Source organism: Thamnophis sirtalis, unplaced genomic scaffold (assembly GCF_051295495.1).
Source record: "Thamnophis sirtalis isolate CommonGarterSnake01/CBP01778 unplaced genomic scaffold, rThaSir2_p1.2 scaffold_10, whole genome shotgun sequence".
Taxonomy (NCBI): domain Eukaryota; kingdom Metazoa; phylum Chordata; class Lepidosauria; order Squamata; family Natricidae; genus Thamnophis; species Thamnophis sirtalis.
This window is the reverse complement of record NW_028261390.1, coordinates 55,750,564-55,874,646: the sequence shown is the minus strand read 5'-3', so window position 1 is coordinate 55,874,646 and position 124,083 is coordinate 55,750,564. Positions and strand designations below refer to the sequence as shown.

The following is a 124,083-nucleotide window of genomic DNA, read 5'->3' as shown; positions in this document are numbered from 1 at the left end:
ACCCACTTTAAAAACATTCCACTTTTGATGTGATTTATTTTTCACTTTATATATGTATAAACTATTTTTGGATGTGGCCATATCCACTTTGTAATGTTGCCTTTAGCTGGAAAACGTTGCATGAGAAGGGAACTTCAAATTGATTGTCTTTTCTTTGCCTGATGTAATCAGAGGTCTCCCAGGTGATTCCTACTCGGCATAGGCAGACTCAGAAAGAAATCAAGCTATGTTGCATTTTCTTATACCTTATTTGTCTAAGTCTGTTTTTGTGGTCAATGATTTATTAAGTGGGAGAAACAATTGGCATCAGTAGAGTAAACAGATTACATATACCTCCAATTTCATCCAAGACAAAACTACACAATAAATGTCATTGTCAGCCTCTATCTTGCTTGATTGCTATCAGCTACCATAGTAACAGGAGGAGAGGGCTTAGGTATTTGGGAGGGGAAGCGTGCTAGTGGAGATGTCTGGTGAAGAAGAGGGAGGATTGCTCTCATTGTCTACTGCGCAGCTGAATGAACTTGTTTATGCCTAGTTAAGGTCAACCATCCCTGCATACCAGATGGATGAAGCCATGCACCTCACATGACACCCATGGGGGCTGGGAATTGAGTATTCAGCCTGGGTCTGGGGGGGGAGGGATCCTGGAATACTTTCAATATGTAATTTTTAAAAAATATATTCTTATTTTCAAAACAAACATACAAATCCTCCTTCTTTACATACTGTAGAAAGTGTATCAGTTGGTTACAAAAGGCTTTTGTGCATCTCTTCCACTGTCATCAAATATAATTCATATTAATTCTAATATCTTAACTTGGATATTTATTATATTACCATCAACATACCTCCACTTTTATTTGACTATGATTATTTAAACGTCCCACATCCTAAAATATACCAAGATTTAATACATAACCACATACTGGCATTTCATTTACTTATTTATAAAATCCTCCATTAGCACTAAATCCTTAAACCCTATTCTAGCTAAACATCCATAATATTTAATACCAAAATTTTCTAGTCCTCCTTTCCAAATCACTGTTTACCATTTATATCCAATTCCCTCATATTGTACTCACAGCATATATATAATTTATTATCATTATCCTTTCTTTATTTGACTATATCCTATATCATAACATTTTCCCCCTAATAATTAAAACTTAGCTGTGTCTAATTTTGTTCTTTTTAATTGTCATTGTTATTAATAACCTTTATATATAGTAAAGTAATATACAAAAGTATTTCTAACCTTCCCTTCATGGGTAACATTCAATATTCATATCCAATTATTACTTATCATAACAGCTCAACATTGTATACATTACTATCATTATCAATCTTTATTTAACTATAGCTATTGTCACTAAATTTAACTAAGTTTAGCTAGTTTTAAATTATACTCTTCCATCTATCAACCTTAAGGTGACCAGATATCCTGCATTTGGCAGGACAGGCATGCTTTTTCATAATTTTTCCCGCATCTTGGGCCATTCTCAAAAGATCCCGCTTTTTAATTTTGGCGCCTTTTTCGATCGCTCGCTCCCCCGCCCATCCGCTGCTGCTCACATGGGCAGGGTAGCGTAGCGAGTGAGAGGGTGGATGGGCGGAGGAGAGAGCTTGCCCTTCCAGCCCCACTTCCACCCGGACAAGCCGTGGGAAAGCCTCCACCTCTCCGAAAAGAGCCACCTGTGTGTGTGGCCCTCAGCGGGGTCTGGAAGCGGCGCCTTTCTGCCAAAGCATCCCTCGTGCACTTCAGGGGCCGGCGGGCGAGGCGAGTGCAGTGGCCGGAGACTCCTCCGTGGGACCCCTTCCGGCTCCGTCTGCTTCCCAGCCTGTCCCAGCTCTCCTGACTCCCGGGGACGAGCATGGGCGGGGTAGCGTAGCGAGTAGGATCGCGTAGGATCACTGCCCGGGAGCCGCCAGAAGCCTTCCTGCCCACCACTGGCTGCACTGCAGCTGACTCGCCCCGGCAAGCTGGGAGGCTTTGGGCGTCCGGGTGGGAAGAGCCGTGAGCGGATGGTGGTGGGATCGCCGCCCGGGAGCCGCCAGAAGCCTTCCTGCCCAACACCTACTCTCCCCGGACTTGTTTTGATGAGCGCGGAGTGACTGACGGTAGTTTGCGCAGGTCGCGCCTGCTCAAACTATCGTCAGTTGCCCCGTGTTATAATCTGGCCACCTTAAAGAAAGTCCTTCTTCGTGCGCTTTTCCCTCCCAACCGCACCCCTCTCGTGTTCTTCGGCACGCTGGACCAATGGGGGCCTGGGGTGGGCGGAGCCCGGTAAGCCTCCCAGGCCGAGAAATTGGAAGGAGCGAAATTGCGAATGCTCTGAGGAGTGAGTAAAGCGCCACACTCGGAGAAAGTAGCGGCACATGATTGGAGCGGGAAGAGGGGCTGAGTTGGGGCATTGAGGGTGTTAATCTCAAATCTTTCAGAGAGTCCATTGCATTGCAGAAGGTGGGATTTAATTTTTAGCGTTTAAGAGCAGCGCTCTAAAAACAGGAATCGAAAACAAGCTCAGAATAGGAAAGCGAAAGGTGGCGATTTACGAAGTTTCCCAACGGGATTGACAATTAAACATGCCAGCAAAAGCCAAGGCAACCGGGACATCGCCACACTGGGAGTCGTAGGGGTTACCCAGCACCTTACCCTATTCCAGAGCAAGTAAACATACGTTTTTTGGCGTTATCCTCTGCTATGTAGGAAAATACTTTTGAAAGTATTTAGTTGTTTGCTGCCTGTTGCGAAAGGTTTCCCAAGGCCCAAGTTAACTTCGGTGCTCTGGCTTTGGGGAATGGTTTTTTTGCAGTGGAAAGTCATGTCCGGGATTCCACCGGTTTGTCCTGCCAGTATTAGGCGTCAGGCTATCCCTCATTGACCTCGGCGGAGCTTGCTGTCAGGTTGGATCAGTGTGATCAGCTCTGGAGAAAATCTTGTAAATGCGAAATATGTAAGAGCGAAATTGAGGCTGCGCAGAAATAGGCTGCCGGTCCTGTCTGCGGACAAGCGGCTGAAAGGCGATTTAAAGCAATCTGTAACTTCGAGGTGCTTTGCTGAGAACTGTTGCACGACTTGAGAGAAGGAAAAAAACTTTTTCTGGCTAAAAGCCAGATGGGGATACTCGGGGAATTTCTTAAAGCTTTGCACGATGCGGTATGCTCTTCGGGGGAAGAGGCAGAGATTCCTGTGGGGATATTATTCCTATGAAATTATTATAAACCTTAGAACTTTTCCTTAAAAGACCAGGGAATTTCAAAATCTGATTTAGGAACTTTGCTTTTAGGAACTGTAGAATTTCCTTTTACAATGATTTCGCTCAGTTAAATATTGTTAAGTAAATTAAAAGCAAGTAACAGTTACCAAAACAAGGGATATTCATAGGCATCATCAACTTAATAATTCACCGTTATTAACCCTGTTTTCCATGCATGCTGCAGATATAAATAATGCATTTACCATGTTTATGTGACCTAGTTAAACAGGACCCAGTGTTCCCACTTAGTTTTTTTTTTGTTTTTTTACTAGTTGCTGACCTCTGTCTCCCGCCCCCAGTATATCTAATCCATTAGATTAGTACAACAAAACACAAATGCCAGTTTTGGAAAATGCATTCCCATCAGTATGTGAAGGAAAGGAATGTGGATCCACCCCTGGGGCAGCAGGGTTGTACAACACATTAAAACACAACAGGTTGTTCCTTCCTTTCTGTAAAGCATTCCCAGTCAATCAGTCCATCATTAGGTAATATAGAAAACCTACTGATTGACTGGTGCTTCCAACTGGTGACATGCCATTTGAAAATGCTTGACATTAGCAGAATTGTCCTATTGTGACACGTTTCCCAAAAGGCTTACATTTTCTCTTCCAGATAAATCATTGTTGTCATTGATATTTAATGACTGAGTTCATACCAGTTAACTGTAAATCAAACTTGATAAAAGACAATGACTGCCCTCACATCTCATGCTATTCCCCAGCAAACGAGGTGCTTCATTAGAGTTTAACCTGATAGCTTGATTGGCATACCATGTTAAGACATTGACTTTGTTTCCCACAAAGCTCTGAGTCCCATTTCCTCTTACAAGAACATGCTGGCCAACAGCTAGATAATATAGTGTCTAATATGAGTGAATCTGAGTAATTGTTGACATCTCTATCAGCAGCAATTATGTTATGATCCACATATCAGATGTACTATATGTGAATGAAAGAGACTGAATGAGGCACTGAGGACATATACTGCTGATACAGTGTTTGAGTTACAGACATCCAGCTCATTAAAGTTGCATTATGTCACAAAAATAAAGAACCTATGGTTCTGTAGAGGCTGGGGAGCAGTGATACACATATCATAACTTTGCAGTGAAATTCGGCATGAGTTACATACTTACAGAGTTAAAACATGATGATGTTCGTCCATCATTTTCAAAGAGGACCTTGACATCTAGTGGGTTGTGGGCTGTCCACGGTGTGTCCTCAGGTGGCTGGTGAGGCCTATACGGGCTCGGAATGTTCTGCCACATGTCGGGCAGACATGTGTGGGCATCACTGTTGCAGCATTTGCAGCTTGAAGATGTGTGGACTTCACTTCCCTGAATTCCCCAATCAGCTATGCTGGGGAATTCTGGGAGTTGAAGTCCACACATCTTCAAGCTGCCAAGGTTGAGAAACATTGCTATAGGTCATACTTACAGGAAACGTCCATCTAGTAACATGGAGAACTATCATTTACCTACTTTTATTATATAAGTTCTCATCATAAATTTTCGTCACTTATTCCTTAGCAAATGAGCTGCTTTAGTAGAGTTTAGAGATACAAGAGTTGGAAATAGAAATCTGTCTGCCTATCTTCCTGTATGTCTGTCTATCATCTGTCTATCTATCATCTATCTTACCATCTATCACTGCTGCCTGAAAAGCTTAATGCATGTGTAGATTTGGATTCTAAAGTAGAATAATTTGATAAGGCAGGTACATGTATAGCAGAAAATCTAACTTTCTTTCAGCTCATATATTCCTTCACTTCTCTGAGAGAAATGCTGTTCAGGAGAGAAAAAGCAAATCAAAAGGTAACTGGTAGTGACCAGAAAGTTTGAGCTACGATGAATTACTCATGTGCGTTTTTATTTTACAAAACATGGCTGCAGTGAGTGAACTGAAAAAATAAATCTTTAAAATGCTAAAAAGAACCAGAACATACTATTTAAAGTTACTTTTAAAAAACTGCTGAGGTCAAAAAAGCCCAAAAGATAGATAATAGGGATAATATATGGATAGACTAAGGTGACCAGACGTCCCTAGCGAGGCCGTGGGCTGGCAGTAACCGCCGCGGCCTAGCTCCCTCCCCCCCTCCCCGGTCAATGGTGTCCCTCTTTACCAATCTGAAAATCTGGTCACCTTAATCAACCTGTATGTAATTTTTTACACCTTTAGCCTCAAACCTTGCTTTACTTTCGCTGCTATCACTTCATATCCAGTAAAAGTGCCTTTTCTCTAAAACCATGGAGTTGGCGGCTTCTTTTCTTGGATTTTGAAGGAGGCACGTCTGACAGTCATTCTTGAAACTGTATTGAACTTATGAAGTCAGAAAATTCAACTGTGTCATAAAAATAATAATGGTACATCATAGTGAGAAGCAAAATGGAGTTTGCTGGGAGCTACATCCCATTCTTCTAATAGAGGGCCTCCAATGTTTTATGACATAGCAAATCACTTGAACAGCAAGCTTACAAATTGTTGGCCCCACTTGGGAAGGCAATTGTTTCAAGGTATCTACGGTAGGAAAAGGGGACTCTAATAAGCAATCATTACCATTTTTTTCTTCCTTTCAGTCATATCTGATTCTTGAAGACTGCATTTGTACCACTCCTAATTCTTAAAATATCCAAAATACGAAATTTAACTGCAAAATGGCTGAATGTCAGCAATTCAATTTGTGGTCAATTTTGGAGTTTAGGGAAGATTGAACCCACCCACCCCTTAGGACAATATAGGTCCACAAATCTATCCTGAGAGCTAGAGGCAACCTATGAGCCATAAACTGTTCAACTATGCTTTTAAATGTTTCCCAAAATTACTACCAAAGGAAGATTTAGATTATGTGCACATCCCACAGTTTCAACATAAAGAAAAGTGATTGAAAATAGGTTTGCTTTCTTTACTTCACACAGTGATGACCTTGAATATTATTGGAAGTCTTGCTGCAATTAACCTTTGAGTGCAACTGCTTCCAACTAAACTTGTATATAAATTGCAAGCCTTTATACTGTGAAGTCTTGTGTTCAGTGTCATGTTTTTAATAGCATTCTCCCTCTTTACACTTTTAATTATTTCACAAGAACTGGGAAGAGAACAATTACTCATACAATCTGCCTGCTATTGATTTCATCATTTGCATATTCAATGGCTGTTATAGACACGCGTGTCTCCTGTGATGCTTCTGGCTCCTTCTGAAGTTAATTTTAGAAATTAAAATTCTGATTACTGTGGGTTGGCAAAGTCCAGGCTGATGCTCAATCCAGACTATGGCTACAACAACCCCATTATACTTCTGGTTCTTGCACTTCCTATTCATACATTTTAAATAAGAGAAGCCCAACTGGAGGGCTCCTCTGTGGGTAAGTCTCTCAGTGCCCACCTTTACTTAAACTTTACTTGTTTTCTCCTTATTAGTTCCTTTTTTTTTCATTTGTTCTCCCAGATGTTTACATTTATGAATACTTTCACATCCCCTTACCACATTATATTCATTGATATAATGACCCTTTCTTCCCTGCAATCTTTATTGTACCATCACTTCTTCAGTGTTACACTGATTAAAGCAAAATAACAACAGCATGCATTTTTGACAACCTCATATTTATGAGCCAACAATATGCTGCAGCCACCAAAAAACCCAACGCAGTCCTAGGCTGCATTAGCAGAGTTATAGAATCAAGACCAGATAAGTGTTAATACTGCTTTAGAATGCATTTGTAAGACCACACTTGGAATATTACATCCAGTTTTGATCGCCACAATATGAAAAAGTTGTGATGCTATAAAAAGTGCCGAGAAGAGCAACAAAGATAATTAGGGAATTGGAGGCTAAAATATACGAAGAACAGTTACAGGAACTGGGTATGTCTAGCTGAATGAAGAGAAGAAATAGGGTGACTTGAGAGCAGACTGCCAAAATTTAAGGGGCTTCCACAAAGAAGAATTTTCGAAAGGCTGGACAAGAAACAATGGATGGAAATTAATCAAGGAGAAAACCAAGCTAGAACTAAGGAGGAATTTCCTTACAGTGAGAACAATTAGTCAGTGGAATGGGTTGCCCCAGAAGTTGTGGATAGTCATCACTGGAGGTATTTAAGAAGAGATTGTCTGACATGGTTTAGGGCCTTTTTCTTGAGCAGAGGATTGGACTAGAAGACCTTCAAGGTCCCTTTCAATTCTGTTATTTTGTCATTCTTTTTTCTGTTTGTGTCCATGGAACCTTTGTGGCAATGAAATAGTGATCGTTTCTCACGTTCTATTGAAGCAAAAAAAAAAAACGGTATTCATTCAGGCTGAGGTTTTGTTCTAAAATGCCTATGCTGCAAATTTGGGACAGGAATTGGAGAGAAGAGAACCATTTCAATACATTGGGCAGGTAGCTAGAAAGAATCTGAAACTGAAAGTATACCCATTGGGAGACGTAGTGAACTGCAGAATTGTGCTGGCTGAAATGCTGGGAAAATCAGTTGCCAGGAGGCATCAACTGGATATCAGCTGGAAGGGGGAAAAACAGGAACTTACTGACCAGCTGAGGGCATAGCAACCCACTAGCTCAGCATGAAATGGCTATATATGGCAGTGAGCAGCTATTGGAGGAGGCCCTATTTAACACACTCAGAGTTGGGAAAATTTATAGATCCTTATTACAGTAAACTAATTGCTCAGAAAATCTTGCAATGGCTCAGAATTGAAAACAGTACTTTGGAAACAGAGCTTTGAAACATCGGCATGGAATACTGTTGTAATGTGCTGGGAGTGTTCGGAGGACAATATTGTTTAATTCTTCACTGAAATAATTATGGGTAGCCTGAATTGGCAATTTTGGTTGGGTTGGGATGTATTTTGCCAAAATCTCTTTTGTTGTTTTTCATGTTGATCAAAATATTGTAAATACAAATCTTGGGGTTTTATTGTAAATATTGTAAATAAAAACCAGGGTTTTAGACAGATCTTATCTTGAATGCATATAAATATGCCTTAGTGTCTCTGTGTCTGTGTGAGTGTGTGTCCGCGTGCTTCCTGTGTTCCTTGCATATTTTGTAATTTCCTCTCACACATTGCCCTTTTATATTTAACCCCCATTTACAATTAATAGCTGCTTTAAGTAAATGGGAGATCAAATAACTGAAGGTTAAGCAAATACGGATAACAGTTGATGCAATATTAATAATCCAATCACACACTCATTTTCAGTGGGAGGAATAAAGGACAAAGTTCAGCAAATCTCATAGCAAAAGCATTAGCTACAGAAGACATTCTGAAAGGTTTTATCCTTGGCTTCTTCTTTTTTCAACTGTGGTTTATACCACAGTTTATGCACTGTGGTCTCAGAAACTATAACCTGCAGACTGGACATTCAATGGCATAGAAGAAGAAATGACATTTCAAGGAGAAGGAAGGGCATTCAATCATGTAGCAGAAGAAATGGGTATCTTTATAGGCCGGTATGTTGTTCCCCTAGAGCAAAAATTCAGAGATGTAACTGAGAAACTTACTAAAATAATCAACCACATGGATACCTCTTTCTTCTCCTACATATGGGGACAAATGACACAACAATGAACCTGAAAACAATAACAACAGATTATGAGCAGCTAGGGAAGAAAGTTAAGGAATTAGCAACACAAGTATTTTCCATTGATCAGTAGGTGGCGGCCTTAACTTAGGTTTCAGCATTGGTTTCAGCATTGTTTCAAATGTATAGTTATTTAATCCAAGTTTAATTCAATTTTTAGAAGCAAAGTCAATTATTCAAGTAGATAGTTCCTGCATTTTAAGATGTCTTTCCAAAACAACGCCTACCAAGTTTGAAAGTCCTATTTTCTATGTTTTAAAAAAGTCTTTAGCTCTTCTGCCCTTAGTTCCTTTCCTTCGGGTCTACAATTTTTCACTGTATAATTGTTCGCCGCTTTTACAAACAGCAATAACTAGATGGAAAGATTAGAGGTTGAAAGAAGGCAGTACTATGTAAACCCAAATAATATTGTGATTGGCATTAAAATGGAACATTGAAATATTAATAACTACTTTAAAGCAAGTATTAATACTAGCATTTCATAAGTTTGATTAATGTAACAAATACCATTATTTTTATTGACATTTGTCCCAAAATGAATGATACCCAGATGCCGCACTGATGTTGATGTATATTCTAAAAATAAAAATCCAAAAAAAAAAACTTAAAAAGAAAAATTACACTTTAAGGAACATCTTGCATCGCAAGCTGCAACTCCACAGCCCCTGCAATTGCCAATTCCACACTGCCCTGCAGCACCATTGCTTCTGCCTGCCACCCGATTGGTTGGCAGCTATTTGACTCATGCAAACAAAAAGCCAGGTCAAACAGTTTTTGAGCAAAGGGGTCAGGACAAAGGGAAAGAGGAAGAGAGCCAGGGGCCCATTGCCCATGGAGAATAGCAGGAGGAGGGCCAGTGGAGGAGGAAATCTAGCTATAAATGGGCTGAGGTGGGTAGCTGGGGGTGAAGGCGATGTGACCAAGGCTTTGTGTCTAAACCAGTGGTAGTCAACCTGGTCCCTACCGCCCACTTGTGGGCATTCCAGCTTTCATGGTGAGCGGTAGGGGTTTTGTCCGATATTGAAGCACTTTCCTTTTTTTAATTTAATTGACTTCCCTACTTTATAAATCACCATTACTGTGGAACCGGTGGGCAGTTAGAAAATTTTACTACTAACAGAAATACAAAAGTGGGTGGTAGGTATAAAAAGGTTGACTACCCCTGGTCTAAACAATCCATTCCACTGTAGGGAGTCAAGGGGAAAATGATGGCACCACGATTCCAATATCATGGAACAAAATCTACCATCCCTTTTATATGGGGCAGGACATGCCCACAGGTTGAAAAGAAATAGAAGTTGCATTATAATGATGTAACATAGATTAAGTCATTTTGACACATGTTTCTGCAGGTGCTCTCATTCTCTATTTTGATATCCCATTAAAGTATATTAGATTATGTCGTATATTTTTTAGCCACCAGGTCACAAAATATTTTGTATCTTATAATCTAAAATCCCATTCTTTCTGATAGTGCTATATCACTACCCAGAAACCCAGCTATCTTCAGAGAGTAAATGAATTTGAAATATTGAAAATACAATTCCCAGCTATAGAAATATTGCTTGCTGCTAGATTAAGGTTAAGCAGTTTTTAAACAAATTACAATTAAAACCATGCATAGTTTGTATTAGTGTGTAAATGATAGTATATCATTATTATTATCTGTAACACCAATCATTAAATGATGCCACAGTGTAATAATACTGTATAGCTTTGTATCATGCATTTATGTGAAAGTGCATGTTTAAAGAATGGAATGCATAGGATTCACTCAAAGCAGGCTGTAGAGACAAAAAAAAATTGTTCAGGAAGATTTCAGTTTATGCAACATCTGGAAAAGTAGCACAATGAAGACTTTTAGAACAGCCTAAGAAAATGATTCTCAAAATGAAAGATCATTCCCAAAACCGCATATGGTTTTCATGTGAACTAGCGATTGCATTGTAGTGGAAAATCATAATGAGAAAACTGTAGTTCTTTGGGGCCACCATTTATATGGCTATGTCCACTGACTATTTTGTCCTTATTCTTCTGAAACTCAACATATCCTATTTAGTAAGACTTAAAATTGTGTAGGTATGCTACAGTGGTGGGTTTCAAAAATTGTTCGAACCTACTCTGTGGGTGTGGCCTCCTTTGTGGGAGTGGCTTGCCACCCATCTGACCAGATGGGAGTGGCTTGCCACCCATGTGACCAGATATGAAGATGCCGACGACACTTGTCAGAACCACCTTAAATTACCTCACACACAGCACTGGCATGCGTAAGAATATGATGTAAACTTGTTTTTTAAAAGGCATCTTTGGTTTGCATTAAAACAACTTCAACACACACAATGTTCTGATTGCACCACAAGCGCAGTAGTCATCCTTACCTTTCACAGAGGCACTGAGTTTTATAAATAGGAGCATGATAGTGTAGAATAATCGTATCCAAGGACCAGTGGTGAGTTTCAAAAAAATTTGGAACCTCTTCTGTAGGTGTGGCCTGCTTTCCAGGTCCACTGATGGAACCTCTTCTAACCGGTTCGGTAGATTTGACGAACCGGTTCTACCGAATAGGTGCGAACTGGTAGGAACCCACCTCTGGTATGCTAGTTGTATGAATAGTGAGCGAATACAATTTTTAGTTAAGAAAGTGAAAAGTAGAAGTTGAAAACATGTATTTTTAGAAATCCTGAGTCTCCACATATGGATTTATTTTTAAAAAAAATACTCAATTCACACCTTTTTCTATGCTTTCTTACAACAATGCCTGTTCACTATGACATTACTTGCAATAATTCCCATGCTACCTCTTCTGTCTTTTTTTCCCCAGAGTCAAAATACACGGAATAGTAACATAATCTACATTAAAACCATGGAAATTTAAGATTAAAACCATGGAAATTTAAGAAATTTAAGACAGGAAGAAGCCTTACAATAGCCAGTTCTGATTTTGTTGGTGCTATTTGATTTTTAAATTATTTGTCGAGAAATTATGTATTTATCTTTTTTTGCATACTGCTATATTTCATAACTGCAAATAGCTAATGACATTAACAAATATATACATATAAACTATTCCCAATGGTCAAAGTTAAGTAGTTAAGCTAAATTAGACAGATAATTTAATTAATTTCAACATTAATTAATGGAATGAAATGAAATACAATGGAATGTGTCATCTTGACAAAGGCTAACTTAATGGCTATCTCTAGCTCAGTTAAAAGTAATTAAGATATGAATTTACCATAGTTAAGTTGTTCAGGGAAGATCACAGATAGTAAATCAAACCGAGCAGTTACCATGTTCTCCAGCTACCAAATCCACATCTTTCCTCTGTTATTTTGAAAAGGGGTTTACCCATCACCAGTACAAAGATACATTTAATGCAAATAATGACTACTATTCCACAGGATTATGTAAATTATCACCATTGCATTTTTAGTGTCCCAGAATGAAGCTAGGCATGTGAAATTCCAGTGGGTAGTTACTGAGCTCCCTCTAGTGTTATTCATGCTCATGAATTTTCATCTTCAATTAATTGTTTGAGCGTGTGAAATTTCATAATTATTTACAACTGGGTTTATTAGTAAATAGTAAAGATAATATATAACTTTCATTAATTTCATTAAGTTGTAATCTTCAGCATGAACTTTAATCAATTACAGATATTAAGAATTTTCATCATTTTGGAATGCAATGCTCCTCTCCCCTTCCCATGTTTATTTGGTAAATTAAGAAGACCAATTGTGATATCACTGCATACTGGCAGGCTTCTTCTTGTCTAATAAACAGCCCTGTTTATGCAGAATATTGTAACTCTATTCAGATTTGCTGTGTGTTTTCTCCCAAATGGATTTTACACAGTATTGCTACTACACATGTTTATGAGTAGATTCTGAACTTCATCAGAATACATGGAAATGTATACTTCAAAACACAAAACTCTACTGATTCTTTAATAGAACTGTGACATTGGGTCCCTTGTGAAGAATAATGTGTGTGAATCAAATTGCTAATCTGGATATTAATTGCAACAGCTGAGCATTCTGTTTTCACAGGAAAGGCTGTCAGCCAATGCAGTGAAATCACACAAAGCATTCTATTCAGCTGCATTAAAAAGTTCCAAAAGTGAAAAAAAGTGAAAAAGTAAAACCTAGTGCTTGATCATAACTACTGAGTTTTACTCAAAATCTGTCATTGCCTTTTTGTTTGATATTCTAGTAATTAATTCATTAATTATGATATTATTTAAAAAGTGTCACTCCTCTTTTTTATTATACGTTGTATGCTTAAATGCATGCATTTAGTCTTCTTGTTTGTGTATGTGTGTGTGTGAGAGAGAGAGAGAGAGAGTGTGTGTGTGTAGCAACAAAGACAGGCAAATTGCACGTTGTTGTGTATTTAATAGAATCCCCACCCATTTCCTGATGTTATAAAAGCAATTAACTCCCCATGTTTTAGAGATGAATCTTCTAATATTTATCTAATGGAGAAGCTTAGAAAGTTGACGAACTTTCATGGCAAAGGTACGCTGTAATTATTATTACATTTTGTTGGCTGGTTATATTAGGGTGTTTAGCACTATTCATTTTTATGGACATAATGAAAATTGTAAGCACTTTTTTGTTGAGAATATATTGAATAGTTAATTCTTTTCAATACAATATGCAGGTAAACTACAGTTGCAATTTTTCATATACTTAGGAAAATACCATGTTACTTAAATCTGATTCATCAGGCACAGGCTTGGGTTGCAACTTATAGAGGAGATTAAGAAGAAATGTGAAATAATAGAAAAACAGCTATATTCATACGAAAATATCTCTGAATACTTATATATCTGCATTAAAATACCATTCTTTATCATTAATATTTTAATAAACTAGTGTAAACTATCATCAGAGAATTTTTCATGGTTTTTTTGGCAGAACATTTGCATGGATTCTTTCTCTCTAACCTCTGCTTCCCTTTTCCTTAATATTTGTTTGGAAACACACGCCAAATATGTAGACACCAAAAATAAATACATAAAATAATTGAAAATTGACCACACTATGTTTTCATTAAGGTGGTGTTTATTGTATCCTTTATTCAACTGAACTCATTCTGAATGGACTTTTTCATTATTTGTTAAATGTTAAGGAATTCTGGAAAAAGCCAGGCTCTATTTCACAAGAAAGGCTCTACCATCTTTGGAAGAAAGGAAGAAATATGACGATGAGTTTGCAACTTCAACGTCCTTCCATGGGGTGCACAATCTTATTCATACCAAGAGCAAGACACGCAAGATCTTATGGATGGTAGTAGTCTTGGGCTCCATTATCCTAGTTGCCTGGCAGGTTTATTGTCGTTTCATCTATTATTTCAGCTGGCCCACCACAACCTCAGTGGTAGTTCAATATGTGGAGAAGATTGAATTTCCTGCTGTAACATTTTGTAATCTGAACAGGTAAGGCAGTATTTTCTTCCTTGTGTCCTACACGATTTTAATCTCTGAAGATCACAACTGGACAACCATCAAGGCTAACAATTCTAGAATTTTATTGTATACATTTATATGAGTTAAATGTTGTAATATTTAATTATTAAATATAAAAATTGTTTAAATATAATTTAATTATTATACCCAATGTAAAATTAAATAACTTCTGTGTAATTCATCTTTGCTTTGGAAATAAATATAGACAGTCTTGGGCTACAGCATTCAGAATTTATATTTGCATTTCTGATTTATGTTTATAGGTTCCAAACTCAAGCAGTAGCTAATCTGAGCATCGTTTTCTTCTTATGGAGCATAGTGTCAGGAGTTCTTCGTATGTTCAGCACTGATGATAAGTTTAGTCAAGAACTGCAAGATTTTTTTCAAGGGAATCAAAATTTCAGCATCAAAGAATTTACAAGAGATAATGGTTTCTATCTCAACAGTAGTACCTTGCTGAGCTGTGAATTTTTTGGGAAAAAATGCCATCCAAAGGTAACATTTTTGTTTTTATAAAACATGTATTATCTAAATGCTGAAATAAATGTAGTTATCTAACAATCTGAAAGGCAATATTGTCAGAAAAAATATAGTCTGAAAACTGAAAAACAGTTTTTCTACCAGGGTAAGAGAATACATGTTTGGCTGTTAGAATGCATATTTTGAGTTTTAGCAAAGGGCTATATATGCAAAGTTAGTTATGCACCAAGCAAATGCAATGTGATATTACATGCTAATATTTTTTTTAATTTTTGCCTGCTTTTATTATTTTTTATAAATAACTCAAGGCAGTGAACATATTCTCCTGTTATTTCACAACAACAACTGTGTGAGGTGCGTTGGTCTGAAAGAGAATCACTGATCCAAAGTTACCCCTATAGAATAGAATAGAATAGAATAGAATAGAATAGAATAGAATAGAATAGAATAGAATAGAATAGAATAGAATAGAATTTATTATTTGTATGCCGCCCTTCTCCGGGAGGACTCACGGCGGCGAACAATTCAAAAGGGGGAGAAGGGAAACATAAAAACAAAATACAAATAATAAAAATAGGCAACAGTCGCACAACCATACATGTCGAGAGGGGAGGGAACTCATTACCCCCAGGCCTGCCGGCAAAGCCAGGTTTTGACGGCTTTTCGGAAGGTCTGGAGAGAGGTGAGGGTCCGAATCCATGCGGGGAGTTCATTCCAGAGGGCCGGAATGACTTACATGGCAAATGTGGAACTTAAACTCAACGTCTCCTATTTCCTTGCCTAGTGCCTTAACCACTAGACCAACCTGGCTCTCAATATATCTTAAGGTTGGGGGAAAAATTCTCAATGTTTCACCAATACATGAGGATACATTAGTGAATCACTCCATAGTTTTTTTAATTCGCAGAGTGAAGGTGTAATTCTAAGTCAAAAATTAATTCCACTTATCCATCAAAAAAGGTCAAAAGGTAAAAACTGAAATGTACTGAAATTTAAGAGCTCAAAACAAACAATTCCCACAAACATATTGTATTTCATTAATATCTGGTTTTATTTATGCTAAATAAAAGCATTGTGTCTGAAAACTCCCTTATTAAAATCCATTGATTTCACACTGATGGGACTGATGGGAAGCTTAAGCATGATGAGATCTGCACTGCTTGCCTACTTTCAACAGTGAACTTTAGCCAGAGCTGAAATTCAATCTTTAGGGTTTTTTTTTTAAATTAGAAAGATACTTTCAAATCTCTGTGTAGTACAAATTCAATTTTTAGGATTATTTAATTAGAAAGATACTTGCAAATCTCTGTGTAGTACAAACCTCTTCATTCACTGATACTAAAATGCCACAAGTAATAGCAAAACTTGACACCTAAAATGTCTGTGGGAAAATACTAACTCCATTTTTCATTTTTTTTTTCATGGAAGGACTTTGCACATGTCTTTACTGAATATGGTAACTGCTTTACTTTTAATCATATTAACCTTCCTACAAGAAGAAGAGTTAGCCTTTCTGGAAGAGGCCTCAGTTTGGTTTTTGATGTCAAACAGGTAGAGATATTCTCATGAATGTACTATTTTTTGAAACTCCCCTAATTAGTAAATTGCTATAATTTGTTTGCTATTTCCTTGCCAAAGGTGGAAAGTCATGAGAGAAAAATCAAAGTTGGGATCAGGGGGCACTAATGATATCATGTGCAACATGATGCCATGGTTTAAATGACTTTAATAACATACCTCGATACACACACGTTACACCTATCCTCCGCGAGCTGCACTGGCTTCCAATCGGTCTCCGGATACGCTTCAAGGTGCTAGTTATTACTTATAAAGCCCTTCATGGTATTGGACCTGGGTACTTGAGAGACCGCCTGCTGCCAATTACCTCCCAAAGACCCATTAGATCGCACAGGGCCGGCCTCCACCAGGTTCCATCCACCAGCCAATGCCATCTGGCTACGACCCGGGGGAGGGCCTTCTCTGTTGTAGCTCCGGCCCTTTGGAACGAACTCCCCGCGGAGATTCGGACCCTCACCACTCTCCCTGCTTTCCGAAAAGCCGTTAAAACCTGGCTGTGTCGGCAGGCCTGGGATTGATGAGCTCCCCTCCCCTCTCGACAGGTGTGGTTGTTGGTCATTTTAATATGTGTATTTTGTACTTGTATGTTTCCCCTTCCCGTTTAAGTTGTTCGCAGCCCTGAGTCCCTTTTAGGGAATAGGGCGGCATATAAATAAAATAAAACTTAAACTTAAACATATTGGTTTCTACCAGATGTTTATGATGAGAGAATCTATTCTTGCAGTTGTCAAGTATTAGAAGCAATAGATTGTATGCTTTAGCCTACATTTTTTATAAAGGCATTTTCCATTGTTTAATTTCATGTCAGTTTTTATTGTATTTGGTTAATTCTGAAACATCGCTCACTTCATTTTGCAGTCCAGATTCCAAGATGTGTAGCTCAAGTCCACATGATCATTTGTACAGTAGTCACAAAGACATAAACCTAAGATTACCCTAAAATATGTATATTTTATATTTGCTTTTGTTTGAACTTTTGATCAGTGACCAAAAGCTTAGTAAAAGCTTTGGCATTTATACTGAGAGAGTAATAAAATCATTTAAATAATTATTTAAAATGCATGAGTGCTCAGACCTAATTGAACCTGCTGTCCACTATGTGTATATAGAATGGCAATCTTAACCAGTATGGTTGAAGGATAATTAATAATAAAAATGCCATATTACATAATATAGCAATACTTCATAGCTATACAGTTTGTGTTGTTTTGTTTTAATTCATCAACACTGTAGATCATTTTGCAGGAGAGCAATTAAAGAGATCACTGACACGGAATTTATCCCATTTATTTTACTATGTCTTTCTCTAAATACTCTTATTAGGGTCAGTTCACTGATGATCCTAATCTTGGTTTTGTTGATGCTGGCATAACCTTTGCTATCCATTCACCTAAAGAACCGCCCCGATTTGATGGTTTAGGTGTCTTTACACCAGTGGGAATGCATGCCCATGCTGCAATCCAACAGGTAAAAGTAAGTATTAGCATTTGATATTCAAAATTAGGTTCAATATTATTTTATTTTCTACATTTTAAAGCGATCAATAATAAAATACAGTATGTGGGACTTATTAAGTTAATACAAGATGCTTCATCAGGGGGAAAGGAGTGAGATTTCAAGAGAAATGGTGTTGATGTTTCAAACCATTAGGGGTACTAAGGAAAAGAATCACAGAGAGATGAAGTACATAATGCAAAGCATACATGGGAAAATAGAAAATATGCTACAATTGATGATGAATGAAGATAAAAGAGTCCAGGAAAGAGGAGATAGCAGACAAAAATGAAAGAAAAGACAGAACAGACAAGCCAGCAAACAAAACCAAAAGATGGGAAGGAGAAGATGATAAAGATAATAATGATTGATGAAATAAACCAAGGGAAAAGTACATTAAGAAATTTAAAAATGGAATCAGATAACTGGGAAGATACTTTTGAAAGGGAGATAGGGCCGTGGGTAGATATTCTGGAGACCTGGCAGATTAGGAGGATAGAGATGGGAGAAATATTCAGTCTGAATGGTGAAGATACAGATGTTGATAAAGATAAAGATCCAAGACAGGAATATGGGAGGCAAAAAATGAATAGGAATTGAAGTATTAAAACAATGAATAGAAAGAAATTATTATAGATTTTTTCTTTTTCTTTTTTCTAATATAATGATGGCCTGATTAGAAATTTATAGAGGAAGAAATAAGAATACACACCTTTATATACTAGGATTAGTAACAGTGACCTGATTTAGGGGTAATATTAGCAGATATAATTTTCCGCGTTCTTTTTATATAATAGAATATAAGTAACAATTTGATGGGGAAGACTAAAGGTGAAAGATGGTATTACCATATACATTTATAACATTATTGGCATTAAAATGGAATATAGAAATATTGAATAACTGCCTTAAAAATCATGTATATCAATTTTAGGATTATATAAATCTGATTAATGTAACAATTATATAAACATGTTTTTAAAAGATTACGGAGCTTTAGGGTTTAGTCTACAATAATAATTGTTGATCTTCATTGTTAAATCAAATTCAATCCTGATAATGAACTGCTTTTGGAAAAAAATAGGACAAATAAGATTAGGGGATTAGAGGGTAAAAGGGGTATGAAAAAGGATCCTTTAAAAGTTACATTGAGATAGGACCTTGATTCTGCCATCAAGCAAAATGCTTTTATTTATTTCAACCCAGGAATATAATTCACGGTGTATTCAGTTGTGTCTTGTATTTGAAGATGGTTTGTGCTAAAAAATGTTCATTTTACAGTGATTACTTTTCTGGGTTTAATTTTTAAAAGTTGTTCCATCAATACTTTGCCATTAAAATTGATGCCATTTGTTCAAAATAAAACTTCCTTTTTTTCACATCAGACAATTATCCAAGAATACCCTTGGGGAGAATGCAACCCAAACATTAAGCTTCAGCATCATCAAATCTACAGTACATATGGATGTCTACAAGAATGCAAGGGCCATCTTATACAAAAGTACTGTGGATGTTTACCTTTTATGCTGCCAGGTACAACTTGACACATTACTTCTTATTTTGCAAAGGGTGTGGGTTAAAAAAAATTTCCAATAATACTGTAGGAATCATGATTGGAGAAAAAGTTACCAAGATGTTCAAAAGCAGAGGTTACAATACATTTAGATTAAAATACAAATGGGTTCAAAATAGAAATATATAAATGTGACAAATCATAATTAATGCAACAGTGATTATACCTATGCTATGGAGAGAGTGGACATTCTATTTTTGCTACATATAGACCTTCTCTGTATGCCACTTTCAGGGAAAACCTAAAAGGAGATACAAGTACTAGAAAGAATGGCTGAAATTGCCATTTGATTCATCAATAGACTAGGTTAATCTAAATACTGTTATTTTCTTCTTTCTCCTATATAAAGAGATGTTATAAATGTCCTGTGAGTGGATATAAAGCTGCATTGTTAGATGAATGGAAATATAAGATTGAAAGTGCTATTCATAGTTCTGTTTATATTGCTAATTTTCATTTGCTGCAACTGTTCCATGCACCTGTTGAAAAGGAAACGGCACAGAATGTGACTTGGAGAAATTTTACAGCTGTGTTTCTCCTGCTTTGTGTGAGTATAACCAATAAATATCACAAAACTAAAACTGGTTCAAAAATTGCACTGTAGCTGTACCAAATTATACTTAGTTAGATCACTAAGATATGGACATGATAATATGGCCACTGGGTGAATGATGATATATGACCTGGGTTCTTCCACCAATCTTGTGAGATTCACAAACTAGTGCAGTTGAACATCAGTGAATATTTTATTGATGTAAAATAAAATAAAGAGAAAGATCTTAGTTTTATCAAAATAAGTTTTAATTAGACCTGGCTGTACTAAATAAGGATGCTAACATTAACTTTGTAAATAAATAGGACCCTTTTGGAATCCAAGTTTTATTAAACTGTAGGTGTGGGGAACAGACAGGAATTATAAACTAAAATGGTTAAAGTTCTCCTTAAAATATGGGGGAAAAAATCTTTACTTTAATTTGTTAATTATATATTAATTAAGCTAATACAATCCTTGGTTGTATAAACAGAGACATAGAATCAAAATCAAGTCAGCTATTTAGTACCACTTTATAAAGACTTAGTAAGACCCCACCTAGAATAATTCATCCAGTTTTGGTTACCATATTACAAAAAAGATGTTGAGACTTTGGAAACAGTGCAAAGAAGAGCAACTAAGAAGATTAAAGGCCTGGGGACTAAAACATTTGAAGAACAGTTGCAGGATTTAGGTTTGGCTTAGTCTAGAGAAAAGAAAGAGTGCGGGGGGCATGATAGCAGTATTCCAGTATTTGAGAGAATGGGGTCAATTTATTTTCCAAAGCACCAAAGGACCGGATAAGAAACAATGGGTGGAAACTAATGAAGGAGAGATGCAACCTATAATTAAAGAAAACAGTTAAACAGCTTACCTTCAGAAGTTGTGGTTGCTTCACCACTGGAGGTTTTTAATAAGATACTGGCAGAGGTGGGTTTCAAAAATTGTTCGAACCTACTCTGTGGGTGTGGCATCCTTTGTGGGAGTGGCTTGCTGCCCATGTGACTGGATGGGAGTGGCTTGCCGCCCATGTGACCGGATATGAAGATACCGACGACACTTGTCTGAACCACCTTAAATTACCTCACACACAGCACTGGCATGCATAAGAATATGATGTAAACTTGTTTTTGAAAAGGCATCTTTGGTTTGCGTTAAAACAACTTCAATACACGCAATGTTCTGATTGCACCACAAACACAGTAGTCATCCTTACCTTTCACAGAGGCACTGAGTTTTATAAATATGAGCATGATGGTGTAGAATAAAACACCATCCAAGGACCAGTGGTGGGTTTCAAAAATTTTTGGAACCTCTTCTGTAGGTGTGGCCTGCTTTCCGGGTTCACTGGTGGAACCTCTTCTAACCGGTTCGGTAGATTTGACGAACCGGTTCTACTGAATAGGTGCGAACTGGTAGGAACCCATCTCTGGATATTGGACATGTGAAATACAACTCTACTCTGATTGATTGAATTAAGTTTACACTTTTAGTTTAAAATCCTGCATTGGATAAAGCATCTATTATCTAAGAAGATAAGCCAAACAAAAAGATAATTTAGTGTCTCTCCCTCTGAGTGTTTGTAATATTTTTTTTTCCATTTTAGATAAAATAGAATTAATGGGATTATGTACAGTAGGAACACATAATTCCACATGTCCAGTACCATGTGAAGAAACAGATTACCCAATCACCATCTCGTATTCTACGTTTGCAAGTGAACAAGGCCTCAAATTCCTATCTGCAAAGCTGAAGAAAAAACCAGAATATGCCAGGTATTTTTCTTTTTTATCATAGCGTCAAGCCATGGAGAGATTTCAGACTTAGTTTCACTCCATCGGGGATTATACGAAGTTCCAGGGGCAGCTCAGAGAGAAGGCGCTCCCACAGAGAAGGCTCACCCCCTGGGGTCGCTAGCCAACACTGTCTGGCCGATGGCACCCTGAGGAGGCCAACTCTGTGGGATCGCACTGGACGATGGGAGGCTACCGGTGGCAGTAGGTGATCTCGCAGGTACTCTGGGCCTAAGCCATGGAGCGCTTTAAAGGTCATAATTAGTACCTTGAATCGCACCCAGAAGACAACCGGCAACCAGTGCAGGCCGCCTAAAAGGGGTGTAACATGGGAAACCTGGGTGCCCCCATGACAACCCGTGCAGCCACATTCTGGACCAGTTGAAGCTTCCAGGTACTCTTCAAGGGCAGCCTCATGTAGAGAGCATTACAGTAGTCCAGGCAAGAAAGGACAAGGGCATGGGTGACTGTGCACAGAGCATCCCGATCCAGAAAGGGGCGCAACTGACATACCAAGCGAACATTTTACCTTTCTTTTAATATGAAAAATTGACTTTTTTTCATCTGTAGATAAAGACCCTTAAATCTTATCATGAAGTTGATGCCACCTGGCAGCTCTTTCTCACTATGATCTGTCCCTGGATCTCTAATGGAAAAAGGAACTGGATGTAAATAAATGTTTTCAGCTGTTCCTTATTCTCTAGATCAGGGGTGTCAAACTCACAGCCTGTGGGCTGGATGTGTCACAGCCCAACCCCAATTTTAGCGAAGGGGGGAAAGTCATGATGTCACGTGATGACAACATGGTGCCGTGGGTTGATACCCCTGCTCTTGATATTATATACGTATTGATAATATTTTGGGCTAGTCTACATTTTTATTAGTCCCTGAAAGGACTACAGGCCAAACTGTTTTTTTTTTCAAAATTGTATTAGAATTATGTCCTTTGAAAGATGATATATTTAACTCTTTTCTCAGTTTAATCCCATTGTTGCATTCTTATTTACTGATATAATCCAAGAACTGTTAATTCTGTTAAAAGCAGAAAATCAAGTGCTGTGCAGATTATTGCATGATTGATTTAGAAGAAAATCAGTGTGAAGATTCAGGGATGGAAAAGATTGAAAACATCATTCTAGAAAAAGCATCCTGCTCTGTCATTGCTGTGATCGAAAGCTGTATTTGCTTTATATCAAAAACAGGAGTACCATGGATCTTTTTTGCAGACTGAGTTTCCTATCAACATTTTTATTTAATTTATTCTGATATTTGATTGTCCACAAATGGAGCTCTATCTTGCAATTACTCAGTGAAGCTTGACAAAGGACAGGAAAATATTTCTGTTCCCAAGTACTTAACCAACATGAATCTAGCAAACATATTAATAAGCAAACATTATAAACATTATAAATGGTCATCTAATTGTCATCCATTGATTAAAAAAACAAAAGTAAAAAAGTAATATAGCTGTGAGCTATAGGTATAGAATATTAGCATATCTATTGTAGCAACAATCATAAAAATGGGGTCCATTAGCAAAGACATTAAGTAATTGTAAGACTGTTCTGAAGAGAAAATGTTACTTAAGAATGGAATTGTTGCATTAATGAATCCTGAATTTTCAGAACTAGGCAAAAAATAGGTAATTTCTTTTTTTTTAATTTTAAAACTTTGTTAAATATCTTTCAAATTAAAAAGGAATATATAGTTCCAATAATTACAGCATTTCCATATCAATGTCATTCACATTAACATAGTTACTAACTATATAGATTACTATACTATGGTAATTTACTATGGAAATAGGTAATTTCTTTATTATTTAAGAATCTACAGTCAAAGAACAAAACTGTTAAAATATAAAATATCTAGGCTAATTTGCTGGAACCTCCCTGTTGTGATTTGAATTTGAATTGTTTATAGATATTTTTTATCTCAGTTGCTTTCATAGGTTTTAAAATATTGTTTTAATGTACAGTGGCACCTTGGTTCTCAAGTGCTTCGAAACTCATTGAATTTAGTACTCAAAGCATTTTGATGTGAAAATTTTGTGCTGGTACTCAACTTTTGTTTGATGCCCAATGCACAAGCTAGAACTTTTTGGTGTCAACTGCCTTGTGACTCACTACATTTCCTTATGGGAAATATTTGTTTGGTACTCATCTTTTTTGGTACTCATCACACCTCCCAGAACCAATTAACGATGAGTACCAAGGCACTACTGTATTTTTAGATTTAGATTGCTATGGCAGATGAATAGCCATGTAAATTGAACAAATACATATTGACATATATGCATATACTTTCAAGAGTATATAATTGACCGTAATTTCAGCATTTGAATGCGCACGAACGCATGCACACACACACACACACACACACACACCCCTTAGGAAATATTATTAAATCTCTTGGTCACTGATGGCAAAACATCAAAAAGCAATAGAAACTTCATACTACCAATTCTCACTACACATAAAAAAATAAAATAAAATGTAATGGCTCTGAATTCAAAATTTAGAAAAACTATTAGTTTGGAATTAGAAATATATAATTCTTTCATTTTAATAACCAATTTTAACAGAATAATATTCAAAGCCTGCCAGATAGCTTTCATTTTAATTAAAATCCTCAATTGATTGGATTAGGCACCTCCCTCTCTCCCTCCCTGCCTCTCTCTTCCTCTCACTCACTCCCTCCCTCTCTCCCTCCCTCTGTCTTCCAACTTATATTAACTAAGCCCATCAGCCTCAGGAACATATTATAATTATTTCACTGATGATTTGATTTCTGATGCCAGAGTAGGGAGGGATATGTGAGATTTGCCTTCTCATTCCAAAACCTGCTTTATTTTGATGATATATGCCTTGATTGGGTTAATATGAAGAAGCTGATCCATCTAGGCATCAAAATGTCTTAGGTTGATGATGTAAAGCAGCAGCAGCAACAATTTCCTAGTCCAAATTATTTGTCTGCTTTTTCTCACAATTCGGAGACTTATTGTGATCTGAAAAACTGGGTATAAGAAGCCACTGAAACGTAAAAGGTTTCATTCAATGAACATGAATTTGGCAAACTCCAATGGACAGTAGAGGATAGGGACATATTCCGTGCCAGGGGTGGGTTTCAACCGGTTCGTGGCGGTCCCCACGAACCGGTTGGTCGGCGAACCCGGAAGTAAGTAACTTCCAGGAATGGCGAAGGGCCTGCCTTCCCGCCCGCGCTCCTTACCTGGTTTTGACGAGTTCTGCGCTTCCACACATGCACAGGACGCATACAGCGCCTGCGCGATGCTCCAGGAGCAGCTGGAGCATCGCACAGATGCTAGTACGCATCCGTGCACTGCGTGCGTGCACGAGGACGCCGCCGGCCCCGTTCCAACCGAACCGGTTGGAACGGGGCGAGAAACCCACCCCTGTTCCGTGCCCTCCATGGGGTCACAAAGAGTCAAACACAACTTACTGACCGAACAACAAATACATTACAGGTAAAGTGTTTGGTCGGCTATTAATTGACTTTATTTCTATCTGTAGAAAGAAAAGCATAGCTAAATTGATAACAACACAGTATCTTTATAACCCTTAGGAATAATCTTGTATATATTGACATTAAATACCACAATTTGAATTACAAAATGACCCAGCAACAGAAGGCACTGAGTGTATCAGAACTGTTAGGTAAGTCGTCTATAATTACATTTTATATCTGGTATTGCTAGTTCAGATAAGGCTGAATAATATGTAATTAGCTTTATGGTTCTTATTTTATTTCAATTTGCTTATAATCAACTCTAATATAAAAATAGATGAAAATATAAGGATGGGCGAAATATATAAAATCTACGGGCCTATAGTGAATACGTTTTTATCATGTTTTGGTCTCATTAACATCAAATATGTTCATAGGACTGAGGGCCCAGTATCATATCTCCATGTTAGATACTATGTCAATATGGAGAAAATGGTCAGCTGACATGCATTTTCATTCTGAACTATAAATTTAACACAGTATATTCTGTGCAATAGCAATAGCAATAGCAGTTAGACTTATATACCGCTTCATAGGGTTTTCAGCCCTCTCTAAGCGGTTTACAGAGTCAGCATATTGCCCCCAACAATCCGGGTCCTCATTTTACCCACCTTGGAAGGATGGAAGGCTGAGTCAACCCTGAGCCGGTGAGATTTGAACAGCCGAACTGCAGAACTGCAGTCAGCTGAAGTAGCCTGCAGTGCTGCATTTAACCACTGCGCCACCTCAGCTCTTACATGCACATGAGATCAAGTTGTTAATATATAGTATTAACATATATAGTAATATATAGTATTAAATTATATTGACTCCAATATGAAGTTATTTCTGACTAAATAAGGATAGAGTTGCAGTTAAAAACACTAGATGAATAAATTTGTTGCTTTTGTTACAGCTGATATTGGTGGTCAGCTGGGCTTATTTTGTGGAGCCAGTATGATTACCATCATTGAAATTATCGAATATCTGTTCACCAATTTCTATTGGATGTGTGTTTTCCTTCTACTAAAAGCACCAAAATTGCCTGATTGGAACGCTTCAAATCAGAATGAACAAACAGACAAGAGAAGAATACAAGAATGTTAATACCTTGCAGAAAACAAATCAAAAGTGACGTCCCTTTCTTTCTGTGTATACAGGGCATTTATTTTTAACATCTATCTTTGTTACTAGTATCATTACTCATTTTTGTTAGGCTAGTAGAAAGACCACTTTATGCACCAATCTGGACAGAGTAACTAATAGTTATCTATCTTTTGTTAACTTATTACATTATACTTCAAAAATGATCCAGAAATTTCAGCTGATGTGGAACAACAGCCAGTAAAAATGCTGGTCACAACAATCCCATTATGGTTTGAGTTGGCAATCTGTTGCCATTATCAAAGTATTGTTTTAATGTTCAAATTGTTCAAGAAGATCTTATTCTATATAGCTGGTAGCAACATTCCCCCCCAAAATTTCTCAATCTGTAGTTACAATTTGGTATTCATCCCTCTCAATTATTAAGATGTGGTAGCTGCAATGGAGAGACTTTTTCAATTATAACCTCATTTTTTCTGAAAAATGCCTGCTACTGAAGGAATTTTTTTCAAACTTGCATTATAATCTTTTCAACAGCAAGTGAAAGATTTGGACATGATTTAATGATTTATGATCTGTCTGTGGTCCTAATGTTGCTTTATTAATATGTTATATTACCTTTTAGCTTCAAGTGATAATTTATATTATTGCATAGTTATATTGTTTGTGTTTTCCTTATCTTTCTTTACCTTAAGTGTTTCATATTTTTATATCACTGGGAAAAAAGGTCTTTAGACAGTTTTATTGAATAGTGATTAGAAAGGATGTGGTTAGTATACGGTTACGCCTGGGTACCTATGGGACCGTCTTCTGCCACATACCTCCCTTAGACCAATAAAATCTCACAGGATGGGCCTTCTCTGGGTGCCTTCAGCGGGTCAAAGCCGGCTGGTGACGCCTAGGAGTAGGGCCTTCTCTGTTGCCGCTCCGGTCCTATGGAATCAGCTGCCCCCAAAGATCCGGGCCCTGCCCACTCTCATGGCCTTTCGCAAAGCCATTAAAACTTGCCTTTTCCGGCAGGCCTGGGGCTGTTGACCCCTTGATGGTGGTCCAGCCCCATCTGATTGGGTGTCTGTTGTGTTTCTTTTTTAACTTGTTGTGTCCTATTGTTTTAATAATTCTTTTTAATTCTTTTTTCATTTCTGTAAGCCGCCCGGAGTCCTCCGGGATTGGGCGGCATAGAAATTCAATAAATGAATGAATGAATGAATGAAGTCATGTGAATATAAGAAAAGGATCAAGTAAACTTTGATTAACCCTGATTAAGTGGATCATGTACAAACAACCACTATGTGAGTTTGCATAATAATCTGTCACTGTAAGATTGTAAGACTTCTACCTAATATTTTTTTTTGGTCCGGAATATGTAGATTAAATTTGGTTCATTTCCATATATTAATTTCTTTATATTTTTTTAAACAAGAATATGTATACTTGTACTTTAGGTAGAACTTTTCCTTAAATATGCATTTTGTATTCATTTATTTCTCCAAAATGAATTTCTTTTAATACATTTGTTTTCTAAAGCAATTAATTACTACAAACGTCTTTTGCGCTGACATCCACATGTGTCTTTATGAAGTTGCACATAATAACATCTGACTAAAGAACTTCATTGGTGACAAGGATGTTTATTAAGCATCATTTAACATAAACAGTAGGTACTCTAGATGCACACATTTTCAGACTAGAAAAGGAAAATATGCAGTTAAATGAAGTAGATTTAAGTATCTCTAATTACAGTGTATTGCCAGCAGATGTCCTACTCATCTTTCTCTTTTAATTCCTAGTATTTTTTTTAAAGCATGACACAATGTAGAAATGACTTTTATTGATGTATGGATTCAATGAAATATGGAAATTCATTCTGCTAGTTCCACCAGAACAGCTAATAGAGGTAGTTCTTTCTTTTTTTAAAATAATTTTTTTATTTCTCATATATACATTCACAATTATATGATCTCATAACTGTTATTAATAATATGTATTTGTAACAATTTTTCTCCCCTACAGTTGACAATATACAACAATCCTACTTCTTCTTCCTTCCCTCCTTCCTTCCCTCCTTTCTTCTCTCCTTCTCTCCTTCCTTCCCTCCTTCCTTCCCTCCCTCCTTCCCCCTTCCCTCCCTCCTTTCTTCTCTCCTTCTCTCCTTCCTTCCCTCCTTCCTTCCCTCCTTTCTTCTCTCCTTCTCTCCTTCCTTTCCTCCTTCCTTCCTCCCTTCCTTCTCTCCTTCCTTCCCTCCTTTCTTCTCTCCTTCTCTCCTTCCTTCCCTCCTTCCTTCCCTCCTTCCTTCCCTCCTTCCTTCTCTCCTTCCTTCCTTCCCTCCTTGCTTCCCTCCCTCCTTCCTTCCCCCCTTTCTTCTCTTTCTTCTCTCCTTCCTTCCTTCCTTCCTTCCTTCCTTCCTTCCTTCCTTCCTTCCTTCCTTCCTTCCTTCCTTCCTTCCTTCCTTCCTTCCAATAGAGGTAGTTCTTGTTTGACATTGATATAAACTGATGGTGCATTTGTACTGAAATACTTTCTGGCTGCTTCATGTCAAAGTGATATTTTGATCCTTAAGGAAAAGGACCTATTGGAATTTTTAGTTTTAAGAAGAAAAACGACAACTAAGGATACATGTGATAGGGATTATAAAATTATAAATACTTATACATAGTGGGGTAAAAATTGCAATTATTTCTACCAGGACTTGTTGCATTAAACAAAGTCATATCTGAGGCTTATTCAGGGGGCACTGAAGATCTCAACAAGGATATTTTGCTTCAGAGGCAGTAGAAGTGCCTCTTCAAAGTGATTTTGTAAAGCAAAACTGTGCCTCCTTTCTTATCAGCAGAAAAGTCAAATGGTTACACTTTGAGACAGACCGGCTCTGCCTTGACTTTTGATAAGCCATAAATTGAGTGTTAGCAGATTTAGGACAAGAAAAGAAATTATACTTTATTGTGGAAAGGTTTCATGTGTAAATAGTTCAGTCCCTTAGTCAGTTTGCAAGCTGGACTGCTTAGAAACTGGTTTCTGAAGCAGAGGTGGTCTGCTCCTGGATCGGCCAAACCAGTAGTAGTGGCGACGGGAAACTCCACCCACCCATCCGGACGGTGCAGAAGCATCGCGTGTGAGTGAACCAGTAGTAAAAAATATGGAAACCCACTACTGTTCTGAAGATAAGCCAATGGCCACTACCTTAGGTGAGTTAAAAGAATTTATACAAATTCAGGAAGGAAAACAGGTTCATAATAACTCAAAGGAAATATAATTGAGACAGTGAGTTTCTAATATGAAGCAAAAGAAAAAAAACAATTGTCTTTTTACAAGTTTCTCAAAAGCAGCTAACTGGTCATTGTGGAAATAAGAAACTGGACCAGATGGACTGCAAATCTCAACTAGCCTGGGTGTTGGTGTGTTTAACACTGCAAACTGTTAATATATCTTAAAATATTAATTGTAATTATGTATATATATATTTAAGCTAACTAGCACATACCATAGCTTTTAAATGCTAAATTGTTGTTTTTTTTGCTCGGTTTAGAGAATAATTACTGTATCTTGTTAAATTGTAATGCAACCTATAGAAATGTGTCCACCACTTTATTTAATAAAGTAAAACCGGGGGTGGGGGTGGCAGAAATGTTTTAGAAGCTCACACATAGTGTGGAAAATAAAGAAACTACTTCTATCCACTCTTACTGTATATTTACTGGAAAGGGCTGTATCAGGGGTGGGTTTCAGGCGGTTCGCGGCAGTCCCCGCGAACCGGTTGGTCGGCGAACCTGGAAGTAAGTAACTTCCGGGAACGCTGAAGGATCCACCCGCCCGCCCGCGTTTCTTACCCGGTTTTGATGAGTTCTGTGCTTCCACGCATGCGCAGAACGCATACAGCGCCTGCGCAATCCTCCAGGAGCAGCTGGAGCATCGCACAGGCGCTAGTACGCATGTGTGCACTGCGCGCGTGCACGAGGACGCCGCCAGCCCCGTTCCAACCGAACCGGTTGGAACGGGGCGAGAAACCCACCCCTGGGCTGTACCCTGATGCAGAGAGATGTTCGCTCCTCCCACTTGCAGATACTGATGAAGCAACATCAGTATCTGATGCTTGGCATTCGTCCTAACTCTGAGAAGTCCTAAACATCCGGAGAGAAGGCTGATATAAACAATAGCAGAATTGTTATTTGAAATAAGAACTGTAATCTCTATTTTTTATAGAAGGGTCTGCAAACAATCTAATAAAGTTAGTAATGGTGTGAGAACAAAAGTCTTGGTTTTCTTTTGTTGATAACAACTGATCAATTCAGCATTCTCTGGAATTCAGTTGTGTAAACAGTTTAAACAAAATGCATGAATTATATATTGAAACTCATGAATAATTAGAGACAGCATTTGAAGATTCAGAGAACCTCATGTTCAATGGTGTTTCTTACCGTAGTTACTCAATCTAACTCTGTTTGTCTAGCTTTCTGTGTGTGTGAGAGAGAGAGAGGGAGGGACATTGTCCATTCCTGGACAATGCATTTTTATTGCCAAGATTTCAGGATTTCCCGTTGCTTCTTCCTAGGCCGAGAAAGAATGATTGTCCAAAGGTCACCCAGCTGACTTTGTGTCTAAAGCAAGACTAGAATTTACAGTCTCCTGGTTTCCAGCTTAACACCTTAACCACTATATTCCCCCTCATTCAGGCATGGCATACCAAGTGCTTCCCTTCTAAAATTCAAACAGACAACCGAAATAGATGTTCCAAATACCTCAACAGCAGGATCTACGATGGAGTCCTTGCTGCTCCTTGAGCTTAGTTGTTAGCTTGCAGATGTTTCATTACTTAACCAGATAACATTATCAGTGCTAGCGAATGTGTGCTTTGTTCCGTTTATATACAGTAGTTTGCCATGCCAGCGTTGATGGGGTGTGGTTTGTTCCTTGATAGTTCCTTGATTAGTGTTTTTTTGTTTCATTTGTCTGGTGTTAATTTAGGTGCAGCCTGCTGGAAAGCATATGTTGTGGTGTTTTTGTTTCCTTACATTTGTATAAAATAATATTTATTGTACTAATTTTATTGTATCACTGTTTTATCAATATTTATTGTAATGTATATAATAACATTTTATGGTAATGTATTGTAATAATATTTTTGTTGCATTAGTTTTAGATTAGAATTGATTCATGGAGGAAGAGATAACAGCAGATAAGATGTAAAACAAAAGTCTCTGACAAAAGCCTACTTAAATGGTTTTATATAAAAAGAGTGTAAAGTCCAAATTCAGTTCAAGAGTAAGGTGAGATCAAAATTTCATAGCAGAAGCCTCCACCATATGTGGCAGTGGTGGGATTCAGCCAGTTCGCACCTATTCGGGAGAACCGGTTGTTTCTAAACAGTTTGGAGAACCAGTTCTTGGAAGAAATCTCCTTTTGTTTTTTTACACTTTACAGGGCTAATCCTGTAAGCAAGGCAGAAAAGAAACATTCTGGTGTTTTTTCTAGCCTAATCTTTATTGCCCTGCTTATAGAAACTGCCTCTCTGGTTAACCCTTATTACATTGTCACAGTTAAGGCGAAGTGCCCATCGACCTGAGTGAGGTTGAGTTGGCCATGCCCACCCAGTCACATGACCCCTGAGCCCTGCCTACCCTGCTGGTCATTAGGGCAGAGAATTGGTTGTTAAATTATTTGAATCCCACCACTGATATGCGGATAGAGTTTTCAACAGAATAACAGAGTTAGAAGAGATGAAGTCCAACCCGTTGCTCAAGCAGGAAACCGTATATCATTTCAGACAAATAATTGTCCAATCTCTTCTTAAAAACCTCCACTGTTAGAATACCCACAACTTCTGGAAACAAGTCGTTCCACTGATTAATTGTTCTAACTGCCAAGATACCTAAAACTTTCTTTGAATGTTACCTTTCAATAGGCATTTTGCTAACCATAAAAATCATTCTTGTTTATGGAAGATACTGTAGTAAATCTTAAAATCTTTCAATGAATCAGTTATTCATTACAATGTTATATAATACATGCCTTTATTTATCTGAAGCCATAGGGAAAGAAAAATATTGTGTAGGCCAGCAGGAAAGAATGAACAATACTCTGAGCAAAATAAAACAACTATTTCTGTTTCTCTAAACTTATAAATATGAAACCAGATATTTTTGTGCTGTCACTTCCAATTATTTTGGTTTTGTGTAGTTGCAGAAAAATGGACTTCTCAGGGATGTCAGGAGATTATACAAAATCAATCAGGATTGTTTTCTTGCTGTGCAGTGTTAGGGAATAAAATATATTGTTCACTTCTTTTTAGACATTTACACTGTTTTATAGAGATATTATGAATGCTTCATAAACAGCAAATAAAATAATACAAAATCAAAATAAATATCAAAATCAAAACAAAACTTCTGTGGTTTGTATAACATCTTAAAAGCATCCTAGTAAATGAAATAAAAATCCAAGATTCATTTCATTTTGGACAGGGAACTAAATGAGTGCTTACACACATCGACCATGGTATCCTTCTGCGACGACTGCGGGAGGTGGGAGGCACTGTTCTACGGTGGTTCTCCTCTTACCTCTCAGACAGGTCGCAGTCGGTGTTAGTCGGAGGGCAGAGATCGACCCCTAGGCCCCTAACATATGGGGTGCCACAGGACTCGGTCCTGTCCCCCCTACTCTTTAATATCTACATGAAACCGCTGGGCGAGATCATTCGACGGCACGGGATAAAATACCACCAGTATGCGGACGATACTCAGTTGTATCTGTCCGCCCCGTGCCAACTCAATGAAGCGATGGACGTGATGAGTCAGGGCCTTGAGGCTGTTAGAGACTGGATGGGGGTTAACAAGCTTGTGCTCAATCCGGATAAGACCGAGTGGCTGCTGTGCTTCCCTCCCACTAATTGGCCAAGTGTTCCATCTCTCAGGCTGGGGGGTCAAATACTACGCCCCTCAGACAGGGTCCGCAACTTGGGAGTCCTCCTGGACCCACAGCTGACTTTTGAACACCATTTGTCAGCTGTGACCAGGGGGGGCATTTGCCCAGGTTCGCCTGGTGCACCAGTTGCGTCCCTACCTGAACCGGGAGGCTCTCACAACAGTCACTCGTGCCCTTGTGACCTCTAGGCTGGAATACTGCAATGTGCTCTACATGGGGCTGCCCTTGAAGACTATTCGGCGACTTCAGCTAGTCCAGAATGCGGCCGCGCGAGCGATTGGGGGTGCACCTCGTTTCACCCACATAACACCTATCCTCCGCGAGCTGCACTGGCTCCCTATTGATCTCCGGATACGCTTCAAGGTGCTAGTTGTCACCTATAAAGCCCTTCATGGTATTGGATCTGGGTACTTGAGAGACCGCCTACTGCCAATTACCTCCACTTGACCAATTAGATCCCACAGGTTAGGCCTCCTCCGAGTTCCATCAGCCAGTCAAGGTCGACTGGCAACTTCGCGGAGGAGAGCCTTCTCTGTGGCAGCTCCGACCCTATGGAATGAACTCCCCGTGGAGATTCGTACCCTCACCACCCTCCAGACCTTCCGCATAGCACTTAAAACCTGGCTGTCCCGACAGGCCTGGGGCTAAAGACCTTCACCGTACCCGAATTGTATGTATGTTGTGCTTTTAATGATGTATTGTCCTATATGTAACTCGGTTTGTCTCCCCCTCCCCTTGAATTGTGAGCCGCCCTGAGTCCCCTTGGGGAAAAGGGCGGCATACAAATATTAATAAATACAAAATACAAATACAAAAATCTATAGTGATCGTAATAGTTCAACAATATCTAAACTAGAAGAGAACCATATGCTAAGATGAAGCTTTTCCACCTTCCTTCCTTCCTTCCTTCTTTCTTTCCTTTCTTCCTATCTTGTAGGTTCATTTTCCCTATTTAATATAGTGCTGCACACAAAAATAATTGAAAACATACAGTTGTGCTTGCAAAATCCGCAAATTTTCTAACAGCGATAGCTGTACAATAAAGGAAAAGTCTGCTCAAAGATTGTGAATTCTTCCTTGCTGGAGATATTTAAACAGAGTCTGGGATGTGGTAGTAGTGAACTCTTGCACTGGGAAAGAGTTGGGTGACGATTTCCAAGATCTGTCAACTCTTAACTTCTGTGATTCTTTAGATCAGAGCACATCAGACTGAAAACTCCTATTAGGTTTTTTTATTTGATTTGCTATTGGAATCTTAATAGGCAGCTGATGAGCACAAAACCAGTTGAAGAAAATATAAATTATGATATGCTGAACATGTATAAGATTTAATATATCAAGATCTATTGCTATAATATAACACTTTTGTAAATGAATCAGATTATTTAATTATTGCAGTTGTGCTGTATTCCTAATACTCCTGTCTCCTATTTTGCTTACAACAACCTTGTGAGGTAGGGCAAAATTGAGAGAGACTGACCCAAAGTAATCCAGATAGCTTTTCTATTTATTCTCATATACAATATCTGCATGTCTTAAAATTGGCTTTGTTCTCCATCTTGGTGTGTGTTTGTGTGTGTGTTCCCGTCCATCTGTTGATTAAATAAGTTATTATAAAACTGAATATTGCCATAAGAATATGTATCATGTATGTTCTCCAATGGATTGAATTATTATTATTGAGATTACATTTTGCTTTCTGTTTCTCTATGGAAACCAAGATATTATATTTAAAAAACCATTGTGGTCATAATTAATGGTTAATTGTTTTTAGGTGTTTTTTTAAACTACAAAATTAGCAAATTATTCTTGACCTTTTCAAATATTATGATTAAAGCTTGGTTTCTATTTACTCACAGTTCTTTAGTATTTCTAGCCTTAAATATGTATTTGGAAAAGTAAGGATGAAAGTATAATGTTCATCACTTAAACCTACATTTGATAAATCTTTTTTAAAAGCATTAGTACTTCATATTTTTCAATTGTTTTAAAACTAAATTATTGCAAGAAATTGGATTTTTGAAAATTGCAGAAATGTAATATAACCAATTAAACATTTTTTAAAAAAATATACCCCCCCCCAATGCATTAGCTGTGTATAAAACCTCTGAATCACTTATTCTAAGTGGATTATTCTAATCAATAGTATTTAAAAGATAGTTAATGAATATTGTTAATGAACATTATTTGCTGGTACTTTAGAATAAAGAGTGATAACTTCTCAGTTATCATTTATAACTGAGTGTGAGATTAATTTAAGATTTATTTTTATATTTACAATATTGGAGATTTCAGCAAATGTAGCTAAATTGGGGACTAGCAGTTTTGTACTATGAAAAAGTAACATCACACTGGATTTAGTCTTAACAAAAGACTAAATTTTTACTTGCTTTCTTTAAAATCTGACAATATAAAACATACATATTTGGGGCTTTTGTTTGTCTTTTTCTTTCCTTTTGCTATGATTTCCTCCTCTTTTGTGTTTTCCTGTTTTGCTCCTTTTAAATATTAAATTAAAAATAATTAAAAAGATTCAAATACACTGGATGACACCATTACAGCATTACATTAACAGTAAAAAGTAAAACTTTTGGGGAAATGAAGATCAGTAGTTGGGATTTTTCTTTCTTTCACTTTTGCTATTTTAATTGTTCTATTTCTGCCTGATATCTTTACATCAGCTACTGTTGAAAATAAACTGAATGTGGTTTTCCTTAGAACTTCTTAAAGCAGAGAGGAAATGGTTTCAAAAACAGAGGCAGATAAGGGAGTGATATTTGCCATTTTAAACATTTCTTTCCAAATTTACACTGTTATACCAGGACACTAAATGACTTAAGGACAAGTAATAATTCAAGCACATTGTTAATTTATATATTTATAAACAATACTGTATATTAGAATAATCCAATCTGCCCTTCGGTTCTAATTGCAATTGAGGGGTTTTAGATTTTAGCTTGAGACATAGCGCCCTTCCACTTTATGTACTGATTCTATTTTTTCACATCTATCCAAATTGAAAGACCTTGTTTGGGAAAGCCAATCAACAGTAACTCCTCTTGCACTTTTTACTTTTTATTCTGCATCCAATTTAGGCCTATTGTACTACTGTGCAATGTGAATTTGCCTTCTCGGCCAACAACTACTGGAGATGGGACAGTAGCAGGGATAAGTCGTAGCAGGGACACTGGCATTTGCATCCAGTCATTCCTCCTGAGATCTCCCTCAGGGGGCATATATTATTCTGGTCCTCTTAATTTAATGCATCATAAATACGGATTACTAAAGAAAGAAGAAAGCGCAGAGGAAAAGCCAGGCTAAGCCAAGTGCTCTAGCAATACGTTTCTACAAATTACTCTTCACTTAGGTTATACATGCTGTCATAATCGCTGCTGCAGTGCAGTATTTCAAGACTGGAAGATGCAGCCAATTGAGAAAACTGTCGGTGGAGTAGATGGGAGAGGTGAATGTACTACATGGTTTTTCTTGAAACACTTCAGATAGCGTCTGCCCTAACCAATGGTGGTAGATGCTATCTCTGTTTCAGCCAGGGTGATTGGCCTTGGTAGATGAAATGGAGCAAAAGAATCTGTTTTGTCCTTTGTTGCAAGCAGAACATGCCTTGATGCTATGACTCAGATATCAAGGAAGAAGCTCCAGTAGAATCTGGAATGTCATCCTCAGGAGACAAAAAGTCAAGAGTTACTTGAGGCTAATCAAACACAGGTGCAGCTGCAACGTCAGATGATTTTGATGATGTTAAATATTTCATGGTAAGTCAAGGACTACCTGTGTTTGAAAGAAATGGCTATGTGGTAGACCTTATTGTCAGTGGCTGAATAAACTTAGCATCTTACATAAAATCCAACATTTCCCCCAACTCTCCTGCTTAGTGCTTTATATCAATGCCAAAAGATTTGTGCTTGTTCATTTAGATGCAGTTACCATATTATCCAATGTACCACAGTAGAACTTTGGCCTTTCTAATGGGGGATTCTGTAAAACAGCTTGTCCTTAGGTACTGGGTCTTCTTCCACCTTAGTGTACTTCTGAAGGACTATAAAAAAAACCTAGCCTTTGAAGAGATGCAGAAAGCAAGGTTTTAGCTTAACCCCACCAAGACTGAGTAGCTGTGGATCAGTGGTGGGTTTCAAATATTTTTAGCTCTTCTGTAGGTGTGGCCTGCTTTGTGGGAGTGGCTTGCTGGTCATGTGACCGGGTGGAAGTGGCTTGCCAGCCATGTGACTGGGTGGGCATGGCCAACTTGTAAAATGTGGTGAAACTCACTTAACAACGCTCTTGCTTAGCAACCAAAATGTTGGCTCAGAAACTCTGGCATTTGAAGTGTGCAAGTCTTAAAGCAGTCACGTTACAAGACTCTTGCACCCCTAACCCTTCATAAAAAAAACCCCAGGGGTGTTCAAACTTGACAGCTTTAAGATTTGTGGACTTCAACTCCCAGAATTCCTCCTCTCGCTCTTCATCTTGATGGTGTCAAGATGGGCGGAGGGAGGCAGCTGGAACAGGTTCTAAACAGCACTGTAGATTTGCAGGAACCCACCCATGCTGTGGATCCTAGGCCCCATGAATCCTGAAATTGGATAGATATGAATCACAACAGGATTACAGTCAGATTCAATGCACAATCAGGGGGTTTCTTTTGGATTCGCTAATTCTGCTTAAAGTGCAGCGGATAGCTATGGCCACAGGTGTCTTTGCATAACTTCACATTGTGTATCAATTGCACCCTGCATTCCTGGGTTGGGAGGAGTTCTGCTGAAGGTCACAAATGCTCTAGTCACCTCCTGTTTAGATTATTGCAAAATGATATGTATAGGAATGCTGTTCAGAGTTAGATACTACCCATATATTTCAAATACCTGATCCTTAACTTCATACATTTAGAAAATTCAATGATCAGGTCTACCATTAGAAATAGTGCATATTCTGCTTAAATATATTTATTAAGACTTTTTTTAAAAATTGAGCAGGTTGTATATGTAATATTAAGAATAGTGTATTTATTATATCTTTTCAGAAAATTAACATATAATTTTTCACCAACATACAGAAGAAAAAAGAATATTTTGCAAAAAAATCTGTGGGGAAAATCCATACTTCAAAACCTTCCTTGTGCACATTAATAAAACATTTATACATATATTCTATGTATATGTGCACACACTGTGTATTTGCATGAATGTGTTTGTGTAGATATATGTACACACACACACAGTATACAAATGCATACATACACATGCTAAATACTAACACATTTTATTCATGACATTTATATATTTATGTGCGTGTATATATGTGTGTGTATATGTGTGTGTGTTTGTGTGTATTAGATACAGTATATAAAGTATACACACATACACAATCACATACATACTGCTATCTGAAATGATTCAAGAAAATGTACAATAGATTAAAAGCATCTTTAAACAAAACAAAACAACACAAGATCAAATACAACAATTGGAGAATACACAATATTTAAATAGAAGTCATTCAAGCAGTTCATCAATTGCCTTGATTCAGGGCCTTCTGGAAAAGTCAAGCTTTTAATGTGTTCCTGAAGGACAGCAGGGTCAGGGCTAAATGGATCTCAGTAGTAATGCTATTCCAGAGGGCAGGAGTGGTGATTCCATAAGGTCCCCAAACAGAAAACTGCAAGAGTGTTCTGAGCACAAAAAAAGCCAGCTCCAGCATGTGACCATCAGTATATCTTGGGTCCTTGGTAATCTAGGTTAAGCTCATGGTGGCCATGAACCTTTGAGTCACTTTTGAGCCATTTCAGATTCCATGTGGGGGAGTGCTTGAGTCTAGGAAACTGCACTACTACAAGCTTTGCCACGGGAAGCAATTGCACAGCTCAGATAGGAGGGCTAGTACAGTAACTACAATCCCAACTGATCCCTAGAATGCAACTTCACAAACAATGATTTATTCATTTATATATAATACAGATTTAAATATCAAATTAGTTTAAACTGATATATTATTCTCTACAACATATCTAAACTGCATTTATTAGTTTGATATATTTGACATTTGGATAAATAATCAGTACTTCATAGAAATATAAATGCTGTTTACATAAGCATTGTTTCCATTATATATGAACACATGATGAATCTGATTCACCCACATATAATTTTATTGCCTTTAGGCAATAAAATGAAGATAATTTGAAAGGTTTCACTACTTATACGTGCATTGTTTTACTTATGGATAAACAGTAGAAAAGATGTTTTGCAGAACTGCATCATCAAGATTCCACCCAGATGCAACTTGAAACAAAATTATATTTTTTTCCTGTTCTTGCCATTATAAGATTGGAAAGATAAGAGAGTAGTACAATATATATGAAATGCTATGTTCTGAAGGTTTAGAAACCTGTATTATTAAAACACAATAGCTTTCAGTGCTCTGACACAAGTGAAACTATTGAAAAAACTAAACTAAACCAGGACTTCTAGAACGGTTACATAAGAAAGGACCAGATTTTTTAAAATCTGCATATTTTCAAGTTAAAATTTTTACAGATCAAAGCATACTAGCACTCATATACTGGAATTTCCTTTAACATATGTTGTTAAAGTAATGTTTTTAAAGCAATTTGCTGCTTTTTGGTTTGTATAATGGCCCTTTTTTACATATTGGATAGATATGAGACATGCTTCCAAAATAAATCAGAGTAGGGACCAAAACATTTGCCCCAAGTCTGATAAAATAGGACATCTGGATTTTTTCTGTGAAAGTCTTTCCATTCCTAATTTAAACATCTGCAATATTTATGCACATAAAACATCTGATAACTAATTACCATATGCATAATAATATGATCAGTTTAAGAGTAGAAATTGCTTTTTATTTCCATAAACTTTACATTAAACAACCTTCATTTTCTCTTTCATATAGAAAATGTATATGTTGCCTCAAATAACAGCAAATACATAGTAAAAGACTAACAATGCAGAAACTATCTAATAGAATTACTGCAATACATCATAAAAGCAGATTGGAAGAAACAGATGGATTAGTACATTGATAATTGTCAAACAATGTTTATAAATTCTCTGGGTTTATGATTCTTAGTATCACAATTTCTCTTGCAGAAACAGTTTTGAATACATATGCATAAAGATAATGATGCTAAGTCATTAAATATGGAGATGAAAAGCATACGTGTGAAATATTTTATGATTAGCAAGCATTTGCATGGATTATTTATGTTCATAACACGGGAAGGAAGACAAAAGATATTGAAACATACGTACAGCATAAATACTATAATATCAAATGCAAACTGAACAAAAAGCAGGAAAAGCAGGAAACTTGATGTAAGAATTACTGCTTATTATGGAATTGGACATAAAATTGAAGCAACTGCACTCATATCTGATACTGCCAGACTAGATAAATGGCAGGACATGGTTCACTCTGTTCTTCTCCAGCATTTCATCTGGCTCAGTTAGTATCATGTGTTACTTCCTTGAAGGCATGCAAAAAAAGTTTAAAAAGTAAGGCACTGCAATCTAATAATAATATCTGGCATGTCAGAAATATACTTTAATTGGTGAACTATAGAAATTAAATAGTTTGAAATATTATCTTCTTCCTCATAGAATTACTGTTATTTTTCTGCAACCTACTGTGATATGAATGTGTGACGTCTCAAAGGATACGTGAATTAATTCTTTCTCCTCAATAATACATCAAAGCATTAGATTCTATTTATTTTAATGAAGACTAGGCTAATCTTGTTTACTTATCTCTTAATTGGATATTTACTATTTACTGCTTCCAAGAATGCTATTTTGCAGCCATTATATAACAGTTTAATATTATACTGTGGCCATGAAAATAGGTTGACTAAGAATCAAATGTAAGCATTCCTCATATTCTTCGCAGAAGTTGGAAGTCATTCATTGTATAAGGTAAAGGTAAAGCTCGCACATATGTGCTAGTCGTTCCCGACTCTAGGGGGCAGTGCTCATTTCCGTTTCAAAGCCGAAGAGGCAGCCCTATCCAAAGACGTCTCCGTGGTCATGTGGCTGGCATGACAAAACGCCTAAGGCGCATGGAACGCTGTTACCTTCCCACCAAAGGTGGTTCTTATTTTCCTACTTGCATTTTTACATGCTTTCGAACTGCTAGGTTGACAGAAGCTGGGAAAAGTAACGGGAGCTCACTCTGTTACGCAGCACTAGGGATTCATTGTATACATCTTTGTTTACTTTCTGTCTCTTTATACCTTTTTGCATTTCCATCCCTATTTTCTTCTTATTTATCTTTTCTCTTGATTGTTAGTTTAAGCTGTTGTTTTTATATTTTTAAGCTTCCCTCTAAAAAAGGCTGTCCTTGTTTTTATTTCCAACATTCAGATTATTAGAAAAAGATGCCACTTCAAATTTGCCATTTTGTGTTCTGAACCTCATGTTGTTTACAGTATCCATGACTGGCTTTAAAGAAAATATATATATATATACCAGCCATGGAAACCTAAAGCACATCAGCAATTAAAATTAAGTAACTTTAAAAATCAAAGCAATTAAAATAGGCACGGAATCCATCCTTTTTGTCATTTGCTGCAACTATTAAACAATAAAAAGAAGTAAAAAGAATATATTTAGAAAAAAAATGGTGTTTGTTTCAAGGTGAAAGACATAAATTAACTGTTGCCTGCTTGGCAGTAAAGAGATCTCAAAGAGAGACAGAGATATATGGAGAGAGAAAGAGAGAGATGTTAGATCGTATTATAAGCACATGTGTGAGATTTTTAAAATATAAATATATTATAAAATATGAAACATGTATAGAGTATATCCTACATACTGCATTAGAAAGAATCCAGCCATCTACAATTTCAGATTTTGATCCATCAGAATACAAAACACTTGAAATTTTCCAATCAAAAGATTTAACAGCAGTTGTTTTAGCTGAGCTGTGTAAGTGAATCTGCTATATCCTTAATTTACTAAATACATATTAAGATAAATACTATTCCTATAGGCAGAACTTTAAATGCTCTTAATAAAAAAAAATCCAGACAAGCAACATTTTAGACTATGTATAAATTCGATTAGAGCTTTATTTCACACACATTTTACTCCTTGAAAATAATGTAGATTTAACTGCTTTCTGCTCTATGGCTGTGCCAAATATTGGGCCTCAATCTATGTGCAAAGTATGATAAAATGTAATCATTTTTGAAAACAAATATAAAGTTTAAGCAGTATAAAAAGAGCTTTGGACTACAATGTGCAAAACAGCAAATTCTGATATCACTAGGACTAGCCATTAAATAAATACAAATTCTAGTGCAGGAGGGGAAAAGATTAAAATTAATGGTTAATCAGTTGGCACTTTCTCAAACATTTCCTGAAATACAAACACATAAAGTCTGGTAATATATAATAGATAGTAATTGGCTGTCAAGAGAGCAAATATATTAACATAGCAATATTTTGAAATGGCTCATTTCTTCAAAGGGACATTCAGTTTTGCAACTAGAAAGCCTGATGTAGTCATATGTAGTCCTTGCATCATTTTTTTAGTTTGTTTTTATTTTGATGAACATGTTTTGATTACTCATACCATATTTAGTCCTCGCATCACTTCTGCTTTGTTTTTATTTTGATAAAATGTTTTGGTTAGTCATACCTCTGTCCCCTTCCTGGACAAAAACCAAACTTGCATTGGTTCTTTTTTACCCTTCATGGAAACAGGACCTCTGTGTTCTAGATGGAACTGTGGATCTGAGTTTTCTGGAGTTCTCAGACATCTGAAATTAAACAGATTATAATTAAATAAGAGCATGGATGAAATATGAAATGTAGAATATTGAATTTTGGGACATTTGTTGACACCGTTCAGGCTGGCTGTGATTCAATATAAACAAATCTGGAACAGTGCTGGATGTTTCATCCACGAGAAACAGTGATTGGGCTGCCAAAATTTGCATGACCACCAGAAGGGAGCAGAGAGTTGCAGAAAACTTTTATTGTTGGCTGTCATCTGGATTTATCTGTACAGCTTGGAGCTGGTATCTTCAGCCATCTTTGGAGCAACCATTTATCTGGCGGCTATTGGCTTTCTAACTGAAAAGAATGTGAGGGAATGTAGATTTGGCTCTGTTTCTGACCTCCAAAGGCACAGTCAATTATTTCCTCCAGAGCATGACCACTCTTGTTATAAAGTATTAAATCACATTCACATGCTCAGAAGCACAAACAGCAAAAGCATAATTAAAAGTCACACCCATAACCTTGAAAACCTCAACTGGTTTTTTCAATAACTGCATCAAATGTACCAAATCAACTAGTTCAAAATAATCAACACGTTTTGCAGCAAAATATAGCATGGACTGAATCGAAGGACATAAATGCATGATCAAAATGAATACATACACCTAAACAGAGCAGGCTGACTAGTACAGCATCTTCTTGCATCTTTAGCAGTTTCTGCAAGCAAAAAGGCACAGCAGAATGTCTAGAGTCCAATGATGAATGTATGACATCCAGGTCAAAAATTTCCAAAAAAAATCAATCAAATCAAAACAAGCTATCAGCAAAGAGCTTTTGAAAAAAACCAGTAGTCACCAATAACGTTGATGATGGCTTGAGATTTTAAGTACTTTGTTCTTTCCTCTGTTGATTGCAGACCATTCAAAGGCCCTTTAAAGATAATAAACATTGCAGCAGGCATTCTGAATGTCCATGACAGGTCCACCATCATGCCCTGTCATTCGGTTGAAAAGGGAAGAGGAGGAGGCTTCCGGGCATTTTATATCTACCTAGTACTTTGGAGTTCCCATAACAGCCTTGTGGCATCACATTGGTTGCCGGTGGATTGGTCAGGAGAAGGTTGGACTTGGCAAAATAAAAGAATTGCTACTTTTCACATTCCACCTAATGTAAACCACTTCAATTTTATGTTGTACTATCTCCTAGGGGGGAAAACTCTTTAGCTGACACTTGTCCTCCATCTTCCTCCTCTTGGGTTTCTGGTCCTCGCTGGTAGCAGCTTTGGCATGTGTCTCGCGTGCCTTCAGGGTTTGTGAGGAAAGGCATGCAGTTCATGATGAGTGCCCTCCAAACCATGAAAGCACACTGAGGCGGATGACAAGGCTGCTACCAGTGAGGCCTGGAAAATCTAAGACAACGAGTTTCAGCACTAGACACCACAGTGGAAGTTTCAGTGCTCCAGCCGCTGCCTCGACTGTCACAGGTGGGACACCTAGCAGATCTGCCAGGGCTGCTGCCCTGGTGGGAACTGGCCAGGTGAGAGCCAAGTGCGGAAAGACTCCACCTGTCAGGCATGCCTCCTTCAATATCCAAGAAAGAAAAACCTCAACTCCATTTGAATAGAGATAAAGTACTTTTACTAGATATGAATTGAAAGCAATGAAATGCACTTGCTTGGAGAACAAATCGGTGATCACCCAGATCACAGTATTTTCCTGGCTTTCTGGTAACTCGACAATAAAATTCATCGATATCTCCTTCCTCGGGACAGCAGGTCGGGTGACATTTTGAAGCAGTCCTTGAGGTTTGTACGCAATTTCAGCAAAAGACAGAAGGTCTGCCCAATTGGACTGCTAATAGTTCACATAGCAACTCAGGTAGTCTCTACCATGGTGTTCAGTCTCTCTGCTCCCTCCATTGGTGCTTGGGTGAAAAGCAGATCTAAGGCCCTGGTATGACCCAATGGACCGCAGGAATTCCCTCCAGAACATAGCCATGAACTGGACCCTTCTGTCTGAAATAATTCTTTGAGGTACTCCATGCAGGCAGTTGATGTGCTTCAGGAACAGTTTGGCCAGCTTGTGAGCCGAGAGTAGTCCACTGCAGGGTATGAAATGTGCCTGTTTGGAGAACAGGTCTATTACAGTCCACATCACCGTGTTTCCCCCCACTTTTCGGCAACTCTACTATAAAGTCCATTGCAATCTCCTCCCACAGCCTTGTTGGCTCTGCTACTGGTTGCAGCAGTCCAGGGAAATGGGGTTCCCGGTCATCTCTTCATTGTGGCACAGATGGTGCAACTTTTCACGTAACTGTCCATGTCTTTCTTTATGCCAGGCCACCAGAACTGCCTCTGGGTTAAGTGTAAAGTTTTTAGGAACCCAAAGTGGCCTGCCAGTTTGGCATTGTAGGCTCCTCTGGAGAATTAGGAGGTGTAGGGATTCTGGGACATAGAGTTTCGTCACCTTCCGTGCGAGGTCATCTCTTTTTGTCAAGATGTGTTGATTATTTCGGAACCAAGGGTCTGCTAGCAGTTCGATTTTGAGTCTTGTGGTTAGATCACTTGCTGGTTGATCTTGCTGGTCACGGCATTGTCATCTGGTGGTCACTTGGGCAGCTATTTGAGTAGGGGAAATGATGATGTCCACCACCTGCTCCTGTTCGCATTTGTACTGGGGCATGTGGGAGAGGGCGTCAGCTAGAAAGTTCCTCCCATTTGGAATATGCTTTAGTATGAAGAGCCAAGGTGGCGCAGTGGTTGCAGCACTGCAGGCTACTGCTAGATCAGCAGGTCAGCGGTTCAAATCTCACCGGCTCAGGGTTGACTCAGCCTTCCATCCTTCCGAGGTGGGTAAAATGAGGACCCAGATTGTTGGGGGCAATATGCTGACTCTCTGTAAACCGCTTAGAGAGGCCTGAAAGGCCTATGAAGCGGTATATAAGTCTACTGCTATAAATGGTTGAAGTATTGAACCCATCGGACTTGTTTGGGTGATAGTTTCCGCGGGATCCTGAGAGCCTCCAGATTTTTGTGGTGAGTCGAGACTTCGAACAGTTTCTGGCCCCCTTTCAACAAGTCTGCAGCGGTAATGTGGGATCCGACTACCTGAAAGTATGCGTGGAATGCGCTCCACCCTTTTCTACTATGTCAACTTTAGGAGTTGACACTAGCCCCATAGAAAAGAGAGGCAGCGAAACCACAAAACCCGCAGCCGTGCTCTACTCTCTGCTTCAAATGTGGCCAAGAGGGCACTGAGCAGCTGAGTGCAAGACTGGCCGCCAAGCCAAGACTCCCCTCTCCCAGGCCCTCCAGAAAAGCCACCCATGCCTCAAGCGGATGAGGAAAATGGCACTGAAGGGAGTGGGGGTTGTTGAATTCACCCACACTGAAGCAAGATGGAACTCCAACTCCACTACCCGGTGGCCAGGGGCTAACTGACACCGACACTAATGATGATCTTCTAGTAAGTGGTCCAATCACACTAGTGACACTCCACATAGAGCTAAGTTTCCAAGCCTCAGGGCTGAAGGCCACCTTACAGATCCTGCCAGACTCAGGCTCCACCAGGTGCCTGGTTAACACAGCTCTAGTTGAAAAATTAGGAATCTGCTTGAGGCAGCTGAAAGTACCCACTGCATTTTGCCTACTAGACAAATCCATAGCAAGGGGCATCCCAGCAACATTTGTCACTGAACCCATAGAAATGCAGAAAGGGTTCACGTAGAGACTTTAAGCTTCATAGTGGCCTCAGGGATGGAATGGCCTCTAGTTTGACTAAGCTAAAGAAGTGAAATCCATACACAAACTGGAGAAGGGGACTGCTAAAACTCCAAACGAGTCGCCCTCCTTGGGAGCAAGTTGGAGCCCAGGAGACAGCTTCTCCATGGTGGGAAATCAGGCAGTAATGAAGGGATTATAGAAGGGCCGCCCTGCTATCCACAAAGAATACTGGGACCTAAGAAAGGTGTTCAGCAAAAAGGGCTTGGACAAACTCCCCCTTTATTAGCTGATGAACCGTGCTATAGAAATCCTTCCCTGGACTAAACTACCTAAGCCGGAACTATATTCAATGACCTCGAGGGAGTTAGATACACTGCACCTGTTTATTGACAAAAATCTTGCCTGTGGTTTTATTCAACTGGCCTAATCCTAGGGACCAGCAGCCTGGTTCTGTTCCACAAAAAAAAAAAAAAAAAAAGACAGGACTTCAACCCTATGCCTGAATTACTCCTGAATGACCTACCCGAGTCACGTCACTGAAAGAGTGGGTCTCCCAACTGAGAAATATGTGGCAAGTGGTGAGGAAGGCACTGGCAGATGCTCATGAGGCTTATAAGAAGCAAGCTGACAAGAAGCGTGAAGAATCCAAACTGTTTAAGATTGACAACTGAGTTTACCTTTCCATCCACTTCCTGCAATCTCTACAACCATCAAAGAAGCTGGGACCCAAGTTTGTAGGGCCCTTCCCAATCAAACGCATCATTAACCCAGAAACTGTAGAATTACATTTGCCCAAGTCTCTTTGACAGGTTCACCCCGTGTTTCATTGCACCTTTTGAAGTCTAAGGTCACTTCTCTCATTAGACTAAGCTTCCACCAACCCCGGAACCTTTAATGATAGAAGGGAACAACAACACTTTGAAATCTGGGAAACTCTAGATTCCCATAAGCAAAGGGAACCTGGTAGCATGGGAAGATTTCCCAACAGTTCAAAATGAATGGGTGGACCACCACATTAGAGCCCCTAAATTTGTAAAACACTTCCATAATCAGTATCCTGACAAATCCAAATGACTTAGAGTAAATTTCATAAAAGCACACTGTGGTTTGGAAATAGATACAATGATACAAGTAAACTTAATTTCTCACCTGTAAGTATATTCGGAGACATTGATCCTTCCTTTTTCACCTGTCGTTTCTGTTCTACTTGTGAGATTTACTGTGTTCCCAAAAAGACAATAACGTGGCATCCTTTGGCCAATGACACCTGTGACCACTTCTCCAGTGTGAATGCCTATTGTTATCTATTATAAAAAATTAATAGAAAAGAAAATGATATCGTTGATTTAATATTTGGTCAACAGTATCAATAGTAATGGGAATGCACTATGAATATGAAATTAAATATTAACTTTATGCTTAATTTTAATTGAATTTATATACCAACATATGTAACACAACACTAAAACCTAGAACAAATATAGCATAGTCAGTCTATTTTAAGTTTTCACTTATACAACTGAACTAGAAAATCATTCAATGTAATTCTGAAAACATCAACACTTTCTCTAAGAATGGCAAAATAAAATTATGTATTTCGAAATGTAACTAATTGCCTGGTAAGGAATTGCAAAAAAAGTTGGTCTATTTTTCCGGATAAATTAGAATATATTATGTTAAATAAATAAGTTTTTTTTCCTTGTTCATAATTTTATACTAATGAACCCTCAGTTTTAAGAACTCTTTTATCTATAGGTATATACAACAAGGAATTAGTAAGTAAAAAAGTAGCAGAAAGATTTCTCATAATATGGGTCATCATCCTGCCTATTTTTATAAACCTGAAAGTTGATTCTATATTAAGTCAGGACTGAAATTGCACCATAATAAATCCCTAAATACCATAATATGTTGTCAATCACTGACCTGAATAGATTCTCCATCAACTTGAACTTGCCCAGCTATTTCCATCATATCCAATGCTAAGTGGCAGATAGAACGTGCATGATGAATGCATGGTTCTGGCAAGCCACTTACTGTCATATATTTGTCTCCAACTGTCTCAACCTAATAAAATATAAATCTGAAAGTTATGATATTCCCTTTCTTTGCTTGCCTCAGTAAAATAATAACCTTTGATTATCAATCATCTGGCATTAAAGCAGTATCATTTCATTAGAAAGATTATTTTCACAGTTATCAAACATGGAACGTATTAAGAAATGGGAAACTGTGAACTGAAAAAAAAGGATAAAGTTTACCCCTCAGTTATTTTTGTTAGGGTATAATTACTGATTGTAATTATTGTAGAGATTAACCTGATTTTGCATTTAATAACCGCAGTTAGAATGTTGGTGGTGCAATACTGGAAGAAGGAAGATTTGCCTACTATCCAAGAATGGACACTGAAAGTAATAAATCTAGCTGAAATGGCTAAAATATCTGCATATCTCAAGGACCACTCAAACGAGAGATATAAACTGGAGTGGAGAAGATGGATTGACTATACTCAAAATAAATATGGGACTAAGAAATTTCAAATAGCTTATGACTAAAGAAACTAGGAATGATATAAGTTGTTTAGAGCAAGCCTAGCAAGGAGGAGTTAAAGTTCAAATGAAAGATGTTATTAACTTCTTTTTAAGTTTATTTTAGAATGTTTTTGTTAAAGATTTATACCCTGTATTGGTTCTGGGAAGTCGGAGGGGGGGGAGTTGGGGGGGTTGAAGGGGAGGGGGGGAAGGGAAGCAAATATTTGGAAAAGTTTGTTTTTCAAAATTTTCATTAAAAAAGATTTTAAAAAAAACCACGGAACATATTTACTCTATCTTCCCCATTTTTCACAAATCCTAAGAATCTAAAATCTTCAGTACATACACTTATATCAATAATTATGGGAGATGTATTCTTAACACATAAAGGAAATCAAGTTCTGGAAAATTGTATTAACTTCTCGTCTCAATGTAGCACTTTTTTTGCCCCCAAAATAACATAATTTCCATCTTAATATACTCACTGGCTTTCATAATTCCAGTATCATCAATACAAGAAATTTTATTTAAAAATAAGTTTGAGATTAGGAACTACATCAAAATAAATCTCTCAATAAGCCACAAAAAGAAGTGCAAGACCACAGATCACCAACAATCTTTTCCTGGAAAAATAAACCTATTATCTATATTATTTTACAGCAGTAGTTAAAACAATTTTCCTGAATGATATTCAATCCATAGTGACATATAATATTCAAAATTATCACTCTTGCATGGTTGAACTTAATAAAATAGAATGCATTATTATTGTTTATCTGTATACAAGGCTCTAACAATCTGTTGACCAAAACTGGGCTTTCATTTTATTTCATGATAAATGAACCTGGAATTTAACTTCAGACTGTAAATACTGTGCCTAGCATCAGATTGTGTAAGCCCATATAGGGAAAGTTGCCAAGAGATAGTTTGAGACTTCTGTAAAATGTTTTGGAATCTGCAACCCACATCTCTAACTTCTGTTATTTGTAATACATAAAGAAATATGTTCAGCCATACTTTTTATATTATTCGTCATAAGCTGGTCATTACAGTGTTATCCTCTTCACAGAACAGAAATGACGTATCATATTTACCTTATAAACAAATGGGTTTTTTCGTGAATCAGTCAAAATATCAAATCTTGTATAAAGATCGTTTAAAAGATTGACAATTTTCATAGCTCCTTCTCCAGAGGCATGTTTACTGCAGAAGGCATTGAAACCAACAATGCCACTAAACAATATAGTCACATTATCATAACGTTTTGCTGGTACAGGACGCTTGTGTCTCAGTTCATTGGCCACAGATGGAGGAAGCACAGAATACAATAATCTATATAAGTTTGTGCAACAGTAGCAAAGGAAAAAATAGAAAAGAAATAAATAAATCCAATAAATTTCTCATATTTGTGTCTAGTATTCCCTGATTTAAAAGCATATTCTACAGCAGGCATAATTTGCATTATAAAGTTTACTTCTAAACAAAAAACACAATAAATATATACAATAAATTGTTTTATACATTGATTTATTTATATTATTTTATTATTATTTATACAGGCATACGCCATTCAAGCCCAATGGAAGCAAATTATATTCTGATGAATAGATATATGGTTAAAACCCTTTAATATGATTTGTAACAATAATTATATTATCAATAGCTAACAATTTTTGTAGTACTTCATTTAGATTTGTTATATGTTTCTAATTTTTTTTTTACTTATTTGAATTTAATGCAGCAATCTCCAACTTTTCCGGGTCTGCAAACCAGCAGGGGCAGATGGAACCAGTTGAAGAACAGTTGGTTCTGCACAATCAGCAGGCACATGCGCTCACAAAGCTCCATTTGTGCAAGCTGCGGGCACACACACCTGCCGCCTACACAAATGGAGATTCATGTGCTCGCTTGCATGGCCTGATTTCCAATGGACCATGGACTGGTAGTGAGCTGTAGGCTGGGGTTTAGGGAGCCTGATTTAATGCATAATGACTTTTGTAACAGAAAATACTGTTACAAGACAAAAATTGGATGACAAGCTCAGTAGTAGCCCATAATACATTAGGATTTCGAAAACAGATATTCTTGAGATACGCTCTTATAACTAGAAATGAATTTGGCAATGATGACTACATATTAGGAGTGAATTGCAACTCGCTTAGATTGTGAAGGCTGAAAAATGCATTTAATGCAAAGCTTCATAACCATGTCTTTAAAATATATATATACACTAAAATTAGTAATTTATATGATTAAACTACATATGAACATTCCATTAGAAAGTTCAGACACTGCAGATTGTTTAGTTTAGTGGCATGACATTAAACTACCCTCACTATATTCAAACATTAATATCTTCTTTATCCACCCAGACTGATAAGAGAGATGGTGACCTAAATATAAAGGTCACATGTGTGCAAGAACTGTAAATAGAAAACCTCAGACTTCAGCAAGAGAGATGTTTGTTTCTTTGTTCAACATTTTTATCTTACTTTCTCTACCTAAATGTAGAACCTTACTCTTTTCACCACTGAATTTCATTTTATTAGATAGTGCCCAATGTTCAAGTTTGTCAAGATCTTCTGTATCTTAAGTCTATCTTCTGGAGTGTTGGCTATTCCTGTCTACAGCATCACCACTAGATGGATTCATAACTGGCTGACCAACTGCACTCAACGTGCAGTCCTCAATGGAACTGCATCTTCATGGAGGGAAGTAGGCAGTGGAGTAACCCAAGGCTCTGTTTTAGGCCCAGTACTCTTCAACATCTTCTTCAATGGTTTGGATGAGGGAATAAATGGGGAACTCATCAAATTTGCAGATGACACCAAGCTGGCAGGAATAGCCAACACTCCAGAAGATAGGCTTAAGATACAGAAGGATCTTGACAAACTTGAACATTGGGCACTATCTAATAAAATGAAATTCAGTGGTGAAAAGAGTAAGGTTCTACATTTAGGCAAGAAAAACAAAATGCACAGGTACAGTATAGGTGGTACCTTGCTCAATAGTAGTAACTGTGAAAGGGCTCTTGGAGTCCTAGTGGGCAACCATTTAAATATGAGCCAACAGAGTGCAACAGCTGCCAAAAAGGCCAACACAGTTCCAGGCTGCATAACAGAGGGACAGAATCAAGATCATGTGAAGTGTTAATGCCACTTTATAATGCCTTGGTAAGGCCACACTTGGAATACTACATTCAATTTTGGTCGCCACAATGTAGAAAATATGTGAAAACTCTAATAAGAGTGCAGAGAAGAGCAACAAAGATGATTAGGGGACTGGAAACGAAAACAAATGAAGAACGGTTGCAGGAACTGGGTATATCTAGTTTAATGAAAAGAAGGAGTAGGGGAGACATGATAGCAGTGTTCCAATATCTCAGGGGTTGCCACAAAGAAGAGGGAGTCAAACTATTCTTCAAGGCTCTTGAGTGTAGAACAATAAGCAATGGGTGGAAACTAATCAAGGAGAGAAGCAACTTAGAACTGAGGAGCAATTTCCTGGCAGTTAGAACAATTAATCAGTGGAACATTTGCATCCAGAAGTTGTGAATGCCCCAACACTGGAAGTCTTTAAGAAGATGTTGGATAGGCATTTGTCTGAAACGGTATAGGGTTTCCTCCCTAGGCAGGGGGTTGGACTAGAAGACCTCCAAGGTCCCTTCCAACTCTGCTATTGTATTGTATCTACAGTAATGTCACTTACTTTAACTAGGCAATTAGGAATCAGAGTTGTTAATGAGCCTCCAAACAGAGGACAGCAGAGTGATAAAAATGGATGATTTATAACATTTCATAGTCAAAATAAGAGTTTAAATCTTACGTATCTGTCTTCTTCTTTTCATCTTCCAAAGCTCTTAAAGTGTGCTGAAGCCTATCCGTTAATATTTCCAGTTCTTGTGTTAGTTTGTATTCCTCTCGGAATTGCTCTCCCAAAAGGACCAAATCACGAGTAGCATCATGCAGGGGAATATCACTTAAGTACAGTCCTCTTCTAGTTAGGTCATCCAAATTCATCACACTAATGCAATTAAAAGTGAAATGAGAAAATGACAGGGCAAGATTTTCCTGGTACTTATGTAGAAGATACGGATTAATCTGTTTTGCAGGTATTCTTCAATACAAAATGTAACATTATATTTCTATTTCATCATTTAATACACTAATAGTATTGCATTTTTCTATTCTTCTATGTGGTACGTTTCTTTCAAAAGGCAGTTCATCAACTTAACAATATTAGTGTTATTCTGCTGCAATAACTGATTCTTTCACAACATTTTTTGAAATCAAAGTCAAAATACAAGCAATTAAACACTTTTTTCAAGGGACTTTAACCATTACCCCCCACCCTCCTATTGCCTATTTTTTTCTTAGTGTTATTATACTTTGATACTTTCCCCAGCAGTAATACTATCATCAGCTTCAGGAATGGACCTTACAGCAGGGATCCCTAACGCCCAGTCTGTGGACCAACACCAACTGGTACCTGAAACTGGGCGACACAAACAAGCAAAGCCCCATCTGCAGAATGCAGGCAGCATACAAAACCACGCACCCCCCTCCGGTCCGGAAGCTTCTAATTGAGCAATATAACATAAAACAAACACAGAACCTTTTGCATCACAATGTTTTGGTTTCAAAGCCTGCAATTCTAGTTGTTACAACACCACACACGCAAATCTTATGTGCTTACCTTGGAGAACAAAGAAAAAGAATACTATCTGCTTCAGGTAAGTAGATCATTTGCCCTTTCAGGCGTAAACAGCTAACTTCTGTACCAGTCAATTCATCTTCACATTCCAATTTTTCCACATCCAAAAGTCCTTCCTTTTAAACAACAAAAAGAAACTTCAACGAAAAGTACCATTGTTATAAGCCTCTGCTCTGAGGTTCGCCCACTGAAAACTTTAATGCTTTTATTTCTGATTTTCTGATCTTTATCTAAACAAATATTATAAAGAAAAGCAATTCTGTTTTTGTGGTAAAACCCAGTTCTCAACAACTCTGTGTGGTTCAAAAAATCAAAAGAAAGAAATTACAATATTAAAAAAGAAGAATTTTTTTAAAAAAAATAGATAACAAGAATGAGAGACTGAATGGAAATAAAGCAAGGGTCTCACTCCCCCTTGTTAAAGGCCTGGTTGAAGAGCCAAATCTCCACCATATTCTGAAAAATAGCAGGATAAGGGCCATATGGATCTCAGGGGAAATCCCGTTCAGGAGGGTAGGCACTGCTACCAAATGCATACTTCCAAGGTCCAAATAAAAAGCAAAGTTTAACCAAAGGAACTCAGAGCATACCAACTATTCAGGACAGACCAGCTAATCCCTATTCAGAAACCAGGCCCTAAGCCTTGTAAAGCTTTATAGCATGGGTGTTAAACTTGCCGTGTCATGTTGCTCTCACATGATGTTTCACAACATTTTCCCCATTTGCGGAGCTGGGGTGGGGGCGTGGCCTGTACATCACACATCTAGCCCGTGGGCCGCCAGTTTCACACCCCTGCTTTATAGGTAACGGCCAGCACTTTAATTGCATCCAAAATTGGCAATGTGTACAGCCTGCAAGGCAGAGGTTTCATACCTATCACTGCTCATGATGCTGCATTCTGGACCAGCTAGGACTTCCAGGTGGCCCAGCAGTCCTATGTACAGCCACAAGAAATAGTCAAGATGGCCATGGCATGAGTGACTATCTAAAGGCCCTGAAAGTGTGCAAGTTGTACACCAGAGGCTGCCTTTTTGACCACAACTGCTACTGGTTCTTTAACCATAAGCTTTAGGTCCATGAAGATTCACAGACTGTGCAAGCCCATCCAAGATGGAATATCCTCATATATGGACAGTCAGAAGATAATAGAATAACAGTATTTGAAGGAACCTTGAATGTCTTCTAGTCTAATCCCCTGCTTAGGCAAGAAGCCCTATACTATTTCAGACAAATGGTTGTCCAATCTCATCTTACAAATTCCCAGGGTTGGAGCATTCACAACTTCTGTAGAAAAGTTGTTCCATTGATTAATTGTTCTAACTGTCAGGAAATTTATTTTTAGTTCTAGGCTGGTTCTCTCCTTGATTAGTTTACATCCTTTGCTTCTTGTCCTGCCTTCAGGCACTTTGGAGAACAGGCTGACTCCCTCGTCTTTGCAGCAACTCCTTAGATACTACTATCATGTCACCTTAGTCCTTCTAAAATAGACATACCCAGCCGTTCTTTATATGTTTTAGTCTCCAGTCCCCCAATTATCTTCATTGCTCTTCTCTGCACTCTTTCTAGAGCCTCAACATCTTTTTTACATTGTGGCGACCAAAACTGGATGCAGTATCCAGTACCCTAGCCATATTGTCTTCATAGGACTTGAAAGTGTTTTTACTATTTCAAATTAACATGAGTTTAAAGTATTTTCTTCTTCCTAGTAAAACAGATATCTATTGAAAAATTGCACTCAGTTTTGGATTACCTTACTCCTTAACACAAACACTGTGTTGATATGTGAGAGGATTCCATGGAAACTAATATCAATATGAGGCCGAACCAATGAAAATACTGATAATAGATTACAATATCCTGGCTGGAGCTGAAATATAAAGGAAAAAGGGAAAAAAACATTTTAAAACTTTGAATTCTGGTTAGTGACTGCAGTCCATTTCTATATGTTCTGTCTGTGCTGTTAATACAATAATATTTAGTGAACTAGTGCTCCTATTGTATAATTAAATAATGGACCTTTTGCGTAAAAAAATAAATTGAATAAGAGTTGTCCAAGCTCCAGGATGAAAGAATGAATCCTATCTTCAATCGTACTGAGCAAGGAAATATTCTAAAGCAGTATTTTCAGCCTTGCATGATTGATTATAGAACACCGGGTAATCCTGGGAGTTGAAGTCCATATGTTAAAGTTGCCAAGATTGAGAAACTCTGTTATAAACGATCGCCATACCTAATTTTGTGTTCTATAATCAACAGCAGCAATTCAAGCAACACTTCTAGAAAGTGATGGCCATTTCTACTTAGATCTGTTCCATGTGGCCCTATTCATAAATTTCATGTTTACGGTGATTCAGGCTGCATAGGCTAAAATAAATGCAAATGGGCTCTTTAATGAAAACGTTTTAGGATGAAAAACTCTAGGCTTTTCATCAAGGATTGCATTCCATTGTCATACTTTATTAAAGTCAACCTGAAAGGGGTGGGAGGAGGAAAGGTAGAGGCATGAAATAATATAAATAATTTGAAAGGCTGGATAATTTAATATTTGCTAATTAAAAAAGGGAAAAAACTTTTTAGCATGTAACATAGGCATAGCTAATTATGAAATGAAAACTATTTAAAATATATAAGTGCTAAGCTACACCAATTAGGGCTTATGCTTGTTTTTCAGCATTAATGTTTTTAAATGAAATGTTTAAAAGCTTGGTTATTAAAACTTCATGTGTGCAGATTCAGATATAATAGTAAAAAAGGGGGAAATGTGAAATACATTTCATAGTCCAAATAGGGCATACAGAATATTCAGTAATAGAACTAGTATAAAAAAAGGGGGAATAGAAGGATGGTGGAAAGTCTGGAATTCAAAAGCTTTGCAGGAAAAAACAAGAATTCTTACCTGGGGAAGGACTCTATATATAGCATTTCCACACTGAGTGACAACTAGGTCTCTATCAAATATAATATGGAAAGGAAAAGCCTTGCAAAATGTGTATGGACTGATGCGAGACTCTTGAGTACCATTCTCTTCAAATCTGTCAAGGTCTTCATAAAAATCTTCTTCTTTAGATTCTTTTTCTTCGATTAAGAACTGAATATGGTCACACTCTTCATTTCTTTGTTGAATAACCTGAACATCATAAAGAAAATGTGGTTAATACAATAATAGTCTATTTTTATTCTTCAGCAACAAGTGTTGCTCATACTAAATTCCAATCTAGACACCTAAAGTGCATGATAAAAATCAACAGACTTAAATTAGAATTCCTGGCAGTGTTATAGCTATCTAAACAATGAACTAATAGCGTAAATGTAAGGCATGATGACTTAAGAACAAGAAAGTCTACTTTTGAAGTTCAATTTGCTCTTCAGATCAAGTGATTTGCCAAAGAAAGAGGGTCATCAGGAAGAATCAATTTACAGCATAGAAAACTATAGGTTCCAAAAAGTCCCTTGCATGATTAAGAATAACTTGACAAATTGAATCTATACTTTCTCGAATACCCAAATCTCTTCGCAATACTTTGAATATATCCAGTGCTTCTCTAGTATATAAAACCAAGAAAGGAAGAATAGTGCCAATGAACAGAGATTTGATTTTGCTTTAAAATATAATGAAATATAATAAATGTTTTAAGTTAGAGCATTCAGTGTAAATGGGACACTTTCACAATATAGTTTTGTGTTCTGTCCCCCCTTCTCCGCTCATTAACAGACGACAGGCAGACAAACTTAAAAAGGAAGAACTTTATCAGTTCTCGGCTCAGACTGGCTGCGAGCCCAAAAATAAACATAAATAAAGTCTCTGATGAGAAGATAACAGGATACAAAACAAAACTCTTACAAAACAATTCACTTCTCCAAGTGTCTCCTTGAATCAGGGTTACAGAAAGCAAATCACTTCTCCAAGTGTCTCTCACAAACAAACCATGACCGATCAATGATGAAGAAATGAATGAACGTTGACTCCTGCAACCAGGGCGTGGCACTATCCGTCCTTTTATCCCCAGAAGACGCCACTAACGAGCCCCAGCTGCATTGTTAATCTTGCATCCCGAAAAGACTCACAGGAGACTTCTGCTGAGTCACAACAGTTTTGTAAAACAGATGTCCAGCTGTAATATAAACTCATTTTCATGCATTTACTATTTTTTCACATACTTTAATTTTCTTGTTTTTCTTTCTTCTTCCTTCTATATCTATATCTTCTATATATCATATCATACACACACACACACACACACACATATACATACACACACACATATATACATATACATATACATACACACACACACACACACACATATATATATATAATAAAGGCTGTATGTATGTATGTACGTACTATATGTACGTACTATATGTACGTACTATATGTACGTACTGTATGTGTGTTCCAGCATAACTCTGGAGCGCCTGGAGAAATTTCAACCAAACTTGATTACTTATCCTCTGGAAACAAATACCGGGGGGGGGGGGTTGTATGTGTGACACCCCTGGGGTGGGTGGATGTCTGTTCCATCATAACTCTAGAACACCTGGGCTGCTAAGGAGAGCAAGTGTGGCATCCTAGAGTGGCAATTGTTTGTGATGTTATGGGAGGGGAAGGGAGAGCCTAGGTTGTTAAGGAGAACGAGTGTGGCATCCTAGAGCAGCCATTGTTTGTGATGTCAGTTCCTTCGCAGCTTCCTCTGGAAAGCCAGCCATGACGTTCACCCTCCAGTAAATCAATGGGGAAGCACCTGATGGATTTGGGGCAAAGTGCCAGGATTTTAGACAGGGCGAGAAAGAGGAGCGCATGGAAGGGGGAAGGGAGAGGGCAGGGATGATGGGCATGGGAGTAGGGGAAAGAAAGGCCCCTCTCAATGGCTCCCTGTTAGAAACACTTCTACGTCTATAAATACCCAGGCAACCATACCCAGCTATAATATAAACTCATTTTCATGCATTTACTATTTTCTCACATACTTAATCATATTCATAAATAATATTTCATTATACCCTTATACAAATCCAACAACCCTGAATTAAACCCTGAAGGGTTTAATAACAATAGCAATTTTTAAATTGTATTTTGATTATATAAAGCTTTTGCCCAAGAAGGAGCAAATTATCCCCCATGTACAAGAAAGGTAGTCTGTTGTGTATAAAACCAATCTCTGGACCCAAGCCAGATTTGTTTCCATTGTTTAAGTTATCTGCACTGTTGCAAAGGCAAGAGGATGAAACTCTTAGTAAGAAACAAAGGTTCCTCCAAAATTAAAAGAACTAGTTCTATCTGTGGCTCACTGTTATTTAAACTGAGATACATTCGTAGCCTTCCACTGAATTTATATAAACTGCATTGCAGAAAATAATGTACTTGGCATGAAACTATTCATTTAATATCATTGATAAACTATCACACAATAAGATAAAAGAGCCTGAAGATACTGTATATATCTTGGGGGGAAATACTATTAAATTAAACATACCTTACTTCTGAGTAGACATGGATTTCACACTAACTTGCCATTTTCAGCTATATTATACATATTAAAATCAGAATGGTATCTAGCTAACAAACCTTCATTCATTTTATTGGTTAAAATAGTAATGCAACATTGTGACTGGAGAAATAAGTCTTAAAAATCTTAGTTTCGACTAGTTATGTGTATATCACAGCAGATATTATTTTAGAGAAATAAAGAGTGCTGCTAATGATGATGTTAAAGTTGTTGCCAGCCAAATGCTTGAAATGTGAATTTAATAGACTTCAAATATGTTTTAAAATATTCTGACTTATTATACATAGCTTTTACTAATCAAAGATTTTTTAATGAAGTCATAAATTAAGTCCTGTAGATGTCAGGGTTCCAAGTAACACCCCCAACGAAAGAAGACTCTGAGGCTAGAAGTTCCTCAAAGTTCCATTTTATTAGAGATGTCATATTGGCACATCTGGAAAACCCAAATCTGAAACCTTCCAGGTTTTCCCCACCCAGAAGAAAGTCATAGTCCCTTCCCCTGCACCCACATGTCCATCACATGGCCCAATCAATCCACCGTTCCCACCTGGCGATGCCTCCTAGTCACGCCACTCCAGATGCAGGCTGAACGTCCTTGACTCTCAGAGAAAAGGATGTTGTTATGGCTGTATATCTCTACCACTGAATGCATTTCCCCCTTCCAGTTCCCCACAGCACCAAATGTGGCAGCCCTAAGAATCCAAAGAAAAAGATGGCCTCCAGGACTGACAGTAGACCTATTCAAAAACACATTTTTGAACAGTATAACTGAAATGTTCAAAATACTAGTAAATGATTTAATCATTTTCTATCCAAAGCCCTTTAACCACCAAATTAAAAAGGTAAACAATACAAAACATTATCTAGAAAACAAACATCCTTCTGCCACATAATTAGGGTATTTCGGGAGCTTACACTAATATACACTAGCACTATAAACTTTCATAATTTGATAAAATTCATCCTTTAGTTTTATGCTAGTCTCTTGTGTCAATAGCAGCAAAATTGCAAGGAAACTTGCTAAAACCGCAACGTCATCAGCGCGGAGACAGAAGGGCGCTTTACAACAGCGTGTCGGCAGAAAGCCGATTTAACTTAAGGTAAGAGTTAGGTTTAGGGTTAGGTTTAGGGTTAGGTTTAGGGTTAGGTTTAGGTTTAGAGTTAGGTTTAGGGTTAGGTTTAGGGTTAGGTTTAGCGTTACGTTTAGGGTTAGGTTTAGTTTTACAGTGCGCTTCTGTCGCTGCACTGCTGTCGGCGTGATTCAGTGGTCGTTCATCGGAGTGCTTTAGAACACACAGTTTTGTCACCGCGGTTTAGTTGGGCGCGGTTTTGTCGTTCGCCCTTTTGTCAGTGAACCCTGAATAATAGTTCCATTCCTTGCTTTAAAGCTTTTCACAGGATTAAGAACAGCTGTATTCCATTCAACATTACACTGTGAGACTTTTTCAAGCACAAACACCTGATTCTGATAAATGACAAGGAATTGGAAAATAAAACGAACTTCCTTTCTATGAATTCTCTACATCCCATAGGCTTTCATACAGCTTTAGAGATAGATGTGCTAAAGAAGAGGCTAAACAAGAATACCACTACCAGTGACACAACCTGGAATACAGTTTAAATTATCTTTCTCCCTGAACTAGGTAGCAAACGAGAGCAACCAGCACATCTACAAAGTCTTTCACCATGGCAACAGCAGTCAAAATGAAGACAAATTGCCTATCAGGTTTCAAAGATGCAGCAGACAAAACAGAAGTTTCCATTCAGCTAATGAAAAAGGGGACGGGCCTAAAAACGACTTTCTGTTATATATACATATGCACATATACACATATATACCTACATAGATTTAAATATTTTTATTTAGCACCAGAAGGAAAGAATATTTGGTGTTTCCACCTTTTCCTAATATATGCATGAATTATAGATGTGAGGAAAAAATCATAATATATGCAAAGATGTAAAGGTCTAAACAGTAACTTATTAATTAAAATATTTAATGCTAATATAATTATGCAGGAGTTTTGAAGGGTCTGGCTCTTTGGAAAGCATGATTGATGCCCTTTCTTTCTATTCTATTCTTTGTCAATTTTCTTTGCCATTGTGGTTCTTTCTTGTGCTGTTTTTGTCTCTATGTGTTTTTCTATTGTATTTTGCTTTTAAATATTTTAATGATTGTAAGCTGCCTAGCAACATTCGGAGTTGGCCAGCATATAAAATTAATAAATTATTGTTGATCGCATAGTAAGCCTGTTGTTTAGACTGGATTTTATCTACTTATCAAGTTCTTCTACCAGGCCTTAAACAGAGAAGCTGCAATCAGATGTAACTACAGTATGAGTAAATGAAAGAAATCATTCTGAAATCTTGCTTTATAAGAATACCAATAAATGATAATGAAAATTAGATGCAATTTATATTATGAGCGAAGATAAACTAAAACAAAAAGCAAAATTCTCCATTTCCTTCTTGCAAAAAGGTCACAATAGTAGAAAAGTAAAAGAATATAAAGCTGATTCCATGTGTGAATAAATCATTTTTATTATTTCCACATATACACAATATTGAAAGGCAAGATAAATCTACTTAGTATTGGATGCATTAAAATAAATTTATAGAAAAACTTGACTGTGATGTTTAGACATATTTAAAATTAGCACAAAACTTGTTTGCTTGGTATTCAATTTTATTCATTTCCTACAATGTTCATAAAGTCCTAACAAAAGTTGTAGAATAAAAAAATCAAACAAATGTCCAATTGTCTCACAACTTCAACTGCCTATTCTACCTGAATTAAAAAGTGGAGCAATTATCAACAATCCTCATTCCAAGAGATATTTTTCAAGAGAGTTTCATATTAATATGAAACAGTTCACCGACAAAAGGGCGAATGACAAAACCACGCCCGACTAAGCCGCGGTGATAAAACCATGAGTTCTAAAGTGCTCTGACGAATGAGCGCTGAATCGCGCCGACAACAGTGCGGCAACAGAAGCGCGCTGTAAAACTAAACCTAACCCTAACCCTAACCGTAACGCTAACCCTAACCCTAAACGTAACGCTAACCCTAAACCTAACCCTAAACCTAACCCTTACCTTAACTTAAATCGGCTTTCTGTCAACGCAACAACAACCCCTTTTAAAATAGTAATATATCAAGATAATAGACAAACACTTTCTTTGTCAGTGGGGTTAAGAAAAAACATGAAACAACCAAGTCAGGCAGAAAGGACTAGAAGAACAGCATCGTTTGCCTACTGAAGGCACTCCCTCATATATATGCTACTCTTATATACATATACATACACACACACAAACACACACACATGCATGCACTACTTTTTCTTTTATTTATCCTCTCTAATCAATGTTCATGCTTCTGCTAAACTCTCATATCACCTGATTTCTGATATCAAGTATATAATGTAGCTGTTCTATTTTATCTCATACATAATAACACAAAATAATGTATAGGACATTCTCAATTTATGGAACAGGAATACAATTTTAAAAAAAACCAGAAGTCAGACAGTCTCTATAGTCTATGCAGAGTCTATTATTTGTGTATATTTTTTAAAAAGAAAATAAGAGGACGCAAAAAGAAAAGGAATTAATGTGCTCTCACCCGAACAGATAATGATAGTCATTCCCAACTTGGTACTTCTCAAACAGTATAGTCAATGAGTTGGGAATTATGGTTACTAAAGTTCAAAGTATCTGAAGGACACCAACTGTAGAAGTGAAACTTACAATAAGAAGCTGAGGTATTCCCAAGTAACCCTTCAATGAAGACTAGAACTGGAAACTCTGTAGTAATATTTTTGTCCATTCTTAAAAATTATCCTCCCCTCCTGCTTCAGATAATAAAATATTGGGTCAAATCCTGATCTTGTATTAAAAGCACATTTAGGATTCTAGAATTGTTGAATCAATTAATATACAAATAGCCATAAATTAAACAAAATTTACACAGGATTCTGTCCCCGATACTGCTATTTGTAATTTTCTATAAATAAAAATTAACTGTTGAAATTTGTAATAGAATAACGAAGTAATGATGAGGTATCCATTGTCACATTCATCCTGTGTGACTAACAATGGAAACATAGTACTGCACCTTGAAAATACTTCTGACAAAGAGATAAAGAAATTGCTACAAAGTAATTTTACGTATTTGTGAAATACCAACCATTGGAGAGACTTTATCTTGACATTTACCTTCATATCTATTTCTGTGCCATGAATTTGTTGAGCAACTGTTTTGATGATTCCAATGACAATATCTTGGAGTCCTTCCCTCTCTGAATAGTAATGCAGAATGAGGCCCTTCCCTTTTTCTGCATCTGTGCATCTAAAGGAAGGCGCACGCATACCTGGATATATTGTAGCAAGATGGTCGTGCAAAGCATCAAGATTCTGGGGGGGAAATAATTACAAGAAAATGTTACAATCTAATTTTCTAACATTCTCATAAAGAAGCTGTGTTCAAGCTAAGGTAAACAGAAATTCAAAGTATGCCTGTTATGTATAAAACAAACATCTAAAGGTGTTGGAAGTCACATATTGCAAAAAAGGAAATCAATAAAACAGTACTTGGATGGGGAATCTGTTACTTTGCAAGTATCCCCCTACTTTCATTAACTTACTTTTACTCACACTAAGATAGTGAAAGAAAAACATTCAGATAGTAACCACAATCAGCATCATTTCCATCAGTTCTAAATTATTGTAGTCTTTATTTCTACCCCTGAATTTTATGCAATTATATTTTGTTAATATAACTTTAAAGCATATCTAGTGAGGAATGAAGATGTTTTATATGTAATGCAATAACAGATATCAGATCCATATTTAATATATGTAAATCTCCAAAACTTTGGAAATAGCCAGGAATGAAATGTTTTTGAATATTAGTAGCTCGGGTTCTAGTTAGGCCGTTGGTTTTAGCTCCGAGCTTGGCAATTTGGTTGCAAACGTTTCATCACCATTCAAGGAGACATTATCAATGCACTTTGAGGTGTGCTTGTCTGTCAGAACACAGGTCTTTAAATACCATTTTATGAGATGCAGATTAGTCTGAATGTTTGTTTGTTCAGATATTTCTGAGTCCTGACCTGATTTTGGAGTGTTTGATTGGCTGGCTGTTGTTGCTGGGCTATAGTTATGTACTGTCTATGTGATGCAGATTAGGATTAGAATTGTTTATCTGGGTGCTTCTGAGTCATGGTCTGGTTTCGGCTTGTTTGATAGTTTGAGTGGCTGGCCGGCTCACAAGAAATTGGATCATGTCTCAGTAACAACAGCCAGGTGAACAACTGCCATGGTGCTGCGACATTTGTAATTTTGGGACTTGTTCGTTAACACCAGGGGACGCTTATCTTATAACTTCGAACAGGCACTACATGAACAGTCATAACACTGGGATTACCTGTACTTAACATCCGATAAGAACTCACAGGTTAGGCCTCCTCCGGGTGCCGTCTGCCGGACAATGCCGGCTGGCGACCACTCGGGGGAGAGCCTTTTCTGTTGCTGCTCCGGCTCTGTGGAACGAGTTACCAACAGAGATCCGGACCCTCTCCACCCTTGTCGCCTTCCAAAAGCCACCAAAACCTGGCTATTCCGGCAGGCCTGGGGTTGCTGACTCAAATCAGGTCAACCCCCAATTAAACCGGATGTATGTTGTGTTTTTAAATTGTTTGTATTGTTTTATGTTCTCCCCCTGTATGTTGTTTTATTTTATTCGTACTTGCAAGCCGCACTGAGTCCCTCCCGGGATTTTTGGAAGGCGACAAGGGTGGGGAGAGTTCGGACTTTTATACAGTACATTACAGGAAGTGGAAAGAATACAATTCCATTTATCTCAAGTATCAGTAAAAAATATGCACATGTTTTCCTCATTACATTTTGCTTAATGTTTAATAATTATGCAGAAAACTCAATTTAAGTTAGTGGAAGCATAAAAGATTCATTTTTTTATACCTGGCCATCTTTAACCTAGCTTTCAAGGTCAAAGCTGCCTGATATGTTGCCATGTTTTTGAATATTATATCTTCAGAGAGTGCATATTTGTGTAACAGAATATGAGTAGGCTACTAGACTGCTCCCTAAAGTATTTTTTATTAACCACCACTCTATGTCTGATTGATTTTTCTTTTATGCTATTAATACAAAAATACCCCTGGGATGCCTCAAATTATACTTGTTGACTAGCCATTCTTCATTTACATGCTGCATTAACATTGCCTTCAGCAATATTTTCTTCTCCAATTATGTACTTGGAGATATTTTTAAAGTCATAAAATTAAACTTGTATTTAAAACAATGGTTGCGTTTTGGAATAATATATGGATAAATGAATGCACAGAATCACATTTTCTCAAGGTTTTGACATGTATTTGATGTATAAATCATCTTGTCATTTATTGCCTATAAAGCTATAGATTTTTTTTTACATGATTACAATAACTGTTTCAGATGCTATTGTCAGGGTTCCAAGTAATATACCCACAGCAAACAAAACTCCAAGGCAGGTAGATTCCTCAAAGGATATGCCATATTGACATGGGCTGATGAAAACCAACTCTAAACGTTCCCATGGTTTTAACTTCATTAAAAGTAGACATTTTTCGTTTTCTCAAAACAATAAGTCACATGGTCCAATCAGGATACAGTCCAGTTGCTAGGTGACCTCAGTCCCCTCCTTCCAAGCACCTGCTGGAATGTCCTTGAATGTCCCAAGAGAAAGTATTTTGTTTTGGCTACAAGCCTCAGCTATCTCTACTCGCCCCTTCCCATCCCTTAGCTCCAGTTGTGGCAGCCCTGAAGCCTCAAAATGGCTTCAGTCAGGTCAGTTTCAGGGTTTACAGCTATGAAGTATCATTAATAGGAGTAAAACAATTCAATTTGTCCCCATATGAATAAATATAGTATATTATAAAAATACCTTACATTATTAAAATAATTCAAATTAGCTGAGCATATTCTTATTGCAGTAAGTTATTCATCTTAAGATGTCACAGGTTCTGGATACAACAAAAATGGAATGGAAATGGAATTTAGTAATCAAGTTTGGGGCTTTTTCACCATTTTTGTTTTGGGTGACTGCTATTTAAATATGTTTTTCTTATAATTTCCACTAATTTCTTAACTACATGAAAAAACTGAAGCTTGAAGTGTATTATTTTTTGTTCTTAAATGTGAATTATCATTATTTTTGATAAGGCTAGTGCCATAGCAAATAAAAAGTTACTGCCTACAAAATAGCCAGAGTGAAAGGATTTCCGATTCTGGATCTAGAAATTTGATAAATTACATTGTTGTGTTTAAGTTAACTGTGCATAGTACCATAGCAAACACACTGTTCAAATACAATTGTCCTGGAACTGAGCCATGATTATTTTTCTCAGTTAACTTACTTGTAAAAACTCTCTAACATTTGATCCCAACACACGCAAGATGGTATCATAACCAGATTCTTGGCAAAACACAAAAAACATCTTCCCAAACATTTGAAGGATTTCTCCGGCATTAAGGCCTGCAAAACAAACAAACAAATAAAATAATAAAATTCTGCATTTTGAAAGTGTCAAGGGCAATGCTTTTCGCTAAGCAAGAAATAATATTACAGCAGTGATTAAGTAAAAAAATAAAATGAGTAATGTTGACCAATACCATAATTATAGTCTAGAAAGACACACTATATCTATTAGTTATTTTCAAAACCAGTTTTAAAATCTTTATGAGAACTTAAAAGTATTTTAGAAATTTCAATTACATAACCAGCACATTTAGAGGAGCTTCAAGAATTGTCTCAAAAAGTTCAATGGATTGGATTGTGTAAAACAAATTCTTCCAAAAATTCTGATATACGTATGCACATTTATTCTTCTAAGTTGAAGCTCAAAATAAAGAATAACAGTGATATGCAAAAAACATTTGAGAAGCACATGTATGGTAAGTATTTTCTATCTCGCACAATTCTAATTTCAATAAACTACAATTCATGAGTCTTTTTTAAAACAACAATTTGGGACAAACTGTATACGATGCTAAATGTGTTAGACATGCTTGTGTTAATGTGTGAACATATGCATATACTTGCACATTTAAATGGCAGAAATCAGCCAGTGAAGGGGATACCAATATTTATTGAGATCATAGTATGTAGGAATATGAAGATAAACTTAGCCACTTCATAGGAAAATTGATCTTCTGAGGCCACTATCTACCTTGTAAAGAAAGTGTCCTGAAGCCTGCTCTTAATTTGAAACAATATTCTAAGAATGACTACATAGTACCATTGTCAAGTTATTGAAAAATAGAGAAGGAGAGAAGAAAGAGGGGAGGGAAGGGGGAAGGAGGGAGGGAAGGAGGGAAGGAAGGAGAGTAGGAGAGAAGAAAGGAGGGAAGGAAGGAGGGTAGGAAGGAAGAAGAAGTAGGAACGTTGTAAGATAAGATGGAGTTATGGGATGGTAAGAAAGCAATTTCAAGTATATTGTCAACTGTAGGGGGAAAAATTGTTATAAATACATATTATTAATAACAGTTATGAGATCATATAATTGTGAATGTATATATGAAATTAATAAAATTTTCAAAAAAGAAAAAAAAAGAAAAATAATACTCCAGAATGAACTACAGAAAGCATTTTTGTAATGTTTAGCACACATTTATGTGCAAATATCATGTATATCATAAAACATAACACTACTTGAATTGCATCATATCCTTTAGAAACAATGCTGAAAGAAAGCCAAATTTACTCACTGAGGACTTTACTTGCTGCAGCAACCAAATCATACGTTTTGGAATCATCATAAATAATTCTGACCAAAAACTGCCCTTCCTCATCCAGCTGTGCCTCTCTCCTAGAACAAAAAGTTATATATTTTGGACATTTATAAAAGAGATCAAAGTTGCTGAGAACACTGAAAATGGCCGTTGGTCCTTACCTGATACGCTCATTCTCTCTGAAGTGGAGACAGCAGCCAGACTGGGTTTGCTCTGTCCAGTAACCAATTGGACTGGGTCTACAATCTGTGATGTCATCGTGCCCTAGTGGCTCCTCCCAGTTTAGACGAAGTTGACTGTAGACTCATGTGAGAATTGAGGAAAACGTAAAACTGCAAAATTTGCAGTGTCTCTCTCTTCATGCACAAAATTGTTTAGGTCTAAGTTTAAGGTTAGGTCTAAGTCTAAGTTTAGGTCTAAGACTTAGGTCTAAGTCTAATTGTTTAAGACTAAGAGAGGGTGGGGCTGGCTGCTGTCTCCACTTCAGAAAGAATGAGCGTATCGGGTAAGGACCAATGCCCATTCTCCTATATCAGTGGAGACAGCACCCAGACTGGGACATACCAAAGAAAGGGCTATCCACTAGGGAGGGGAAATGATTGATTAAAGTCTGTTAAGGCATATGTACTTGTTGCAGTAGTCTGTGGCCAAAAAGCTGCGTGAGCTGATGCATACTTGTCTAATTTGTAGTGGCGTATGAAAGCAGTATATGTCCACGTGGCCGCTCGGCAAACTTCCTCAATGGACGCCTGTGTAGACCATACTGCCATGGTCGCTGTACTCCTGTTGGAGTGGGCCGTAATGTTTTGTGCAACCTGTAAAGACTGAAGTTCATAGGTTAATTTAATGCAGGCTCTGATCCATCGCCCCAGATTCGACGGTGATGCCTTGGCCCCCAAGAATGCCTGGCGGAAAGAGACAAAGAGATACTCAGAGTGACAAAGCGAGGCTGTGCGGTCAATATAAATTCTAAGAGCCCTGCAGACATTGAGGGTGTGCCATTTGTGCTCCCGTTGGTGTTGAGGAGCTGGACAAAAGTCTGGTATATTAATTCTTGGGCCCTGTGAAGCCTGCTATTGATTTTTGGTATGTAGGTTGAGTCAAGGCGTAACACAACCCTGTCAGGGTGGAATATGCATATATCGTGTCTTACTGACAGAGTCACAAGGTCCGAAATACACCTAGCTGATGTTATGGCTACCAGAAATAAAAAATTTAAAGAGAGCAACTTCAAAGACATGGATCGTAATGGCTCAAACGGCTGAGAGGTGATACCTTCTAGAACCTTTGACAAGTTCCAAGTTGGGTACCCGTGGATGAAAGGAGGCCAGAAGCTAGATGCACCCCAGAGAAATCTCCGAACCAGTGGATAAGCAGAAAGATGTTCTGTAGAGGAACGGTCCAGAACTGAAGACAAGGCCGCTACCTGTTGTCGTAATGTGCTCGGAGTAAGACCCTGATCCAGCCCTCTCTTTAAGAAGTCCAGTAGTTGAGGGATGGAGGCCCTGATGGGATCTATAGAGAGGATAGAACACCAGCGCTCAAACACCTGCCATGTGGCATAGTAAATACAGTTTATTTGAATCCCTCTGAGAAGCTTGTAGAGTTGCAATGACATTGAGGGAGAGGTTAAGGCCTGCTGCTCAATCGCCATGTGGTTAGTTGAAGCCAATGTTCCCTCTAATTTATTTTCAGTATGTGCGGAAAAGTATAGTGTTTGAGTGGCACATTTTCATGCCTGAGCACCTTAATTTTTTTTAGCCATAATTGCCATTAGAGCAGATGTTGGAGAGGGGGGCAAGGAGAAAAAGGGTCCCCTCCCTCTCCCTCAGACTCCCAGGAAGGAAGGAAGGAGGAGGGAAAGGAAACGAAATGGGAAAGAAAAAAAGGAAAGGATGAAGAAGGGAGGGAAAGGGAAGGAAAAAGAAAAAAAGAAGGGAAAAGGAAATAAAGAAAAGAAAGGAAAAGAGAAAGGAAAGGAGAAAGGAAAGGAAATGGAAAAGAAGAAAAGGAAAAAGGAAAGGAAATAGTGGAATGGATTGGCACTGCTCAAAAATCAAATCTCAAGATCCCATGGACCCCTTTGGCTCAGGCAGTCCAACTCCACACTGCTTCCCTCTCTCCGCAAAGCGAAGGGATTGCAGAAAGGCTGTCGAGCCCAGAACGGGGCTTCAGACGATGCAATGCCTGAGAAATGCGGGATGTGCAGAGAAATGCAGGCTACAACCAGAGAATTGTGTTTTCCCAGGAACCGCCAAAGCCCCAGAAGACCAATGGGAATTCTCCCTTCTGCAGCGTCCTCGGTCTCTGGGCAGAGTCTTCCTTGACTTCACCCACTGGAGGAGAGAGTTCAGTGCAGAGAGGAGGGAAGGAGGGGGAATATTTTAAGTCATATTTTAAGACATTAAAAAACACTGCGTGGCAGTTGGAAACTGCTGCGTGACATTTTCTTGTTACGTGTATGGCCGCGCAGCCACGCAGCTTAGAGGGAACATTGGTTGCAGCCACTGGATGTTGGGTCGACCCCTGGTGGAGAGCAAGTTCCGACTGCGGAATGCGCCACAGTGGATAGATGGACAGGGTCACGAGGTCGGTGAACCAGGGTCGGCGTGGCCAGTAGGGCGCCAGTAGTAAGAATTCTGCCTCCTGTTCCAACATTTTGCACACCACTCACTGAATGAGTGGCAGGGGCAGGAATGCGCATAGGAGGCCCCTGGGCCACTGGCATCTGTGGGTATCTACCCCTTCTGCGTTTGGTCTGCAAACTTTGAATAGTACCTGGGGACTTGATTGTTTGCCGATGTTGCAGGCTGAACTGGTGGGTGAGCAGATGGAAGAGGTTTGGATGGACATTCCACTCTGCCTGGTCCAATAGGGATTGGCTGAGCCAGTCCACTTGGACATCGGAGGCACCCGATACAGGTTCCTCCCTGAGGGATGCTAGATGGGATTCCACCCAGTGACATAACAGGTTGCCTTCCTGCTTTTTACATATAGAGGAGAGGACCTTACATTTATCCTTGGATTCCGTGAGGTAAGAATCCCAGGGGGCTCCAAAAAGTTGAGAACCTGCAAAGAGATATGTTGCCAGGCACCACTTGGTGTGGACATCAGCTTACCATGGCTAGAGCCATAACAGCTGTCTGGCCGTAACAGAGGAGGCCATAGCCTTGGATGCAAAGCGAGCTGCCTTTAAGGAAGCATCCGCAGAGTATTCGACCGCTGCTCGAATCTTATTCAGATCCCTATGGGAGCGTGTGTCTGAGGTGGAAATTCGCTCCTGGAGCTGCTGAATCAATACAAGGGCCGCCTTAGAGAAAAAGAAGGTGGTCGTGGAAGCACGCACTGCCCAGGCGTCCGCCTGGATAGCCTTTAACTAATGTCTGTTTAGACCTTTTCTCCTCAGGTTTGAGGGCCTCCTCAGGGACTCGACACTACTGTAGGGGATGAGAGATACAGGTGCATCTACCTGAGGAGTGTCAAAGAACTTGGAGAGATCTTGACCAATGTTGTAGAGGCATTTGTCCAAGTTTGTGGGTAAAGGACCTGCCCCAGGGTAGGCCCACTGCTGCTGGACCACGTTGAGAAATAACTTCGGGGACGGGATGACCTTCTTCTCCACTGTTGTTTCTGAGAAGAAGGCGTTAGGTGGATCTGTAGAAGTTGTGTCGGTAGCCTGAGTCTCGGAAGAAGAAAAGTTAGCCGTCTTTTTGGCTTTAAACAGAAGTGACTTGAATCGGTCGGATTTGAAAAGTTCGGCAAATGCCGGGACTTCAGGTGTGATACCCTCATCTTCCATTAAGTCTGAATCTCTGAGGGTATCCTGATCACCAAATATAGACCTTGACTGGTCGAGGTTGAGGGAGGAGGCTTTCTTGAGCCCTTAGATGACTTGTCTCTGTGCCTACTGAAGACCTAGAGGAGGGCTTCTGCTGAAGGCCGGTAGCAATGCCTTGCTTTATAGCCTTTGGAATGATGGCTGCCATATCAGGAGGGGTGGAGGCTGAGGTCTGAGGTGCAGATATACTTGGGGCTGGCATGGAGAGGCTCACAGGAGCAGAGGTGGCCTGATCTAATGAACAATCCCTATTCAGGGGAACATCAAAAAAAATCTCTGCCTTCAGTAGGCTGTAGAGAAGAAGATGAGGAGGAAAGTTCCCCCACTGAGTCAGGGGACATCTTAGCCAGAGAAGGATATGGCACAATGGGAGGCAGCTCTGGAGGAGCAGGACAGGAAGCCTGAATCATGTTAGCCGAAGGAGAAATGGTTGTAGACTGGTCAGCCTGCTTTTGGGCCTTTAAAAACTCCTTCTCAAGAGCCTTCTGTCTATGCTCTTCTGCCCTGAAAGAGGCCTTGGATACCTTAGAGGCCTTGGCTGGGTCCCCAGCCTGCTTAGCTGGTCTTTTGCGGTTGGCCCTGACCCCAGATGGCCCTGCTTCCTCCAAATCCTTTTCAGGGATAGGGCCCAGGAGAATACTAGAGTTGGATAAAGCAGCCATAATAGCAAATTAAAGCCGGGAACGATTTCACTGCACTGTAGAGTACGACCAGCCACCGGTGATTGACACCTGCCACCTTCGCTGTCTCCCTGAAGCCATTGGGGCCTCAAAATGATGCTTGCCTCTATTCGCGCTCCTTTCGGAGCCATTGAAGCCTCAAAATGGCACCCGCCTCATTCGTGCCATTTATGGAGCTGTTTGGGGCTCCAAAATGGCAAACGCGGTTTTCACGCTCTTTAGATTGCCGCTTGAGCACTTTGGGAGGTGCGGAGCCCTTTCAACGATGCGATGGCAAAGGAACCGCAGCGGAAATAGTAAATGCCCAGCCGAAACTCCTCAGAGCCACAGCTCATGAGGTAAAGTATCAGCGCAATCTGAAGAAGTTACTTCCAGCACTCCGGAGCGAACTTGTGGGCGTGCAAGTCAGTCAGGCTGGAAGCCCAGGCCACGGTGGACTCAAAGCCCAATGGGATCAAATTTGAATCTCCAGCTCGATCCGATGAAAGGGAGAGAAGGAGAAAAACACCAGTTGTAAAAAATAATTTGGAAAAAAGCCAATTAAGATACCAAACTCAGTTTTTAAAATTTGTTTTGGAGGAGAGACTAATTCTCACAGCTAGTCCAAACTGAGTCCAAACTGGGGAGGAGCCAGCAGTGCATGATGACATCACAGATTGTAGACCCAGTCCAATTGGTTACTTGACAGAGCAAACCCAGTCTGTCTGCTGTCTCCACTGATATAGGAGAATGTGTTAGGAGTGAAGATGTAATGTGGCCCAAGGTTATAATCTTAACTGAGATAAAGAAAAAAGTATAAATGTCATGTTTTGACCCCAATACTAGAAAAAACTCAAATGTAACATAAGAAAAGATAAGATAACATAACATAACAACCCCTGGGCTTTTTGTTTGTGTGTCTTTGACTCCTGGCAATTGCCTGGACAAGTTTTTGAAACCAGCTTCCTTCAAGGCCATTCAGCTGACTTTGTGTTAAGGCAGCTCTCCTGGTTTCAAACCTGATGCCTTAACCATTTCACTAAACTGGCTCATAATTAGATGTTAGTCTATATTATTTAAAAAAAAAACATTATCCAAAGCAAACAATTGAAATAATGAACAAAAGCATCTTAATTTTGGGACTAATTTTCAAACATTATAAATTTTTTATAATGCACAATACCACTGAGAAAGAAAAACAAGAAATCCAAGAAGAAACCAGCATGGCTGCACAAAGATCTCTCTGACAAATTGAAAGACAAAAAAGGACAAGTACAAAAAATGGAAAGAGGGACACACAACTAAGGCAGAATATCAGCAGTCAGTCAGAATCTGGAAAGATGAAGTCAGGAAAGCAAAGTCTCAAAATGAACGAAGACTTGCAACAAAAGTCAAAGGGACAAATATGGGAGGAAAACTATAAAGAAAATATGATTAAAGATTCGGATGCGGGTAAGAAATGATGCATAAGGGAAAATAGTGTAAAATAATATTTTTTATGAATATATTTCAATAGTGTATTAATATTAGAACTATACAGGTTGAATTATTATTTTAGTAGTGTGATAGATATCAGGATAGTATTTTAACATAAATGGATATGAAGAATTGGAAAAATAGATTTTGAATGACTGTACTACTAAATAGGTATGAAAATATGAACAACAGTGGAAGGTTAGAACTTAATGGGCGACTAGATAAATATATATAAATATATATTAATCTAAACATTTTTATTAACAGTAGAATTATCTGGATTGAAGAAGAATAGAAGTACTCTAAATGTATAAATGATTGTGACTGATACTAAAAGATTGTATAAGGAGACATTTAATAATGGAAAAATGAAGGATGGAACTTGATTTAACTAAGGAAATATGAACAACAAAATAGGTGAAAAACACATCTTTGAATATTATAATGATATGAAAGAAGGGAAAAAAGTTAAAATAGGGATAGAAAATGATATATTAATATGTTAAGATATAAAAAAGGACAGAAAGATGGTTCAGAAATGAAAGGTGGTAATAAAAGGCATGTATAAATAATATGAAATAATGGAAATGAAATGTAATATTTAGGAATAATAAGATTATTTTTATGTGTACTGAAATGTTTGTTACCCAGTTACCACACCATTCACTGATATGTATAAAGATTATAAAAGAAAATAAAAAGGGAATGATATAGGGTCTCCTGCTTGAGTGGGGGCTTGGACTAGATAACCTACAAGGTCCCTTCTAACTCTGTTAATCTATTAAATATTCAAACTACCTGTTCTTTGCTAAATGTCTATGGAGATATTCAGTCATCCATGTCATGGCTGTCCCAAAGGTGCTTTTTCAAGAGGCAGCTGGACTTTCTAGTTTTTCTTTGAAGACATTTTGCTTCTCATCCAAAAAGCTTCTTCAACTCTGGCTAGATTGTGGAGACTGGAAGGATTTATACTCCTTACAAACAGATGGTCATTTGCATTCTTTTTAGAGAGTTATTGAGGGTACCTGGAGGTTTATCTGTGTCATCAGGGCCACCTGCGTGTAGAGTCTTCTTGAAACGGTTGAAAGGACTGTGTTGATAGATAGCTGATCTGTCATATCTCTCCCCTTCTGTTGAGAGAGGGCTGTTCCAAATTGACATAGATGGCCTCTTTCATCCCTTTTTCAAACCAGTGGTCCTCTCTGTCCAAAATGTGGACTTTGTCTCCTAAATGCAGATGGACTGTTGAATCTAGTCCCAATGGGTTTGTTGTCCTATGTTTTGCCATGTGTTTATGAAGTGGTTGTTTTGTTTACCCAATGTATAGACCTGCACATGGCTCACTGCATTGTAGTGCACATACCACATTGCTCAGTTTGTTCTTTACTATTTACAGACTGCATTCTATAATATCAAACTAATATTCAATTGAATACATTAATATTTAAGATAATAAGAATGAATTGTTGACAGAGGTACACTTTAAATATCACAAAGGTATCTGTGGCTCTGATACTAAAAGCAAAAATATGGTGGCATACAAACTTGATCCTCAAAGCACATTAAGCCAAAATGATTTCTTTTCAATTCAAAATTCTGAAAATTATGTGTATCAACCCAAGAAGCATGTTCGTTGAAGAGAGTAGGCTTACATTATGATATCTGTCAATTAAAATGTAAACAGACTCTATTAGATATAAATACAGATTTTGAGGATGGACGTGTTTTGTTTTAAAACATTGCTGACATCATTTTCAAGTGTGGAGATGCTTTCGATCCTAAAGTAGCATGTATACCAGTCAAAATTTTAGTAATAGGCCTAGTAAAATATTACAATACTTTTGCAAATCCTACAATCTAATCATTAAAATATCAACTTTGATAACTATATTATAAATTTTCTTAATACATTGGTTGAAACTATCCTAGAATGGCTATTTTAGGCAAAACTCCCATTTGCAGTTTGGCTTTCTTCTCAAAATATTCAGAAAGTGTAGTATTAAGTTGAAATGTCTATATCAGTGGTTCCCAAACTTGGCAACTTTAAGACTTGTGGACTTCAACTCCCAGAAGCTCTGCTGGCTGGAGAATTCTGGGAGTTGAAGTCCACAAGTCTTAAAGTTGCCAAGTTTGGGAAACACTGGTCTATATGAATGAGATTTCCTTTGAAAATAACTGCCGAGTCAAACAAATAGAGAATAATTGCAATATGTGATTGATGTCATATCTTCCTCCTAATCTAGAAGATACTTCAGGTCTAGCCAAACTGATTTGCAAAAAAAAAAAACCACAACCCCAAACAAACATGGTGCACATATAGATGGGAAGGAAGTGACAGTAATGGAGGATACAAAGGATCTTAATTCCAGATTATTTGTAATAATATAAAAGTTGTTTGGTGATTCAATTATTGAAGTACTGTCAGCATTGACTTTATTTAGTAATCAGGAAACAAACCACTCAACTCCATTTGAATTGAAATCAAGTGTACTTTTACTAATTATAAACGAACAGTTGCAAAGCTAAGCTGAGTCTGGCACGAAAGCTAATAATATCATGTATAATTCATTCCCCTCCCCTTGGCACCCCCATGCATAGTCCAATCATATTGCACCCAAATGTCAGGTGTGAGATAACTTCAAAAGGCATCACCAGGATGGAATGCTGGACTGTTGGCCTTGGCGGGAAACTCCCTTCCTCCACATGCGCAGTAAGGTGGTCAGAGCAGCGTCTAGAAACTTCCTCCTTATAAGAGCCAAGGTGGCGCAGTGGTTAAATGCAGCACTGCAGGCTACTGCTAGATCAGCAGGTCAGCGGTTCAAATCTCACCGGCTCAGGGTTGACTCAGCCTTCCATCCTTCCGAGGTGGGTAAAATGAGGACCCAGATTGTTGGGGGCAATATGCTGACTCTCTGTAAACCGCTTAGAGAGGCCTGGAAGGCCTATGAAGCGGTATATAAGTCTACTGCTATTGCTATTGCTATTGCTATTCCTCCAGCACATAACGATTCCCCTCCCAAATACCATGCCCCCCCTCCCCGTTTCAATGGCAGCCGAAGCAGCAGCAAAGCAGAGGCTGACAAGTACCTTGATAAACTTTGCCATAAATAAAGTCATGCACTGAGACTCATGAATATTGCCATCAAATATTTAAAAAGTACATTCAAGTTATTACAAGCAAAAACAATAATTTACAACAATTAATAATTGCTTAACGCTTCTTGTCATAAGCAAAATTGTTTTCGTAGATCATTAGCAAAATAAGAAGTTAGATTTCAGGCCACAGCATAAATAGACTCTCAGATGCCCTTGGATTTAAATCTAGTTAATTTATGTATTAGAAATAAACAATGACAGTGTTTCTTTTCTATAGTTCTAGGGTCTCTTTTCCTGTAAAATAAGAAAAAGTTGGTGTTACCAGATCTCGGCTGTACATCTATTAGAATCACCATGTCGGGGAGATGGGTGGCATAAAAATTTAGCAGATAATACATTATTTAATAATAAATGATAAATAATCAGATAGGACAAAAAAGATTCAGAAAAGTAGATTTTGTATCTCAGATACAGATATGCACTGTAAGCTAAATACATTAATTGCAAAACCTTAAACTGTGATTTATCTTATCAAATCATATTTAAGATTTAGCACATTTTGGGATTTAGAGGGGGATGATAATGCATTCTTAATTAAAAAAAATTGCAACCTACTATCGCCCCATGGTAGATGATGAGTGCATGTGTAAACACTAAAGCAAATAAGTCTAATTCTTTTTTCTTTTTTTGTGATCAATGAATAAAGTCATTTACGTTTGACCTATTTCTATCACAATTTGGTTACTTCAAGGACAAGACAATAAGAGCACAACAGTGCATTTATTAGCAGTGAAGAGCAACACCGAAAGAAGTGGAAGTTAAAGTCACTACTTATGCTTTGAAATTAAGTTGGATGGACATATGCTGACAGTAAACAGATTATAGAGCATAGTGAGCAGACTTCTCTGTCACATATGTAATTTACTCCATTGGATAAAGGGCAGTGACTGTCATTCAGTTCAATAATCCAAATAAACTGAGCACATTTAAGCTGCATTAAACTCAGTGAGAGAGATTTATATAAACAAATCCTAATGTTTGCATTAAAACAACTTACTTTGGTGTATTATGTGTCCTATTATGTAGTCTAATATTTTGATCTACCATATTATATAAGAGTATTTTCTAAATTGTCCTTTCCAAATTTTTCTTTGGTGAACAAATGATATAAATCAAAACAATTAACTTTATAACAAATATATCAGGGATTTTTTTTTCAAAATAGCATTCTTAATATTTCTGCTATTTGCATCAATCTTTTACCTAAGAGTGGTAACTATAAGCAATAAGGCAAAATGACAGCTAAGCAACCAGGTAGGCAGATGTTGTTAACAGTTCAATTTTTTGCTCCATATTTTACAAGGCAACGCAGCATTGCTCTTCTGCTAACAAAACTGTATGCAACCTGATTACATACATAACCGTTTTTCCTTATCTCTGATTTATGGCCATGTTAGAAAATATGGCATGTAACCTTGATGCTCTAGCTAGAGACTGCACTCCCTCTTCACTGTGAAATCCCTTGCAATAAATTTTTAATATAAAAAGGAATAGCTCATCAGGAGAAATGCTCCCAAGAGAACAATGGCAAAATAGAATGGAGATCATCCTAAAGAGAAAAAAGAAAGCACTACATCTCTTTATAAATGTTAATAGAATTCAATTTTAGCTAGGACAAGTATGATAATAGGCTGTCACAAACAATTAAGTCGGACACAAAATCTTTATTCCGTGTGACTTAAATATTTCCTGAGCTGATGTTTACAATTTTAAATACTTCTTCACTAAAGCCCATATTCAAGATTCATTGTGTGCGCAGAGGGATTCTTTTTTATTGCGTGTCTTCAGTGGTAGGCTGCAAATTTTTTAGCAACCAGTTCTCTGCCCTAATGATTGGCTGTGTGGGCGTGGCTTGGTGGGTGTAGCAAACTCAATGTCACTTTTTATTAATAAAAACTTGATTTCAGAAAAAGGTCAAATCAGTGGATAAAATTAAGCCTCTATAAATAGCCTCCATATGCTTCCTTTTATTAGAATGTTGAAAATATGCACGTGAAAATAGCAACTGCCTGCAATTTCTCATTAAAGATCCTCTTTCCAGGGTCATAGAAAATGCAGAAAATAATTGAGCGAATGCGTGACCATTGTTCTTTTAAGGAATTGGAGATGGAATTTATATATTCACATATTCTAAAGCATCTTTTCCTTAAATTTCAAAGGCTGCACAACTCTAATTTTTAACATTATTAATGTAATTAAGCTCACACATCTCTCGCAGCTCAAAAGATATCCCTGGAAAACAGTACCTGTACATCAGGGATGGGTTTCAACCGGTTCGCGGCGGTCCCTGCGAACCGGTTGGTCGGCGAACCCAGAAGTAAGTAACTTCCGGGAACGGCGAAGGGCCCACCCGCGCGCCCGTGCTCCTTACCCGGTTTTGACGAGTTCTGCGCTTCCACGCATGCGCAGGACGCATACAGCGCCTGTGCGATCCTCCAGGAGCAGCTGCAGCATTGCACAGATGCTAGTACACATGCGTGCGCTGCACGCGTGCACGCGCGCGCCACACGTGTGCACGAGGACGCCATCGGCCCCGTTCCAACCGAACCGGTTGGAACGGGGTGAGAAACCCACCCCTGCTGTATATGGTAATGAGTCTTTATAAGAGTTTGAAATGGAAGTTAATATTAACAAAAACAGAAAACAATGAAGCTAGGCAGAGCATGATTTCAGGAACAAAAATGTGCTGCTCTGATCACAATGAAGTTTAGCAGTTGCCTTTCTCATAGGGATGTATTGCAGGAATTTTTCAGGAATGGGGGTTGATTTTTATTTTTATTTTGCAGTTCCCAGCCAGACCAAGACCATTTCCAAATTTAATCTTTCCTTGCTCTTTTTTCTTTCAACACCAAATTTGGTCCCATCGTGTTTCATTTTTGGAAAGTTATCCTGCTGATGGACAAGAGTCTCAAAACCCTCTACATATCTTCTTTCCAGCATTCCATTGTGTTGGAAAAAATGAAAATGAAAAATCTGTCATTTCCCCGAGACATTCTTTTTTATCTAACATTTCAAGCTATTCCCCTATAGCATTTACATTTTGGCAGAGTGTTTAATATTTTATGACAATCATGAATTACAAATAATTAAATAATAAATATCTACAGCAAACTGTCTTGTAATCTCAATCCCAAGGAGTACAACAAAGCCATTTAATAGTTCTTTAAACATTATCAGCAAAGAAAAGCAAAAAATGGAATACCTCAAACATCTTTTCAAACACTGATTTTTCATATAAAGGTAACACATGAATGGAAATAAGACAACACACAATTATTTTGTTGTTACCCCATTTTAATTCTACTTGGAATTGAAATATCTAAAAATGTCATGCTTTGAAAATGGATCAGAAATGGTCTATTAATGATAATGGTATCAGCAATTACCAGACTTTTTGAGGTTACTTGAGCCTTGAGCAAGGCTGAGGGCATCCACCATTTGAGGGACACCAGTACCTGTGTAGTGGCTGGCACCTTGGACACCAAGTTGCTGGTGTTGGATCTCTGGTATGGTAGTAGCTGCCATTGAAGAGTCCTGGCGGGCAGCCACGCCCACAGTACCACCTTGATAAAGGAGATGAGCTTCCCTTGTAAGCTGGAGAGAAGGGCTATGGGAACACAACGATCCTTACAAATCTGCTTAACTAATTTTAACAAACTGGATCTGCAATCCGGGGAAAGGAAAACTCTGCCCATACAGGAATCCATATCTGCCCCTGGGTGAAGAATCCTAGTTGCCGGGATAAGGGTACACTTTTCGAAGTTAACAGAGAAACCTAAATTCTGGAGAGTGCATATGACCTGCTGAAGATCTGCCCTCGTTTGGTGTGGCGACGCCCCCTGGATGAGGATATCATCCAGGTAACATTGGAGTCTGATGGGAACCTCCCTCAAGTAGGCAGCAACTACTGCCAACACACTGGTGAAGGATCTGGGTGCCAAACGACAGGTTTCTGTATTGATAGTGCAACCCTAGGTAGGAGAACCTAAGGAAACTTTTATGCTTCAGAATAATGAGACTATGCAGGTATGCCTCTGTGAGATCAATGGAGGCCGTATAGTGCCCTTCACGTATTCCCGCCAAGATGGACCTGAGAGAGGCCATCTTAAACCGCCTGTAGATCAAAAACTGGTTTAAGAGTTTTAAATCCAGAATGGCTCTTCATTCCCCCCCCCCAAAGATTTTGGCACGAGAAAAAGGTTTGCGTAGAATCCCTGGCCAGCTTCGTCTGGGGGGGACCAGCTATATCATTGCGATGCCAAGCAGGTGCTGGATAGCTTGATGCATCTGCTCGCGCTTTTCTATACGTTTTGCCGGAGGGAACGTACAAAAATGATTCGATGGGAGGGAGAGAAATTCCAGCCGGAGACCAGATGTACTTAGAACCCAGGCATCAGAGGAAATCTTCACTGAAAACAGCACCAGGCGACCGCTAATGGGTGGAATCAAATATGACTTACTTGCTCCGGTGGTAAGGGCGACCATTTCCTCCCCAAAAGGGGCATTTACCCTGAGGTTGGAATCATGATCTATCCCTGTTATAACCCCTCTCGGGTTGCCTATCCAATCTGGCGGGAAGGTACCTGCTCTGATGCGTCTCCTGCTCCTTCGAGCAATATGAGGGCTTGCGGAAATAAGGCGTGGTCTTCTGTTCTGTCTTCTTTGCAGAGGTGGGCAGGACCTTTCTTTTTGTTTTTGTCCTCGACCAGGTTCAGGTCAAGGGAAGCTCCAAAAAGAGAACCCCCGGCATATGCAGCCGATGCCAGCTGCCACTTCGACTTGTTGTCCGCCTGCCAGCCCTGGAGCCAGAGGAGACGCCAAGATGTGACGGACGATGCTAAAGTCCTGGAAGCAAACTTCATAGCATTTAAGGTCACTTAAAATGAGAAACCGCTACTAACTTGTTCAGATCCTGGTGGAGATGAACATCCTCTGGTGGGATACACTCCTGAATCTGCTCCATCCAAAGGATAGCCGGGCGGTTGAAAAACGATGCTGAGGCTGCCGCTTTGATGGCCAAACTGCTGACTGGAATGTTTTTCTGAGGGTCATCTCCGCCTTTTTGTCCCCCCCAAAAAAATAATTGGGGGAGCAGGAATCTCCTCCTTAGCAGTCTTTGGCTCAGAAAGTACCGAGGCCTAAGATTTTTTTGCTTGAGCCCCCTCCTTGGCCACTTCACCGCTGCCTTGCGCAGGAGACCAGAATAAATTTGGAGGAAACAACCCCATAAAGGCAGGGGGATCTGGAAATGGGACCTCCTCATTTTCAGAAAGGTCTGGGTCCCTCACTGGGTTGGAGGCTGCACCTGGGAGGAACTGGCCCTGGGGAATTTGGTGCCGCCTTGGGATGAAGATTGAGGAACCTGGTACTGCAAGCCTGCAGCAATGCCGTTGGAGATTGCTCTCTCAATAAGATTCTGGAGCTCTACAGGAAGATTGTCCACATCCAATGAATCCCAGACGAGGCTCCCTGAAGCCTGACCAAGGCTGGCTTGAGGGGCCAATGGAGGCCTAGTCATAGTTTTCTCCCCAGGCTGGGTCCCATGTAGCCTGGAATCCCCTTGGTAAGGGCCTTGATCCTCCATGGGGAGGGAAGGGGAAGGGGAAACCTCCCCTAATGAATCTGGGGAACCAGTAGGAGAAACTTCTCTAGAAGCACTTCCCAAAGGTGATCTGGATCTGGATGGGGAAGCACATAGCCTGTCCTGCTGAGCCCGCAATCTCTCGACCCAGGAAAAGGTCTTAGTTAAGGCCTTATGCCTCCGTTGTTCATCCCTCTGGGTGGCATGTGAGGAACGAGTGGCAGCCAAAGCCTTTTGCCTCCTGGAAGAGGTGGTAGGCCCCTGCCGAGACAAAGTTCCCTCCCCAGGAGACATCAGGGGGGAAGGGGACCTCCCAGCTCTGTCTGCCATCTAGCACAGGGTGCAATTGATACTTATGACCCTCCTCGCACCTTCTCTGCCACGATCCGCCCTCACCTCCACTTGCTTTGGCAGCAGCAAAAGAAGCCTTCACCTTCCCTCCTTGCAGCTCGCCCCGATGTAAAAAATGCCACGATTAGTGCATTCTGGGGCTGCTGTGGACGCTTCCTGAGGTGTCGGAAACTGCGTGCCTCTCTCCACCGCTCCAGCGGCTTGCCGGAGCGCCGAAAAACTTTGCGCTCTTCTCTGCATTGTCCCTCGATGGCTCTCAGCTGGGGAAGACTGCCAGGGATGACGAGGACTGTCAGGCTGGAAACCCAAGGCCCATTAGCCCCCAAAAGCCGCCACGATCGGGGAATAGCCTCCATGTGGCCGTTGGATCAAAATGGCCACCCAGAATGGCGCCCATGTCTCTGGAGTCCCCAAATCTTCCACCCAACACCCAGGTGGTCAGAAAAACACAGCCACCACCAGGGAACTTACTGGGGAATGGAGGTAGGGTCTCTGGATAGCAGGAGAAGCAGGAGTGAGGTGAGGAGGGTCCAGGAATTTTCAAATTTGATCAGGAGTCCAATTTTTTGTGTCTCGTCTCAGGCTAGACTGACTTGAAACTGGAGTCAGAAGGGAGGAGCACAGAGGCTTGGCTTCACCTTCAACCCAGTCTTGAAGTCAATTGGACCTGTTAATACCATCACTGGACCATCCTGCAACTCACTCCGGAAAACTAAAATGAATTGAAGGATCCACACCTCTACCTATTTTTTAAAAAAATCTTACTATCAGTGCGCAATCATGTGCCTTGGCCACTTTGAAGCAATGAAAGAGACTCCTGTCCCAAAGATGCTTTTTCAAGAGGCAACTTGACTTTCTGGAAACCAAGAAAGTCCAGTTGCCTCTTGAAAAAAAGCACCTTTGGGACAACCATGACCTGAATGACTGAAGAATGCCCATAGACAAGAGACTCCTGTGCTCAGTGAACTGACTTAAAGATATCTGCGGGTCTCACTCACCTCACAAGATATCCTAAGGAAATCATCAGATTTAAGGAAAGACCACATGCCCCAGAAAGGCAGTAAAAAAAATCAGAGAGTGCCAAGCTTGCATCCTGCCTCTTCGAAGTACCATATTTATCGGCGTATAACACGCACCGGCGTATAACACGCATTCCCCATTTTAACACAAAAATTTGAGTAAAAATTTTTTTCATTAAAAATAAATGACTTGGAAGCTCGGAACTTAATGTTGGATTAAAATTTATAACATTAGAACATGAATTACTTCCCCACCCTCTTCTGTCACATCATTTTCCCCCCTCTGATCCCCCTGTACCACCTAATCCCCCCCCCCAGATCCACCTGTACAACCTAATCCCCCTGTACCACATAGTCCTGATACCACCTGTACCATATAACCCCACCCCCCATATCACATACTCTTTCCCCCTGCGCCACATAACAAGCCCCCCCCCACATAAACCCCTATTTCTATATGTTTTTGTTTTCACCACAGTACCTGGCCTGTGTCGCTAGCAGACTCAGGTTACTCTTTAATTGCGCTGACGAGTAACGTCCTCAGCGTAACGTCAGGGACGTCACTCGTCAGAAGTACGGTGGCCTCGGAGGGTCCTGAGGAGCAGCCTTTAAAACAGCAGCGCGGGCGGCTGCGGACTCACAGCTGATTGGGAGAATGCCGGCGCGTACACTTGGGACCAGAGAGCAGGCGGGCGGGAAGGTAAGCACCCGCAATGATGGAGAAAAAATACAGGCAGCGGGCGGCTCTCTGGCCGCTGCGAGCCGCTGCTGCTAGGATGGGGTTAAATCAGGCAGCGGGCGGCTCTCCAGCCGCCGCTTGTTCAATGATGGGGTTAAAGCGAACAGCAGGTGGCTGGAGAGCTGCCGCCACTGCTGCAAGGTAGGGGTTATATCAGGCAGGGTAGCTGGAGAGCCGCCGACGCTGCCATGAAATGGATGCTGCACTTCTATGAGTATCATGGGCGCCGGTGAATCAGCTGGAGCAGGCAGTTTGGGACCCGGCGTATAACACGCAGTATCGGCGTATAACACGCAGGCAGGGTTTAAGCTTGCAATTTTAGTTTTAAAACTGCGTGTTATACGCCGATAAATACGGTACATCCCAAAAGGACAGTGCCAGGAACCACTAAAGCAGTATAAAAAGCTTTTTTTTAAAGTAAAAGTACCAGAAAGAAAGAAAGAAAAAACTCCAGAGAAGCCAATCAGTTTACAGAATGTCTGGGTGTACTGCCAAGTACCATTAACTGCCATTACAATGTAACAAGACTTAACTCAGAGGCAGTTTCTGAAAACACTTAAAAGATAAGCAGGATTAGGCTACAAACAACACAGAGAGGCACACCAGAAGGTCTCCTTTCTGCCTTCCTGACAGGATTAACCCTGTAAAGTGGGGGGGGGGAGAGGCTGTTGGGAGATTTCTTCCAATAGCCAGTTCACTGAACTGCCCAGAAAGTTAACAAATGGTTCTCCTGAACCAGTGTGGACCAGCTGAATCCCACCGCCGCATATAATGAATGAGAAGCTCTAACCATTTGCCTTGTGAAGGCTACTTTTACAATGCACATTTTTTTTCATAATTTGAAGAAATGCTATAAATCGTTTAGAAATACACAAAAGTAAGCAAAAAAAATCCAATATTCCAAATTCCTCCCCTTTCCAATTGCCTCGGGAATACACATATAAAAATATAAAAACTGTGCATTTTTTTATCCAGTGAAATACAATTTCATATATTAAAATTTATTGTTTTGTTTATTGTAAAATTTACTGTCAATGTAATTCATTGTCTTTTATCTATGATTTGGCACTTACTGCTCAGGGAACAAACTCCAAGGAGTTGGAAGACAAGCTTACTCTGGTTCTGAAGAATATGTCGGAATACTATAACGAGAATGGACTAAAACCTAATCTATCAAAAAATAATGTCTGTGCATTCCAACTCAAAAACAAGCCAGCCAGATGCATACTCGAAAATTGTATCTCAGTGATTTTTCATTTTCAGCAAAATAGTAAGTCTCGAGTTACGAATGTAATGGAGCCTGCCCATTCCATTTGTAACCCAGCATTCGTGGAAGTGAATGTTGTACCTTCTTTCGCCCACAGATTCGCTAATCGAATGCGAGCCTCATTAAGTGCACATGAGGTATTTCAGGGTGGGGAAGGCCATCGGGAGCCTAGTGATGGAACAGGCCATCTGATTAAGACCACCCAACACCTCCCCAACCTACTGAAATACCTCATGGTCCCAACAATTGGTTCCCCCTCATCCAACCTGCCGCCCCAGGTCACTTATGTGAAGATCTAGCAAGCTGTCTCTTCTCCAGTCTCTCAGCCAAGCATGCCTCTTCAACAACCTCCGCAGGCCTCGTCCGGCATATTGGAGGCCAAAATGGAATGTCGAAAGGGCGGGCCTGCCTCCATAGGCCTCGGATGGCATTTTTATGGCGGAAACGGAATTCCATTTAGGCCTCTACAGGCCTTGCATGGTACACTGCAGGCAAAAATGGAGGTTCAGAAGGGAGCCACCCCTCCCAACCTCCATGCCTAAATAGAGCTCCATTCTGGCCAGCCAACTGCTGGGTGAGGTCTGTGCAGGCCTAAACGGAGTCTGCCCCTCCAAACATCTGGCAAAGTGCAGGACGAATGTTGCAGAGTCTCAGAGGTTGTTCATCAGGGCGAACAACTGCCATGGTGCCGCAAGATTCATAGTTTCAGGACTTGTTCGTAAACACTAGGGGCGCTGATCGAATAACTTTGAACATTCACTAAGGGAACGCTCGTAACCCAAGTATTACCTGTAGTTTACAATGGAAGCCCAAATATACAAGCTGTCAAAATATGTGTCATGCCTGTTGTCCGACGTCATGCAATTATGCTTATTTGTTTTTGTTTTTAGAATTGTTTACAATGATTTTGATAAATCCAACTCCTATATATATTCTTCTATGTCTTTTAATAAATTTACTATCTATTTTTCATGAGAATATTACTCAAATCAAATTGGAGGTTACAAATTTTAATATTGAAATAGATGTTAGGACTTTCCTTTATGTAAATCCATTGTCTCTGTTGCTTGTGAGATGTAAGGGGTGGATGGAGTGCATATAAATAACTCCAATTAGTTAGGACAAGCTGGAATATTTGGCAGTTGTTGCTGCCGATTACTGTTAAAACTCCAAAAGCAGGAAACCATATGAATCCAAATCCTCAGGAAGCAGTTGGAATATTTCTGAGAGATAAACCTGATGTTGCACTCTAATAAGATAAATGCTACTTTTAGCCTTCCCTTTTTGAGAGACCAAAAAAGCAAGAACTATTGTTTTATGGTTTAAAATATTTTTAAGACTGGCTTTCACTTTAGCATAGCTGCCAACAACAGCTGAAAATCAGAAACTTTTTTGTTCTCTTAGCTCCCTTGCTTCTTTCTGCAGATAGACAAGGTAAACAGCAAACATTAGCACATTAATTCATACGTCGATTGGTTTTTATATAAAAGCAAAATAAATACTATATGATAGATATGACAAATCGTATCTAAATTCGTATCTAAAAAGACTACACTACTTTCAGAATTTTTTTGGGGGGGTAGATCAGGGTTATTTGTTTCATAAAATAAACTATTCCAGGATTGCTTGAATAGCAAATGACTTTTTGCTTAGCAAAACACTACACAATATAATATGTAACCGTCATCCCCTTCATAGATTTCACCATGTATGGAAACTATGATCTACAATTCTGAACACATGCCAACCCACAGAACTGTCATGTTATTTAAAGCTACTTTAATATTAATTCTGAACTTCAATAGAAAAAGACTAAAAATATGTGTTTTCAGAAATAGATTTCCCCCCCCAAATATTCTGATCTCAATAGACAGGAAATCATATGATATTTTGTTTTATTGAGACAATTTTTCTTTTTTATAGAATTGTTTTAGAAAGTCAGTTCAAAGGTATGATTTAGTATTAGCACAGCTAATGGAGCTGTCCTCATAAGTGGCAACCTATGCTTAGTTGCTATGATCTTCTGGTATTCTATCCTGGTTGGTAGGTAAAAGCTATTATATAGGTATTAAAGCTATGGACTAGTGTAAATATTAAATGCATTCTCCATTAGGATGCAAATCACACAGAGCAGTTTTCTTGCTTTTTCAGGAAGAAATGCATTTGAAACATGGATATGGACTACCTAGTCAATTTATCTATTTGCCATTCTAGCCAAGATGATAAGAGTAGATTTTAATTCTAAGCATTCTTGAATTGAGGTACTTTTAAACCTTTTGCCATCTGGATTCTGCATGATTGTTGTGACTCCTCAACACAAAGAAACTGGAACCATAAATACTTGTGAGCTATATGTAGTCCTGTGTCCTGCTCTTTTTCTTTTTTTATTTATGTTGTCTGATGTAGCACCTTGGTTCTCAGAAAAAGTTGTTTCATTTCACTGTGTACTGTACTGTATATTGTTGCAATGACAATAAAACCTACTTGACTTGACTTGACTTGACTTGATTGACAATCTGCATCATACCAAGAGCTCATTTTTCCATTTTCAGTGCAGTCAGTCGTGATATTATATCAAGAAAAAATGGTTAATACAATAGAATGTAGATTCAAAGGCTCCTCTATGTTTTATTGTGCAGTTTGATATTCTTATTTAGTATGTGTGTTAGAGTTGATGTTCTATATGACAATTTAATTAATATAAGGAAATTAAACTCTAATTTTAAAAAAAATCTACAGAACCCACTTTAAACAGCTGCAAACTCAGCCACCCACTACACATTAGCAGATGCAAGCAAAGAGAGGAAAGAACTATTATCACTGAAATCATTTCATGAAATCATGAAAATGTCTCTGTTTGTCTTGACCTCTTTCTAGTCTATGATATTGTCTGGAGAGGACTTTTTCTCAGACTAATCATGGTTACATCTTATCATAACACCACTGCCTTGATTAACAAGATGTTGAATAATAGGTTATTTCAAGTTTTCATGGAATTCAATAGAAGCAAATATCATAAGTTGAATAATGGACTACCACTAGGATCAATGCTATGCTATCTCTAGAGAGCCGAGGTGGCGCAGTGGTTAAATGGAGCACTGCAGGCTACTTCAGCTGACTGCAGTTCTGCAGTTCGGCTGTTCAAATCTCACCGGCTCAGGGTTGACTCAGCCTTCCATCCTTCCGAGGTGGGTAAAATGAGGACCCGAATTGTTGTTGGGGGCAATATGCTGACTCTGTAAACCGCTTAGAGAGGCTGAAAGCCCTATGAAGCGGTATATAAGTCTAACTGCTATTGCTATTGCTATTGCTATTGCTATTGCTATTGCTATTGCTATGCTATCCTTGCTCTTTTTAACTTGTACATCCATGACCTGCCTGAAATTGTTTCTCAAAAATTTATCTAGGCTGATGATATCAATTCCACACACCAAAAAACCAATTTCAGTGATGCAGCAATCTTAAGATCTCCAGAAACTGGACGGCTATTTCAAAAAAACTGTGCCTCCAACCAAGCTTAACAAAAACAGAAGTAGCTACATTCCACTTTAGCAATAGGTACACAAATTACCAGCCTTTAGTGTAGTTCCAGAACTGTATTTTAGAATATAGTAACTCTCCAAAGTACTTGGAGATAACACTGGACAGATCACCAACCTTTCAGCAGCCCCTGGAAAAAACATCTGCAAAACTGAAAAGTTGCAACCATTTACTTGAATAGACTGACGGGAACAACCTGGGTTGCTGATGCTAACACCCTATGAACAGCCTGGATTTGTTTATTCCACAGCTGAATAGCTTGCCAGTGTATGGCTTAACCACATCCACATCCAAATGGTTGATGTCTAACTTTGCCGGACAATGCATATCATCTCTGGTACGCTGCATCCCACTCCTGTGCACTAATCACCAGTACTTAGCAATATCATACTGCTCCACGTTAGAAAACAACAAGTTCTCATTTGGCTGTAGTCAAGGTTGCTGAACAAGGCCATCTCTATTCACCAGGCCATCACAAGATTGAAGTCCCATAATCCAGCTTGGAAAACAGCTATTCATTTAATGTCTACCCATCTTAACCTTGAGAATATCTGGAGAGAGGAATGGTTTATGGTACATTCTTGTGGCCTGGGCATTAGTAATCCCTCCACCAAACCGCTTGGTTTTGATTTCCCTCACTTTTTCTGGTCAAAATTGAACAGAATTGGGTGTGGTACTGGAAGAAGTGCCTCTGCCCTGTATCAGTGGGGGTGGAAGGATTCCCCTTATTGCAATTGTGGGGCTGATATGCAAATTATTAAACATATTGTGCAAGACTGTCCATGATACGTGTTCTCTGGTTCACTATAAGATTTCCATTAAACAATGCCAGAGGGAATTGCCTGGATAGCTGAATTGGACATCCAGTTATGAGGCCATTGCCATATCCTCATATAAGTTTTACTTATAATTATGTGGATTCTGTATGTGTGTACAGCAACAACAAAGGGAACTGCAGGGGAAGCTGGAAGAATTGGAATTCAGGATGCAAAAAGAGCCTCAAAATGAGATAATTAAAGGAGAAAGAGATATGGTTAAACATAAAATAAACCTAATTTTACAAGAAGAAATGGCCCAAAAGCCTAGAATGTTGAGACAGATTTATTTTGAACACGCAAATAAACCAGGGAGATGTCTGGCCTATAAATTGAAGAAGAACAAAGAAAAAAAATTAATACAACAGTTACAGGATTTAGATGGGACTATCTACTACCAAATGGAAGAGGAAAAGAGTATTGCTCAAAAATTCTATACAACTTTGTATAGCCAGGAGAATATAGTAAAAGGAGACATTAAACGATACTTAAATGAGATAGATCTCCCTATACTACCAGACATAACAAAGGAGATGTTAAATGATAAAATGATGATGATAGAGATGAAAACAGCAACCCAAAAACAAAAAAAGCAATAAAACTCCGAGACCAGATGGAATTCCTGCAGAGCTATATAAAGAAATAGAAGAGCCATTGGAGATATTACTGTTGGATTTATATACCGAAACACTAGAACAAGCAAAAATACCCAACTCATGGACAGAGGCACTGATAATGCTCATACCCAAGGACAATACAGATAAACAGCAAATTAAAAACTACAGGCCAATCTCGCTACTAAATGCCAACTACAAAATAATTGTTAAAATAATGGCAGAAAGAGTCAAAAAATACTAAACTACATTATTCATCCAGACCAAAATGGGTTTTTACCTAATAGGCATTTAAAAAATAATACATGGATTATAATGAACATATTAGAATGTTATGAGGTTCATGCGGAGAAACAAGCAGAACTGATATTCGTGGATGCACAAAAGGCATTTGACAACTTAAATTGGAACCTTCTCATTAATCAACTAAATATTATGATTGGGGGGGAGGGATTTATTGGAATGATTAGGGCAATTTACTCCAACCAATCAGCAAAAATAATATTAAATGGGGAATCAACAGATAAATTTAGGGGTAAGACAGGGATGTCCTCTATCCCCACATTTATTTATTCTATCACTAGAAACATTATTGATAAAAATTAGACAAAAGAGGGAAATAAGGGGATTGAGAATTAAAGTGTACAAGATACAAGCCTTTGCAGTTGATTTGGCTTTCATAATAGAAGACCCTTTAAAGACAGGTATTACATCAATACAGGAAATAGAGGAATTTGGCAAAGTAGCAGGGCTTAAGATAACTAAAGAAAAGACTAAAATACTAACTAAGAACTTTACTAATAGGCAAAAAGAGGAATTGGAGGAGAAATTGGGGATTTAGATGGCTAAAAAGATGAAATATTTGGGAATTTGGTTAACGGCTAAATGTTCCTCGATAAAAGAGGACAATTATAATAAATTAATACAACAAATATAAAGATATTTGGATAATTGGGCAAAATTACATATATCATTAACTAGGATATTTAAAGGGACATTTAGTAATAGATTCACTGTTGTATATCTGGGGGAAAATTAGTAAAAACCCCTACATGAAAATTCCAATGTGGCTATCAACAATGGATGCGATGATTTATCCAAACGAATTAGACCTAAACAAGACTGTGACTTACAAAGAATTATTAGATGAGCAAGGAGAATTAAAATCTGAACAGGAGTTAAAAAATCAAGGAATAGAGATTGGGGGGAGGGGGTGGCCCTATCTCTAAATTAAGACACAATATAAAAAAATGTAGAATAGCATGGCATCTATGGAAAACAATTGGAACTGGACAAGATATTGCAAGGGACAGGGGGGGAAATGATCACCAAAGCATACAATTACTTTCTAAAATATAAAATGGAAGAAGAAACAGAGAAGGAGACGATGATAAGTTGGGCTACAAATTTTGGCTATAGTACTGAATTAAACCACTGGGATAAATTATGGGAGAAAAATTATAAGTTGACAATGTCAGCAGCCTATAAGGAAAACCTGTATAAAATGTTTTACCGTTGGCATTTACCTCCAGCGAGATTGGCCAAAATGTTTCCAAATTGCTCACCCAAATGCTGGAGATGCGGCTAGAAACAAGGAACCTTCTACCATATGTGCTGGACCTGTACCAAAGCTAGAAAATATTGGCTTAAAATAAAGGAATGGCTGGAACCGATTACAGAACAAAAGATCAAAATGAAACCAGAACTATTTTTATTGGGCATATTAGGAGAAAAATGTGTAAAAAATTTCAATATATAATATTACAAATACCGACTGTAATGAGAATAGTATTTGCTCAAAATTGGAAGCAGAATAATATCCCTTCAGGATGCAAGGATAACAAGAAAGGTACTTGAGTGTGCAGAAATGGATAGGTTGACCTTGGAGCTGAAAGACAGAGAAGAATCTGAGTATTATAGAGTGTGGAGTAGATGGTATACATCTACTGGATGATTGATGCAAAACTCTGTATAAGGATTAAGTATTATCTACTATAACTACAACAACACTATATATATCTGTATATATTATTATACTTTAAGCGACTAAATAATATAGATCACATTAGAGGATATAGAAATGGAGCTTATGTAAATATGAATGATATTAACTAATGTTACCGATATGGAAATGCTGTAATGAGTGTAAATTTTACAGTCTTTTATCACTGTATTTTAACACTTTTTAAAATTATAAACTGCTTTAAGATATGACTACTTTGGACAAAATTATTTTAAAAATCAGTGGGTATATGTAAATATATTTTGCTTTCCTGAAAGATTATTTCTCAACAAATAATCTGCTTTGTTATTTTTAAAAGTAAATAAATCATTAAAGTGCACTAAAAATACACTATATAAAGTATATGAATTTCCTGTCTGATCTTTGGGTGTATGTTTGGGAGATGGAAGTGGCTTAAATTCAGAGATTATGATTCAGATTGATTCTAATTCAGGTAAAGATGTTATAAATTTTGTGTAAATTTATTCACTTATTTACTTATTCAATTTATATGCCACCCTGATTAAAAAATCTTAGACTCTCAAAGCATTAAATAGTAATGTTAAGTTGATTAAAAATTGAGAAAGCTAGGGGGAAGGGAGCAAGATGTATATGGAAGGTTGTGTGTTTAATCTTAGCCCTTTAGCCTTGTCTAGAATGGTATGCCGTCCTTGGGGGCCCAGGCCAGTTGGCAGAGTCAGTTCTTCAGTCCCTTTAGGAAAGCTGAAAGGCTAATTGCACGATCTTCCAAAGGGCAGGAGTCACCAGCAGAAAAAGCTTTTCTTCTGGACCCCGCCAACCAGAATTCATTGACCAACTGAGTTCACAGCATGTCCTTTCAACTGGCTTGGGTGGGACAAGCCAATCCCATTGGGGTAAAACAGTTCCTCAGATAGCCCATTGTTTAATCCAGTGGTAGTCAACCTGGTCCCTATCGCCCACTAGTGGGCGTTCCAGCTTTCATGGTGGGCGGTAGGGGTTTTGTCCGATACTGAAGCACTTTCCTTTTTTTTAATTTAATTGACTTTTAAAAAAAATGTCATAGCATTATTTAAAAACATTTTCATTAGGTTTTCATAAAAGCATCATTACTGTGGAACCGGTGGGCGGTTGGAAAATTTTACTACTAACAGAAATAGAAAAATGTGCGCTAGGTATAAAAAAGTTGACTACCCCTGGTTTAAGCTTTTAAATTGCTTGAAGGGTGCAACATCTGTTTAATTTGTAGGATAGATACATAAAAAACCTTCCTTTTTATGACCGTGTAATTCCTTAATTTGGGTAGAGTCAGGGCTACTGGATGAAGCCGAGCGTTTACTGGCCAGATGCCCTTCCTGATGTCACACAGAGTTTGCAGCAAATATTTTTTTCTTTGCACCCTAGGAGAGAAACGTCTACCATTACCTAGGATTGAACTCTCAACCTTCTGAGTGGAAGGCAAGTGTTTTCATCACACTGCTCCTATGATAGATGAAAAAAATCATTTTTTAAAAAAGCTTCGGTTTTATGCACTTATTTATGATACATATTTAAGTGCACAAAAATATGATTTTTGCCTTTTATAGTCCGTAAAAAAAATTGAATCCTTTAAGATCTAGTTTGAAAATAAACCAAAAGGTCAGGTTTGACTCACTTGGAAAGTTCAGACAAAAGAAGGTAGGTAATATAAAACAGGATACAAAAGAGTGATTAGTCCTGCTATACAGGTTTGCTAAGCATTTTTGTGTGTATTTTTAGGTGTATTGTTTTGTTTCTGTCCTAGAAATAAAGAATCTCCTGTTTCAGTTTAAACAGTATTGTTCTGGTTCACTTGGTGTAAATGAAAGAGTTGCAAAACTCTGAAATTTCATGTGGTTATACTCATATATTTACCTCTTAAGAGCTAAGTCCCATAAACTCAATTACTTTTAGCAGATAATATACATTGCATTGTCAAATATTGCATTTATGACAGATCTAACTCATTTGGCAAATGTCCCATGGGAGGACTAGAGGAACTACATGTTGAAATAGCTAAATGGACCTCTCTTTTTGCATCTCTAGTTAATTAAATTACTGTAGTGTAATTCAGTTTAATATTATGCCTGTCATAACACAGATTTAATTAAGAAAATGGAAATATAGATTTGTCATAGGCAGAGGTTAAAGTTGGGCATGCTACTTCATCACTATTACATTAATCATAAGGAAAACAACAGTGTAAAAGACAAGGACCCTATAGGAGACACATATTTACTTTCTTAAAGAATAATATGTGATATAAACAGAATTCTACTACTAGCAGCACAAATCATTTGCTATCTCTTTGTAAAAATTTACCTGAAACACAAAATTATGGCTTCAGGGGTGAAATAGTACCGGGAGAACCCGTAGCGGACATTTGGCCTAGATCGCCAAACCGGTAGGGACCACTGGCTGGCCATGCCTCTGAACCAGTCCCCCGGTCACCGCTCACTCACCCCACCCCACCCAGTCTCTGCTTTCCACCATCCCAGCCTACCTCCCTTACTCCCTTCCCTGCTGCCCGCAGCCCTGCCATGCTGTGTGGAAGGTAGGCAAGCATGTCAGGGGCGGCTGGCTGTGGGGAATGGAGCTAATAACCTACTCCCTTCCCTGCATCCATGCCATGCTTGCCTGCCTTCCATGCGGCCTTCCTGGTGTCTCCGTGGACAGCTTGTGAAGGCAGGTAAGTGGAAGGCTGCGTGGCTGGCAGGCAAGCATGTCAGGGTTGGCCAGCCGCAGGGAAGGAAGCTAGCAGCCTACTCCCTTACCTGCAGTCCTGCACTGCCAGTGGTGGCGATGAGGGTAGAGCTTGCCTGGACTCTCCACCACCCCAGAACTGTGTCACGCTGGGGAGTTATCCTACAGCCATGCCCAGCGCCAGCAGAGGGGAGAGAGAGAGGGAGGGAGGGAGGGAGGGAGATCGAGAGGGGGGAAGAAGAAAAAAGAGAAGAAAGAAAAAGAGAAAGAAGGAAAGAAAGAGGAAGAGAGAAAGAAAGGGAAAGAGAAAGAAAAAGAAAGAAAAAGAAAAGCAAACTGACACACGCCATGAACACATGGCCAGACCGCAAACTTGGAGCCAAACCAAAACCCGTGATGTTACATCACAGCCATCTGCTCAGGATATTACATCACAGGACTCAGGAGGTTACAACGCAAGGGCTCGGGATGTTACAACGCAGCCAACCCCGCAGAAGGTTGCAGCACAGGATATCACTACAATAGAACTCAGGATGTCATCACACAGCCCATTACCCAGGTCGTTACAACACAAAAGAACAATAGGCACACAGCCAGTACCTCAGCCACACAGGATTTTATGAAACAGCTGACTAATCTGCAAACATCAACTCCATCAACTAATCAAGATGTTACAACACAGCCAACCAATCCGCTTACAGCAACAAAGGCAGCACTCCACACACACACACACACACACCAATATTTATAGAAAGACAACAGCTCCGATCACGCTTTGCTCGCACAAGCACGAAGCCGAAGGCACCAGCCTGAAGATGGCGAGTGGAACCTCGTCAAAATGTCGCTAAGATACTCTCAATCTTACATGGAAAAAGACTCGAATACGCCAAGACCTGCATACCTGTACTCGTGAAAATCTACGAAAACAAATATATATATATATATATGTGTGTGTGTGTGTGTGTGTGTGTGTGTGTGTGTGTGTATGTGTGTATATATATATATGCTTATATCCATAAGACAGATTCCTGTCGGTTAGCAAGTGGCATTCAATTATGGTAAAGGGGAAAAAAAGATGTGAAAAGGGTCTAAAAAGACCCTTAAGCTTGTTACTTAAAACCTATAGCCAGTTGCCACATTAGCAAGCAACATGTTAAAATAACATGTTAAAATCTTTTTTTACTCCTTTTCCATATATTTTGGGGTTGTGTTGACTTTGTGATATTGGGTAGTTTACATACATTAATTTTAATATAGCAATCGGGCTATGCTAATAATTTTTGAACATTAATATTTAACAAAAGCACAGCTGTAAGTTTGCATATATAACACGCAGCATGTAATTCTAGCACAATACTTCTATAAATCCGTGGAAAATTATACCTAATCACTTGCCCCACATAAGGTCCATTTTAGATTATCAACACCAATTTTATTAAAGCTCATTTAAGATTTCCCAGCAACAAAAAATTTGTGATGAACATGTATTGATTTTTGCAGGCCCAGAGCAACCAATTGCTCAAAAATACTAAGTTATCAGGAACAATATTAGGAATAATTGAAATTAGGAATAATCATCCCCCTGCTCAAGTTACATACTAATTTTATGCATAATGGAATAATGCTTACATTAGACTTCATAATAAATATAACCTTAAAATAGTGTACAGTGTGAACGCTTTTGCATTCTACAGAATTCTTCTTAGGATGATAGGATGGATGGCTCTCTTTTGCTGGCCTGTTTGTATCCACGTATACTGTAAGTACACAAGTTGTTTTATATTTAGCATCTATAAAGGCATATGGCAAACCTGCAAGCTTGAATTTTAAGTTGCTCGTAATAAAATTATGGAGATAACTACTGCAGTCTGTTGATGTGATTAAAGCACCAGTCCAGAAGCTAGAGAGCATGAGTTCTAGTTCAATCATAGGCACAAAGCCAGTTGTGTGATCTTGGGCCAGTCTCTTTCTCTCAGCTCTGGAAGGAGGCAATGACAACCCACTTTTGAAATCTTGCCAAGAAAATTGCAGGGGCTTGTCCAGACAGTGGCCAGGAGTCAAGACTAACTCAAAAGCACCATGTTCTGTGTCTTTCTGACGCAGGGTTTAGGTTTATATATTGTTTTTGCAAACCTAATGCATATTTATTTAAGAGCTTACATTAAGGAAGCAAAATAAGACACAATGCCAGGTAAGGGAGAACCAGAAAAAGGTGCATGAAAAAAGGTGCTTCCTCTTGCTTGAAAAATTCATGAAGCAAGAAGTCCTCTTTCCTGAAAAATAGTTGCTATAACAAGAATGCTAAAAAGATGTTATTCATCCTCTCCCCCATGGAGATTCTCAACCCTAGAAGTTTTGGCTGCCTATTTTGTTTTTCCCATCAACTTTGAGGTCAGAGTCAGCCAGGAAAAAGGGTAACCTCTTCCCATAAGCGATTGAGTGCCAAGCTGCTCTCACCTCCTCTTTCCCCCCTTAGGGAACTAAAGAGTCTTCCGCCAGAACTTCACTCTCTCCTGCACCCTTCAGAGCGTGAGAACCAGGCAAAGCGATGGCCTAGAGAGAGTCCCACCAACGGAAGCAGCCTCGTTCTTCAGTTCCAACTAGGCATGAGACAAGGAGGAGGAAGAACCTACCAAAAACTTTCACCCTGCTTTCTGATAAAAAAAACAAGGAAACAGAGCTAGTTCCAGTGGGGGACTGGACAGTGTTTTTCTATGCCCACAACATTTGGCTCTGGGGGTTTTCAGGTGAAGCTGAATCCCAGATGGGTTCTACTTACTTGATGTCTTCCCAGACTTCGGGGCCGTAATTTCGAATCACCAGCAGCTCCAGGGCGTGATTGACAAAACCATACTGTCAAAGATAAAAGACGGGGAAAAGTCTTTTGTGGCTACAAGGCTTTGGAGCACTCAAGAGTAGCAAAGGGCAAGAAGGAGAAGATGGGTGGAAACATGAGACAAACCCAGGTTGGGTTCCCAAAAATAATAGGTGGCAAATCTGGCAACTGCCCCTTCACCTACTCCAGGTATTTAATGCTTATTCAAGACCATTTTGAATGCCCCACTGAAGGCGGAGCTATTAAAATTGGCACAGAAGGGCGGGGAGGGGGAGGGCAATGCGAGGGGCAATCCGGACTGGGGCGGATAGGAAGGAGCAGGGTGGGCCGCTGCATCCCTCCGCCTGCACCCCTTTTCTCCTTCGGAGCTCTTCTCTTCCTATCTTCTCCCCCTTCATCTCCCCCCTTCAGCACCGCGCATCTTTGTCTTCCCCACCTTTAGTGCTAAAGACGACCCAGCACCCCCTCCCCCCGACGGGCCCTGGGAAGCGTCGCCTTGACACTCACCATCGCGCCTGCGGTCTACCCCTCCCCGGCTTCGCGGGGATAACGTTCCAGCAGCGGCTCAGCGAGGCAAAGGCTGGAGAAGAGCAAGTAAAAGCAGCAGCTCGGCGCGCCAGCCACCCCCGCGGCCACTCTCTGATTGTCACCGGGCGGTAGCCAATCGCAAGATCAGCCAGGAGGACGACTTCCAATCAGAAGCAGAGGAGGAATTTGGGTGCTCTCCTGGGTCCGGGCGGGGGATGAGAGAGGCCGGGGGAGGAAAATTGATTAGAAGGCAGGAGAATGCGGGCCGACTTATACAAAACTCCCTCGACTGTGGCAGAGAGAAGGAATACGAAATCCCTCATTTAAGTGTTCACATGCGATGCCCGCTATGCTGTGAGGACAGGATCTTCCCTGTTGCGCACACTCATGCCGCTTTCCCCAGTAATATTAGATGCTCCCCGGTCGCCTTAGTTACCTGTTTGCCTTTTTCTGCTTGATACAGAGATGTACCTTTCTAGAAATTGAATTTTTTCGGTCTTGCGGGAAAACTATCTCTGCTATATTTCATTTCCTTGGCTGCACTTGGAGTCGATTTTAAGCTATGATTTCCCCTCCAGGAAGTACATTCTTGTAATGGAAATCGGTTACATTTTTTATTTATTTATTAAATTTGTTTGCCGCCCATCTTGCCACAAGGATACTCTGGGTGGCTCACAACATTAAAATGAAAATGTAAATATATGAATAAATATATCAAATCACATTAAAGTTAAAAACACCAGTTATAACTAAAGATGGGGAGGAAAGGAGGAGACTATGGGGGAGAGGAGGGAACTGCTATTAGTTGAGCAAACACCAGTGTGGAATTTCCCCATTGGAGCCACAAGCCAACTGGCAAAGCCAGATCTTAAGGCTTTTGGGGAAGTCTAATTCTCTGATGCAACAAGCTCTTGGATGGTGTCTGTGTTGATCCTTAGATATTCTGCCCCATCAAGAACTAGACATTACATATTGTCCCTTTACAGTCTCTTACAGTTCATTTCAGTTGCCAATTGGCAGCAAAGATGTGGATTCTATTGTAGCTTTTATCTAGTCAATAATCGTATAGGAAAGAGCCAATCTGACAGCACTCCGCTGAAATTATAATTATACTGAATGACCAGGATTAACACCAGCATGGACTGTTTCCAAGGAAAAAGGGGGAAATGCTGTGATTATTACAAATTGCTCCATCATTAAAGTGAACATTAAAAACTGGACTAAAAACCATAACATTTTCCAAAAATATATCTCTGCATAGATGGGAATAAAACAAGGATAAGGAATATGAGCCACTTCATTACTCAATTAAAACTTTCCTAAACATCATGATGTGGGAAGCACACACACCCCTTGCCCGCCGCCTAGAGAATGAGTATTTTGGGGGATATTAAAAGAGGCAGAATATTATATTTCTCCGAGAAATTGAGAAAAATATTAACGAAGGCAGAAAGTAGCCCCATAGCCTCAAGTAGAAGCCTCAAGTCTTCAGAGATGGATAGTTTGGTTTCCATTAAGAAATCCAGGCCAGCCTATTCATAAACAAAAACGCTTTCACCCAGAGATGATGGGATTAAGAATTTACATTTCTCCAAAGAAAGGGCATGACATTTAGGACATGAAAGGATTTACCCACCACCATTAGAATAGCAAAAGACACAAAGCTTGCTACTTTGTACAATCCCCTGGAGCATCTTAAACATAAAACCCCAGAAACCTATAAAGATTCATGCATTCATTCAGCCATTTTGTCAGCCACCCCAGAAAAATTGCTGTTGTCAATGAAGTTTCTGGAAACCAAGTAAACCACCTTTCCTTGCAGCCAGTTGGCTTCCATTTTATTTCCACTGCCTTTTTCCCGTCTTGGAACCAGACCAGATTTTTCTCCCTACAATGGATTATAGTAAGGAATATTGGTAACTATAATAGAACAATATTTTGAGATCCATGGTTTACCCACCCACTGGAGTGCCAAATGTTTCAAAAACATTTCTTAAGGTCTTATTTAAAATGTTTCCTTCTGCTACTCCAGGTCTTCTGAGATCCATTTTAAAATTGCAGCAATGTACTGTACGGTACTGTCTTGCAAAAGGTATCAGAAATGTTTGATGATATATTGAAAAATTGTATGAAATAAGGCTGAATGTCTCTTGGGATAAATAAATCAGTTGAGAAATGATATTGGTGTCTTCTGCTTTTTTTGATAAAGATATGGAGTACAATCATTGATCCAAAGCAATAATGTGAATTCAGAGATATGTTAATATTGGACATTTAATTATACTGTTAACTTCTATGAAATATTAACTTCTATGAAATATAAAGGAAAAATTGTAAACTTTTAGATATGTTTTGATGCTGCTGCAAAATTAGCCCTTATCAGAATTATCCTAGTTTGTCATTATCTAAATTTATTACATTTTATTGCAAATTATGGTTTAATTCAAGTCACTCCCAATATGCAATTTATTGGTAAATAAAATGAAATACGAATCCAAATTTTCACTGCACCCAGGTTGCAATTGACTGAAAACAAGTTATTTGATTAAAAATCTGCAAAACAGAGCCAAACTACACAGTCACTATGAAAAAGTGACATAATCTGTCAGTGACATCTAATCAAAGAAAATGTTATTTACGATCAGTTTGTTCTTGGAATATAATATAATCAGATGATTTTGCCAGGCTGATTCACAATTTTTCATGGATTTTGATTCTGAGGTGTTTCTCACAGGCCTATATAATTCTTTAAATGTTCATACAAGATATCTGCACTATGAAGCCAACACACTGTGTGTGTGTGTGTGTGTGTGTGTGTGTGTGTGTGTGTGTGAGAGAGAGAGAGAGAGAGAGAGAGAGAGAGAGAGAGAGAGAGAGAGAGAGAGAGAGAGAGAGAGAGAGAGAGAGAGAGAGAGAGAGAGAGAGAGAGAGAGAATAAATTGATTCCTATTTCTACAGGAAATGAATTATAGAGAAAGAATATGATGGGAGGAGCTCTTTTGACAACAGTATTCCCATCCCTCAAAATGGCACTACTCCATTTTCTCTACACATCTTCAACTGGCTAGATTAAATCAACCTGAAACAATCAGAAAGTCTGGATTTTAATGCAATGCATTGTAATTCTATACTGAGCCATGGTGGCACAATGGTTAGAATATAGTACAGTACTGCCGGCTAACTCACTGCTCACTCTGGGAATTCGATTCTGAAAGGCTCAAGGTTGACTCAGCCTTCCATCCTTCCGAGGTTGGTAAAATGAGGACCTAGATTGTTGGGGGTAATATGTTGATTCTGTAAATTGTATAGAGAGGGTTGTAAAGTACTGGGAAGCGGTATATGAAGCTAAGCGTTTTTACTATTGCTATTTAGACATCCTCAAATACTGCACCTCTCCAGGTCAATACTTTTAAATCAGTCATGTCTATAACTATTCAATCTGTTATCTAGAGAGAATTGTAGTTTTCCAAAATATATTGCTTGGTTTTGTCATCCAGTGTTTTCAAATGATAAATTTGAACTTGATTTCTTCTACACAGAAATCATTATCTGTAGAGGTAATCCTCAAGTTACAACAACAATTGAGCCCAGAATTTATGTTGCTAAGTGAGAAATTTGTTAAGTGAGTTTCGCCTCATTTTCTTGCCACAATTGTTAAGTGAATCACGGCAGTGGTTAAATTAGTAACATGGTTGTTAAGTGAATCTGGCTTCTCCATTGATTTTCCCTGTCAGAAGATCTCAAAAGGTGATCACATGACCCCAGGACATTGCAACCGTCATAAATATGAATCAGTTGTCAAGCATCTGAATGTAAATCACATGATCATGGGGATACTACAAAGGTCATAAATGTGAAAAATACTTATGTCACTTTTTTTAGTGGCATTGTAAATGTAAATGGTCGCTAAATGAACTGTACTGTCAAGATTAGATATCTATTTGGACTTTCCTTGTATTCCCTCCATTACCTACTGTGTTTGTAGTGCAAATAAAATTGAACACTTGCTGTCATCTTTTGCCAGCTTTTTAATTAAAAGTCAATATTGAAAATATTTTAGCTGATTATTTTACTTTATTCCTTTTTTATTTCAAATATGCTGTCTAATCAAGCTACATACTTCTCCAAGGGGAATTATCTTTTCTGTCCTTTTATGGGTTAATTCCTGATATTAACACAACATATTAAAATTGGGTAGTATCACAGGTAAAGCTGGTGTCCGCTAATACGTTCTTTCTGAGCTAGTTGATGAAATGTCTTTTTTCTTTCCTACCCTTCAACCAGAGATGAAACCTTATTTATTTCACAATTTCCAGAGAAGTTTTCTAACTATGTGCAAGTTATTCCCAGAGCCAGATATTTCGAATTCAGAGCAAGTTGTTTAAAAATCATTTCAGCAAACACACTACCATATTTCCCTGAAAATAAGAGCCTGATATTTTGGGGTGGGCCTAATAGAAGTCCTACACCAGTGATGGGTTCCAAATGCCATTGCAACCGGTACGGTGCAATGAAGTTTAGCGTCCACCACATGCAGGTGTGCACCCGTACTTGCCGCCCACGATTCTCCATGATGGCTCCATTATGCTCCAGCTGCATGGCGGAGCATTGCGTAGGCGCCATACACTCAGTGTGCATGCGCAAAAACCCGAACAGCTCAAATACAGGTAAGAAGCACGGGCGGGCCCTCCAGAGCACCGGACCAGAACGGTACCTGGTGCTCCCAGCAGGCACCGGTATGCCCGTACCGGGGCGTACCGGTCCTATCCCACCACTGCCCTACCCCCAAAATACACCCAGGCAATGGATTTGGCCAGCACAAGAGCCAGTTCCTTGGCGCAATCCGAGTGTGGAGGCAAAGGCAAGGGGGAGAAGACAGGTAATCCAGATGTGCTGTGTGGCTGTCTCACAGGAGGCTTATGGGAGGCTTGCATAGTGGCACCAGCAGCAGGTGGAGGCAGAGGCATGGGCGATGGGGGAAGGCAGGCGATCCCAACACCCACACATGCGTTTGTTTGGCATGGCCGCAGGCAAACCAAGAAATGGAGGGACAGAGTGGGTCATGTATTAGGATCGCCTCTGCCTTCACCTGGCTCTGCTGTGCACTTTTCGCCCAGAGGGAGACGAAGCTTTAGCTGCTTGCAAAGTGGACACTTTGAAACAGAGCTTATCATTCAGTTTTAAACTATCCTCTTTGCAAACTACATGAAGCTTTTGAATCTCTATCATTTCTCCATCCAGACAAAAAGTCTTTGGTCGTTCGGATGGAGAAATGAAGGAGCTTGCAAATGGGATGGTTTGAAACAGAATGATTAGTTCTGTTTCAAAGTGTCCCATTTGTAAGCAGACAAAGCTTTGTCTCCCTCTGAGTGAAGCGTTTGGACAACTACCACTGGCCCCACCTCTCTGTCCCACTGTCTGCTTGCCTACGGCCTCATTTGGGGCCACCCTCTCAGCACATCCTAGCCTCTACCTGCCCTGCCGGGAGAGCAGAGTCCCTGGGAGGTGCCGCAGCTGAGAAGTGTCCCCGCAGGAGCTGGGCCAGCAGGCAGGGCGAGTGGAGGCTGGGGCGGGCTGAGAGTTTGGCCCGTTGCAAACAGTGGGATGAAGAGGGTCGGGCCAGCAGTAGCTACACTCCCACTCCTGTTGGCACTTGGACTCCATGCCTCCTGTACTTTAAAAAAAAAGACCTCCCTGAAAATAAGTGCTTATTTTCAAGCCCAAAAGAAAATAAGACTGGGTCTTATTTTCAGGAAAACAGGGTATCAAAACTATATAAAATATATGAAAGGGTTAATTGGGTTGTGTTCATGTATATAAGGATATGAGGTCTGAGTAGATATAAAGGAAAATGAAAGTTTGTCTTCACTTTCTGGCATAAGCAGAAAAGCTACTCCGAAGCCCAGGGGACATATAGTTAGAGGAGTGTTTACTTTATTCCAAATTCCTGAACAGTTTATTATTTCTTTGACTGTATGTCTAACCTCATGTTCCAACATAACTGCATATTTAACATTCAGATCTACCCTTTGTAGTTAGGAGAGAAACATCTTGAATTGTTGTATTTGGGTACTATGGAGCATTCATAGCAATGGGTTATATGTTTGTATATGCCTCAACAAGCATATAAATGGAATTTAATGGCACTGAAAGACAGTCATACAGTGCAAAGAAAATGTTGAATGTGACTGAAACAGACTGCATATCCCCCTTTTTCCAGTTCTTCTGAATAGTAATAGCGCAGATAATAATTTTTGATGAAAACTGCAAAGATTTATTATAAGATCTAACTTATAATAGTGAATAGCTAAGATTTATCAAACAAGATAGATACTGTCATCTTCTATGCTACCCAATAGCCATAGAATCATTTCTTCTGTAATCATTGTTAGGATCCATAGTAAAACATCCAAATCAAATGTCTACTGCTTAAAGAAATCCACCACTTCCTATTGAAGTGATTTTTACTTTAACTTTCCACCAGAATATGCCTTCTGGTACCTTAAAACCATTATTTTTTGTCCTGCAAGCTGGGTAAAATCCTCCCCTCCATTCCTCCAGCTTCAGCCTGTGTTTACATCTGTTTTAAAAAAGCTTACTACATATTAACATTGGTATGATTATACTGTAACTTCGCAGAGAATTCTAAATCATTCCGCATGCGAAACTGGCTTGTATCGAAAATGTGCCTTTCCAGCAAGCGAATAGTAAGTCTAGAAGTCATTCTGAGATTTTCCAAAGCGTTAGTTAATCAAGGGACCCTAAAATTCAAACATTTTTACAAATGGACTATTGGCGTTGTTTTGTAATGTCATTGATTTGTTCCATTTATACACTAGACCTGAAACCATCTTTTAAAGCACCCCAACTATTTTTATATCATATCAGAAGAAAAAATAAGGCTAAAGATATGTTGTTTTTAAAACTCAAATACTGGAGCTACTGTTTATAGTCAGGAGCCGAGTGGTTAAATGCAGCACTGAAGTAGCACTGCAGCCTACTTCAGCTGACTGCAGTTCTGCAGTTCGGCTGTTCAAATCTCACCAGCTCAGGCCTTCCATCCTTCCGAGGTGGGTAAAATGAGGACCCGGATTGTTGGGGGCAATATGCTGACTCTGTAAACCGCTTAGAGAGGGCTGAAAGCCCTATGAAGCGGTATATAAGTCTAACTGCTATTGCTATCTACTGCTATAAAGTAGTGATGCAAGATGTTTCAGTAATCTATCTACATGGGATGCCTAACAGAGAATCACTGGGAAAGGGACCTCAAAGTTTTCTACTGAAACTCCCTGCTTAAGACAGGAGTCTTACACCATCCAAATCAGATCATTATTTAGTCTATTTTTGAAAACCTCCAGTGATGGAGCATCCACAGCTCTGGGAGGCAAGCTATTGAATTGATTAACTGTTCTCACTGTCAGAAAATTTCTCCTTGCTTCTAGGTTGGATCTCTTTAACAAGGTTCCCCGTTACTTCTTGTCCTGCCCTCTGGTGCTTTGGAGAATAAATCAATCCCCTCTTCACTGTTACAGTCCCCCAGATACCGGAATACAGCTATCATGTCATCCCTAATCCTTCTCATTGTTAGGCTAGACATACTGCACCTATCTCTCTCAACTGTTCATCAAATGATTTAGCTTCCAGACCTCTTCTCTGCAGAATTTCCAGGTTTTATATATTTCATAAATATCTATATAATTTGTACTGTACTAATCGCTAATTTCTTTCAATTTCTCCTTACTTTTGCAGAATTAGGCAATTTTCTGACTTTGATCCTTTGATACAAATACAGGGAAGAGAAGAAACAATACAAATATAATGGAATACAAATACAAATATGCATGTCCCATTAGTCACAAATTTGTGAAATGCATTATATGATCAAAATGTATTATATATGATCTAAAATATCTAATTCTCTGCATCATTAAATATACTATTCTTTTATTACCATGTGCCATCCTTTTTTTCCTTATTTCAATGCCTCTGACAATCAGCTATACATGGACTAGAACCGTGATGGCGAACCTATGCCACGTGTGCCACAGGTGGCATGCGGAGCCATTTGTCAGGGCTTAGGAGGTGTTGCCCTGTCAGCTGGCCAGCGCATATGCGCACTGGCCAGCTGATTTCGGCCCTTTGAGGCCATTTTTCACCCCTACGGGCAAACCAGAAGTTTGGGAATATATTTCCAGGTTGCTCGTAGGGCCGATTTTAGTCCTCCATGCTTTTAAGGAAGCCTCCTGAAGGCTCCGGAGGGCTAAACAGGCCCTATGAGCAAATTGGAAGTCCGTTCCCAAACTTCCAGTTTGCCCATAGGGTCAGTTTTTCACGCTCCTGAAGCCTCTGGAAGGCCTCCGGGAGGGCAAGGCATGCATGCTGGCCAGCTGATTTCAGCTCTTTGAGGACATTTTTCGCAAGTGCAAAAAACCACCCCCACGGGCAAACCAGAAGTTTGGGAATGGACTTCCGGTTTGCTCGTTGGGCCTCCCTGAAGGCCCCACAGGGCTAAAACTGGCCCTACGAGCAAACCAGAAGTCCGTTCCCGAACTTCCAGTTTGCCCCTAGGGCCGTTTTTTCACATTCCAGAAGCTTCAGAGAAACTCCTGAAGCATCTGGAGGGCGTCCAGGAGGGCAAGGGAGATTGTTTTTGCCCTTCCCAGGCTCCTATAAAGCCTCTTGAGCTTGGGGAGGGCGAAAAAAGCATGCCAAAATGGGGGGAGTGCTGGTTGTACAGACATGTATGCTGGAGTCATGCGCAAAGCATTATGGGTGTGGCACACCCAAGCACGCCCCCTGCACTCCCCCCACTTTTGGCACACGAGCCAAAAAAGGTTCACCATCACTCGACTAGAACATCGCAATGAAAAAGTTACTTGTGTAGTTTGTCCTCCCATAATAGGTATGTTGCACAGCATGAAGTCTGTGGTATCATCAGAAGCCCTATGTGTACCCTCCAGATACCCAGAAACATTGTTTCCAAACTTGATAGTACTACATTTCATTTTAATATAAATTGTAAATGAAGTGAAATCAGTCTTCTATTTCTCTACCAGGTTTTTTTTTTCAGATTATGGTGGTAGCATAACTCTCAAAGGCCAAATATGGTTCTTAGTCTGGTTATGTGTCTCTGAGTTATGACATGGAACAATGAGCCCTAATTCATAAACATACTGGCACTAGTTAATTGGAGTAAGCATGTCTAGTTATTCAGAAATATTAGGAACTATGTGTAATGTGTGTTTGTTAAAAAGAGAACTGTACAGGATCTACTCAGGACTGTGTTAAGCTCAACTGGAAAATAAAGTATACCAAGGCAAAATAATTTTTGTGGTATCCAAGTTCTGTACATTCTTTCTGTATAATTCTTTTTATTGAGTTCAAATGTTACCATAATGCATTCTAAGTTTCTATATACATATATTTGATTCGTAAGTCCTCATATATTGCAATATCTGTGCTATGTTAATATTGTTAAGCAAAGATTATACACATTTTAAACTAAACAGTTAAAATTACTTGAGAAAACATTTATTGCTATTACACAGAATAGGGTATATACAGTATGTGCTTCCTATAAAATGTGTGCCTCCAAACTTAAAATGCTGTTTGAATACAGATTTTAGATTTGATTATTCAATATATTACATATATTAATTTATAGACAGTGAGAGCAGTGAGTGGCATCTTGTGTACATTAGTTCTAAAAATTGCCAACACCAATCAAATAGGGAAATAACAATCCTACGTATGTTTACTCATATGTCTTGATGAATTCATTAGCATTTATCTAGATAGGTTCAAATAAAATTGTCATCTAAATGACATTGTTTACCTCTTAGTATCTCCATAATCTTTGGTATTATCACCTGACCAAAGCATTATTGATGATATTAAGGAACAAATATTTCAATAGTGACTAATTTCAATGGGTTCACATAAACTGGATAACACATATATTCTTTTCATGGAAATATATATATTGTAGATAATATTAACAGTTGCACATTAAAAAAAACTAGGCATAGAATCAACCAGAGACAATTCTGAATTTAAGTTCATGTAGTCCACAGGTGTAAATATTGTTTAACTGACTAGAAACAGGGAGCACAGTTCATCAAAGTTAGTTTATACATAACTAGAAAATTGCCAAGGATAACCATAAAAAGGATGCTAGAAAAAGAAAAAAAATGAATTTCATCAGGAAGGTATGAAATCCAGAAATTCTGGATTACAATTCCATAAATTACGGCTTTTGGAGCAGTGTTTATAAATGTTTTAGTCTACAACAGCTTGTTGACATCATAGACCATAATCTATGGCTGCACTTTCCAATTCCTTATGAAATCATTTAGAAAAATTCACTAAAACAGCTGTGACATTCATCTAGCTGGGTGAATATATATCATCTGTGTACTTAATAGTTTTTTAATTTTTATCTCACCTATTACTTTATAAGTAACTCAAGGTAATGAACATACATAATACTCCTTCCTTCTATTTTTCCCACAACCATCCCATGAGGCGAGTTAGGTTGAGACAGTGACTGGCCCAAGGTCATCCAGTTGGCTTTCATGTCTAAGGTGAACTCAGCCTCCTATCTTCTAGCACCTTAACCACTACACCAAACTGCTCTCTTAAAAGAAAAAAGAAAAAAACTATGGCACATGCTCTGATGCTCATACAGCCCCAGATGGAGGTGCAGATGCTGAGAAACTGTTGCGAACGCTGATTCTAAAACTGGGAATTTGGTAATAGCAATAGCAGTAGACTTATATACCGCTTCATAGGGCTTTCAGCCCTCTCTAAGCGGTTTACAGAGAGTCAGCATATTGCCCCCAACAATCTGGGTCCTCATTTTACCCACCTCGGAAGGATGGAAGGCTGAGTCAACCCTGAGCCGGTGAGATTTGAACCGCTGAACTGCTGATCTAGCAGTAGCCTGCAGTGCTGCATTTAACCACTGCGCCACCTCAGCTCGTAAGGTGCAAAGCACACATTATCAAAAAACTGACTTCAAAGTTCATTTCTAGAGGGACAGAATTCTTCACAGGCAGACTGGCTCTGTCTTGTTACAGCTTCAACTATTATTTTTTAGACACTGAATATATTATCTCCATAAAAATTCTACATAATATTCAATACCCCTTTAATCTAAAATTTAATACTGGCTTTCAAGTGATTAATAAGCTAAAGTGCTATTATATTTCTTCAACAAAAGGAAATCAAAACTCAGAACTTATAAACACACACACACACACTATTTTGTCTCCAAAATACAATTTAATCCACTCCTGTTGATGCCCCCAGGAAATTTGTCTTGTCTTCTTCAGCATCTTTCCCCTGAAGCCAGCCTTTTGTACTTTTCCCTTGAAGATAAGCGTCAAGAAAGTAACAGATTCCAGGTATATCACCTGGAAAGTTGGAAGGAAGTTCTTGTCTTGAGCGAGGAGTAAACATGAAGCCAGGGTGATCCTTTATCAACCTCCAATGAGAATGAAAAGTATTATTACATATTTCAGACATACCCATAGACTCACCAGCATAGTTAGGAGAATAGGAGGGCTATCATCAGTACATACAAGGTAATAGGGTAAGAATTCAAAAGAATCCCAGGAGAGAGAAGGAAGGTTTCAGATTATTGTTACGGTGGTAAGAAATAAGCAGCAAAAGCAAGTACTTGACATGGCAAGCTACTATACCTGTAGGTAGTCGGGCTAACATTTATTTTCCTAGGGAGACTGCAAGACTCAAACTTGTTGGCAAGTGTTACGTTGTTTCCAAATAGGCAGTAACGTGGCATTTTCACACCAACAACACCAGCAAAAACAGAGCCAGAATGTAGTCCTATACGCATCTTTTGCAAGAGAGAAAGAAGAGATATTAAAAATCACATTTATCAAAAATGAAAATATTATTGAATTCTACCTATTTCTATATGTCAGAATAAATTGTGAGCTCAGCTTGGAAGCTGTATTCAGTGGATTCTAATGAATATGAGATACTGAGATAATTCAAATCTATAGTATATATACAAAGATTCAACCATAACCTATAATGAAACATCAAAATCCCTAGTCTCAAACATGTATGTTATCACAATTGCATGTGATAATATAATAATATACTAAGCATTACATACAAAATAGTCTAAGCATTAGATCTCAAAATCAATTTTGAAAAAAAAAAGTTTTCCTGTTTTCATGGCCATCTTCTATTCAAAAGTGCCCAATTTTACAAATTTGGGAAATTTAAAAGCAGGGAAACCAATTATCTGATGCCATTCATCTGTCTTGCTACTGAACTGTGAAAACCTCAAGTTAATATAAAATACAATTCACAACAAATAGATTGATGCATTATTAATATGAACCATTGCTCATATATTAAATTTAATTAATATTACATGAGACAGTAATAACAAAAGAGAGTTCCTTAAAGTAGATGATCCATTGCAATAACATCAGCCATCTCTCCCATTGACAAGTGTGGCTAAATGTCATAACATTAACACACATGAGCGGGAAAAGAAGATGTTAAGGTTTGAGGTTTGGATTTGTTATACATAAACTAGGGTGCTAATTTTATTTGTATTAATGGCATTATTTTAATATCAAACTAAAAGCTTGTTAAGAAGTATGTTCAGGAAACCCAACTATGAGTCTTCAACTGCAAGTACCATGTTTCCCTGAAAATAAGACAGGGTCTTATTTTCTTTTGACCCTCGAAATAAGGGCTTGGCCTTATTTTCAGGGAGGTCTTATTATTTTTCAGATGCAGGAAGCAGCAAGCCCACCAGGCCCACCCTCTCCGTCCCACCACCTGCTTGCCTGCGGCCGCAATGACCCAAGTTTTCCTTGCCTTCACCAGCTCTGCTTGCCGGCCGCGGAACAGCTGACTGTGCTGCTCTGCCCTTGGGAAGGGGGCTCTTCTTGGCAGAACATGCTCGCACGCACGCACGCACCCACGCGCACACACACACACACACACACACACAGAGGTCTCTCACACACACCCTCCCTCTCCAAGGCAGCCACATCCCTTCACTAACTTGCTTTCCAGCTCTATTTTCCACTGCCACGTGCAGGACAAGAAAAGTAGTCTGTGTGATTATGGTAAAAAAAAATACCAGAAAATACCTTCCAACTTCTCGCAAAAAAAAAAATCTCTCAAAAGTTGGAAGTAGTCCCACAAACTACTTTTCTTGCCCTGCACATGGCAGTGGAAAATACAGCAGGAAAGCAGGTTAGTTTAGAGTTTATTTCGAGTTTAGAGTTTATTTCATTTGTATGCCGCCCTTTTCCCTAAGGGGACTCAGGGCGGCTCACAACTCAAAAAGGGAAGGGGGGATACAAACAGTTTAACAAGAACACAAAACTATACATAGTTAAAAGCACAACAATCATTCCATTCGAGATAGGGGCAGCGAATCTTTAGCCCCAGGCCTGTCGGAACAGCCAGGTTTTAAGGGCTATGCGGAAGGCCTGGAGGGTGGTGAGGGTACAAATCTCCATGGGGAGTTCGTTCCAGAGGGTCGGAGCAGCCACAGAGAAGGCCCTCCTCCGGGTAGTCACCAGTCGACACTGGCTGGCGGATGGAATTCGGAGGAGGCCTAGTCTGTGGGATCTAATTGGTCTGGTGGAGGTAATTGGCAGTAGGCGGTCTCTCAAGTACCCAGGTCCAATACCATGAAGGGCTTTATAAGTGACGACTAGCGCCTTGAAGCGTATCCGGAGACCAATAGGCAGCCAGTGCAGCTCGCGGAGGATAGGTGTTACGTGGGTGAACCGAGGTGCACAAACTACTTTTCTTGCCCTGCACGTGGCAGTGGAAAATACAGCAGGAAAGCAGGTTAGTAGAGGGATGTGGCTGCCTTAGGAGAGGGGGAGGGGTTAGGGACCTCTCTCACATACACATAGACAAACACACACATACCATCCTTTCCTTGGGAGCTCTGCACAGACACAGAGGCGGCTTCGGATAGAGCATTTGGGTGATGTGCGTCTACGGGAAGAACAATTGCCAGGAAGGGGGGGGATTTTGCCTCTTATCCAGTTCTCAGTCTGTGCTGAGCTACAAGAACAGGGTAAGAGGAAGGAAAATCCCCCCCGCCCCATTTTCAAGCCGTTTGCAAAAATGCCCCATTCCGAGCCTTCAATGCTGCAATCCTGGAATATGCTGAAGGCTTAGAATGGGGCGTTTTTACAATTTCCTGCACATCAGCAGCAGCGTCTCCTTGCAGGGCTTCTTCTGATGTCCCAGGTGAATTGATTTCCACGCTTTCCTTTCCTATTCCATGGACAGAATTGCCTGCTGTGACTGTCACCGTCAGGTAAGGAAGGCATGAGGCATGTGGGTTGTGTTGCTTGGCCTCCAGCTTCTTTTTGCAGCTGCAATTGGCTGCAAAAGCAACCGGCGCTTGCTGGCGGCAGAGGCCTGAGTGACACCCGCAAATCAGCTGTTTTGTGAATGGAGCAACCCAGCTGATCCGATTAAGGAGCCAAGAAGCCCTGAGATGACCGGGGAAGGGAAGGGCTGCCTCCTGTTCAGGCTAAACCCATCCCTTCACTAGGGCTTATTTTGGGGGGAGGGCTTATATTTTTTGCATGGCCTTATTTTCAAGGACATGTCTTATTTTCGAGGAAACATGGTATCGTGTTTGGGAGAAGATGGATACTATACAGGAAATAATTGAAGTCATGTTCAAATAGCTCGCTAACCTTGATGGATTCTCCATGTGGTGACATCACTTCACTGGACAGCTCCATCATTTTAAGTGCCATTAGTGCAATCTGAATCGCGTGGGTCTCACTTTCTTTATGTAAGCCTCCAGCTACACAATATGCATCTCCAATGGTTTCTACCTAAACATTAAAACGAACGATTTGTAAGATGAGAACATTTACAAAGGAAATCCAAAACACGGTTTGAAATGCTTTCGTCAATCACGAGAGAGCCGAGGTGGCGCAGTGGTTAGAGTGCAGGACTGCAGGCCACTTCAGCTGACTGCTATCTGCATTTCAGCGGTTCTAATCTCACCGGCTCAAGGTTGACTCAGCCTTCCATCCTTCCGAGGTGGGTGAAATGAGGACCCAGACTGTGGGGGCGATATGCTGTGGGGGCGATATGCTGACTCTGTAAACCGCTTAGAGAGGGCTGAAAGCTCTATGGAGCGGTATATAAGTCTAACTGCTATTGCTATTGCTATTTTTTCCCCCAAACCACCTACTATTACATTCTTTTAGTCAAAATACATAGTTCTCTTATGCAATCTATCCACTGGTGAATATTTTTGCATAGCAAAGTCTGATTCATTATTGGTAATTCTTCATTATAAATAAAAATGTTATGTCAAAATATTTACCCTGAATTCTACTTCTTTGAGGCACTATTAGCAGTCCCAAAGCACTTACTCATAGTGTCATTGAGGTCAATATATTAATTTCAAGGTAAATGTAGTAAAGATTGCAGTCTAAAGCATATAATTTCCCATTTTACAGCTAAAGCACCAACTTCTAAGTTACATTATGCTTCCTACTTAATTACAGTTTAGCTGCCGATAAACATTATATATGTTTTAAACCTATTATAATTTTGAATCACAATAGTTCTTCATATCCCATTAACTTCTATTGCAATTATTTCTCTCGGGGAAAACAATTCTTTACCTTGTAGATATCCAGTTCTCCACACTGATAATCAAAGCGAGTGTAGAGCTCATTAAGCATGGTGATAACCTGCATGGGTGAACACTGAGAACAGATTGCAGTGAATCCTACAATGTCAGAAAAAAGCATTGTGACATTATTAAATTTCTTGGCCTGTACAACTTGTCCTTGCCATAGCTGCTGAGCAACTTCCTCGGGGAAAATAGAGCACAAAAGATCAACTGTCTTTTTTTTCTCTTCTTCAAGAGCTTGGTGAGCTTGTTCAAGAGTTGCTTTAAGCTTCCCTAATCTTTTCTTCAATCCATCTTGAGCTCTGGCTTGTTCTCCTATTAAAACAACATCCCTAAGTGCATTATGAATTGGAATATCTGAAAGATATAAGCCACGTCCTGTGAAATCTTCCAGTCTATCCACACAAGGAGATCCCAAGAACAAAATGGCATTAGATTCAATAATGTAAATCATTTGTCCTTTAAGATCCATAACCTAAGTCAAGACAGAAAAATGAAGCAATGAGAGAATTCTGAAGCTACTTAACATATACAACGATAACAAAAAAAATCAACTTATTTACTCTGTGGTATCTGTGGATACATGTGGATGTGGATACATTCCAGGAAAATTGGGTCTGGATTACATTTCCTCCATAAACAGTTCTGTATTTAATAGATTTTGACTTTATGATGCCTATATTCTACCTTCTTTATCTTCTGATAGCTAGTTTATCTAGTTTATCTTCTGATTAAGTTAGTTACAAATGTGCAAGTTTTTCAAAGTGTCTCTAGACTTGCAATTTTCATCAAGATGAATATCATCTATTAATCTGAAGAACCAACCAATGCTTTTCACAAATGCATGCAAGAACATCTCTTACTTTTGGAAAATCTATTGTACTGACTAAAAATGAGCATGCATAGAGGAAAGATGCAGGTTCAAATATTTAACATGTTTCTCTTCTTCATAAATTCACAGTGAAGAGAATTAAGTGGAGAACCTAAAAAGGTGGGGTGGATCATTTACACAAATTAACTGATAGGCTGGGTTCATTCATAATGATAAGTTATAACCTGACTTGTTTTATGGACCATGCCACTAAAGGCTATGAATCATGGCTGGTGGTTTGTTTATTTATAAGATAAGCAAACTGTAGCTCACCACAATACATACAAGTTCAATCATGGTCTCATACCTTAAAAATGAATTTAATGAAGAAATGAAGAAAAAAGATACATCCAATTCTTACCCCAGTTGACTTTTTAAAAACCTTGCCTCCTCGTCTCACTCTTATAGTAAACTGCATGTTCAGCATTGTCATGATCCCGCTAAATGTGCAATTTATTTTAGGAGCCAAAATTTCAAACCACTCTTCAAACTGTGGCTTTGCTTGGAATTCTCTTTTGTTTAATAATCTCCTGATGCCATTGCCAACTTGCAAAATATCCATGGCCTTGTCAAACATGCAATGGAAAGGGAAGGTCTTACAGAACATAGAAGTAGGAATGACAAGAGAAGACTGGGGCTTGCAAGGTGATAGAGATGGCTTTGTGCTTTTGACGTGCACAGAATATAACAAATAAGGTTGATCAATAAACTCGGAACTGTCTTTGCAGAAGCTGGGTGGCATTACCATTATTTCCACCTCCATGTCGTACAAAATGAGAGCTGCTGCTTTAATAATACCAGACAGGATGAGGGTAGTTGGTTTTTTGGGGGAAAAATAGTATACATTTAAAAAATTGGGATCTTTTTCCAAGCACAAAATTGAGACTTCTTCAACTCTGCCCATTTTTTCAGCTTCATGGCAATGGGAGCTCTGCTTCAGAAGAGTACTGAAACTGTTCAAAAAGTCTTTCAGACTCCCCCCAACAACTCCAAGGATGTGTTCATCTTCTTCATAACATATTTTGAACAGCTCTTCGCCAAGTGATTCTCTTAGAACAGTGACTGGAATTCCTGCCGGCATAAAACATTTTGATTACTGATATTGTTCTAAATACAGTCTTTAAATTCCTCCAGTCAGTATGCTTTTGATTTTCAATGTACATTCTCCTTTCATTTCCTTTATCTAACCCTGTTTTCTATTACTGAACGCTTCAGATAAGTAACTATTTTACATCACTCTCTGAAATCAGTTTTTCTCTCCTGAGACCTTATATGGTTGAAGCAACGTATTATTTTTCTTCTTCTGCTCACTTTTTTTGGGGGATAAAAATCTGGTGACCATTTATTATTGGCTTTTGCAGAAGTAATGTAACCACCAACTAGCACATGCACAATGGATGTAATTGCTCTACTAAAAATTACTATTGGTACAAGTGGCAAATGTAAAACGGGTCATAGGTTCTTTAACCCTTTTTAAAATGTAATCTGCTCCTTAGCCATTTGGCCTTCTGAAATGAAAAGGACAGAGATGCAAATGACGAATGAAGTGAAAAATCTAAGGATAAGAAAAAAAAAATAAACTCTCTGATTGCTGCTTTTCTCCTACTAATTCTACAGATTTGGAGTTCTGTCTTTGCAGCTTAACATTTAATTTGAATTTGAGATTATCTGAGATAACATTTAATTTGATGTTTTCTACAGAGAGACACCATCAGAGGAGATCTGCATTCTAATCTTTTATTAAGAGAGCTGTTTGTATGCACATACAGTATATGTGAATAACAAAAAAAAAGATAATAAGAAGTGGAGTGTAAATGTCATACATACATACATACATACATACATACATACATACATACATACATAGCATTGTCAACAATTTCATGCCATGGTATCAGAGTATAAGAGACATAAACTTAGCTGTCAATATTGTTGATTATCTGTCTGTTCAGTTGCATGCCTTCCTTTTGAGAGTAAGACATTTAAAAGGCTCTATGTCATTAGTAGTGTTGGTAGAATTCAGATTATTGGGGATACTAAATAAACTTGTAGTGTTAGCACTTGCTATTCATAAATATATAATTACCAGCCAAATCTGCATTATCAGTGAGTAGCTTTTCAAAATCCTTTTCCTCACACTGTCTGTAAAGGAAGAAAAATACAATTTCAAAACTACAATTGTCTACTAAGACAAAATAAAATGTATATATACATGATTAATAAAATAATAAGTAATGTTACATAGTTTAAAGTATAATCCTCATTCTCATTTTGTTGTTCCATTTATCACAAATTAAATGACCACTGTAGTCATGTATCCATATTCACCCATGAAATTCTGATCAAATCTAAATTTGAAAACTGATAGAACATGCAGCCAAATCAATTTGCTTTTAACTGCAGCACCACAAATAGATCATAACACTTGTTCTGATTATATCAAATTGGCTAGATCGAGAAACAGCCAAAATGTTAAGAAATGATACAATCCAATTGAAGTCTGGCTCTTTGACATTTTCACTAAATATATGTAAACATTTAAGCCAGGGGTGTCAAACTCAATTTCATTGAGGGCCGCATCAGGGTTGTTTTTGACATCCGGGGGCTGGGGTGAGGATGGCCAGCCCGATGTCACTCGTGTTGGGGGCACCTGTGGTAGTCTCAGCGCTCTGCTAGTAAAAACGGGCTCCCAAGCTCCGTTTTTGGCTATGATGGCCTCCTGCAATCCTCTGCCAGCAAAAATGGAGCTTGGGAGGACCACCCGTGACCCTTCTGAGCTTCATTTTGGCTGGCAGAGGCACCACAGGCTGGTCCTTCGTTGTTTACAGGGCGGCCCCATGGACCAGATCTAAGCACCCTGCAGGCCGGATCCAGCACCCAGGCCTTGAGTTTGACACCCCTGTTTTTAAGCTGTCAGTTTTCATGACTCAGGACAGCACAGTTTGAAAGGAAAGGCAAAGGGCACAAGCTATTTTCAAAGTGAAATATTTCAATACTCTAAAAAGAAGGTACAAGTCAAGATTCAGTCTCTTAACCCTGGGTCTTGATGAAAAAGTCAAAATTTTGCGATTAAATTATAGTTCAAATTCTTTGCTATTTAGTACAGAAGAGACTGTTTTATAGATCAGCAGAGATTGAGTCACCGGGCCTGAGCTGCAAAAATCTAGAAGATCACAAGATGGCAACAAAGATCACATTTTATATACATTTTTATTGCCATCTTGTGGTCTTCTCTATATCTGTTGTACTTATTGGATAAATGGGATAGAAACCTTTGCTAACATACAGAAAAATCACCCAGAAATCTGTTAGTTCGATTTCTATTTTCTCCCCATTTTTGTAAAAGAATATAAAGTGTTGCATGTAATAATGTTAAAGCCTTTGTTTAATAATATACATCACTCTACCAACAGCCTATTAAGCGTTACAGTCCAAAATACAGAGAAAGAAAAATATACCATGAAGCTGCAATTAACTTTTACTTTGTAAGTATTAAAACTTAGTCATTATATAATAGGAAATTGAGATTAATGAGGCAGCAATAACTATTAGATAACTATGTCACTCTTTTTGAATTTAAATGATGCAGCTACAGATAACTTACCCCGTTTCTTTTATGTTATTATTGGCTAGGCTTCTTTGAAATGCAAGATACAACTTTTCATACTGAAATGAGAAAAGGTCATATTAAATCAGATTTCAATATGTAATACTGGTGTCAGAGAGAACCTGGTCATTTCAGCAGAAGGAGAGAAGAGGCACAAATGTCATTTAGCTCAGGTGTAAATCCATTCTATATAATTAATAGAAATATATGCTTACCGTATTTTCACCCATATAACCCGCGGGTTATATGCGGTTTTTACATGCACAGCGCCCCCTGCGGGTTATATGCGTGGGCGGGGTATACGGAAAATATTTTACACGATCGGAGGCTTACACGATCGGAGGCTTGCTTCTTTCTCCGTTTCTTCCCCCACCCCGATCTCAGCTGTTTCCTTCTCCTCCGTTCCTTTCCTCTTCCCCAGCGTGCGCAGGCTTCTTTCTCCGTTTCTTCCCCCACCCCGATCTCAGCTGTTTCCTTCTCCTCCGTTCCTTTCCTCTTCCCCAGCGTGCGCAGGCTTCTTTCTCCGTTTCTTCCCCCACCCCGATCTCAGCTGTTTCCTTCTCCTCCGTTCCTTTCCTCTTCCCCAGCGTGCGCAGGCTTCTTTCTCCGTTTCTTCCCCCACCCCGATCTCAGCTGTTTCCTTCTCCTCCGTTCCTTTCCTCTTCCCCAGCGTGCGCAGGCTTCTTTCTCCGTTTCTTCCCCCACCCCGATCTCAGCTGTTTCCTTCTCCTTCGTTCCTTTCCTCTTCCCCAGCGTGCGCAGGCTTCTTTCTCCGTTTCTTCCCCCCCCATCTCAGCTGTTTCCCTTCTCTTTTACTCGTCGCGGGTTATATGCGTGGGCGGGTTATATGCGTGGGCGGGGTATACGGGAAATATTTTACACGATCCGGAAAACCCGCGGGTTATATGCGTGTGCGGGTTATTTGCGTGGGCGGGTTATATGGGTGAAAATACGGTAAACGGGAAGGTCTCTTTCGAAGGATCTGCACATAATGCATGACCTTTTGTCAACCACGGTTTAGGTAGACCAAGAGTAGTTTCTTTACTTTCTTCAAAGACAGGCACAGTGATATTTACATCAGCCAGCAGCAGGAGCATCTCTCAGCTGTGAGTTCTTGTTTAAGATAGAATTCTATCTCATACAAAACAAAACAAAAATGTATGGGTTTTTGGATTGCCATTGAATTCTCACTAACATATCTGTTTTGTTTGCATACTACACAATTGTTTCCAAAATTCTTCATCAAAATGATCATATTTGCATACAGATTATAAATCTACAATTTTATTTTAAGTTACATGTAACGTTCCCGTGGTTCGTCCATGAGGCCAATGTGGAGAAAAGACAGGACACGACCTTTCTCGGGATGGAGCGACCCAGATTGGGGTCTGAGAGCCCCTTTTATTGAGATAGGACAAAGGCAGAAGGAGCAATAGCATGTGAGTAAAAACAGCCTGGAAAAGTACAATTTCTAATCTACTGCTCAGTCTATATATGGTCAAATCCTGGACGTCAATGGTAGGGCACATCTCAGAATGTTATGTTATGCACTATCAGGATGTCATGGCGTTTTAGGAGTTTGTTTTCTCCTGTGTGGTTCAGCGTGGCTCTGCATGCCCGGGATGAACTGGACAATGGGTGACACACACTTACACAAGGAACTATATTAAAACTGTTACATTGAAATAATATGCTCACTAGGAATAGCTGTTATTGCGCTAACATTTTTTAAAAGAAAGAGTGCCTTGTATTTCAGAATTATTCTCTATTACCCCATAGCAATTCAACTCAGAGATTATGGCTTTAAGAGATTTCTCCTTAGCAAATTTCCAGGAGGAATGAAGGGGACTTGTAGGGTATCTAAGCAATTAAACCAGGCCTTTGCACAATGCAAGATATCCAAAGATCATTATGCAGACTCTAGGTATCCTCAATAGACGGTTATCCACACTCTATTATTTTCGGTCCATCGGAATGGCACACTTGAGAAGCTACTATATTTAACATCCATTCCCATTTTCATTATTTATTGCACCAAAATTTTAGATATTTAATGGAAGGACAATAGATATGAAGGAAGATTATGTTGCCTGAAGAAAAATGTTAGTGTTGATTTTAGTATTTTACATTTGAAATGAATACAATATAAATAATATTTCTCCTTATTAAAACAAAATCTAATTAATAATTAGATTAACAATTAACAATTATTAAGAACCAATATATCAAGTATTTTTTATTTCCTCATTCGATTCCACAATTTCTATTTTTTAAAACTCAAATAAAGTAATAAATACAGACATTTATTGGCATTTTCAACTTGATTTAATTCTATTTCAGCTATACTGTATTCTCTACATGATTCTTAGAACAATCTCTGATTGATGTCAATGGACACATACAATCAGATCTGGGGCGTGATTGTTGAAAAAATATTTCCAAGTAGAAAATGGGTAACATAAACTGATTTTCAGCTAGTAGAAAGAAAGGCTAACTTTTAAATATATCTGGATCTATCTAAGAAAACCCACACAACTACGGTCAATTTTAGTCCTATATATCATATAATCAATTCACTAGCATACTGGAATATTTGTCACTCAATGTATATATAAAGTTCTGCAGGTATAACAGAAAACATCTTCATGTCGGAGTCAATATCCCACCATCCATATACATACTAGGTTCCTACTCTACTTCAGTAAAGAATGTAGTACGAAAATACTGAAAAGGAGATTAGAAATGGCAGACTATGCATTTTACATGCTTAAGGTCACATATCTTATGTTCCACTAGATCGGTGGTAGTCAACCTGGTCCCTACCGCCCACTAGTGGGCGTTCCAGCTTTCATGGTGGGCGGTAGGGGTTTTGTCCAATACTGAAGCATGTTCCTTTTTTTTAAATTTAATTGACTAAAAAAAAATGTCATAGCATTATTTAAAAACAATTTCATTAGGTTTTCATAAAATCACCATTACTGTGTAACTGGTGGGCGGTTAGAAAATTTTACTACTAACAGAGATACAAAAGTGGGCGGTAGGTATAAAAAGGTTGACTACCCCTGCACTAGATGATCCCAGACAATGCGATTCAAAAACATATCTGCTTTAAAGATCTGTAATAATTGCTGACAGGGACAGGAAATTAGAGTTGATCCAGATGTTTTAGATAATAATTCCTATATCTTCTGCCACTGACTTTCCTGACTGAAATTTATGTCACTAAAACACAAAATGATCATGGGGCAACAGGTAACTTGATTAATCTAGACCAAAGCAAAAGCACTATCAGATTGATGGATGAATAAGAAAAAAACTGCTTTTCTCTCTAAAAAGTACCCTGAAACATTTTTTCTTATCAATGTATATAATATTTATGTAATATGGATATTATTTACTAAGCAAGATTTTTTTCAAAATATTGTTAAAAATAGATTCGAGAGGCAAATTTAGCGGGGAAAAAGAAATAAAATGCATTTTGCTAAAGCAAAACCCCCACCGCATTAGCAATAGCAATAGCAGTTAGACTTATATACCGCTTCATAGGGCTTTCAGCCCTCTCTAAGCGGTTTACAGAGTCAGCATATTGCCCCCAACAATCCGGGTGTTCATTTTACCCACCTCAGAAGGATGGAAGGCTGAGTCAACCTTGAGCCGGTGAGATTTGAACAGCCGAACTGCAGAACTGCAGTCAGCTGAAGTAGCCTGCAGTGTTGCATTTAACCACTGCGCCACCTCGACTCTAGCTCAGCATATATTGATGCCTCCATGAAGACAAAGTCAAAACTCTAGGAACCCATTTCTATTGCTATAAAAAGAGTGGGCCCTGAAATATATATATATATAAAATAGGTCCATTTAAATTTTGCTGTAATGACAGAACTAATTCTGTACCCTGAGTTTTGCTAGGTTGCTAGCCAGTGTCAACTTTGTTAAGTAACTGATAAATCAAAGTATTATATTTGGGGTATCTGTATCAACATGTTTCCAATAGCCTAGAAAGCTTTAAAAAAAACAACAACAGGATTTTCCAATTGATATTCCAAACAACTTACTTCTGGAGAGATGAGCTTGTAAATGCTCTCAGCCAAAGTATGCAGAAATACTCTGTTCCTGCTGATTTTCCTTTGTGGAAGGTTTCCATGAGGGACTTTCTCTCTGCAGATGGGCAAAGGAGCCTTAGAACTGTTGGGCACTTCAGCACATTCTTCCTCATTTTCATCTGGAATGCAACTTTGGTTGAGCAAGGAGAAAGGGCATTCACCAGTGATTTTCAGCTCTTTCAGTTTTGTGCAGAACATACTGTATCACTGTTATAAAATTTTGTGTATATCTTTATTTTGTGCTTAACGTGCCACCTCCATTAACCAACAACAGAAGAAAAAGCTAACAGCAGGAATTCCTTTGGCAAATTACTTATGACTGTAAAATCAACTTCCAAAATAACTTTCTTTATTAGCCTGCAACAAAAGAAGGGAAAAAGTGAAAGGAGA

The 124,083-nt window shown here is 38.8% G+C and overlaps 3 protein-coding genes across 3 annotated transcripts in view; 1 reads left to right on the top strand and 2 right to left on the bottom strand.

Annotated features, from left to right (window-relative positions):
• Window positions 1-13,982: 13,982 nt before the first annotated feature.
• On the top strand, window positions 13,983-26,738 carry ASIC5 (acid sensing ion channel subunit family member 5). The gene is made up of 9 exons (XM_087723791.1): window positions 13,983-14,283; window positions 14,577-14,808; window positions 16,222-16,344; window positions 17,695-17,844; window positions 19,251-19,398; window positions 19,929-19,985; window positions 21,577-21,745; window positions 25,349-25,440; window positions 26,187-26,738. Exons 1-9 carry the CDS (start codon window positions 14,132-14,134, stop codon window positions 26,375-26,377), a joined length of 1,314 nt encoding a protein of 437 aa, XP_087579917.1. The 5' UTR covers window positions 13,983-14,131; the 3' UTR covers window positions 26,378-26,738.
• Window positions 26,739-38,553: 11,815 nt separating this feature from the next.
• GUCY1B1 (guanylate cyclase 1 soluble subunit beta 1) lies at window positions 38,554-99,551 on the bottom strand. Its single transcript, XM_087724650.1, has 14 exons — window positions 99,413-99,551; window positions 98,849-98,922; window positions 68,289-68,389; window positions 66,938-67,056; window positions 63,738-63,935; window positions 56,909-57,139; window positions 55,763-55,879; window positions 53,995-54,128; window positions 53,125-53,322; window positions 50,394-50,631; window positions 48,695-48,835; window positions 47,918-48,072; window positions 42,965-43,085; window positions 38,554-40,792 (listed from the first exon to the last, which is right to left on the bottom strand). The coding sequence occupies exons 1-14, from the start codon at window positions 99,413-99,415 to the stop codon at window positions 40,769-40,771; spliced, it is 1,854 nt and encodes a 617-aa protein (XP_087580776.1). The 5' UTR covers window positions 99,416-99,551; the 3' UTR covers window positions 38,554-40,768.
• Window positions 99,552-108,775: 9,224 nt separating this feature from the next.
• GUCY1A1 (guanylate cyclase 1 soluble subunit alpha 1) overlaps window positions 108,776-124,083 on the bottom strand; it is a 24,661-nt gene continuing 9,353 nt past the window's right edge. The window contains exons 2-9 of the mRNA XM_087724649.1: window positions 123,646-124,050; window positions 119,588-119,649; window positions 118,070-118,125; window positions 116,345-117,054; window positions 115,102-115,587; window positions 114,154-114,297; window positions 111,136-111,290; window positions 108,776-110,918 (exon numbers count right to left, since the gene is read on the bottom strand). Of these exons, the coding sequence (XP_087580775.1) occupies window positions 110,717-110,918; window positions 111,136-111,290; window positions 114,154-114,297; window positions 115,102-115,587; window positions 116,345-117,054; window positions 118,070-118,125; window positions 119,588-119,649; window positions 123,646-123,891 (2,061 nt within the window). The 5' untranslated portion in view covers window positions 123,892-124,050 and the 3' untranslated portion in view covers window positions 108,776-110,716. The remainder of the gene's footprint in view (window positions 110,919-111,135; window positions 111,291-114,153; window positions 114,298-115,101; window positions 115,588-116,344; window positions 117,055-118,069; window positions 118,126-119,587; window positions 119,650-123,645; window positions 124,051-124,083) is intronic.

What these genes read in the sequence shown, in the direction of transcription:
- ASIC5 (XM_087723791.1), top strand. Translation starts at nt 14,132, where the DNA reads ATGGTAGTAGTCTTGGGCTCCATTATCCTAGTTGCCTGGCAGGTTTAT. An exon ending in TTTACCTTTTATGCTGCCAG is followed by an intron (nt 19,399 to 19,928) that starts GTACAACTTGAC and finishes CCTGTTGAAAAG; the next exon opens with GAAACGGCACAGAATGTGAC. An exon ending in GAGTGTATCAGAACTGTTAG is followed by an intron (nt 25,441 to 26,186) that starts GTAAGTCGTCTA and finishes CTTTTGTTACAG; the next exon opens with CTGATATTGGTGGTCAGCTG.
- GUCY1B1 (XM_087724650.1), bottom strand. An exon ending in GAAGTCTGGGAAGACATCAA is followed by an intron (nt 68,390 to 98,848) that starts GTAAGTAGAACC and finishes TTTTTGTTCTAG; the next exon opens with GAGAGAGGCACAGCTGGATG. An exon ending in GAAAAGAAGAAGACAGATAC is followed by an intron (nt 50,632 to 53,124) that starts GTAAGATTTAAA and finishes AAACTTATATAG; the next exon opens with ATTATTGTATTCTGTGCTTC.